This window comes from Engraulis encrasicolus, chromosome 9 (genome assembly GCF_034702125.1).
Source record: "Engraulis encrasicolus isolate BLACKSEA-1 chromosome 9, IST_EnEncr_1.0, whole genome shotgun sequence".
Lineage (NCBI taxonomy): Eukaryota > Metazoa > Chordata > Actinopteri > Clupeiformes > Engraulidae > Engraulis > Engraulis encrasicolus.
The window spans coordinates 54,190,807-54,334,985 of record NC_085865.1 but is presented as its reverse complement, the minus strand read 5'-3'; the positions used below and the strand labels follow the sequence as shown (position 1 = coordinate 54,334,985).

Sequence of the window (144,179 nt, the reverse complement as noted above, 5' to 3'; positions counted from 1 at the left end):
AAGCTTTATAACAAAATGACAGGGCACAAGCACAACAGATAGGCTATCGAGTAAGATTGAGTACATGTAGAGGTGTTTACAGTGTGTGTTCAACAATATTAGGACAAGTCAGAGTGTGTTCAGACATTGCTGAAGGGCATGGATTTATTGGATCCGCGTCTCGGAATAATAACCACATTGTCATAGTACAGTACATTCAGAAACACTACACACACTCACACTACACAAGTGTTGTACATTGACACAGCAGTATCAGAGTACCAGGGACTTAAGCCAATAGGGCTTTCATTTACATATATTTTTCAACTATTGTTTCACCACGAGCTCAACAAGGCAGGTCGGAAGATCGCCTCTGACTGTTCTATTTGGTCTCTTGATTAATGCTTGTTTGTTCTTTGTTTTTCAGATGCATTTGTTGACCCATTGCCTACATAACTATGTCTGAGGAATTTCAGTCTATTGTGAGCAATGAGATCTTTTTAAAACATTTTTGTGCCATTTGTGACATTTTTGATACTTTAAATTTCCTTGTATCAGTTTAATATAACACATTACGGGCATGTGATTTGTATTAATGGATTATTGGGTATTTAAATATTATACTTTATAATAATTATTATAGAAAGCTGAGTAAGAATATACATTATCATTACAATGTCCATTATCCTGCATATAGTTGTAATGTCTTGATACAATAAATGACACGTTGCTTTTACTGAATGTGGTTTTGTGGAATGGTAATTTCTATTAAATATTTGAATCTGCACAAATTGAAAGGGGTGTTCTGCCTGTACAACCATAATTATTACTTTATCTAACCATGTTATGTGTAGGTTATTTGTTTGACCAAATTAATGTTGAAGTTCCCTTTAGCTTGTTTTCGCTCTTCTGAGAAAGGAAAGGACAATGTATATCTTTCTGCATTGCATGAAATATGCCATTATAAATACAACCTGCTCCATCTTAAATACTACCTTAAATATATTATTTGTCTAACTGATTAGGATGACATGCACAGCTAATTGAAATAGTATAAGTAAAACAATGTGACATTTTTAACATTTTAATTTTCTGCTACTTTCTGCCTAATTGTAATGACCTTGGACTGCAACCCGTTATTGACTTTGGCCTTTGAATCGCCTATAATTGCTTCAACCTCAACCAAGGGCAGGAGAGTCGGCCAGTACAAATAAACACTTTTCCTTTCAGACAGCTTTGCATAAACCTTTTGTACAGAGTTTATCTGATCATCAGCGTGCTCCACTTGATCCAACCAGGCCTGGTATTTTTAAAAAATGATAAAAACACAGTTTTCATTAGCGCTTATAGTTGAAACCTGATTCTGAGGCTGCCTGTGTACTACAGTATGTGTGTGTTTGGCAGCTGATGCTAGTTTGGCTAGCTTGGCTGCACAGCACATGTGCTTCCTTGGGATAATGGCCACCTCCCTATTCAATATTATTCATGGGAGCAAATGGGTTGATCTGTGAAGATTATCCCATTTATAATCAAAAAGCCATTAAATGTATATCAAAGGAGCTCTTTAGCCATCTGCGCCTGCCATTATGCCACACAAGCGCACACGCACACACACACACACACACACAAACACACACACACAAACACGCACACACTCCACAGTACGTGTTGTAACATGAGAAACAGCACTTACTTGAAATCACATTTCAAAGCCTAATGCTTGCATTACCCTCCTCTCTGACAATTTTAGGGCTCAAATTAATACAGTCTTTACCTAAATTGGGTGAACATGACACTTAGATGATGGTAAACAAAAACGGTGATTGTAAGTACAGTGTCTTAAAAGTTCCTTACCTGCTTGTCATGCCTGTGCCCAGGGCCGCTGACGGGTTTTTGCCAGGCCCAGGATAAGTTCGTCTGAAAGGGCTCCCCATCCAATACAGACAATGATGTGCCATAGATTTGGTGTGCATGTAAGAAGTAAAATCGTACAAAATTATGTTAAATGAAAAATATTTTATCTCGATTCAAAAATAAAGTTTTCTTTTAAAAAATGGACAAAATTGAACTATTAATGGTCTCCTATGTTGATGATACCTGAACAGCAACTTTATAGATAATGGCCCATTACAAGGCTTTTGACTTCGTGTGGACTTAATCACAGACTTTACTTTAGCAGTTTGATCATGTTGTGATGTTAATAGGATTTTAACAGGTCTGTCAACCACTAGCCAGACATGATCATATTGTGGCACTAGCCTCAAGTCTGATGTTTTATGTATGTAAATCTATCTTGTACGGTCATAGTAAATAATACGTCATAACTAGCATCTTTCAGTTTGCAAAGTATGGCGTGCTCTTCCAGATTGTTTGTTGGTTTCTTGGGTTTGGGTGCTCTTTAGTCCAAGGTATAGCCCTGAAGAAGGCATTCATGCCGATACGTGTGGGCCTTGTTTTTAATATGTCCATGTAGGACTTGTCATATTAATAGAGACATTTTAATTCGGAGTGCCTTAGTCAGAGAATTCATTCTCATTTTTTGATCCTGGAATAACTAGCAGTCTGATGGAAACTAGCATGCAATTCATTCGACCAAACAGAGGTGTAATCAACAATGGCAATGATACATTTCATACTGCACTCCGGACCGGTGCTAGGCATAGGCAAACAAGGCTTGGGGGCACCGGTAACAGCTTTACATTGACAATGATTGTTCATGGGCACTCAGTATACAGTATAGTATTGTACTGTAATAAATACTCCTTTTGAGGAAAGGTTACATGAGCAGTTACCCCCAGCCCCAATGTTCATGTATACTGTTGGCTCAACATCCAACACACTCACTCATCCACATGCACACCAGGGTTTGCATGGCAATATTTTGCTACTAGCCATGTGTTAGTCCATCTTGAGTTCATCTGATCAGAAAGAGTCATCAACAACAATTAATGGAAATACATCATATAATTCATAATTAGTTTGAGTTGTTTTTAGTTGTTAGTTCTTCCGAAGAAGCTGTTCATTTGTAGTTGTGGATTTTTAAATTAAAATAGTGTGCGTAAAATTGTCATCAGTTGACTCCCTCAGCTTTCATCACAATGATCAATGCCACTTCAACTCGTTTGACTCAAGGGCTTCATGTTGAAGTCATAATGATTTGAATAAGAAGCAAGATAATCCAGTTAAGACGTCCTGAGGCAACGCTTGGTGTTTGTGCCTCTCAATTGTGTGTGAGAGAGTATGCTGCTATGTCTTATTTTTCCACACACAATGACAAAAATGTTATATATGACAATTGTAATGACGATGATTTTTCCTCTCTGAAGGACATCACATTTCAACACCCCGCTTTGAGCTCTTGTTCACGTTGATATGCGTAAGGGACACATAGGAGGCGAAGCGAGGCGAAGCAAGGCGAAGCGAAGAGAGGCAAAATTCAACCGTCATCAGGTCGTTGCGGCGAATGAAATGGAATGGAACAGTTATGTTGTTGATTTGATTGGGCCGTGGCAGGCGAATTCGCTCCTCATTTGCATAACATTAAACTTTCTTTAATAATTTCGCTTCGCTTCGCTCCTGTTCGCTTGCCATCGCCTCTCTCATAGGAATGAATGGCAAAGTTCGCAAATTCGCGTGTATGTGTCCCTACCGTGACAGGGTTTGTTGCTTGCCAGATGTGCCTGTCTTGGATCACGCTGTCAGACATAGTGGGATGTGACTACCTCCAGTAAGTTATAGCCTCTTTGTGAAGATGAGTCCGCCGGCGAGCCTGTTCACTCTTTGCTGAAAAGGCTCTACTACATCATAACAACACTGCTTTGACATTACCTGCAGCACTAAGTACGTAGGCTAACAGATTCAGAATTGGTCAGTGGCCAGATCGGGCGGTTTCCAATTGGCCTGTTTAGGATGACCATCTGCAGGTTTTTCCTGTAGATTTATGGCCAATGAAATTGATATAATTTAGTTGAGCATTAATTGGGCTGGAAATCACGATTCAACAGACATCTGACAACCCTCTTCTGTAAAAAATATGTACTATGTACTATATTATGTAGATGCGTATAGCCCATAGCTGAAAGGTGTGTACTAAGGGTCAATCAGAAGAGATTGAATTATGCCAAGGCAACAGTCCACTTTTCTCTGATGTGTCCGATGAAGGCTTAAAGCTGAAACCAAACCAATAATCGTTTTTACCACGGTATAGAGCTCCGAAGTGGGTGACGACTGGTGACGACGAGTTGTATGCGCGGATTAGCATTTTCACGGAAATCCGGTTTCCAGGAATATCATTTTTAACAAAAATATAAGAAAAACGTTAACGTCATTTGCTTATCCCCGCATCCTTTCCTTGGTAACAAATGGACCAGCACAACAACATGTGTGTATTTATCAACCTAAACGTAACGATAGTAAAGTAATGTTGCTATTCCTTGGCTACTTGTGAATTTTGCGAACTACATCTCAAATTCTCGTGTGAGCTATGAGGACTTCCTTATGTGAAGCCAGTCGCATGAGCAAACTTCTCCTCGATGGTAACTTTTGAAAGTATACTACTAAACCAAGGCGATTGGAGTAATTGCAGTTATGGCACTATTTACGTTTTATCAAAAGAGTATCACCAGGAGTGAAAAACAACCTGTATCAGAGCTTAGTTAGAAATATTTCCAAAGTCTTGTACTAGGAAGGTTTGTGGCGGTTTGCCGTGGGTTACCATGGTCACGGCTCGTGAAATTTCCCTCCTGTAGTCTGCCAGTTTTCCGGGTTAAGCATGTGATAGCAACATCGTATTTATGTCAGCATTTGACACAAAAATGATCAATCATGTCATCCCTACAGCCTATTTGTAATACCCTTGTCAGTTTGCGGGGGTTCCCTATTCCCGTGTTTGCACACACACCTTATTTGAGACTGGTCCCCATTCCATAAATTCCATTCCCCATGTTCCGGGTGACTTCGGAGCTCTATAAAGCAATCACATTACATGTTACACATGCTGTCATCCAAAGCAAGTTACAGTTGTTTAGATAAGGAGTATAGTCCCTGGAGTAGGAACCCTTAAAAGGATAGATACCTTGTTAGTAACCCATAAAAGGGGTTAGATACCTTGCTCAAATGAACCTCAACTATGGTGCAGAAGGCCACCCACATTCACACCTTGAACTCTGAGGCCAAAACTAGCAATGCAGCTAGCTTGCAGCATGCAGTTAGCAAGAGCAATGAATTGTGATTTGTGAATAACTCAATTTGTGATATTATTCTTTTGTCTTTTCTTTGATTCTTTTGTATGTAATCATATTTATAATATAATATTGTAGGGGTCTGGGATCTGGGGCCAGGGTTCAGTTGGGAGTATGTGTGAGCTTGCATGTGTGTGTTACCAGTATGTAAAGTATGTATGAAAGTATGTGTGGGTAAAGAAAAGGTTCTACCTGATGAGACTGGAGATCAAGATTGATCAATTTGTGTCAGAAGAAAGATTTATTGTGGTCTTTAATATCTTCATCATTGAAATACATAGGCTGTGGATTCGTAGCCCAGTCACGAAAAACGGGCCTTCTGGAGTTCAAGCAGATAAATTTGGGTCAAAAGAAAGCGCACCTCAAAAATAGGTTCATTGTGGTGTTTAATATCTTCTGCATACTGTTTTCAGAAAGCGCACCTCAAAAATAGGTTTATTGTAGTGTTTAATATCTTCTGCATATTGTTTTCTAATCAGCAATGTGATAGCAGTTCACCCATTGTCCACCAAAAATATGCACAGATTTCGTAACGGTGTTACAAATCAGACAGCCCATTGAAATACATAGGTTGTGGATTCGTAGCCCAGTCACGAAAAACAGGCCTTTATCATAGTGGTATCGCGAATGTTATAGATTATTTTCGTGGCCGTACTACGAAATGGCATGAGATACGGTTGATGTATTTTTTTGTATTTCTTTTGTTCATGATTTCCAAAATGGACTTACTATATGCTCACTCATGAACAATCATGCCTGGATCCTGAGCCAATTCCAGAAAAAACAATGTCCTAGCATCTGGCAAACTATGCGAGCATGTGAAGCGAGGTTGTTATATGTAAACAAAGATTTAGTGCTACATGGCTGCTCCATGTCAGTGTCCGTGGTGTAAAGAACTGATATAGCAAATGACCCCTTACCCATTAGAACATTCCTCACTGCCAAGGTTCTGCATAATGGCGGACATGCCTGCAAGCCGTCATGCAGGAAGATGCCACACAGAGAAAGAGAGAATTGTGAAGTGAAGTGAAAGCCCACCTGGGAAACACCAGTGTTGCCAATTTAGCAACTTTTTGACATCCCTGGCGACTAAAACCTCATCTAGCAACTTTTTGGTGCATCTGGTGACTTTTTAAAACATGGATTTTCAATGTCAAAGTTGTTGTTTTTCTACATAATTGTAACTGTGCCGCCAGCGTTTCCCACGTTTAAGCACGGCTGCAGATTAGCTCTGATCTCCAAATAGTAGCGAGCACTGCCCCTCTGTAGGCATGAAGGCACATTTTCTAGCTTGTTGTGCGTGATGCTGTGACGTCATAAGTAACGTCAGGCCATCATCCAGCGACTTTTCAGCGAGCCAATGGCGACTTTTATTTTTTTGCAACACTGATTGTGACAGCACTCCACAGCACACAGTGCTCACTGCACACAAAGAAACTGCATTTATGCCTCACCCGTGCAAGGGGTCAGCCCCAAGTGGTGCCCCAAGGGAACCTCAGTCATGAAGGAAGATTGAATAAAGGTACATAGGCCTACTGTAACATGTTCAACTACCGACCCGCCAGGTTGGTGAGGGGAGTAATTAGCCAGTGTTCTTTCCCACCCTCCTACATGACTGAGGATGGGATGCCACAACATTCCTAATTTAATAGGTCATGTGCCATCCCCCAGCCATGCCACAAAATTCCAATTTCTTCAGACCATAATATGCCATCATTGACTTCCACAAAGCCAATTGGGTAGGGTGTTTCTGCATCTGGGCTCATGACACATTACTTTATTGTACACAGTGTTGCCAAACAAAATCAGTCAAAGTCGCTATTGGCTCGCTGAAAAGTCACTAGATGATGTCCTGACTCTTCGTATGACATCACAGTGTTACGCACGACACGCTGATCCCTAGAAAACATGCCCACATGCCTTCCTTCTCAGCACAAATGAGCGGTGTTAAACACTGTTTGGAAAATAGAGCTAATCTGCTGCCCTGCTTAACCGTGGGAAACGTTTCTGACGGCGGCGCAGAGTCAGAATTATGTGGAAAAGCAATGAATTTGTCACTGAAAAAATTTAAAAAGTCGCCAGATGCACCAAAAAGTCGCCAAAGTCACTAGATGATGTTTTTAGGCGCCAGGGACCTCAAAAAGTCGCTAAATCTAGCAACAAAGATTGTACACTTAGCAGACGCCTTTATCTGAAGCCACTTAAAGTTATTTAGGTACAGGGCATTGGTTCCAGTCCCTGCTGCAATATGTGGTTAGGTGCCTTTCTCAAGGGCAATTCAGCCATGGATAAGCCTGTAGGGGACCACCAACATTATTCCTACAGGCACATGATTCGAACCTGCAACCTCCCGATCTCTAAGTCTGAAATGCGATTAGGCCACGGCTGCTCACACCCAATATAATACAGAAATGAGGAAGCTGTGAAGAGTGTCTTTTTCTCTTGGCTGAAGTGATCATTGTGTCCTTTAGCAGAGCTGCTATGATGTTATAACACATAACGATGTCATGGCTCAAGACCTTCAGCTGATAATGTATATGGCATCTGTCACCAGTAGGTTCCTGCTTTCATGGTTTGGAGGTCAATTGCGAAGCGAAAACAGCCAATGTTTTTTTTTGCCAAGATTTTAAAAAGTGATAACAAGACTTACTCTGGAAGTACTCTTCAACATGAAGTGCCAACATCAGGCCAGATGTTGTATGTGCAACTTCATTTTTTCTTGGAAAGTGGTTTGTTTGATAGAGACCTGCATATTGATGAGCATTTCGACTGTATATGAACATACATTATGCCTATGTTAATATGACAGATGTTGTATGTGGACGTTTGGAAGATATTTTGTTGATTTTATTAATGGTGTACATTTGACTGCGGGACCTACTACCTGAATAAAATTTGATGCATCGTCATTCAACCCTATTTACTATCTTTAAATAGTTTATTATGCTATCAAGGTCAACACAATTGTATCCAATTATAAATTGATCTAGACTACCTAAGCTTATTTTTACTGTGTGTGTGTGTGTGTGTGTGTGTGTGTGTGTGTGTGTGTTTATAGGTCATTGTCACATTGTCAACATTGTTGTTATCATTTTAGCCGAACAATCTAAGTTCAAGATGTCTTATACAGAGAAATGTTGTCAAACTCAATTCATTTCAATAATTGGTGTAGTACAGGTGAACACTTTCCTGCATGGAGCATTGGCAACGATGCAATACATGATAACAGACTAAGTGTTTCAAATGCATTATGCCGTACTTAGTGTTTTAAATGTATGTGCATTTGTTGTTATTAGAAGTCTTGTTATTCCTCATACAAATATAAAAAAAGACGCTGGTTATGTTATTGTCTTTCTCTATATTTATCCACACCGTAAGTTACTGTGTGAGGTATTGCACTGCATAATTGACCTTTCTAGCTACAAAATTGATTTCCACCTGAAGAGGCATAACTGTAATTTTTCATCATGAACTATATTTAAGTTTTTTTCTAATCACTAAACTTAATTTCTTGTAACTTAAACTAATTTTGCAGAACTTAACAACGAAGACAACAACCTCACACCAAATCAGAAAAACTGTATAGATATACATTGCAAAAACACAACACGGTTTGCTTAACTCTACACGCCGTGGTAAAATGAAATGTTTTGTACCAAATGGTTAAAACGCCCATTACATTACTAACACACATTGCAGCAACTACAGGCAGTATAAAAAACAAAAAACAAAACATAAATACATACAAAACATCAGGTTAACACACTAATCAGGTTAACACACTAATCACATTACTAAAACACATTGCAGCATAGACACAGGCAGTAAAAGAATAAAAACACACTTCGCCTCTTGGTTTCTCTATTCACAAAATAACATAGGTCTATGTCATTTGTCAAAAATTGCCAACTAAATGTAAAGCAGAAGTTGTGCTATTTGTTTGGTTAATTTGTTTACATGTTTGTGCATCTGTCTGAAGAGTTCCGCAAAAGCAGCCAAAGTTACAAATAAACAAAATAAATGTAAAAGTGTTATTAAACAACAGTGATGGTAAATGTCACAATACATTTAGCCGGCACTTCTCCTCCTAAAGTGATTTACAGACAAAGACATAGCATAGGCTACTTGAAGAAGAACAAAGCATACAGATCAAGCAGGGTTAGTGTATTTAATTTTTTTTTGTAAAGGCAAGATGCAGACTACTACTGCAGATGGGCCTGTCAACAAGCCTATTCACTCTTTGCTGAAAACTAACAGCATTGATATGACAATGCAGAGAGTTTTAAGGTAAGATTTTACTCATTACCATTTTGGTCACAATGAGGTTATAACAGAAGCTCTGCACTAAAGGGTCAAACGGAATGCACATACAGTATAATCTGAGTGTGTGTGTGTGTGTGTATGATCTGAGTGTATTCACATGTAGGCCTAAAGTGACCGTGTAGTGATGGGGAGTCCTAGACTGATGTGTCTTGTGTTTTTCACCTGTCAGATGTGGACATGACATCATAGCAGCAAAACCATCATCTTCTCAAGAGCTTTGCCACATCTCCAATTCTCACCTTGAAGAGATTATTTTGGGTAGGCCTATAAATAAGCACAATGACATGAACACATTTTTGGAAGCGTAATAGTTCAGCTTTGCAACATCTATGTCAAACCGTTTTCATATGTAGGCTAATCTTTGTTCCAAAATAAAAGTAAATAAGGTGAATAATTTGGGACTTCAGCTTTATTTCGGCTCAATAGATTTGAATTATTTTAAAGGTAATAGGCCTAAATATTCTGTAGATAAACGTGACGTATAAAAAAGTGAATTTTCCAGCGTCAGTTTGCAGAGGAGACTCCCTTTAGCAAATATTAGGCTATATCTGCAAAAATATGGGCCAAACAAAATATAGGCCTAAAGCATAGCCTATTATTAAGCCCATAGGCCTATATGGTAGGCCTACTGTACTTAATACTGTATTGTATATGCTTCTGATTTTTAACCCATTCTTATTGGGTTGTCACACCGAAAACAAGCTAAATTGCTTCACGATTAGAAAGGTTAGACAGTTTCATCCAAGGTTAATATGGACTGACTAAATTCACAAGTCATTTATTATGAGGAAACACAAGAATGGTATGAAATTGCAGCAGTCCTTGATTACTGTTCTGATTTCTCGAATTGTTTTTCTGTAGCTTTATCTCTATGGAATTCAATTTACATGGGGTTTAATGTTCAGCCTACTATGCTATATTTAATAGCCTAACTGCTCTAACTAATAAATCAGGATGCTTTAATCTCCGTCAAGCCAGACCTATTGTAACAGAGAACACTTAAATAGACTTTAAACGGCTTAGGAAAGAAAAGAGAGAGAGAGAGCGAAAGGAAATTGCAGATGCTATCAGTCAAGTTCATGAGCTCGCTTTCCTTTTCCCCCTTTTGCATTTCCTGCTATTCTTCAACTCACAGCCAAAGGGCGATCAGCAGGTATGTGTGTGACTGACTCTGACTGTCCCTTTCGCGGCTTCACTGAGCTGCGGGGGGTCCCCTTTCCCGGATTCAGCCCCAGCCCAGGCAGGTGGAGTGGATCACGGCGTCCCCTGTGCCCCTGAAGCCGAGCAGAGGCGGCCGGGGAACATTAAAGGGCTCGGCCGATGCCCCCCCTGCACGCCTGTCGACGCGGCCCGGGAGCGTTCTCTTTAACTCCTGTCGCACCCCGCTGCGTCAGATTTCTCCCTCCTTTTTGAAATTACAAAAGCCATTTTACGCACCAGGAGCGAGAGAGCAGCATTCTTAAGCCTTTTAGATTCACTGTGAGAAACAGCCGAGAAGACTGGCAAAAAAGGCAATCCAGTTATCGCAGTCAGACTTGATGCTTGGCTATTCGGATGAGGACATCAGAAAGAGGTGTTTATCACCCACATAGGGTATTTGGAGTGCTACATCATACAATGCATACATAAACGCGTTATTGTTCCTCTAATCCCCCAGGCATAGGCCTACTCGATTCAGTAACGCATGAAAGTAAACGTATTACTCAGCCAATTTAACTGGTGTAGCTATCACTGATTTTGTTTCCTTGGCTGTGTTGTTTCAGACGGCCTATCTGATGCGGGCTTTTCTGCTCCCTATGCATTATTTTCATTCTTTGGATGTAGCCTGTTTTGTTAAAAAAAATGGCACTTCTTTGAACGTAGGAATTGTGGTTTCTTATGTCTAGTCTCTTCAGCCTTGACATACTGTAGGATAACTACTAAGGTCATCTTTTTCAAAAAATAAATTAAGAAATAAATGAATATGTATCTGAGTAAAAATCCTGATTGTAATAATCGTCCATGACTGGACTTTGAACTTTTTATTGTAATGACACTTTTCCTCAATGACTTTGATGTACCAATAATAATAATAATACGTGTGCCCATACATTTAACCCCTTAGCGCAGCACTATGGCTCTCTGTAATGTCATGGCAATGTTGTTATGATGTAGTTGAGCATTTTCAGCAAGTGAATAGGGTCCCCGACGACCCCTGCTGCAGTAAGAGGCTACGGAAGAAAGAAAAATAAAGATAAATTGACTTAGAGTGCACCACAGAGTCTACAGCGGCCCCCTCAGGCACTAGCTTCTGTTGCCACCACATCATGCATTCCATTACATTACATTTACATTTACATTGCATTACACTTAGCTGATGCTTTTATCTAAATATATGGGTAAAATGGATTCATTGGTTACAGGTCTAGGAGTGACCTTGCTTTACCTATCCAATTCAACCAGCTGATCGTTCAGCCAACAAATCACCTGGCTGAATTGAACAGGTGAAGCCATGTTATTTGGAATAGGCTATGTGGAACTGGATTGCAATGAATGTATCCATCTTTCCCATCACTGGTTATTTACAGGTTATTGGTTACTATCTCTGGAGCAATGAGCCTCAGTGGTGTACTTCCCTTACGTTTCCAAAGAGTAACCTACCTCAGATATGTATTCCTGTTCCTCACCTTCTCAGCTCCCATAATGAGCAGCTGACCTCACATCACCACCCTCACTCCCCCAGCTCCTCACCTGCTATGGGGCACCTAAGTCACGCCCTCTACTTCCTGGTTCATGGGGCAGGGGGAGTCTAAAAATAATTACTGGGCTTGAAAATTAGTGTTTTTTTGGCACCAATCCAAACCTTGGACCTCCACCTATGCACCACAAATCCAAAAATCACTCATTTTCAAGCCCAGTAATCATTTTTTGACTCCCTCTGCCCCATGAACCAGGAAGTAGAGGGCGTGACTTAGGTGCCCCATTTCAGCCATTAAGACTCAGAGAGAGGAATTAGTTTTAAACGATTTAGTGTTAACATAGCTGACAATGGATTTCTTAGAAGGTAGACAGTCTTTGGCGTAGGCCCAATCATCAGTCTGGGTCTTGCATGAGCGGATCCAGTGTAATAAAGCCTGCCGTAGCCGTGCAGAAGGAACCGGACCTTTAACCGCCCGGAGAGGTAGACTGGACCAACCTGGTTGTGGTGGTACAGATGGAGCAGGACATTTTGAACCAACCGAACCTTGGAGAGCAAGAAAGGTCAGTTAGACACGTCATTATAAAAAGAAATGACGGTTGCTGATTGGCTCTGCAAAATGCGCAAAATGTTCCTGGCAGAACTACAGTAGGCTCTATTTCATTTCCAAAGAGTAGTACACCACTACACCCCCACCACCTCCTATTTCATTTCCAACCAACAGTCTACCTCATCGAGCCCGGGCGAAAGCCGACTGTTGACTCCGTCAAACAGTCCGGTGAAAGCTAAGAGGAAACCGTCTCCATGGACGGTGGGACATTGTAGTTCCGAATTCAAATTAAAACTCATATTGTGCTTTATTAGCATGACTGTTACGATATAGTGTTGCAAAAGCATATAAATAACAAAACAAAAGTGTGAATAGTGTTACCTTAACCAATCAGTAGGCTAACTGACTTTGTGGGTGAGTTCTGCATCACCACTCCGAACTGTTTGCTGATAGACTAAAGCGAACCGAGAAGGCTTTCGCCAGACTATGTGCGGAGCCCAAATCTTTGGGTGGAGTACATAGCATGGCGTCACCAGGCTATACCTCATCACCACAACTCCTCCTTGCCACTCCACCTCCCCAACTCCCCCACCTCTTCCCATTACATCTCCAAGGAGCAGACGACCACTCCACCTCCCCCACTCGCCACCGCCCTACATTACACCAAGGAGCAGTCTCCCCCACCTTACCACCCCTACTCCTCCACTCCTCACCTCCCCAGTTCCCCACCTCCTCTCCTTACATTTCCAAAGAGCAGCCCACAACTTTCAAGGAGCAGCCTACCTCAACACCCTCACCTACTCCCCACCTCCATCCTCCCTGCCTTCCCAGCCTCCACCATTTCCTCCCATTACCATTTCTAAGGAGCAGACCATCTCCCACTCCTCCCCACCTTATAACCTCCTGCATTACATTTACAAGAAGCAGCCTACCTCAACAACCTTCTCCTATTTTTTCACAGCATGTCTCTAGCATCTCTCTCTCTCTCTCTCTCTCTCTCTCTCTCTCTCTCTCTCTCTCTCTCTCTCAGCCTTGCAGTGAAGGCAGCGAAGGTTTTTTGGCCGAGGTCCACGGCCAGCTCGCACAAAAGGAGCCGGGCATTCCATCGGCCTGTGTTTAATCCCGGGGTGTCAGCTTGCGTTAATGTTGCGCCGTGACATCTGAGGGTGCAGCGCGGCGTGGAATATTAAAAAGCCCCCATCGCTAGAATTCCTCTGCAGACAGGCCCTGACTGCTGCCTGCGGCCTGCTGCCTGCTTCTGCTGCTCCGCTGCTAGTAGCATTAGCACAGAGTCACTGAAAGATGACACATCAACTGGCTGACTGACTGATCAACTGATTTCCTGACTGAGTGACTGGCTGACTGACTGTCTGTGTAGCTGCCTTTTTATATAGCAATAGCAATGCTAGTGTAACCGGTGGTTATCCTGAACTTTTATTCTGACGGGGTAACGACGCTCCCCTTTTCCTTCCGGTGGGTAGCGTATATCATTCCGGTGGTAACTAGCTAGCAAAGAGGCTTGTAGCAACCCAATGTAAGTAGGCGGCTGGATGTGAGTGCCCGGATATCCGCCCGAGTATTTGCATGCATTTGCATTCATTTCCGCCATCAGGAATGCTTTGCGGTACCACAGCTACCCTATGTGAGTCGCGCTGTGTCGCCTGACTGTCCCTTCTATAATATGACTGTAGCCTACCGTAACAACTCGGCCTCGGTCCCCGCGGCAAATATCCACCACACCACCACGGGTCCTCTGGTGTTGTGACCGTTTTAGGATCTTTTTTCATATCCAATACTTGCACATTAAGAGTGAATTCCATCATGGATGTTTAAACGATATGTGCGAATGCAGTCATGTTGAATTTAGGGTGGCCAAACCATGCCATGTCATGAAGAACGTGCATCACATTATTTAAACAGCTCGTGTAAACGGTTATCCTGAGTGCCCGTGTCTTTTTGGAGATCGGAGGCTTGATTAGCAATGGGAGAGAAATTAGTTGTGCGTGCGCACACGTCTGCACAATAGGCTGTCCACCGGACACGAAGTTACTGGCTCCAATATTTCAGCGTCCCCATTGATTCTGTACTGACACTTTTAAGTTTACGTAGCACAATCAAATGAATAGGCTATGTCTAAAAGGCTCTAGTCTCCAATGTGCCTAGTTTCACGTGTTCTTGGCATCAATCTGCACAATAGGCCTATGCGGCATAACTTTTCGAGGGCTACATTTAGACCGGGTAAAGTATCGAGCATGGTCTGTCCCTTCAATAATATTAAGAGTGTCCCGTAACAACTCGGTCTCGGCCCCCGCCGCAAGTATCCTCCACCACGAAGGTCCTCTGATGTTGTGACCGTTTTAGGATATTTTCATATAATACAGAAATAATAAGCGTGCGCGCGCGCCTCTGACTGTATCTAGACACGGAGGGAGAATGGCTCCAATATTTATATTCAGCGCCCAGTTTAATTCTGCACTGACACTTTTAAATGTTATGCCCAGATATTCTTTTAACTTGTTGGATATCCTGGTATTATGTTTCACTAATGTAAGGAGTAAAACTCAGAAACTTCCCGGGTGCTACATTTAGACTGGGTAAACTCGTGACTTTAATGCCTTCCGAAACGGGCTATTCCAGTGTCTATTTTAGACTATAGCCTAGCCTTGTGCAAAACTTTTTATTTAACATTGCGAATGGGCAGGATGATTTGCTTAGACGCGCACGTGCTTCAGAGCAGCTAGAACTGTGCAAGGTGACTGCTGCAGTTTTCAGCTCAGTCCTCCTGGATAATAAACACAAAATAATGCCGACGAGAAAGTAACGCCGTTATCTTTTGATGAATTCCCTTTGGGTGCCCGGTTGAGACAGTTTAATTTTCACACCCAAATCAATTCGGTTTTAAGTTATAATTTCATTGTATACTTTTTTATTATTATTTTGATGTCACAGGGTCTATTCCTTTGATTGGGAGATCAAGGAACTTTCTGGTGTCGCCGAAACGGCGATGTGCGGTGGGCTCTTTACGCACGGCACCTATGTCCCTCCTTCAGTCAGACTCAAATCGGACCGAAATCAAGTAGCTGAGGTTAAACTGTCGTAAATACACGACCGAACGCGAGTAGCTGAGGTAAAATAGACGTAAATACTCGGGCGGATATCCGGGCACTCACATCCAGCCGCCTACTTACATTGGGTTGCTACATACCCTGTAGCAACCCAATGTAAGTAGGCGGCTGGATGTGAGTGCCCGGATATCCGCCCGAGTATTTACGTCTATTTTACCTCAGCTACTCGCGTTCGGTCGTGTATTTACGACAGTTTAACCTCAGCTACTTGATTTCGGTCCGATTTGAGTCTGACTGAAGGAGGGACATAGGTGCCGTGCGTAAAGAGCCCACCGCACATCGCCGTTTCGGCGACACCAGAAAGTTCCTTGATCTCCCAATCAAAGGAATAGACCCTGTGACATCAAAATAATAATAAAAAAGTAGGCCTATACAATTAAATTATAACTTAAAACCGAATTGATTTGGGTGTGAAAATTAAACTGTCTCAACCGGGCACCCAAAGGGAATTCATCAAAAGATAACGGCGTTACTTTCTCGTCGGCATTATTTTGTGTTTATTATCCAGGAGGACTGAGCTGAAAACTGCAGCAGTCACCTTGCACAGTTCTAGCTGCTCTGAAGCACGTGCGCGTCTAAGCAAATCATCCTGCCCATTCGCAATGTTAAATAAAAAGTTTTGCACAAGGCTAGGCTATAGTCTAAAATAGACACTGGAATAGCCCGTTTCGGAAGGCATTAAAGTCACGAGTTTACCCAGTCTAAATGTAGCTAGCACCCGGGAAGTTTCTGAGTTTTACTCCTTACATTAGTGAAACATAATATCAGGATATCCAACAAGTTAAAAGAATATCTGGGCATAACATTTAAAAGTGTCAGTGCAGAATTAAACTGGGCGCTGAATATAAATATTGGAGCCATTCTCCCTCCGTGTCTAGATACAGTCAGAGGCGCGCGCGCACGCTCTTATTTCTGTATTATATGAAAATATCCTAAAACGGTCACAACATCAGAGGACCTTCGTGGTGGAGGATACTTGCGGCGGGGGCCGAGACCGAGTTGTTACGGGACACTCTTAATATTATTGAAGGGACAGACCATGCTCGATACTTTACCCGGTCTAAATGTAGCCCTCGAAAAGTTATGCCGCATAGGCCTATTGTGCAGATTGATGCCAAGAACACGTGAAACTAGGCACATTGGAGACTAGAGCCTTTTAGACATAGCCTATTCATTTGATTGTGCTACGTAAACTTAAAAGTGTCAGTACAGAATCAATGGGGACGCTGAAATATTGGAGCCAGTAACTTCGTGTCCGGTGGACAGCCTATTGTGCAGACGTGTGCGCACGCACAACTATTTCTCTCCCATTGCTAATCAAGCCTCCGATCTCCAAAAAGACACGGGCACTCAGGATAACCGTTACACGAGCTGTTTAAATAATGTGATGCACGTTTCTTCATGACATGGCATGGTTTGGCCACCCTAAATTCAACATGACTGCATTCGCACATATCGTTTAAACATCCATGATGGACTCTTAATGTGCAAGTATTGGATATGAAAAAAGATCCTAAAACGGTCACAACACCAGAGGACCCGTGGTGGTGTGGTGGATATTTGCCGCGGGGACCGAGGCCGAGTTGTTACGGTAGGCTACAGTCATATTATAGAAGGGACAGTCAGGCGACACAGCGCGACTCACATAGGGTAGCTGTGGTACCGCAAAGCATTCCTGATGGCGGAAATGAATGCAAATGCATGCAAATACTCGGGCGGATATCCGGGCACTCACATCCAGCCGCCTACTTACATTGGGTTGCTACATGCGGTACCACAGCTACCCTATGTGAGTCGCGCTGTGTCGCCTGACTGTCCCTTCTATAATATGACTGTAGCCTACCGTAACAACTCGGCCTCGGTCCCCGCGGCAAATATCCACCACACCACCACGGGTCCTCTGGTGTTGTGACCGTTTTAGGATCTTTTTTCATATCCAATACTTGCACATTAAGAGTCCATCATGGATGTTTAAACGATATGTGCGAATGCAGTCATGTTGAATTTAGGGTGGCCAAACCATGCCATGTCATGAAGAACGTGCATCACATTATTTAAACAGCTCGTGTAAACGGTTATCCTGAGTGCCCGTGTCTTTTTGGAGATCGGAGGCTTGATTAGCAATGGGAGAGAAATTAGTTGTGCGTGCGCGCACACGTCTGCACAATAGGCTGTCCACCGGACACGAAGTTACTGGCTCCAATATTTCAGCGTCCCCATTGATTCTGTACTGACACTTTTAAGTTTACGTAGCACAATCAAATGAATAGGCTATGTCTAAAAGGCTCTAGTCTCCAATGTGCCTAGTTTCACGTGTTCTTGGCATCAATCTGCACAATAGGCCTATGCGGCATAACTTTTCGAGGGCTACATTTAGACCGGGTAAAGTATCGAGCATGGTCTGTCCCTTCAATAATATTAAGAGTGTCCCGTAACAATTCGGTCTCGGCCCCCGCCGCAATTATCCTCCACCACGAAGGTCCTCTGATGGGACCGTTTTAGGATATTTTCATATAATACAGAAATAAGAGCGTGCGCGCGCGCCTCTGACTGTATCTAGACACGGAGGGAGAATGGCTCCAATATTTATATTCAGCGCCAAGTTTAATTCTGCACTGACACTTTTAAATGTTATGCCCAGATATTCTTTAAACTTGTTGGATATCCTGATATTATGTTTCACTAATGTAAGGAGTAAAACTCAGAAACTTCCCGGGTGCTAGCTACATTTAGACTGGGTAAACTCGTGACTTTAATGCCTTCCGAAACGGGCTATTCCAGTGTCTATTTTAGACTATAGCCTAGCCTTGTGCAAAACTTTTTATTTAACATTGCGAATGGGCAGGATGATTTGCTTAGACGCGCACGTGCTTCAGAGCAGCTAGAACTGTGCAAGGTGACTGCTGCAGTTTTCAGCTCAGTCCTCCTGGATAATAAACACAAAATAATGCCGACGAGAAAGTAACGCCGTTATCTTTTGATGAATTCCCTTTGGGTGCCCGGTTGAGACAGTTTAATTTTCACACCCAAATCAATTCGGTTTTAAGTTATAATTTCATTGTATACTTTTTTTATTATTATTTTGATGTCACAGGGTCTATTCCTTTGATTGGGAGATCAAGGAACTTTCTGGTGTCGCCGAAACGGCGATGTGCGGTGGGCTCTTTACGCACGGCACCTATGTCCCTCCTTCAGTCAGACTCAAATCGGACCGAAATCAAGTAGCTGAGGTTAAACTGTCGTAAATACACGACCGAACGCGAGTAGCTGAGGTAAAATAGACGTAAATACTCGGGCGGATATCCGGGCACTCACATCCGGCAGCCTACTTACATTGGGTTGCTACAAGACTCAAATCGGACCAAACTCAAGTAGCTGAGGTTAAACTGTCGTAAATACACGACCGAACGCGAGTAGCTGAGGTAAAATAGACGTAAATACTCGGGCGGATATCCGGGCACTCACATCCAGCCGCCTACTTACATTGGGTTGCTACACCGCAAAGCATTCCTGATGGCGGAAATGAATGCAAATGCATGCAAATACTCGGGCGGATATCCGGGCACTCACATCCAGCAGCCTACTTACATTGGGTTGCTACAGAGGCTATGTTTTTGATGCTGCAGTGTGTAGCGTGGGGTACACCGCTCTCTCTCTGTGGTTGAGCCATCGTACAGGAAAGCCCTGTCCATCGGCGGCTGGCGTGGGGTCGGCTGCTGTTCTGGGATGGTGTGCTGAGCTGGGCAAACTCAAGTGTCGCTGGTGATGTTCTTCCACTTTGTGTCCTGTGTGGTTGGCTGCTTGCATGCCGCTTCGAGAGAACCAGAGGAGGAGATGGTGCCTTCGACTACACTGATGCAGTGTCACTAGAGAAGGGGGGCATCACTGTTCTTTTCCCAACCTTTTGTTTCGTTTTGTCCTATTGTGCGAGTGATTCATCCTGTACAACCTTTTCACTTTGACGTCCGAGACGAAGGGGCTTGTGTAAGTTTCACTCTAACATCCGAGACAAAGGGGCTCGTGTAAGTTTCTACTTAGTAACCGCCAAGACGGAGCTTGTGTATATGATTAGGGTTATGAAACACTGAAGTATTACTGGGAGGACGTTATCTTAAATCTCAGACTCCTTTTGGAACCTATACTTGCTGTAGGGGGAGACCAAAGACGTGTGTCTAACAGGCTTGTGTGTGTGTGTGGTGGCCATTACCAATTTTGCCCTTTTGGCAGTTTGTTTTTTTTATAATTTGATTTACTAACTTTGTTTGCCGTGCATTTTTTTGTTATTTGGTCTACCCCTCGTGCAAATGCCAATTTCCATTGGCACTTTTGCATAACTTGCACATTTGCACATTTTGTATATTAAGATGACGTGCCTTTAGGTACTGTAAATGTTCATATGCTCTATTTTTATATTTGACTGAGCCCGTGAGGCATATTTTCAGAAAGAGATTCATTACGAAAAGAAAGAAAATAAAAAGAACTCTGAATTGTATGACAGTTGTATCTCTTGTTATTCACTAACCTGTTGCGGGGAAAGTCAAATCAAGTGTTTGATGGTTGGGTTCTCTCACCCTAACAAATGAGAGTGGCGTAGTCACTAAACATCTTAAAAATATTAAAAATATTACGGTAAAGAGATAACGCAGGCCACAATAGTACTCAGGCTGACTCACTGAAAGATGACACATCAACTGTCTGACTGACTGACCATCTGAAATTAGTCCACAGACTGGCTGACAGTCTGATTAACTGACTGATGGTCAGTGACTGACTTACTGGAGGGTAATTAACTGACTGATGGTCAGTCTGATTAACTGACTGACTGGCCGAGGACCATCACTGGTCTGCTGGTGGCCTGACTGCCTTCGACTGAAGACAACAGACAAAATAACAGACAAAATATTTTATTACAGTAGACCAGTATTCCTTACTATTTTTACATGGGGTGTCTGTGTCTTAAATGTGCAATGCCTCTAAATGTGTAATGTCTCACCTTTTATACAGTAGGCTATGTGCCTTACATGGTGAAACTGAGGACAGGCTTCCACACGTGGACAAAAAGGTTGTTCATTCATTCATCCATTCATTCATTCATTCTGCTGTACATGAATGCTTCAGCTCAATGTCTGAGTAAGATTGACTCTGTGTATCATGGTGCCCTGAGGTTCATCACTAACTGTAGGGCTAGGGCCCACACTCATCACTGTGAACTGTATGACAGAGTTCAATGGCCTGCACTGACTACCAGGAGACTCATTCACTGGTATACATTTATATACAAAGCAATACTTGGACTTCTGCCATCTTACATCTGCAACATTGAATCGTATGGTCTGCGCTCCAAAGGCCATTTGTTACTTTCTGTCCCTTGCTTTCGTACAGAGCAGGGGAAAAGGGCCTTTGTGTTTTCTGCACCTGCCTCATGGAACAACTTGCAAAAGGACTTGAAGTTAACACATTTGATTCCATTGAGCAATTTTAACTCCAAGATGAGATCACTGGAGACTGATTCACTTGCCTGTAACTGTTTTAATTGATTTTAATTGTGTCATTTGATTTGTATTTTAATGCAACTGGGAATTTACTTGTGCCGCCACTTGGCCAGGACACCCTTGTTAAAGAGATTTTTAATCTCAACAGGTTTATTTTCCTGGTTAAATAAAGGTTAAATAAAAATAAATAGAATAAAATTAATTCATTCATCTGACTGATAGATAGTCAACGTCACCAATGCAACTGACTAACTGACTGACAGGAATTTCAAATACTGTAATTCTTTCTGGGAACACTGAGCTCCGTCGAGCACTGTGATAAAAGAAAAATTCAATTTAAAACACTCTGGTTCAAGTTTGTCATTCTTGTCTCCAACCTATCCTTCTTTGTTTTAAAATGCGGTGTTCTGTTGTCCTGTCATAGGAAGTTCTGCCATCATACAGATGAAATATGATGCACCCCAAGCGACAAAATGGTGTTTGTGTGTGTGTGTGTGTGTGTGTGTGTGTGTGTGTGTGTGTGTGTGTGTGTGTGTGTGTGTGTGCGTGCGAGGTTGCGTGTGTGTGGGGGGGGGGGTGTACGTGTGTGTGTGTGTGTGTTTGTGTGTGTGTGTGTATGTGTGCTAGAGGAGATAGAGGAGTTTGAACTCCATGCAACTATAATGAGAGGGGAGCAGAAGGCGAGGCCACAAATGAATGTGTCTTCTTGGCACCGGGCGTGCCACCGCTTACCCAAGCCGGGGATTTTAATGACATGTCACTTTCCGAGCGAACAGCCATTTGTCTTTGTCACCGGTGCCCGGATTCCCACTGACAAAGCAATGTCACCGGCCGACCTTCAGCCTTCCTATGATGACGCTCCTTTAACCCTTTTGCCTTAGACGTGCCGACCCTTTGTAACCTGGATCATAAAAAAGGAGAGAAACCATTTTTTTTGCGAGAGAGATGGGGTGGGGCTGGGAGAGAAGGCGATCGACCCGGACCCAAACCTGGGTGCACTCAGTTGCCGACCCTTAATTCCCCGTCTCTCTCCCCACTTGCTTCCTGTCAACATCTTCCATGGCCTATTACACAACAAAGGCAAAAAAAGCCCTAAAAATATTTTTTAATAAGAAAATGCTGTAGAGACATGTGATCTTCTTCGGGGCATACAGTAGTCAAGAAATAGCCTACCCCGAGTCATGTTAAAGGCCAAATATCTTTACTGGACTGGTGCACACTGTTGAGCTCCACGCTGAAATGAAAGCAAATGTCATCAGGTGTATATGTCAATTGTTATTCTGCAAAGGTCTCTTCTGCTAGTAGATTCACCACATCGTTGAGTGGTGTAAGATGGCTCACACCAGCCTGATCTCTCAGAATTCTGTGGAATGGACACGGATGTTTGGGACATGAAATCCGTGTCAGTTGCACGGATTTTGCCAAAGTTCTGTGCTCCTGGACATGGAATTGTTTTCGGTGATTGAGACACGGAAGTGCTTTCTATATTCCCACAGCAGTCCATCATTAGAAAATAGATACCAAATGCTAATCCTAAACAAAATAATGCTATAGCAATTTAAGTTGTGCCCTGACCAAAACAATCCCTAACCTTAACCAGTCAGTAAAGACATATTTTTGAGAAATACCTTTTCCAGTTGGTTGATAAGCTATCAAATTCAAGTAATAGACGAAATAATACTAGCTGTGCCCAGACCAAAACAATTCCTAACCCTAACCTGTCGGTAAGAAGGGTTTTTTGAGAAAAAAAAGGAAAAATCCTGAGAAAACACAATACTGGAAACAGAGCTGTGGGACTATAGAGAAAGCACTTCCAACTATTCTGAAAACAATTCTGTGTCCAGGGGCACGGAATTTGGCAAAATCCGTGAAACTGACACAGATTTCATGTCCCAAAAATCTGTGTCCATTTTACGGAATTTTAGGAGATTATGTTGCTCACACTTTAACAAACATATGGAGCTTAGTTACATTGGGATGGAGAAAGCGATATAGAACTTGGCTTAGGGGGTACTCATGGCACAATGAAAAGGCTTGGGGGTACACAAGACAAAAAAGGTTGGGAAACATTGATGTAGTACAGCGTGCATGCCATTTTATAAGCCAACCAAACATTCCACCAAATAATGTCAAAAAGGTAAGAAAGGTCACCAATGCACTCCTGTACTTCTGGACACTTCTTGAACACTTTGGAGACATTTTCACTACATGGATGCTCTGCACTCTGCACCACTCAGCTATGGCACATGTGATGAACCACTCTTGTACTTATCATTACCAACCATAGCTGTGTGTGTACGGGTGTGTGTGTTTGTGTATGTTTGAGTGTGTGTGTGTGTGTGTGTGTGTGTGTGTGTGTGTGTGTGTGTGTGTGTGTGTGTGTGTGTGTGTGTGTGTGTGTGTGTGTGTGTGTGTGTGTGATCTGCCTTTGGCTAAATGTATGCAAGTGTGTGCTATATGTGTATGGTTAATATTATGTGCAATATCTATAATGTGCAATCTATGTTATGTATTTATTCATGTATGCTACTGGACACCTTAATTTCCTTCAGGATTAATAAATAAACCTCAATTTCTCTACTCTACTCCAATCTACTTTTCCAAAGGCAGCACATGGACATGGCAGCTCATAGACATAGTGGCTGAGAATGTCATATGACGTCATGTTTATTCCTGAAGAGACTGCTTATGAGCTGTCTTTTCCTCATCAGTCGTCTCTGATTCCACCTCATCCATCCAACTGCCAATTTTTGACAGATGTCAAAAAGCTGTCAAATGAATTACATGCACCTTAACGCTCACCAGCTGCTGTCTGCCAATCAGGCTAGCAAGATGGCGCCTGTGGGAGACACGTTGCCATACTTCATCAATGCCACCACAGTGATCCATCTTTCTCTGCGCAATGATCTCTGGTAACTGCAGGAAGACTTCCATGTTTTCTGGAATACTCCCCCCTGGTCACTTTTCCCTCCTCTGTGAACATGATCAGTTGTCAAATTCATTTCATTAAATGAAGTCTCTGGTTCCTCAGCAAGACCCATGACGGCTGACGCTGACGTAGAGGGCCGGATAAACGCACAGGCTTTAAATGGCTGCAGCCAAGGGTTCCCTACCAGCTAGGGGCCCCTGGTTGGCCAGAGTGGGGGTTGAAGTGTGGGGTGCAGAACTGTGACAAGATGCAGCGTTGAAAAATGAATCTTCTTCATATATGTTATTCTTAATCCCTAGCTCGGAATATGACGCTGGCAATGTCATTTTGCTGTGAAATTTGCTTTCTTTGGGGGCCTCCATCAACCTGTAGCCTAGGGACTCCAGCCCATCTTTAGTCTGGCCCTGCTGACGCACATTGCTATACAGTTACTGCTGACTGGTTAGCAGGGATACAGTATCCAGTGCGTACTGTACACACCCATCAGCAAGTATGCATGTAGTATGTGTCTAAGTGTGTGTGGTCACGAACCCACCAGCGTGTGTGTGTGTGTGTGTGTGTGTGTGTGTGTGTGTGTGTGTGTGTGTGTGTGTGTGTGTGTGTGTGTGTGTGTGTGTGTGTGTGTGTACACGTACCCACCTATCAGGAAGCATGTGATGCACCCCAAGTGACAAGTGTGTGTGTGTGTGTGTGCGTGCGTGCGTGTGTGCGTGCGTGCGTGCGTGCGTGCATGCATGCGTGCGTGCGTGCGTGCGTGCGTGAATGTGTGTGCATGCATGCGTGCCATCATACTCATTAACGTTTGTGTGTGTGTATGCGTGTGTGCGTGTGTGTATGTGTGTGTGTGGCAATAGGCCTGCATGTGTTTGTGTGTGTATGCACCTGTAAGCATGCCTAGTGTCTGTGTGTGTGTGCATGTGTGTGTGAGAGTGAGTGTGTGGGAACATGTGCACAGGGGATTGGTGAATGGCCAAAATATCAAAACACTCAGAGGGGATCAGAGAAATGTTGCCAGTCAGGTGGAAGACTAAAGAGTCTCCTTTACTCAGGGACAGGTTACTGCATAGACCAACCGGGTCCAGGCCCAGGGGCCCAAGAGTCGAGGGGCCCCTGAAGTCCAAAAACTCTATTTCCATTCTCATATTGCATTAAAATCACACTTTTAACAACATTTTCACATTTTCTCAGGGAACAAACCCCCTAAAACCCCAACAACATAGACTCTCACATCTGGACTGAAACCTTGTTTGGTAAACTCGCAACAACCATTGAGGGGGCCTTTCTCCGTGTCTGGCCCAGGGGCCCATGGGATCACCCCTCTCCCCACCTACAGCATGAGGCAGAGCGCCTGTGTCAAACCTCCAGCCTGTACAGTTTCCTGGGGGCAGCTTAGAAGAGGGCAGGGAAACACACACACACACACACACACACACACACACACACACACACACACACACACACACACACACACACACAAAGAGAGAGAGAGAGAGAGAGAGAGAGAGAGAGAGAGAGAGAGAGAGAGAGAGAGAGAGAGACTCATAGACACATACCGGTAGACACATGCACGCACGCACACACACACACACACACAGCCAAGGCTTGGCCTTCAAACGGCAGACAAAGGCAGCATTGACGGCCCCTGGAGGCCTGTGAGCCGAGGGGATAGGAAGGATAGCTTTACAGCACTAGTGCCAATCTCCACTCCCTACACACACACACACACACACACACACACACACACACACACACACACACACACACACACACACACACACACACACACACACACACACACACACACACACACACACACACACACAGCAGCAGCAGCAGCAGCAACCGAGGGGAAAGGATAGCTTTACAGCGTTGGTGCCAATCTCCACTCCCCTGGTTTGTCTTCACTTCACATATCCGTGCTCAATCACCATCCTTTTTTTCTTTTCCCTTTCTCCCTTTTTTCCTCTTCCTTGCGTCTTCTTGTGTTTGTCCTCACATCACATGCCCACATCCTTTTTCAGAGAGAGAGAGAGAGAGAGAGAAAGAGAGAGACAGAGAGAGAGAAGGACAGAGACAGAGAGAGAGAGAGAGAGAGAGTTACCGTACTCATTCACATGCAGGTACTGTAAGCATCCAAGATGGAGATAAGGTGCTTGCTGAAAAGGACCTTTATCGCTAACAGAAACAAGAATGGCTTTTGGGCTTTTTTTGACGAGGAGATCTTCCCTGTGCTTTGGGATACAAAGAGCTTGAAAAACGCTTCAAGGCTGTGTTAGTGTACTGCAATGTCCATCTAACAAGGACAGCGATTCTTTAAAAGAGAAAGCTTTCAGTGGCTGCTGTGTCTGCCATTGTGCCACATACCTGCTTTGCCTCTTATGCCCTGCTCCCACCTCTGAATAGTGATACCCATGTTGAACTCACAGGCTGCACAACCGAGATTGGGCGATAGGCGGCAATTCCTTTTATAGTTTTTCTCTGATCACTTAAGTTCTTTTTTGTTTTTGAACTCTTCACATCAAATGAACAAAACTGTGTCGATACATTGCAAATCATAACACGGTTTGCTTAACTCTTCTCAAAGTTGCAAATTGAAATATCTTTGTATCAGATTGTTAAATTACATTTATATAGGCCTAGCGCCTTTCCTCTTCCTCGAACACTCAAAGCACTTTACATAGTAGAGTAGAGTAGAGTAGAGTAGAGTATCGTTTATTGATCCCAGGGGGAAATTAAGGTGTCAACATTACACATTGTACATTGTGTGCCTCCCATTCACATTCACACAAAAGTGGCAGTGGCTGCCACGCAAGGTACAGCCCTGCCAGCAGGAGCAACTTGGGGTTAAGTAGGCACATCTTGGTCAAGGACACATCGATGGGATCAGACATAGTGGGGCTTGAACCTGCAGCCTTGCCAAGCAGGCTTCTCTACCACTTGAGCCACCACAAGCACACAACCATCACATTACTGGCACTCATTGCAACCACTAGACAGAAAACACACTTTTCCTCTTGGTTTCTCTTCTCACAAAGATGTCATTTCGCTGTCTTCATAATTTGGAAATTGTGTGTAAAGCAGTGAGTTGTGCTCACAGCTATGCAAAATGACTGTTGTGCAATGGATGGTTTTGGTACATTTTGGAAAGTGTGTGTTATAAATTGTGGGCCACAAACATTTGTGAAAATGTATAGTGGGCCCCAAGTTAGAAGAGGTTGGGAGCCCCTGGTTTAAGCCATCAAAATTCATTGAGAGTCACTTACCAATACATGTATTGATCAGTATTATGAGGGGAGCAGGTGTAGGGAATGGGGTCGTTTCTGCAAAGTCACATGGAAACCAAGTCACTCCAGTTAAATGTATTCACTTTCCATCTCAGGATATTTCTTCACTGTTCAAAAGGTGATACAAGGGGATGCATGTAGTAAGGTCAGTAGCAGCACACGGGCAGCTAAGAGTGAGCGTGATCCTTCAGATACTTTTAGAAGCCTTTTATACATATGTGGCTATTTGTGATTATTATATTTCACATTGGTTGTGGCCTCTCGTTTACACGTAAACACAGTTTTAGAATGTGCATTTCAAAACTGTTTTTAAAACAAATATTCCATTTAGAGGGCTGAAATGCACCTGTCACAATGGACTTTTTAGTTTTATCCACATGTCGCATTTACACTTAAACAAACAAAAAAATATCCGTATTTGAAAATATCCACATACGTGTAACCCGCACCTTAGCCCCACCAGGCACCAGCAAAGTCCCACGGGACCTTCAACTGGGCATGCTCAGAGTCAGAGATGCGGAGAGGGGATTTCAGCACAAGGCATCCCACTGATCAGAGACAACACGCCTTTTGTTCACCTGGAGACTCTGTGGCTGAATGTAGGGCAGGTATGAGACCAGCGGGTGAGTGGGAGGACAGGACAACAATGGCATGATGGGTGGGGGAAAAAAAGGACTCCGCGTCACATAACTTTCATACCGTAGCCAGCCACTAGAGGTCAGGAAAGTGCACTCCACCCCCCACTCTTTTGTCTCCTTCCCTGAGAATCTTCCGGCACGGCAGCATCAAAGTACGTCCTCTTTCCTCTCGCGCCGTGTGTGCAGAGCAATACAGACCTGCTGCGTGAGGAGTCCGATAAACTGTCACCTGAAGAGATGAATTCCAGTATCAGATGCAATGAAAGCGCTGCCAGTGCCTTGACCTACAAAAGGGCTGGTGTCATGTGATGTGTTGCATATGCACACACCCACACACACACAAGCATACATATACTATAGCGGGCACGCACGCACGCACGCACGCACGCAGACCTGGGGGCGGTTTGGGGGATGGTTCTGGTTACATACTGCATGCTGCCTCTTCAGTTATTCTCTGGAAAGCGGTCATTTAAAGCAGTACTTTATGACCTAATTTCAGGAAAGGCCCTTATAATACAATATTATACTGTATGGTTTACATTGCATTGTTTCAACTGCAACTCAGTGTCTCTAGTGAAGTTGACAATCACCTGCCTGCAATCAGTAATGTCAATAACTGCTCTATTGGTAACACTTTCTTTGGGGGGTGTCTACATAAGGGTGTCATGTAACCATCATAAGAAGAACATTAATTGCACAATATAGATGCTTAGATTAGTTTTTTTTGTCTTGTCATACAACTAAACAAAGACAACTTGAGATTCCAAAACCAAATCTGATCAAATTACTGTTATGACATCCAGAATATCCATGGCACCTCTATGTAGACCACTTTCAAATGAATTGTTTCCAACATATCTGACACAACATCTGTGGGGTTCTTGAATGAGTGTCAATGTAGGCCAAATTTACCTGACAGCTTGTCTGGCAAGTGAGATTGAAATGTATCGTCTGAAACGGCACCATAGGCAAAGCTGCTGGGTGGGCTCATCTAGTTTACCCACAGTAGATCCTACAATGACTTGCACCCCCATCCCCACTGCCCGGCAATAAAAACCCTTATAACCCACTAACGGCATGTTATTTTGGCTAGTGTGGTAATGGCATGGAAATATCCTCTTAGTAGCACTAATTAGTGATTTTCGCCATGTCGTCAGGGACAGAGTGCCACAATGGTGCCGTCCCCTCTTGGATGTCGCCCTGGGAAACGGCCCGGTTGGCTCAACCCTAGAATTTACTAGTCTACTTGCTGCAAATTATACTGAATGTTTGAAGGTTGAATGTTTGAAGGTTTGTCAAACCCTTGTAGGTGTGACAAGTACTTGAGCCCTAACAATAACAATAATATTAAAATAGGCTAAAAAGGAAATTCAGTCACAGCAATTCAGTCACACATCACAGCAGCAGTAAGAAGCATAAGCGATACAGTTTTACAGTTTATTTCAGCATAAGTGGTTCAAAAACATCTCTGAACATCTCTGTCCTTTCCTGATGCATCACTCCTTCTGAATAAAAACACAATAAAGGAGAATGTGGTGAATTTGACGTGCCATTTTGTGTGCAAAGAAACATACGCATTCTATTTGACAAGATTAAAATATGTGACTCCTGAAGCAACATATACATACAGTATGTAACCAACTTGCTGTATAAGCTTTAAAAAAATTAAACTGACAAAAAAGGAGACATGAGGAATAGGGGGGAAAACGAGGTCACAAATGGCTCAGTTTGGAGACAGGTGAAAAGGCTAGCCCACAGTAGTTAAGATTTTCGGGACTAACTGTTCTGTCTGCAAATTTTAACATCTCTTTTTTCTCTGAGCCTCCAGTCCTATAAGTTCAGTGTATTTGTGTACTGTGTGTGCACGTGTTTGACATTTACAAGTGACAAAAAAGATACATACATACATACTTCCATACATAGGTACATACCTCTAGCTTAATATGTTTCTGTAAGGCATAAGTGGCAAACCAAAGACGGAGAAAGGATAACAAACAGATCAAAAGCAAAAAATAGAGAGAAAATCAATTGTCCATCTAGAATCTGTCACTAATATTTTGAATTCTTCTGTTGATTTTAAGGCCACAACCAACTGAATATACAAACAAAATAGAACATGACAAAGGAAAATAATGAGGAATAAAAAGGAACATTGACAAAAAAACATACAAACAAACAAAAAAACGTAACAACTATAACCTCCAATGAGCAACTGACCCTGCAACAGAGTTGGCCAATTAAAAGCACAGAGCCACTGTAGGATGAGTTCTCATTGGGTCTGGGCCTTCTCGGAGGAGGGACAAGTGCACATCTGCTTGAGAGACGGCTGGGTCAAAGACGTCTTTGTCATTCAGTGTTACAGACAACTTCCGCTGACTGTAACTGCAAAAAAACATGATTTTAAAATTGTTTCAAGTGAATGGATGACAGCCGAGGCTTCCATGAATTCCCTGTAACAAATAAATAAAAAGAGTCGTGTTTTTTACAGTTACAGTCAGCAGAAGGCATCCGTTACACTGAATGACAATGACATTTTTCACGTCTTTGACCCGGCTACACAATAAAGACAAGGGGTGGTCTATCTGCCTAACACTAGTGGACACTAAGCTGGTTGGAATAAAAGGTCCTCGTGGATACCTTATCAGTTCCTAGAAACTGACTTCACGGATGAATCTTCCAGGTGAGGTTCCAGTGATATTGTTTTAAGAGGAAGAAAACATTAAAAAAAGGACGATAAACTTCACCCCAAACAGGGAAAAAGAACTGCCTGTTTGAATACATTCATTGAACACAAAGTAGAAAGGAAACAAAAATAATAAAACATCATCAGACACATCCAGTTGATTGGGCAGAGGGAATTGTGGGATTGGTTGTGGAGGAAGTGGGGCGGAGTCTGACATGCTCACTATAGTATGCACTATGTAGGGCTCAAAACAATGGAACACATCCTTTATAGTGCACTACAAACTCAAGTGAACAAGTGATCATGTCAGACATACCATGTAACTGATATAGTATAGACTAGAAGAGTGCAGTTTCTTCCAGCAAACACTACCACTTGTCCAATCATCACATCATGTCTTAAGGACCGGCTCTTTGTCAAGATTTTCACCATTTTTGCCTCTCAAACTGCATTGTATTTTCCTGTCTGAATTCTTTTGACCTATGTACCACCAAACGAACTTAAGGGTGGATTCTAAAAGGAAGTCTGTCCAGAGCTCTGATTGGCCACTCTGTGTGACCTTGTGACGTCTGTTTGACCTACCAGTGCCCTGAGAACATTGCTATGGCAACACCTACCATCACTGGCCTGCACGCACATAGGCATAGACTAATCTATGTCTATGTGCACGCACCTCACGCCATTACTGAGAGGTGCTAACAGGCTAGACTAGGCTAAGGTAGGCTAGCTATGGCCCAACAATATTAATAACATGTTTTAAATTTTATTAAAATTTTAAATCTAAACTCGAAAGAACTTGCATGTACCGATGAGATCGATGAAATGATCCCCTGAATGTGAACCTAAGCAAGCCATTCCAAGCTAAGAGATTAAGATATGCACAGCATTTTTTGAGTAAACAATTATTTTTCAGAGACCTCATTACAGGCCTACACAATTTCATGATTATTATTATTATTATTATCATTATTATTTTAATTCTGTTATCTTTCTTAAGGTTCCTGACCGCTAACTTCTGTAAGTACTGGCAATTTATGTGAAGTACCAAAATGATCATCTATAGCCAAAATTCATCAAAGCATGCGACTAGACAAGAGTCTCTTTGCCCCTAATTCTCAGCTTTTTATCCTCTCTCGCTCACTCACGCAGTCTCAACAACAGCAAAAAGAAAGAAAAAAAGTAACAGTTCATCACACCTGCATAATGTAAGTCACGTCATACTGGGAACCCACAAATCTAAAAACACAGATTCTTACAAGGTACCATAGGTAAATTCAGGTTATGTCTACATTACTGACACACAGTGATACATTTTTTAAAGAACTTATAAAACAATTAAATCTGTGCAAGTACTGAGTGCCAACAACATGTAACATACCCATTTCCCTTTTCACAAAGTATTCATGTCTTTTTCTCCACTGTACATTCATAAAATGAAATTTTTGGGTTTTGTCATTCTGCTTCTACTTCTCTACGTCTCTGTGACGTGTTGCTTCTTCCGTTATCTATTTACTAAGCGTGGCTTTAAGCCTATGCATGGTTCTTAACACAGAATCACGTTATAGTACAACAGGGATTATTTTTTTCATCGTCCCTGACACACTAAAATTATTTTTCCTTCACAGTTTCAGCTTCTTGTGTCCCCCAGAATGTCCATCACCCATATAAAAAAATAATTTATTGCGCATCCAAAAAAAGTGCATCTTACGTTTTTTTTTTTCTTTTAAAAATATTCTTTCTTGCTTTCTTTCTTTCCACGCTTCTTCTTTGTCTCCCTTTTCTCCTGCGCCTGTAAACAGCCTCTGGCGGGGTGTTTGGTTGATTGGTTGATGGGAGGGTATTTTTTTCTTTTTTTGCAGCTCCCCCTCTGTATGTTTAACCACTTGGCACATGCACCCAGAGTATAGGGGGTGCGGTATTGTAGAATGTGTGTGTGTGTGTGTGTGTGTGTGTGTGTGTGTGTGTGTGTGTGTGTGTGTGTGTGTTTATATGAGTGTGTGAGTGTGTGTATGTGTGCATGGTACATTATTGTACAGTATGATATTGAGGAGGAGTAGGAGTGGAAGGAGGAAGGGGAAGTAGAGTAGAAGGGGGAGGGGGGTGTCCCTGCTACGCTATCACCATGGGAACGTCATCTGAGAAGCCACTGATCATGGGAGCATCTTCATCATCGTCACCTGAGGAAGGAGGAAGAGCACAGGAGATCAGATCAGACTTCCACAAGGAACATTTGTTTGTTTTCACCGCTTTAGCAGCTGTGGCTATTTTATGGCCAATCGTCATGGGTCATGGGAAATGAATTTTAACATGACATATTAAAAAACAACAATGAAATAAATAAATAAATACATTGATTAAGTTTGTTCACATCAATAGACTTTAAAAAGTTTAAACACAGAGCACCTAAAAAATGAATGATAACAACAGCACTGGACCTACTTTCCGTCACTGCAAGAAGCATGCACACACACATACGGTCTCTGACTCGCACACGCACGCTCACACGCACACGCACACACCAATCCCTATCACATACACACACCAATCCCTATCACATACACACACCAATCCCCATCACATACACACACACGCACACACAAACACTTGTCCTCTAACGTACACACACATCAACCCTCATCACATACACACAGACCCACACACACTTGTCCTCCTCTTACCCAGCTCGTCGCCCGAGGAGAAGATGGCTGCCCCGAGGCGTGAGCTGTAGTGGCTGTTGGCGAAGGCGGTGAAGCTGTGCTGCAGGCGGCGATGCCTCAGGTACAGCACCAGCAGACCCCCACACAGACCCAGCAACAGCAGGAACAGCACAGGGACCACGATGGCCGCCATGTCCCCCGACCGCCCAGACTGGGACTTGTTACTGGAACCTAAGCAGAGGACATTAAAGTTGAGTTTTTTGTGAACATACAGGTGTAGCAGCAGCAGGAGCAACTCAGGTGCAACTACACTGTATGTCTGCCATATGTTCGCTATTGCCACCTTCAGTGTGCACTGAGGAAGGCACACGCTGAAATGCATTACTAAAAAAAAAACATGATATGGAAGGTGTGGCCTCTTTCTTAAAAAAATGGAGCTGAGCATTTGAGCCAGCACCCTCACAATCAAAGTATTTAAGAGTGACGCCTGCTCCAAGCTGGAAAACTGTGTCTCACCTCCGTCTTCCCCGGGCTCGTTGTACAGCAGCAGTGCCGGTTCTCCACACAGCTGCCCGTTGAAGAGGCAGCGGGCGCGGACGGAGAAGGTGTAGTTGTGTTGGGCCAGCAGGTTGCTGATGCGCAGGAAGGTCTCCGTGGTGTTGCCCAGGCACGTGGTGGCGTTGGTCACACTGTCATACATGTGCACCTCGTAGCCCTGTTGGGGTAGGTGGGAGAGAGAAGCTTTACGAGGTGGTTCACCAGTTTACCCTCGAGTACAGTAGGCATGGGCAATAGGCATGTTTGGCATGTTAGCTGGCCTCGGTTCTGGGGTGCTTTAAACGGAGATCATGCTGGATGAGATCCGCTTACCTTAAGTATAGGGGAAATGTAGCTGGGTGATCTAGTGAAATGGAGGAGTAGGTGGAGGTGGTGGGACAATTCGGACAGCCTTCGCACATGCCGAGCGAAGGAGGGAAGGAGGGATTTAAAATTTGTGCGAAGGCGGGGGCTAGTAATGACAGCTGTCAATCACTCTCGGACTTCCTCCACAACTACGTTTATATATAAACTACATTTGTGCAGGTTAACCACCAATGATGATTAATAGGTACTTAAAGCACTCAAGATACAATGTGTACCATGGAAAATCCTCTGAAATGGTGTGAGCACTGCTCCGCCAAAGTTCAATTCCATAGTTTTCAATACAGCCCCACACATTGGCGCCGATGTCCATGGACATCAGCTGGCGAATAAGGATGAGTTCTATTTTGTCGGAGCTGCCCATTGACTATCCATGCTCTGCTATGTTGAAATTGTCTGCGGGGGTCGGAATTGCTTTGAAAGCGAAAGTGCTTTGCAGTGCTGTCAGAACCGATATGCAGAGGACCTTAGAATCCATGTATTAACATTTAAAAAAAACAAAAAAACTGAATTTAGTGATGATGTCACATTAGGGAATCCCCTTCAGTAGAGAGTTTACAAAATCTTGGTTTTCCAGTCCCCAACGTGATGTCATGCACTGCATTATGGGGAAAAAAATATGTTTTGTAGAATCCAACCAAATCAAATACGTTTTGATTAACTGTGCAGTTCTAGACAAGTGATTGGGTCCTTACCCGGCTCTCGTTGAAGGTCTTCTCCTTGACGGCCAGACTCTTCCAGAAGAGGATGATGTGATCTTGCTCATTCAGGATCTTTAGGGCCTCAGGTGCTGGCAGGGGAACTGAGGAACACACGCACATGTACACACACGCACACACGTCAACAACTGAACAGCTCTGTATCCATTTTTCTGTTACAAATTATTTTTTCTTTGCTTTATTTATTCTCAGTGACCTTGGGTTTTTTGGAAGGCGCTTAAAATAAAATGTATTATTATGGTTATCATTATTATCATAATTATTGTAGGGTGAAGCTGTCTTAACCCATTGACGCCGGTTGTTGCGTTACGCAACATTGGCCCTGACGCCGGTTGTTGCAAAACGCAACATGATTGATTTGTCAATATTTTCAAGACGCATGGGAGATGCATTGCACAATATTTTGTTCAAATACACAAGAGGTGGGTGTTCTCGATTTTTTAAAGATCATGTGGCAAAAAAAAAAGTTTGATTCGTCGACAGAAATATCAAATGAAATCAACCATGCTCGCTTCTGCAGACGTGGGTACCATTTCACACAGGTAAAAAAAAGGCTGTGGTTCGCGAGACACACTGTTACAGCGAACGTGATGTTCAGTTGAAAGGTAATGAAGAGATTTTAATCGAGGAAAGGGAATATGATGGAAGACCCTTTAGATAGAGAGCAGGAGTGTGATTTGCCGCGGCCGCATGAAGGGGTGGGTGAGTGCTTCCAAATAGACAGTCAGCTAGATTTCGCACCCGACGTTAGGCTACTAAAAGTTCACTCCGACACTCGGGGCAATTGGCGAAGGTGCCAATATTTGAGGAAGCACGTCCTTTAGATATAGGCCTATTTCACAATATTTTCTCTGAGGAACTTTCGGATATGGTGATAGCCTGGTGAGGCAGAGAACGGTAGACATGCGGATTATAGACGCACGGCCATCCAGCTCAAAGTGGAGCCCCGTCTCAAAATAGGATGAAATTGCTCATCGGTCTCTGCATAACGTTTGGAGAAATACAACGGCCATACTCGCCGGTGGGAGAGCAAGTGGCTGTAGGCCTATTCGACAAATGTCCCCCGATTTATGGCAGAAATGACTGCCTAATAATTATAATAATAATGATTAGGCCCATTATGATTTAGTTATAGTCGGCTATTGTAACAGTAGCAATAGCCTAGTAGCCTAATAGCCTATAATAAATAGCAGCATGAAGAATTATCCTGAAAGCACATGAAACTTTTTTCAATCATTTGATGATGAGATATGATTTTTTTAAGGAATATGTGTTAGTGTTAATGCTGAATGAGCATAATCCCGTGAAAGCAGAGGATTTTACCTTTTAAATGCAATTTGTCCCATGTCCCTATGTGTTCCAGAGGCTGAGATATTGAATTTTTCATAGGAGTTTCCAACCATTTTTTCTTATCTCAAAAAATCCTCAGGCATTGGGGACCTTTTCTAAAAACGGGCTCAGGCGCCAATGGGTTAACCTCATCTGTAATGGTATATGTTTACTATCTCAGGTGTAGAGGTGTAGTCCTCTTACCTGTGTTGAGGGTGTAGCTGGCTGTATGTGTGTTATCTCAGGTGTACCTGTGTTGAGGGTGTAGCTGGCTGTATGTGTGTTATCTCAGGTGTACCTGTGTTGAGGGTGTAGCTGGCTGTACTGTATGTGTTATCTCCGGTGTACCCGTGTTGAGGGTGTAGCTGTATGCGTGTTATCTGAGGTGTACCTGTGTTGAGGGTGTATCTGTTTGTGTGTTATCTCAGGTGTACCTGTGTTGAGGGTGTAGCTGTATGTGTGTTATCTCAGGTGTACCTGTGTTGAGGGTGTAGCTGGCTGTACTGTATGTGTGTTATCTCAGGTGTACCCGTGTTGAGGGTGTAGCTGGCTGTATGTGTGTTATCTGAGGTGTACCTGTGTTGAGGGTGTAGCTGTATGCGTGTTATCTCAGGTGTACCTGTGTTGAGGGTGTAGCTGTTTGTGTGTTATCTCAGGTGTACCTGTGTTGAGGGTGTAGCTGGCTGTACTGTATGTGTGTTATCTGAGGTCTACCTGTGTTGAGGGTGTAGCTGGCTGTGTGTTATCTCAGGTGTACCTGTGTTGAGGGTGTAGATGTCTGTATGTGTGTTATCTCAGGTGTACCTGTGTTGAGGGTGTAGCTGGCTGTACTGTATGTGTGTTATCTGAGGTGTACCTGTGTTGAGGGTGTAGCTGGCTGTAGGTGTGTTATCTGAGGTGTACCTGTGTTGAGGGTGTAGCTGGCCTCCTTGCTCATGTTGCGCAGTCTGATGGTGATGACGTAGTGGCCGCCGGCCTCCAGGTCCTTCAGGCTGTACTCCACCGTGTTGTTGGCCGTCGTCAGCTTGTAGCTGCGCTCCGTCCGGCGCACAGTGTCGCGCAGGTGGATCGCGTACGTCTACAAAAAAAGAGAAAGACTTAAAACTACTTGAAAAAAACCAAACCCACTTGTCATTTGCACCTATGTTCTGTATATCTCCTGTGCACTTTGTGGCTGCAAGTGTTGAGTTATGGACTTACAACGAGGTCAAGGGGGCATTTTTATTCAAGAAAGTTTGAAAACCACGGTAAGTGTCGTGATTACCAGTGCAGTGGCGGGAGCGTCGTAGGGTGGCTGCCACTTGAGTGTGGCCTGGGTCTGGTCCACTCGCACCCGGTGCAGGTTACGCGGCGGTAGCCTCTCACTCGGAATCATCTTCACCACCGCATAGTTGGAGGGAGGGCCCAGGTACGGAGAGATTACCCGGACCTAGAAACACACACGCACGCACGCACGCACACACACGCACGCAGGCAGGCACGCACATACACAAGAGCACAAACACAAGCGAGCATACGCAAGAGCACATCATCATTGAGGTCAGTTGTCTTCATTAAGCAGCACATAGATTCGGTCACAAAACGGTCCTTTAGGTTTGCACAGACTAATGTTGATGTTTTATTCACAAGCACTGGTTCTGCACTACAAATGAATTATGCAGAAATACTACTAGGCTGCAATGCAGCCCTATGTCTCCCAAAGCATTTAAACAATAGCCTACATTTCTTCTTTTGGCAGTACAATCCTACACTCAGACAACAATTAAAAAGTCATTTAAAATCATTTAATCATTTAAAAGGACAGGACACACATTAATAAAGATGGATGTAAATGGGATAGTGCTAGCCAAAAGGCTCATTTTCAACTGTCGTCCCTTTGGAGAGATGCCTTGTAGCCACAATTGACCTGTTGTGCCTTTAAGTCAAAACAAATGAAATGATGCTACTATTAAATAATAATAAAAGTTTAATCCAATAAATAATTTTGAGGCACTGGCATGATGAAAACACCATGAGACTAGAGAAGAGACCAGCCCGAGGAACTGCTCATAATTAAATAGTAATATAATTATATTAATTAATATTTAAATCTAAGGCTGGGGACATGTTTGCTGTGAGCCTCAATTTACGCACGCAACTGCATGCGACCGAGTGCACATACTGGTACTTGCTTCAGAAAAATCAGAGCACAATGCATGACACTGGAGGCATCATGTAGTGGGCAGATGGGCAACGAGCCTCTCATAAATAATTTTCCATCATTGTTTGACTGTACCGCGACCTCAACAAGGAAGTTCAGAAGATCGCCCCTCGCGGTCCTGCCAATATTGCACTGTACGTGCGCATCTGCGTACACATTGTGTCTGGTGCTCTGTTGCACGTAAAATTGACATAAAATTTGCATGGCAGCACGTTCCTGCACGAAGTGTCCACACGCATATCCTGCAGTAAGCGTGTCCCTGGCTTAGGCCCTGCCGTGGCTCAGGCGGTGGGGTGCTGCACTGCTACACCGCCGACCCGGGTTCAAGTCCGGCCTGGCTCCTATGCCGACCCTATCCCGTCTCTCTCCCCACTTGCTTTCCTGCCTATCCTATCATGAATAAAGGCCTAAAAAGCCCAACAACATCTTTTATAAAAGCATGTCCCGGGCCTAACAAATGACATGGTAGAGTGGTTAGGGTGAAATGTCACCCAAGAGCAGAGGAGGCTCACCAGGAAGAGGTACTGTTCGTCGGTATCCACGGTGACGGTGAGGCTGCTGCTGTTGCTGCTCTGGTTGTGAGGCCAGTGGTACAAGTCCAGGAACGATGTCGCAAAGAAGATACCGTATGTCTGCATGCACACACAAACACAGACACACATACACAGTTCATATGGTATTGAATAAAACCAGAAAATAAAATAATAAAAGAAGATACCATACGTCTGTATAGATGAAATTGCTCACAAACTTGACCATCCCTGACAACAAGCAGCAACCCCCCTCCCCAATAGTTCAGTTTAACTAATCTCTACTAGAATCTCTTAATCGCTTATAGTGCAAGTATAATTGAATTATGAACCAATAATGTGTGATTTACACCTGTCACACACACACACACACACACACACACACACATGCTACACTCTTTACCAGTCCTGCGGTTGAGTTCCAGCTGCAGTCTACGGCGGTCTGGTTGAGTGCGCGGGCCTTGAGGAGAGGTGGGTGGGGCTGGGAGCCGGCCGTCCCTTGCCGCTGCAGTGTGGTGGGGCTGTCGCCACTACGCGTGTGGGCCCACACTGCCATCTCGTACATCGTGCCGGCGGTCAGATTCAACGCTGCGCACAAACACACAGGTGTTTTATTTGATATGACGTTATGCAGAGGGATGCATGTGTAACTCTGCTAGTTCGTCACTCAGGGCTAGTTTGTAACTTGGGGTTCGAACCCGCGGGCATGGGAGTCACAGCACCATACCGCTGAGCTAAAGGTCCAGACCGATAGCTCAGCGCTACCGATATTGAATGAGGCTTTGGGAGGGAGGTTTACTAATGCTCTACGCCAAACTCTACTTGTTGCCATCTGTTGGATGTGCACAGCAGTCAGGTTCAATGCTGCACAGAACAAGGCATGCAGAGTTGGGAAATAGGAAAAGACAACCATGTATGCAGCAGTTGTGATTTACGCCTAGTTTACACACATGGAGAGTGGGTCGTAGAATAAGCTTACTCACAAACAAGCATGCAGAGAAGTAATATCTGTGAAATCTCTGCACTGGCATGAAAGTCTACTCAATTTTGATGTATTGGACAGTGAAGTACCTTTGAATGTCTTGCCATGGAAGGTGTAGTTTCTGCTTTCCTTCACATGGTCATCAAATGCCCATGACAACACCACTACGTACTGTTTCACCTGTTGGCATCACACAAACAATATCACTGTTAACTGCATTATACCACTTTCAGATAAGAGTTTACCACCTTTCCACGTTACAACAACTTGGTTTTTGATGACTTATGATTTTTTTTTTCTTTGGTTTTGTTTTAACCTTTGGTCGAGCTACCTAGCATACATTAAAACTTTGGACCTGTGTTTTTTTATGAAACTGTTGAAGCATATTGATTGCATGTTTGTATGCAATGGTTATTCCATAACAATTCATCTTTACACCCGTAACACAAGATGCTTGGTGAGATGCATGTATGGTTCCATATGACACCATATCTATGTATGAGTTACCCATATATGTATAACGATATAAGCCTCATAGAAAGGCTTAAAATCTCATTATTCTTTTATAACAACAACAAAAGGCATTGTGTTCGTTTTTGTATGTATGATCAATGAGTGATTAATTGGAACCCGGCTATTATTTGGTATTTACGGTACAAATGGTCTGGTACTGACCTCATACTCATAGCTGAAGTCAAAGCTCATGCTGTCTTCTGTCACCGGGCCTGGAGTCACCACTGGAGCAGGCAGAGCTACAGAACATGGGATGGAGGGAAGAAAGACAGAAAGAAAGAAAGAAAGAAAGAAAGAAAGAAAGAAAGAAAGAAAGAAAGAAAGAAAAGACAGACAGAGACACAAAGGTAGACAAATAGTTTTACATGACCTGCCCAGGATGTAAAGGCACAGAAAACGAAGGTTATGTATATAACCACGGTTCTATGAGTTCCGGATGACCGCCAGAGGCGGTGCTTTCAGCACTGAATATTCATCTTACGGATCAGCAGGTCGAGAATTAATATCAACAAAGTAACACGTGACCTGGGTGACGTCACCCGATGACCCCCGTGTCAGGGGTTAAGACACCGGTGAACCCAGGAAGCGACGTCTTGGCAAATCTTCTCGAACACACTCCGAGTGACTGCCAAGCTCTGGCGGTCATCCGGAACTCATAGAACCGTGGTTATATACATAACCTTCGTTCTATTTCGTTCCTTCTGACCGCCAGAGGCGGTGCTTTCAGCACTGGATGACCAATACCAACAAAGTCATGAGGAGTGCCTACCCGTCGTCAGTACTACTGAGACGGCCTGAAGCCACCGCCAGCACCACAGCAACATGTGGGGCAACAGTAAGAAAACCAGGCAATGGTGCAGCCTGATGCCGAGGAGGCCGTGCCGTACACGTCCTAGCACGTACCAACGGCCACATGGAAGCCAGTGTAACCTGGCCCAAAGGATCCACGAGCTCCCTGAGTGAGAACCACAGGGGGCAGCAAGTAAGCAGTTAGCATAACAGTTGACGGGGACACCTGTGCCACCCCGTAGCGGTACCATACCACCCGGTGCCACAAACGGGAGGAGCCACAATGGAAGAGGCGAACCACGGAAAAGGTCAACAACAGGGCACTGGACGCCCATAAGGAAGTTGCTCCCATGCCCATCAGACAAGTGTCGGCCTCTGAAAGCAGCCGCTGTAACAGGCCCAGAGAGGGCAAGGACCCAAGGCGGCGCACATGATAGATGAGCCGCCCGCTCCACACAAGACCGCAAGACAGGCCAGAGAGCGTCTGAGGGCAATCAGGATGGCCAGTCCCTACATTCATCCAAGGTACGGCCATCATCAGGGGGCCCACAGGTCGCAGGCAGTGTTGGACTGCCACCGCAGACCAACCGTCCAGGGCAGCAGCAGTGGGCACGACCGCACCGCGCAAGGGCAGCAGCAGTGGGCACGACCGCACCGCGCAAGGGCAGCAGCAGTGGGCATGACTCCACGGCGCAAGGGCAGAGCGGAACAGACGCGAGTTCCACCTCCAGGGTCGAAGGCGGACATGGTAGCCAGACGCAATGTAGAGCAGTCAGCGACAGTAGGACCTGGCAGGGGCCATAACGGCATATCCAACCCAAAGAGGCCTCAGCAAGCGGAGGCCAAGAGGGACAACGTGGGATGCCGAGGTCGGCATGCCCAACACCTGGAAGGGGCGGAGAGCAAGGAAGGAGAGCCTCCACTTCCAATGCCCGCAAGTACGCTGGTCAGAAGCAGAAATCGACGCCTAGAGACACCAGGCCGGGGGTCTGCATGTCGAGAACAGGACGAAGCGCACCAGGTCGAGAACAACAGCGTGAGCGAAACAAAACCACATGCAGCATCGGCTGCACGGCCGGTGCGACACAAAAGCCGCGTCGTGGCTTGCCCAGAGCGGACGGACCAAAAGGGACATATAGGGGCCGCCGGAAGAGAGCAGACTGCTTCCAGCAAGGCCCTGACAAGGGTGTCGCGCAAGCCAAACCAATCACCGGACCACGGCCAAGGTTTGTGTGACTCTGCCCCGGCACTCAGGCCAGACAGGCGAATGCCAGCGAGAACAACAGCGTGAGCGAAACAAAACCACATGCAGCATCGGCTGCACGGCCGGTGCGACACAAAAGCCGCGTCGTGGCTTGCCCAAAGCGGACGGACCAAAAGGGACATATAGGGGCCGCCGGAAGAGAGCAGACTGCTTCCAGCAAGGCCCCGACAAGGGTGTCGCGCAAGCCAAACCAATCACCGTACCACGGCCAAGGTTTGTGTGACTCTGCCCCGGCACTCAGGCCAGACAGGCGAATGCCAGCAACCAGGAGTCAGAGAGAACTCACAGGGGGCGTCCCAAAACGGTCCATGGGGGCCGAGAGAAGGCCAACAAGACATGGGACATCAAGAACCCAATGCACGTCGTACGCAGCGCTGCATCATAGACCTCGCAGACGAGCTCATCTGCGACGTGTCTAAGTGGTCAGGGCAGTGCACCCCGCCAGATCAACGCCCTGACCGGCAAGGCAAGGAGGGCGGTCAGAAGTGGTTCAATACCCGGCAGGGCCATAGATGGAGGCCTCCTGCAGCCCGGCCAATGCCTGATCGTCGACCCATCGCGCACAGCGTCACGGTCAGCCAAACACCAGTAAAGGCCACATAGGGGCCATGGGTATAGACAGGCGGGACAGGCAGGGTAACCAGTAGTAGGTACAGCCACTGCAGCAGAGACGCGTAAACAGTCCAAGCGTCAACAAGCCGGGCCCAGCGGGAAAGGTGCGCGACACAGGGCGCAGATGCCCATGACAAGCCAACTGCGATGCTCCTGCAGCAGACAGCAGAGCATGAAGCTGAACCAGCCAGATGCAGAATCCACAGTCGTAGGGGCGTGTACGCCCACCGGTGCCCAGAGCACTCATGTGAGACCATCCATAGCGAGGCCAACAGAGCGAACAGTCGTAAGCCACCGAAAACTCGAAGGGAGAGCCCGGAGTGGGGTCACTCCCGTACAGTAGTAGCAGTCAGAGTGGCATCCTGACCCCCGGATATACCACACATGAAGTGGGGAAACATGAAGAACAATGGGAGAAGGAGCGGTAACGCTCCAACATACCAGTAGCAGCCGCAGCTGCAGTGGTGCCGGCACCAATGGCACTCTTAAGCAGCCCATGGCAAGTCCACGCATAGCCCAAGAGCTCGGGGGGACGACGTGCAGCAGTCGACCTACGCGCCACAGTCGAGGACAGTGAAGGAAGCACCTGGGTCCTGTACCCAGGGCAGCAATGCCGACATACACGTGCACCGGTCACAGAGGCTTAAGCCCAACGGCACACTCCGCGAGCCAAGGGGCAAAAGAGTCCCAGGCTCAACCAGGTCAGGAGGACGACGACATGCCAGACGTACGACAGTGGGCAAAAGCGGACAACAGGACGCAGAGCATATCTTGCATACCGAAGCCACAGCAGAAGAGGCGAAGGCACCAACTGTAATCACAACGGTCCACGGTGAAGACGGCCAAGGCCAACAGACTCCAGACAGTCCCGCAGGAGTGCCAAAGAGCATAAAACAGGGTATGGTGTGAAACCACTCACCCAGAGCAGCAGCAGTCGTACAGGCGGAAACGCCAACGGTGCATGCAAGGAGCTGACTGGTGGAGACACCCACGGTCAGCCAAACCCAGGAGAACGACTAGAACCAGTCGTGAGGTAGGGAAAAGCAAGCTACACAGAGGGGCATGAAGCGGAGCAACACGCGCAACTGTAGTAGTCATGGCGGTTGAGGCGCTCCGGGCGTCCACAAGAAGCCAATGGATGAAACAGCCGACAGCAGGCGGTATCCAGGAGAGCAACAGACAGTCGCAGGACGCCGAATGGTAGAGACCAGCAGAGGAGCGGGGAGCACACATGCGGTCTCATGCAAGTCATGCAGCCATGCAAGAGAGCAAGTATGCAAGCATGCGAAGCAACCGAGCAAGCCATGTAAACCGGAATGGCAGGGTGCGTACGGCCCAGCGGCACGCCGTGGCAGCTGTAGTAGCCATGGCATCAACAAGCATGCCACAGGGTGGAGGCCACCTGTGGCCAGAAACCCACTCTGTAGCAGTAGCAGGTACGGCACTCACATGTAGCCATCGGGCGAAAAACACCCATGGCCAACTCACCCAGAAAGGGCCCAGTGCCAATGCAATGCAACAAGCAATGCAACTGGGCTGTGACGGTGTCACCTGAACAGAGGGCATGGTGCGGGCATCGGCGGCAGGCGACAGCTGTGGCGGCGGTGGGCGACAGTCGTGGCGGTGGTGGGCGACTGCCGTGGCGGCGGCGTGCGACCATCCGGGTCGCTAGCAGGCAGGGCACATTTGAAAACACGGTCACCGTGTGTCAGAGGCTGCAGGTCGGCAAAACAGGGCCGACAACACCACCAGTGGCCAGCGGAACTGTAGGCCGAGGGCCAAATCGTGTCAGCCCGGCTGTAAGTGCTCTCGCACGCAGACCTGAGCAAGCAGCACAGGCCACAGCTGTCAACCCCAGCCGCAGGCATCTCAGCTCCAGGCAGGAGAGGCACCAGTCCCAGGGGCCTAGACGACAATGCATCAGTCAGGCAGGCAGGCACACAGGGCGAGGACACCCCAGTGGTAGCCGAGAGGGAAGCCAGCAGTCGGACAGTCAGGGCCGACAGGTAAACAAGGCAATACACACAGCAGGGCGAAGACACCCCAGTGGTAGCCGATGCAAGAGCTCCAGGCCAACTGGTGAGTACCACACAGAAGGGGCTGGGACATCCAATGGCAGCCAATTAGAAACCCAGTAATCAGGCAAGACGAGGGTCCCGTGTCGGGAAGCGAACACTGCAACACACAGAAGGGAACAAACAAACAACACATACCCACAGGGCGAGGGCACCCCAATAGTAGGCAAAAAGTTGGCAGCAGGTAGGAGATGACACTACAATGTCCAGCAAATACTGCGAATATAAAACACAAGGGGCGAGGACGCCCCAAGTGTAGCCCACAGGAGCCAGCAGCCAGGCGGCAACACCAAGCTGACAAACAAATAATAATGGACATTACCATTTTGGATTCGGTCTATTTTGGACACCAGATGGAAATTAGCCCTCGGGCTACAATCTGCCATATTTACATATATGTACATGTATGTATACGTACAGTCATGTGCAATGTCCTGAAGAAATAAAGTAAAGTAAAGTACATTACATTGCAATGTAGTCGGTAGGCGCTGTACACCCAGTGACTCACAATAGAGGACATACCATAAGCACAGCCAATATCATGGGCAGACAGGAGTAGCACAGTGATAGAAATGCAAGGCAAATATACACTTCTGGGGCGAAGACACCCCAGGTGAAAACAGACAATAATAAACCAGTGAAGAACACAACCCGGCAGGAATAACAACCGGGGTGAGCAGAGTGCAGCCAGAGAGAGAGAGAGATTGTATTGTAGATTGAATCTCTGGAGCAGCGTGACGCCAACGGTGCAAGGGCACAGCGAAACACACTGGCCCGTGGAGCAACCGTACAGACAGGCTACACTGTACAAACAATGAAGCCGTAACGTAAATACAGGCACGCGAACCCAAGTAACCGAGCTCGCGTCGAGTGTCACAATAATCGCCCAGTAATAGTAACATTCCGCGGCGAGAAACACCGCGAAAATAAATCGAAACAGTAAATGACAGTCCACTTACCCAAACGATGGCCAACATAGGCAGGCAGGCAGGCGTTAATACCTAATCCCAACTCGAAAGCGTATCACGCCACGAGACCGCTCGTCAAATCCAGTTGCGGGAAACACTACTGAAGATAACGCGGTAGCAGTTAATACATGATCAGAAAACGGCCTACCTTCCACGGGAAAGGACAAGTTATTAGCCTCCAGTCGGCGAGAACAGTGCCTCGAGCCAGGGGCTAGGCAGGCTAGGTAGCCTAGCCAGCCCTCCTCCACCGAGCGAATAACACTCAGTCGGAGTCGGACACATCGTAAATGTGAAAGAGATACCCAAAGGAAAAAGCGACCAACGCCGTTTCATGGGGGGTGGAAAACCCACAGCCCCAACCCTATGGGTGCGAAACGAACAAAGCGTCAGGTCAATCCCAAAATCTCAAACGATCAACTCGAAACCTGCAATCGAGAAGATGAAAGACGTCGCTTCCTGGGTTCACCGGTGTCTTAACCCCTGACACGGGGGTCATCGGGTGACGTCACCCAGGTCACGTGTTACTTTGTTGATATTAATTCTCGACCTGCTGATCCGTAAGATGAATATTCAGTGCTGAAAGCACCGCCTCTGGCGGTCAGAAGGAACGAAATAGAACCTATCCTAGAGAGTCTGTAAAGATTCCAACACTAAAATTGGCATCTCTCACCTTTCTGAGGGTCAATGGTTTTAACAGCAGTCCAGTTCCCAACACCCCTGCCAGTCACTGCTGCCACCTGCATGAAGACACATTTCATTAAGCTGAAGTATAGTCCACTCAATATAATGGTTATTACAAGAGATTTATTTGTAAAATACAGTGCAATATTAAGCTTGACTGCATTCCCACCAAAGAGGCAGAAGCATAAATGTGCTTGAATGCCTATGAACATCAAAATGAAGATTTTAAAAAGAAAGAGGAGAAGCGAGGCCTACTCTGAACTTGTACTGTGCATTGGCCTCCAGGTTCTTGACTTCAGTGCTGATGCCAGGGCACCGCTGGGAGAACCACTCCGCACTGCCCTTCTTACTGTACTCCACCTGTGGACATCAACACACAATTACATCACATTACACAACATCACATTACACTTAGCTGAAGCGGAGTCCCAACAAGCGACTAACAGATATTTACAGGGTATTGGTTACAGTCCCAGGAGGAGTGTGGGGATGAGAATACTCATTTTCCATGCATTTCATAAATTATTTAAAAAACACTTCTAATGATGATGTTTTTTTTATTAGAAAAGGGTAATTTGGGGGGGGGGGGGGATATTTTAATATATAGTAAAACAGGAAGTGGAGAAACAAGGTTTCTGCCAGGCGGTCAGTGATGATTTGTAGTGTATGAGTGGGACTTACGATGTATTCTCTGATGAGGCCGTGGGACTCTGCAGGGGGGCCCCAGGAGACCAGGACGCTGCCATCCTCTCCTTGGTCACACGCCAGCTGCAGGTTCTCAGGAGGGTCAGGGACTGCAGCACAACACCGGAGGAGAGCATTATAGAGATTAGAATAGATATTTGTGGAAGTCGCAAAGAGATAGACCCAACTTGTGGTGTGCGTATGGTGTAGTGCTTGCGTGCATGTGCATAATGGCGTGTCTCTTGTTGTGTGTCCCCGTGTGTGTTTCTCACCGCCCTCAGGTGTGTGTATGGTCTTATGCGTTGTGTGTGTGTGTACGTAATATGGTGTTGGTCTTGTGTGTGAGTGTGTGTGTGCGTGTGTGTCCGTGTGCTACTCACCGCCCTCGGGCGTGCGTATGGTGATCATCTCGTTGGTCTTGTGCTGCTTGCTGAGACACTGGGTCTGTACCTTCACCTGGTAGGTGGTGTCGGGCCGCAGCACCGTCAGTGTGTACGTGCTCTTGTTGCTGTGGGTGTCCATCTGCGTCCACGACTGGGCCCCGATCAACCTGGAAAAACAACATCCATTCAACACCACCATCACCATAACACCCATGCAAGCATAGTGGATGAATCAGAATTTCCTTTCTTTCTTTCTTTCTTTCTTTCTTTCGTTTTTACAATTTTTTTTTCCAATGAAATACATAATTTTCTCTGCAGATTTTTCCAGACCGAGAACAAACGAAAATAAACATTATTATGATTGACACACTAGATAGAAGTGCGCACCTTAAAGATGACACATGGTTCCTATGGGTACCAGGCTCCTAATCTGAAAGGAAGCGACAGTATACCTGTAGTAAACCTGGAAGTAGCAGGAGGCCAGAGGCATGTTCTTGGGCCGAGACCAGGTGAGGGTGACGGCACCCGAGAGGTTAGGACTCCACTGCAGATTCTGGATCTTAAAGGCCAAAGAGTCTGAGAGAGAGAAGAGAGAGAGAGAAGAGAGAGAGAGAGAGAGAGAGAGAGAGAGAGAGAGAGAGAGAGAGAGAGAGAGAGCGAATAGGGAGGTGGGGATGGGGGAGACAGAAAGACAGAGAAAGATAGAGATAGAGACAGAACAGGGAAGAAATGAGGCAGGGAAATGGGGAGGGGTGGGGGCAGAAAGAGAGAGTGGGTGTGAGGGGAAATTTTTTATCTGAATACGCTTAAATAACAAGTTAGCTTTGCGAGAATGTTTAGTTACAACGTGGTATGAGACAACTGTATTTTACTTAACAGTTTCAGCATTGTATTTAACATCTGCCAAGAAATCAACACACACACACACACACACACACACACACACACACACACACACACACACACACACACACACACACACACACACACACACACACACACACACACACACACACACACACACACACACACACACACACACACACACGTTCTTTTAAATGCAGACTAGCTGTGTTACCCGTGCAGTTGTCCTCGTCACTGTGGTCAGAGCAGTCCAGGAAGCCGTCGCACCTCTCGCTGTCCAACACGCACGCCTCTCCGTCCGCACACATGCTGCCGTTCACACACTGCAGTGGCTGACGTGTGGCTAATGGAAGAAGAAACGCTAACACTTTATTTGATGCCAGCGTCATACCCAACACAACTGTCATACAGTGACATAACACAGTCATGGACACGTCATAAACATTATGTCAAGGTCATAAACATTATGTCAAGGTCATAAACATTTTGTCATCAATGACATTTGGACAGCCCAAACAATGTCAGCTTTTCATGAACATAAAACGTTTGAAATTGACATGTTTATGACTCATCCATGGCAGTCAAGACACTCTTTTGTCATTGTTACGACACAGTCATGGCAAGTGTATGACGCCAGCGTCAAGTTAAGTGTAACTGAGGAAACACGTCAGAGCTGGTGTCGCGCCGGTAACTCCAGTCCTAATGGGTGCGTTGGTTCCGGAGTGAATAGATAGGTACATTCCATTATCATATTTCCCGTCTTCGACCTGTGCTTGCCTCGCACTTCACTGAAGCCCTGCCTCCGTTGAGTAAACAATGATTCCCTGCTGTCAGCCTAGCCATTGAATTGTGCTTCTGTGAGATATTGAATTTAACATTTGTCGTCAATGATGTATTGCAACATCGTTGAGGCCACAATTTAGGATACTGGAAAGAACACATTGCGTGTGTATACCCCACTTACGGCAGTTAAGCTCATCAGTCCCGTCCAGGCACTGGGTGGTGCCGTCGCAGCGCTGCCAGGCGGGTATGCAGGCGTGGGGCCTCCCACAGGAGAACTGGCCCCTGGGGCACGGTGTTGGGGCCACTGGCGTCGGGGCAGGAGTCTGGGGCACCGAGCTGTTGGTGGCTGGGAAGGGGTTAAAAAAGGAAGAGGTAGAATATTGTCCTTTCGGAAAAACACACAATAGGCAAACACAAGGAAGAGATTGATGATGATCTGTGGCCGATCTTGATAACGTGTTGATATAACAATGAAAAATAAGACCAAAATGTTCTTCTGGGGATGAGGGTTGGCTGAGTAAAACAAATACAACTATTTATGGATGAACACCTATTGTTCTCTTCAAGTAGCAGGTGTGAAACAGTTTGACTAATGTACAGTATCTGCAAAATAGCAACAAGAACACCTGTGTACCGCCCTTGAGCACTGGAGCATATACACTATAGTATTTGATCATACATAGAATCTGTGCAACAGTATTTCAGCATAAATAGCAATAGTGTCATGCGCCATAGTCTCATATACTGGGGGCTCTTTGGAGCATTTTTGTGTTTGCATCTACAATACAGTGCACATCAATAATGAGTACACCCCTTTTCAAAAATAACATTTTGATTTTCAAAATATGAACAGAGTAAGTTCAATACAACATCTGTGAAGTTTACCACAGAGAAGCAAGTTTAATTATATGACTTCAATGACATATTTTCCCCTTTTTTGGACTTTATGTTGACGCAAAAGTGAACAGACAGTACCACCCAGGGCCCCAGGGCAAAACACTGATAGGGCCCTCCCCCACATAGCCTGCCAAGGTCATAATAGGGCCCTGGGTCCAGGGCAAATGTCCTGCTTGCCCCGCATATAGCTCCACCCCTGGTACCTACCTGTGGGGCATCCGGCCTCATCGCTGCCGTCAGGGCAGTCGCTGTATCCGTCACACACCCAGCTGTTGATGATGCAGGCCCCCGAGCCACAGTGGAACCTATTGGGAGCGCAGGAGGAGGGGCCTGGGGCCGGAGTGTGGGACGGGACACCATCTGGTGGACAGAAACGGTAGTGGCCAGACAGAGGATAAGGATTTGGAATACTGCCGTCAGCCTGCATGCTTTCACACACCTAATATAGCCAGTGAAGGGCAAAAGGAATTCATTAGTTACAATCTAGGGCCACATATTCCAGATGACCTTGTTTTACCTGTTCAATTCAACCAAGTGGTCATTCAACCAGCCAATCACCTGACTGAATTGGACACTTAACACCAAGTAATTTGGAATATGGGGCACTGGACTGTAACACTAAAGGAACACGGAGGAAGCTTCAGTCTGATATACATCCTCACACAAATGAGCACCTACAGGTACAAACATGCCCAGACATATTAACTTGAGTACTGTACAAATGCATACATTTGATAATGCACTTCACATTGAAGAGCAAATCTCAGAAAGCTACATGCAAACAGACCTCCACATGTATTTCCACTTAGACAAACAAGGTACAGAAGCTGCACCTCTCTTGTCTATCAAAAGGCCAATGCCACCCATCATCTCTACAACCTTACACAATGTACTGCATGTGCCGTTTGTATTCCATGCATCAATGCACACTGCACACACATCTACCCATACTGCCCAACACACACGCACACACATGCACGCACAGTCGCACATACACACGCACACACACTACTGTAAACATTTGCACGCTTTGATGCATGGGGTACAGCACGTACACATACACGCACACACACAGATACACACATACACTCACACTAAGGCCAAGCCTGTATATAATGTCTGCATATATTTACATATTTCAAGGCTATGGCATTCCTCCAGGGAACAGCCAAGGTGCTTTGCATGCAGACGACGGTAATTGCTAGGACGGATGATACGCAGGTTCTGTGACTGCGCTATTATTAGCCCGTATACACCACTACTGTAGACTACCTCCGTCATGACCGTGAGACTACTTGACTGTTTGTCACGGAGCTGGCAGGAAGACATTTGTAAGACTACAGTACGTCTCCGTGTTGGTGGGCATCCATCGTCTGTATGCCTTCCTCATTACAGCTTCTGGGCTTAGAACATGTCTAGCCGTCTTTAATGTCTTCCTGACCTCTCCTTGACAGCTATGGGACTGTGCCTCTAAATGTGTGTCTGTTTTTCAGTAAGTAGGTGCTGTGCAGTACAGACAGCCTGAGCTCTCCAACAAGCATACAGCATTTCATGTCTGACCTAGTAGCAGTGATGCATACACTACTGCAGTCTCCGTCCGTCATGACTGTGAGACTACTTGACTGTAACAGAGCTAGCAGAGACTACTATGTCTGTGTTAGTATGCCTCCATAGTTTGTATGACTGATGGTTCATGGTCATAGTGACGCAAAACACAACAGAGTCGAAGTTTATTCCTGACGATATTGTTAGTGTGCATGGATGAGTGTTTTAGCATTAACGTTTTACCCTGCCATTCATAATATTTATGCTGCCCTACAAAATTTGCTTCAGTTTGAGACATAAAGTGCAATTTCTCTGCACCATGTTGAAAAGCTCAAAGGTTATCTCATCTAGGGAACTTGTGTAGCAATATATTCTCCAAGTTGCTCAGTGGAAAATACCACATGGTGGGGTGTTCATGTGTGCTTTACATGTCCGTGTTTGGCATACCCTAATTCCCATAGCATGTGAATCCCACATGACTTCCTCATAACACACCACATCACTGCTGTAGACTACCTCCTTCATGACTGTAAGACTACTTGACAGGTGTGTGTGTACGTGTGCTTGTGTATGTGTGTGTGTGTGTGTGTGTGTGTGTGTGTGTGTGTGTGTGTGTGTGTGTGTGTGTGTGTGTGTATGTCTCTCACCTGTGCACTGGGACTCGTCTGACCAGTCTCCACAGTCGTTCTCCCCGTCACACTTCCACCAGCTGGGCACGCAGCGTCCATTGCGACACTCGTACTGGAAGTAGCGCGAGCAGCCGGGCACCTCTGTTGGGGACGCTGGAGACACACACAACACGTATGAGGCTTAATGGAAAAAAAACACGCATGCACGCACCCTTTCACTTCAACGGTAAGCAGCGCACCTCGAGGGGGACACTAATAGGCAGACATAAAAGCATCTTCACTTACATACCATTACAAAGCCATCACTCTTTTTTATGGGTTAAGTTGGTCTTGAGACATTAATGTCAGAACTGACATTAAATTGCACAGAAGATTGTCATTTCTTGGAAAATGTACAATTTATTACATTACATTAATAAATGCGGGTAGTGGTGGCCTGAAGGTTAGGGAGGTGGTCTTAAAGTCAGAGGGTTGCATGTAGGGTCAAATCCTACCCTTCACCTCCATACATGGCTGAAATGCCCACATAGCTCCAGGGATTTCAACAAACATCCTGAGAATATCTAAGTTGCTTTGGATAAAAGACTCAGCTTAGTGTAATATAATAATGTAATCATAATACTTCAATTACAGTGGTGTTTATGGCATGATTCCCATATTTGTAAAAATGCATAATATAAAATTAGTAGTCATCATCAGCCTACAGGTTTAAAACTCTGAATACCATGTGGAGGAAGAGGAGATGAGCAACATAAGGCAGTTTATGACGAACCGGAAGAGTAAGAAAGAAGAGGAGGAGGAGGAGGAGGAGGAGGAGGAGGAGAGGTGGACTAGAGGACAAGGCCCAGGGGCATTAGGGGTAAACAGATGGGCAGATGGCGAGATTGTCCAGACACGCTTGAACAAACCATCTGAGTACTACACACGCCTCTGGCACAAGACTGGCATAGACAGGGTAGAGAGGAGTGAAAAATATCTTTATTTCCTCATATGCCTTAACTGTGGAATTTTCACTTCTCATTGGCTGATGAGATGGGATATATTTTGCATACCGTGCATGTTAGTTTTTCTGTGCATGTTAATGTGTGCTATAAAGATGCCAATGAACCATGTATTTTGGTAGCTTTTAAAGCACACAAATGTAATTGTAGAATATGATTATGTCCTCTTTTGTAACTTAAGTCGCTTTGGATAAATAAAGTGTCAGCTAAATGTAATGTAATGTCATGTAATATCATTAATACAAAAAGGGACTAAAAGGGACAGTGGCCTTCAAGGTGGCCAGCTCCATACACATAATGACTTGGCACATGCAACTCTTCACCAATCCCCTCCCCATCCACACCATAATTGTTTCCATGGAACCGGTCACCTTGTCGACCGCTATCCTTTACGTAACACCGCCACACATAGCCATCACACACACACACGCATGCACGCGCGCGCACACACACACACACACACACACACACACACATGCACGCACGCACGCACGCACGCACGGACGCACGGACGCACGCACGCACGCACGCACGCACGCACGCACGCACGCACGCACGCACATGTACCCACCACAGTTGGCCTCGTCAGAGTAGTCCCCACAGTCATCCGTTCCGTCGCACTTCCAGTCCAGGCTCACACACACGCCATTGGCACACTGGAAGCTGTAGGCGTCGCAAGTCTTCTCAAACTCCGGCTGATTGGCTGAAACAAGATCGATCATCCATTTTCAATTCAAGGATCATATGACTGTTAAGCACAAGAAATCTGGACAGAAATGCCCAATGGCATAGTCATTTATGACAAGCAAATTACAAACAACCAAAAGACATTGCAAAGATAGAACACACAGGGTATCCTATCTACAATATATATTGTAGATAGAATACCCTGCAGGAAAATAGCTATGGTAAAACAAAAAATCATTGAAAAACAACGAACTTTCAAAGTGTTACACAAGAAAGTGCATATCATGTGAAGGCAGCAAAGGGAGCCTACGATACGGTGGTAGCGCGTGCGTGCGTGCGTGCGTGCGTGTGCATAACGAGCACATGTGATGCAAACTTACAGCATCCAGCATAAGCAGGGTCCTCGTCCGAGCCGTCAGAGCAATGCTTTATTCCATCACACACCAGAGACTGGAACAGACACTGCGCTCGGTTCTTGCACACAAACTCCATGTAGCGTGTGCACAGCGGATCTATGTGACATAACATGACAGTAAAACACAATCATCATATGAATAAAATGAAACAAGAGCTGTACCCAATTCATCTCAGGTAACTAACATATCATTCCATAAAAACTCCAACTGCACTTGATTTTTACACATTTTGTAAGAAATATCAAGGCTTTAACTTTGGTTTGCTCCTTGTGTCCCAATTTGTTACCCTCATAACATGGCAAAACAGCCTTTCAAGAAGCTAGTTCAGTATTAATCCAGATTAAGTTAACTTTGAGGCGGAGTTAAATCATCAAATAACATTTTCTAAGGTTCTTAAAATGACAAACAGGTAGGTACAGGTACTTATTTATAATACGTTACTTACAGTAGGTTCACTAAACCAGGGTTTTCACTTAATTATGTTCTTGGAATACACAACTACATAACAATGGTGGCCACTCACCACAGTGTTGCTCGTCAGCGCCCCCTGGGCAGTCCTCTACGCCATTGCAGTGGGCACTGGCAGGCAGACAGGTGCCATTGGAGCAGAGGAACCCATTGCAGCTCTCACCCTCTGGAAGGAGATAACACAACAGCCATTAGTGTGAAATACACATATAACAGACATTAGTGTGAAACACACATATAACACATTAGTGTGAAATACACATATAACACATTAGTGTGAAATACACATATAACAGCCATTAGTGTGAAATACACATATAACACATTAGTGTGAAACATGCACGCACGCATGCACACACACGCACACAAAAACAAACACAAACACAAACACAAAAAGAATGGAAAGAAGATGACTAAAATCCACTTCTTATTTTGTACATCTTGTACATATTGTATTTTGAAGTGTTTTTTAATTGTGAATCATTGCTTATGTTTCACAACCTTTACAACAATTCTTTGCGACCGACCATGAACCATCAACTTCTTTTCAAACCACACATGTACTCGCCCACACTTTAAGTTGGCTTTAAGGTATTGGCACACAAAGGCTGATACAATCACACATCATTGTATATGTTTGACAAGCTTCACACAACAATTCTTTGCCACCAATGTCTTTCCAAACAACACCTGTGCTTGCATACACTTTAAATTGGCCTGAAGGCACCGACAGCATTAGCACACAAAGGCTGTTACAGTCCACATTAGCACACATAGCAACTGACACATTCTAGCACGCTGACACGGTAGCCATGATACTGAGCTACATTTGTTCACACCACACAGGTGTGATAGCAGAGCAGCAGAACAAAGACGTGATCACATTCATGCCAAGCTTCACACCAACCCTCCCTCCTGCTGATGCTGTCACACACTATTTTAGGAACACACACAGGTGAGTCACTCACTGCGGGACTCTATAGGAGCTGGCACATCTGCACAAACAACCTCAAGGACTAACTTGCTGGAGGTGCCCTTAGGAGGACAGTCACTGCAGAAGGGGTTGTGTATTCTGTATTTTGTATGTACAAGTGTGGGTCACAGAAAGATTATTTTTATAGCAAATTTTGTGTGGAATAAGTCAAAGTTGCTACTTATATATAATATGTGTAAATCATTTTTATATACATATAAATGTAGTAAATCATTTTGCTCTTTCCCCAAAATGAGGTCTCAGCAAGGTATTTTAAATCGTAGAAAAGTCAGTAAGACATACACATACAAGTTTGAATGTCACCCACTATTTTAGGAACACAAACAGGTGAGTCACTCAGTGTGAGACATTATAGGCGCTGGCACATCTACACAAACAACCTCAAGGACTTGTGCAGGATGGAGGAAATCTGAGGCACTCAAGGTTGCAATGCTTATACTTTTTATTTGGCCACAATACTGTACCTACATGATTAAGCCCATATGGCCTTCAGGGTGTATCAAGAGGTAGCCACATAAAAAATAGAATAGAAGAATAGAATTGGAACCTTGAGTTCTTCAGATTTCTTCTAACTGGCATACGTTTGAGAGTCCTTATACCTTTGAGCACCAAGGAAAAAAGTCAATGTACACAAATCAACAACAGAGGTGGGAATGATGTTTCACAGTCACACTCCATGCAGTACACTGTGTAAAACGTGATACGAACTGACATATCTGCTGACCTCAAGGGCCCCTTAACAAATCTACAGAAGTGTAAAGGAGTGATTTATATTTATATAGCGTTTTTCCACTCCTTTGAGCACTGAAAGCGTGTCGCAATGTATACCTCACATTTACCCATTCCCACCGGTGGCAGTGGCTGCCAGGCAGCGTATCACTTTGCCACCAGGAGCAACTTGGAGTTAAGTATCTCGCTCAAGGACACATTGATGGGGGTCAGAGGGAGCAGGGCTTAAACCTCCTGCAACCTTCTGGTTACCAGAAGAGCAGGCTCCTCTACCAGCTGATCCACCACCGCCCCACCTCACACTCCACACAGACACCAATTAAAGGCAAGATCAGGTGCTGCTGAATGGGTTGTGTGTTGTCGCATACCACTTCACTATGCAGACTTCATTTTCAAGTCAAGGCAGCTTCATTATTTTTCACTTCGCATTATATACAGAACGAAGAAACACATTAAAGAAGTCAACATTACATTATTTATATCTTAAGAAGAGGCACAGGTGAATGAGTCACACGGTGCGAGGCCCTATCGCTCATCTGCTGCAGAGCCCGTCAAGCAGACAGACCAGTTTAAAGGCCGGACAACCAGTGTTGCACGACCAAAACAAAGCAAAGGGAAATAACATTTGCCACGATATGAAACATGTTCCCATAGCATTTCTAACATACACAACCATACAGACACGACAGACACACAAAAGAACAAACGAATAAAAAACCTGACACAATCCTCACGTATCGCTGAGGCGGAGGCAGTGAAAAGGCTACCCAGAATATCAAAGGGAATAAATCTGGTGCTACATGCATGCCTATGCATGCCTGTTATTTCTTATTTATTGTCAGTGCATTAGACTAACGTTTCGACAAACGCCTTCAGAAATGACACAAAATCAACATCTGTGTGGCATCCATCTGGTCCTGCATTGGTTGCACAGGATTGTCACTTCAGAAGCATGGAGTGCGTGGTTCCTTTCTTCTACAGCAAAGTCGTCATGTGTGTGTAATGTACTAGACTTACTGCACTGGCTGGGGTCCTCATCCGTGCTGTCCTGGCAGTCCACGTCCCCGTCACACACCCACTTCTGGGGGATACAGTGGCCCGTGTGGCACTGGAAACTGCCCGCCTCACAGGTGTGCTGACCCACTGCAGGAGGGGGGGAGGATGGAGAGAGAGAGAGAGAGAGAGAGAGAGAGAGAGAGAGAGAGAGAGAGAGAGAGAGAGAGAGAGAGAGAGAGAGAGAGAGAGAGAGAGACAGAGAGAGAGAGAAATTAAGGGTAACAGAGGGAGACATAAATGGTCAGAGGTTAAAGAGGAGACAGAGACAGAGACAGAGAGAGAGAGAGAGAGAGAGAGAGAGAGAGAGAGAGAGAGAGAGAGAGAGAGACAGAGAGAGAAAGAAAACGGGAACAACAACAAGAGAGACAGAAAGATAGAGACAGAAAGAGGCAAAGAAAAAGAGCAGAGCGATAGAGTGAACGAAAAAAGAAAAGGTAAGAGAGGGGACATAGGGAGTTCAAGAGAAAAAGAAAGAAAGAGTGACCGAGGGAATACAAGAGTTTATGAGCGAGCACAGCAGACAAAATGGGAACCATCTGGATGAGATGTTAATGTAAAAGCCATATGTTTGAATATTTTATAGTGTGTATGCTCAGCATTGTAATTCAATTCTCAGTCTGCCACCGTGTGCTGGTTATGAAGGCTATTATCTGTGTTAAACGCAACTGTACAACTACAGGGGGCGCCCTTGAGATTAACATAAGAATGCATCCTTTCACTGAATACATTGCAACCAGTCAAGATCCAGTCAAGAAGAGTGTTCTCGGTCACTGTCCTTCAGCAATGGAACAAACTTCTAGAGGCTGAAATTCTAGGGTCATCTCTCAACCTTCAAGGAGCAAGTAAAGACTGTTCTCTTCTGAGACTATTTCCTGCTCTAATGCCTGAGCTGGCCTAGACTCAGGGTATCTCTAAGTCATGTACTCTACACTGTGCAACCCTGTGCTAATGTACTTCTGCACTTATTTTTCTGGACATTTGCTGTGCACGTTGTATCTGCAAGTGATGTATGCACGATTATGCCCTTGCTTTGGATTAAAGCATCCACTAAATATAATGTAATGTAATGCAACAACCATTCAATAAACATTCTTCCATCCTTTTGCTGAACATGCGACAAAGGCTTTATTGCAACAGAAGGGAAAATGCATTATCACAGAAAGTACAACAGAATGATCCTTATTAACATACTTGTGTATGTTGTGTGGATTGCCAACCCACATGCCTGTTCAGAAATTACAAAGTAGAACAGTACAGCTTTACACATGTGCACACAATTTGCTTGTGTATTGTGGGTGGGTGCGTGCTGCCCTTTATGATACACCTGTTTATTCAAGGGACTCCTCATACCTAAGCCCTTTTGTGACTTATGGGACGAATCATATCTGTGCAGTTGGCTTCATACACACCTGTGTGCTCCAGGTGCAAACTTGTATACAGGTCAATTACTTTTTTGGGGCTTAGGGGTCAGGTGGTACAAGCACAGCTAATGCCCATAAATTAATCTAGTAATTGGTACGGCAATGAATATGCTTCTTACATAATCCCCGAAAAATAATCGAATCCAGACAATAGTGGCATTAGCTGTGGTTGAACCACCCTGACGTGTGCTACTACTTAATTCCGCTTTGAAAACGTCATGTAAACACTTCACCATTCAGAATTAAATGGTAGTTCAACGTAAACTCGACTAAACTATTTAATTCGAAATTATTCATTCGGAATTAAAAACATCATGTAAATTCGGCCATTGACCCATACACCTCATTCACACTTGTGTGTTGTGGGTAGGAGAGTGCTATTCTCACCTGTGCAGTTGGCCTCATCAGACCAGTCCCTGCAGTCGTTGTCCCCATCACACCTCCAGGCTTCACGGATGCAGACACCCCTCGCACATGTGAACTCTCCAGGCCCACACTGGTGGCTCTCTGGGGGGCAAAACCAAACAGCCCAATACTGTGTTAGCAAACAGACTAATACTGGGTTAGCAAACAGACTTTTAGCCACAGCAAACAGACCAATACTGGGTTAGCCATGTGTCACCTTATCCACACAAACGACGGTCAATGCACACTGACCATAGTGGTCTTCATAATTTGGTCAGTCAGTCTTTGTGTGTAGTCTACCTAGTATACCCCTGTTTTTGGTTTGATAACAATAGTGTAATAGTAATTCGATTTTACAGCCTGGATTCATAAGGTACAATTCAGTGCCACATACTGCAAAAGACCTGGTTCACCTTATTGAGGCATGGAAGGCAAGGTAAAACAGGGTATTTTGGAATATGTGGCACTGGATGGATTTTAGCTTCGGAATCCAGCTTGCCCATCACTGTTGCTATTGTGTCATTATAGGAAGGTGGACAGAGTCTCATAGTGCATTTCTTGACCCATTCCAAACTAGGAGATGGGACTTCTGCCACCGCCTACCAAGAGAAATGCACTGAACCGCCAGTCAAAGTGGGATCTCCTACTGGCGAACTGGGGGGGGACCTCACTGTATTTCCACATGAACAAATTGAAGTCAGAGGACAATGGCGGCGCCCATGGAGCCGTTATTTAGAAGATCAACAAATAAGTAAATCTGTATTTCTCTCGTGTGCAGTTGTTTTAGACACAGCAGTTTTAACGCAACACTTTTTTCATATTATGGCGTGAAATTGGGTCAACATGAATGTCATGTATGGTACAAATAATCGACATTTGAGCGTTTTGGCTCATATGAAAACACCTCACCAAAGTAAGTTAGACCGCAGAGGTTGCTATAGTTGTAGATCTCCCACTTCAACTGCCTGGAAAGTGTGAAGTGGGAGCTGAAATAATACAGGTAGGAGAAGCTCCATCTCCTAGCAGTTTGGATTGGGCCTGCCTGGAATGCAGAATCAAGATTCTTGGTGGTGTTGGGTTATGTGTTAGTGATTAAGATAAACGTCAACTTCTTCTTTCCAAGCTTCTGCTTTCCAAGAAGCTCTAAGAAAAAGTCCAGTTGCTTACAACAACTGCAACCGAAACCAACTCCTTGGATAACAAAGTACTCTTTGTGGTTTGGCTTGTATGAAATGATATATGCGGAGAAAGAAACAGACCACAGTGCTCTGTCTAGTTTGGTTACTGTTGGTGTGTAATGACTTAGGATATGCACACAAACGACAATGATGAATGGACTCACAGTAGGCTACCACATGGACATAATGTGCCCCAGTGCAACTCCTGGTTTGGTTAGTGCGTTATGGTTTATGTGTTTAATGACCTTATGTGGACAGAAAGACATGCATGGGGCCATGGTGACTCAGTAGCCCCCCACCCCCTCCATTTCGACACCCCTGTGTGTACTATATTGTCCTATTTGGTTTGGATGGTGTGCAATGGCTACACACAGTATTACAGCAGCATTGTCCGGGTCTGTTAAGATTCTCACTCGTCCAGCAACTGGAATTTTTCTTTCCAAGCTTCTGTTTTCCAAGAAGCCCCAAGAAGAAGTCGTCCAGTTGCTTACGACTGCAACTGCAACAAACTCTTTAGATAAAAAAGTACCCGTTCTGGTTTGGCTAGCACGTAATGATGCATGTGAAGAGAGAGACAATCTGTCTGGTTTGGCGAGTGTTGATGTGTGACGACCGAGCGCATGCAAATGTACCACAGCGTGGTGTCTGGTTTGGTTACTGTAATAGTTAGTGTTTAATAACTACATGTAGACAGACAGGCGTACCACAGTGCTCTGTCTTATTTGGTTAGTCTCGAATGTACTGCTTCTCAACGGGTGCGCTACAGCCCCCCAAGCGGCATTAGGGAGGCCTAGGGGGGCGTTCAGAAGGATACAATAGAGAGGAGGTGTGCTCAGTTGACATTGGGTGCATTAGCCAATTTATTTTTAATACTAAGGGGGGCATCTGCAAGCTTATGATGAGGTCAAGGGGTGAAGGGAGGCATATGATGAGGTCAAGGGGGCATTTGTTCCTAAAAAAAGATTTGCCACTCCTGGCCTAATTTTTGCACACTCTTGGTCTAATGGGTAGTGCTTAATGCCTACATGCAGACAGAGGGACACACCCCTGTCCGTGTATAATGTCTGGTGAGTAATGACTGCAGGGGAACATACCACACAGTGTTCATGATGGCTTGGATTAATGCATGGCATTTGTGGCATAGACCAACCGCTTTACTCACAGCCCCTGATTTTCTGTGATATTACGATTGGCTCAGGCCATTGTCTATATTAAAAGATGGACCATCGGGCCGCCCCATCTTTGAAAAAAACACAATAACAACAAAAATGATAACAACAGAAAATCAACAGCATCGGCCAATGAGGACTGTCGACCCACCAAGAAAATGCCCTGTACTGTATGCCAGATTACCAGTCCAGCCCTGCACTAATGTTAGTGATATGATAAGTGAGAAAATGCATACCACAATGCTCCTCGTCACTGTTGTCACCACAGTCGTCCTCGTGGTCACACTTGAAGGCCAGCGGGATGCAGGAGCCAGACGCCATACAGCGGAACTGCACCGCGGAGTCACAAACAGTGGTGGCTGCAGGGGAGGGAGGGAGGCAGACACTACATTACTCCATCACTTTATTATCAATTATGTACTTGTATACGGTTATTGGTCTTGTCTTGCATTTTAATGTCAGTCTTGTTTGTCAGTCCTGTGTATGTCTATGTCATGGCATGGGATAGAGAGAAACACATTTGCAATGTCCTTGTATGACCTGTGCATATGAAGAAACTGACAATAAACTGGCTTGACTTGAATAGGTGGGGAGAAAGAGGGAGAGGGGGAGAAAGGGAGAGAGTCAAAGGGAACAGAGGGAGGAAAACGGGAGAAGAGGAAGACAAGACAGAGGTCTCTTATAAAAAGAAACTGCCATGATACAAACGCTTCAATGCATATGCAAAAGCACATTTATGAAATGATAGTTACAATAAGTCAACAAAAAGTACCAACAACCACACGTCTATCAGAGACAAACATGAAGCCCAACAGAGAGAAACAAACAGGAAAAGAAGGAGCGAGGGGGAGTGAGAGGGGGTGGGGGCAAATTAGGCAAGGGAACGGATATAAGAAAATAGATGATCGTAAAATGGTAGATGGTAAAAATGACGACGGGCAAATAATCGAATAGATAAGACCCTAGATAGAATAGAATAGAAATAGGAATAGAAAAGTTAAAGTGCATAAAAGCATATACAGAGAAAACACAGGAAGTATATCAGAAGACAAAAAACAAAGCTAAAAAAAAGAGATCAAAACACAGGAAGCACACAATGAGACAAGTGATAACACTGCAACAAAAGCACGTCTGATTGGCTGTTGCCATGGTAGTGGAACTCACGGCAGTCCTGCTCGTCGCTCATGTCCCCACAGTCGTTGTCGCTGTCACACTTCCAGATGCTGCTAATGCACTTTCCATTGGAGCAGCGGTACTGGTTAGGCAGACACGTGTGCTCTGGTAGAGTAGAGTAGAGTAGAGTAGAGAGAGAGAGAGAGAGAGAGAGAGAGAGAGAGAGAGAGAGAGAGAGAGAGAGAGAGAGAGAGAGAGAGAGAGAGAGAGAGAGAGAGAGAGAGAGAGAGTGGGAGATAAGGGAGAGGGAGACATACAACATTAAATAGAGATTAAAACAGACATTAACTGAGAGAGTGCTATGGCCTTGTCACATACACATTTGTGAACAACGTATTGTAATTATCACCAAGACTGATGATGTCAGTAGGGAGCAAACCATACACAAAAGTCTAAAGTCCTGTAGAAATGTTTTGAGCAAGTGTGTCTACTACATTACTTACCATACTTACTTTATTGCTTACTCAACTAATGTGTGGTGCAGATCCGACTTCAGAGAGTAAAATCCCTGCCACACATTCATTCCAACCTAGTGCTTTTAGTACCAGCTACCCCACACTAATCAGATATCATTTATTCTTAGACTGTTACATAAGGTATTTTCATTAAAGAACTGGTGAAATGCATCAGCTGTGTGTGTGTGTGTGTGTGTGTGTGTGTGTGTGTGTGTGTGTGTGTGTGTATTTGTCTACTGACCTATTTTAATGCAGGTGTTGTTGATCTGCTGGTAGCCCTGTGTGTATGTGTGGGTGCGCGTGTGTGCGTGTGCGTGCGTGCGTGTGTGAGTGTGAGTGAGTGTGAGTGAGCATGTCTATAAGTGTGAGTGTTTTCTTCCACTCCACTCACCTATTTTGATGCATGTGCTGTTGAGGAGCTGGTAGCCCGCTGGGCATTGGCACTGGAGTTCCCCGGAGGGCAGCGTGGTGGTGGGGGTGCCGTCAGGGCACACGCATGAGTGGCGACGCCCAGGCTGGGGCAGGCACAGCAGCGAGCACGGCCGCTCTGCACACGCATTGCTGCCTAAGGAGGCGTTGTAGAGAGAGCAAGGATATGTTATATTGTCTTACGTTACATTACACTTAGCTGACGCTTTTATCCAAAGCGATTTACACATATTTACAGGTTACGGGTTACTTATTCATTGGTTACAGTCCCTGGAGCAATGTGGGGTTAGGTGCCTTGCTCAAGGGCACCTCAGTCATGGATGGAGGTGTAGGGAGAGGCAAGGGTTGGATTTGAACCTGCAACCCTCTGATGGTAAGACCACCTCCATAATCATTGGACCACATTACATTTACAAAGCGGATTCCAAAAAAGTTGGGACACTTTGTATTTTGTGAATAACATCAAAACGCTGGCATTTTCAAAACATTCAGTATGTTAACAAGGTAGAACATTATGTACAGACAACAAATCAGTTGTTAAAGTGAAGCAGAATTATTGTTTTGAGGTAATTATGTGATCATTTAAAATTTCACCCTTGCAACAAATCCCAAAAAAGTTGGGACAGGGCCAATAAAATGCATTTTATATTAGATACGACTAAACACAACACAAGGGATGAGACTGAACAGTTAAATACTTTGACTGATGGCATAATTTTATTCAAAAATTAGATATTTTGATGTGCGAGACATGATTTCAGCAGCTCAACTGATAGGTGTGTTCTTCAACTTGTTTACCTTTTTTATGCTTAACTCATTGGCTGCCTTGGCCGTCGAATGACGTCATTTCAAATAGTGACGCCCCCTACCTTCGACGTCGTTCGCCGACAATTGCGTTTTTTTACAGCCAGGCCTCGAGGACGGTCTGACCTATCTTCTGTATGAATTTCAAGCCTCTAGGCATTTTCTAACTGTTCCTGTAGGTGGCAGAAGTGTCCTTAGGAACAGTCAAGGCAGCCAGGCAGGGCTTTAGCTCAGAGCAAGATGAAATGTCAAGACAAAAACACCCCTTTTTTACTATTATAATATAATCTCAAAAGTAGCATAGCAAAATCATTTTTGAAAGTAAAGCACCTGTGACAGTAGTCTACTTTCTTGCCCTCTGATTTTAACACAGGTAGGCTACTGATTTTAGTGTCCCTGACCAAAAAAAAACCTTCCTCTCATGACCAAAATACAATCCCCTGTTGCTATCTAGCTAGAAGGCATTGTAGCTAACTTGCCCAAAATACACCATGAGATGATCTGTGTGACAACCTTTCATTTTGGATAATGTGATCAGCCTACACAACATCAGGATGTTGCTTACAAAATATCATCTAACAGGAGAATGCACGGGACTAGTGGTGATGTGTCCCAACCATTGACAGTAAATAGAATTCATTCTATTTACTCTCAATGGTCCCAACTGAGGTAACTTGGGTATAAAGTTTGCTACGCTAGCTAGCTAGCTAGCACGAAATCGCTAACAACTTACAACTAAGCCTAAATAAAGGAGCCTTGGTAAGTCAACTATTTTTTACTCAATCCACAGTTATTTTTATGGATCTGTATAGTATGATCAGCTTACTGTATCATCAAAAAAGACAGGGGGGTTGCAGATTCTTGGAACAGAGTAGCCTTTGTGTCTGGTCAGATGCATTCAGCTCACATTAGAAAGCATTGCACTTAGCCTCAGACCAGCTAGCATTCACCACTCCAATCGGCTTGTGAAATGTTGGATGTGTGATCAGTACTTTATCAAAAGAAAATTCATTGAACAATATATGACAAGATCACTATAGCAGAACCATGATGACAGTAATCATCAATCTGCAAATTGTCCGCTCTGCCAAAGAAGCTGCAGTAAGCTACGCTAAGCGGTGCTGCCTGCCTATCTGCCTGCCTATCTGCCTCCCTCCCCACAAGACACAACACGGTACTATTTCTGGAGGAAATAAACCAGCTGTGATTCGTTCTCCAAGGAGGGGAGAGAGAGAGAGAGAGAGGGAGAGGTAGGGGGTGCATCCCAATATGTGACCTTGCCTCCTCCACTTGCCTCCTCCACTTGCTTCTCGTCATGATGACATCACTGACAACAGCATTATATTTCAATATCTTGGAAAAGCTCAATTGTAAAGTCTTTTTCTCATTTGCAATTGGGATGGTGGATGAAAAACAGTCCCTCAAAAGTTGTTGTGGCGAGGCTGACAGCTGGGAAACTTTATCGTTTTCTCCACGGAGGAGGGGCCAGGAGGCGGGACGAGGAGACAAGCACAAGTGGAGGAGGCAAAGACACATATTGGGATGCACCCAGGGAGTTACCGGAGTTAGGGGCAACTGCTGTCATGATCCATGCTGCGCGCCAGCAACTAAACCAAAACACCCTTGTTTTCGAGTCCCCCCGTTATATTTCAGTATATTAGGTTGAAAAGGTCATACAAATGATCTTTTTGTTCAGGCTACAGATGACAGAAGACTGTGTAATAGCAGCTGATAGGTTTGGAGTTGTTAGGACGATGCCATTACGGGCAAAAACGTTTGCAGTTATAGTTCTACTTCAAATGGCGTTTTCTCAGCTTTTTGGCTAGAAAGCAGCATTTTGGCGAATTCCACTTAATTTCAACAGATGATTATGAAAGAACGGAAAGGGGTAGAGAGACACCGTTTTTTTCTGATGACAGATGAGCGTCTAATCTGTGTTTTGATAGGTGGGTGATTCCGCCAAAAGAGTGCCATTTGCTGGTTGAAAAACCTTAAAAATAAACTTCAAATTTCATTCAATTTCAACATAGAAACTGTTAATGTACACATTTAAGCATTCAAAAAGAGCACTGGGCAATCTCAGGATAATTAATTTAATTTATAACAGTTTTTACCATAACACATTGTTATTTGAGTAACAGCAATTAGGGTAACAGCAATGAGGAATTAGCAAGAAATTAGCAATTGTGTGAAATCTGACCACATGGCATCCATGCTAATACTTTTTTTGCACAGAGCACATTCTTCACATTTAAGTGAACATTTTACTTTTGTTGTCATCAAACACTATCTAAAGATAATTAAGGTAACATGAAAGAGTTTTTAGATTGCCCCCCGCCTGATTCAACTACAACATCATCAAAAAAAAACTACACGAGAGAACTTAGTTTTGGTCTTCCCATTGGATTCAGGAGATCTAAATGATGTCACTTCCGGGTGCAAATGTCACTAGTGGGAGGGTCCCAAATGTTTAGGGGGCGGGATATACATGGGTAACAGCACTGAGTCAAAACCTGGGGACACGACTAAAATGTGATTTTTAACCAAAGTAGAATTAATTTATTCTTTTAAAAATACAATTAAAAGTATAGATGGATTATATAGTCACATATAAAGAAAAAAAAAACAGGTTTCGGAAGGATTTCTTTATCAATATTTTTGTGGTAAAGTGTTGCACTTCACTCTGGGGACACACGAGAAAGACTATAAAATAGGGTTTTGGATACATTTTTATCATATTTAAAAATAATATATTTACAAACTTTTCAATGGATCATGTGTAGAAAAGTTTGCTTTATAATGGAATGTAATTTATTTCACTTTATTCATTGATTTTATACATTTTATTTGCTGGGGACACAAATGGCACTCTTTTGGCGGAATCACCCAGGTATGGTGTTGACATAGACACAGAACTCAATTTTCTGTGAGCCTCCAAAAAACACCCAAAATGCTGAAAAATGGCTGGCACTCCGAGGTACTCTTTTATGAAAATGGCTGGCAGCCAATGAGTTAATATGGGCATATCCTGACTGCAAGAAAACAATTTTGTGACCGGTTCACTCTTATGTGACCTGTTTACTCTTATGATGGAACCACACTGTTGGAACATAGTAGAGATTTAAATTTGCCATCATTAGTGGACAATACCTAAAGGCGGTGCTCCAAAATATAATGCCTTGGTAGCTATGTTTGCTGTTTAAAGTCTGTATGTATCATTCAACATTCATTTTAATGCTCTACATGAGTAAGAAGACCCTAACCAAGTCACCTCTGCACCCCCTTACCATCGTATATGCTGTCTTTCAGACTGACCACTAAATCAAGCTGAAGAATTCATTTTCTATATAACCTGGAGGGTGCATGACTCCATAATTTTCAAAAAGGATTAAATATTTTCCATCCTGTAATCAGAGGACAGTTTCACATGTCTCGTAGGTCCATAGAAAGAGCTTTTCTGCATGCAACACTGTTTAATATCTGCATCATGTGCATTAATCAAGTGTTGTGTTTATGGTCATTTTTTTGAGAGCTGTCATTGTTGGAGTGTCATAGTTTGCTTATTGTCCACAAGTATGTCATGATCTCATAACTCATGCAATGATTACACAGAACTCTATATTACGGAAATAGGCCTTATATGCCTGCAATTTTGATAATTCAATCTTTCTGTGTAATAGATAAGTAATTAGTCCCTCAAAATCTTCGCTGCTGAGTGCCACAGCCTTTCTGTGATGGTATTTTAGTTGTGCATTAATGTTGGCAGTCAATATAGTTCCTTTTAAAATATTCTTCCTTGTGTCATTTTTAGAATTATCCAACTATTACAACATGTTTGGCCCTGTCCCAACTTTTTAGAGATTAGTTGCATGGGTCAAATTTTAAATGATCACATAATTACCTCAAAACAATAATTCTGCTCGACTTTAACAACTGATATGTCTGTACATAATGCTCTACCTTATTAACATATCAGATGTTTTGAAAATGCCAGCATTTTGATTTTATTCACAAAATACAAAGTGTCCCAACTTTTTTGGAATCCGCTTGTAAAAGAAGGGCTTTCAGATTATATTACATCAGATTTAACAGGCATTGCAGGGAGCAAGGACGTTCCGCACATGCAACACCGCATGGAAGGCGATAAAACAACACAAGTACATTTAGATTATCTTCATAAAGCACACAGGACACAACGACACAACAAATATTTAAAGATACATCTTGTATAGCACATGCATTACTGCCTGGAAGAGGATAAACAAGGATAAGTCCATTTAGACTATCTCTATAAAGCACACACATTAATTCCTGCAACTGGATATCACAACGTTATATCCTTTATATTTATAGCAGACACAAAGGGTTGGGGATAAAGCATTTACATTAAATTACATTTCACTTAGCAGACGGCATAGCAGGGGGCATAGGCGCCCAGTGCACACATTACTGCCAACAACAGGGACACAGCACACAGCAAGCCGTCTACTCAATTTAAATATGTTTATGTAGTACATCTTAACACAAAACATTTAATTAACCACAGCGTACAATTCTGTCTGCAGAGCGGCTGGGGAGACAGCATTTATGTTATATAACATTACATTATTTAACCTTACATAATATCTAGCAGACAAAGCAGAGAGCATACCCACTGTGCGCATACATTATAAGTACATTCACAATCGCTTATATAGGTTATTTACTATAAACACAAATCATTCACTAAAACACATTGCACCATCATTACCGCTTACAGAGAGTGGGAGAGACCGCATATGCCCAGATGACAGGCCAATTCAAATGTGTTTATAGAACACGTTTAACCACAAAACATCTCAAGTGCTCTTAAATTACACATTTGCACAATCAGCATGAGAGGTGTCGAGTGGGCATGGAAATGAAACCAACTTCCAACATTTTAAATGAAGTCAATTGTTATTCATGAGAAGACAGAGACAGTCCAAGATAATTCACGTTGGAGCAGGAAGTTGATGAATATCTTTGTTAGCCGCGATGTGGGACACGTATTAGACAAGCAGGAGGATGAGTCAAGCCGAACAACAACAAATCAATCAAGCTGTCAATACACTCGCGCTACCGGAGAAGCCGTTATGCCTAAGGTGCTTACAACAACCATGTTTAGCTCTGCCAATAAAATGTAATTAAATACATTTCCTTTAGCCACAAAACCACACTGCTGCCAAAACATCAACTAGTGTTGATGATTACCATTATTAAATCAATTTTAACCTAATTAACCTTATTTATTGTTGGTTATATGCATTTAAAACAGCATTGAAAGCCCAGGAAAATGAAAATGACCTTTATCAAATCTATTTGACGCCTGAAGTCTTTTTTCATATTGTTGTTGTTGAGGTTATTTTTGTGTTAAGAAAAATCAATGGTCTTGAGTACATCTGACATCGCAAGGTCCGTAACTCTCACCAACACTTTCCCTCACCCTGGCGGCCAGCATCATGCACACTATTATCATTATAATTGTGGTAATATAACATTAACATTATGTAACATTATTATAGTTTGCAGTAATCCTCATTACTTCACGATATTTGAGCCTGATGTTTACTTCCGACCTCATTAACATTATTTATTAGTTCATGCTTGATATTATTTGGATAGCTGTGGCCTTGTGGTTAGGGAGTTGGTGGGTTTGTAGGTTCGAATCCCAACTGACCTCTCCCTACACCTCCATCCATGGCTGAAGAGTCCATGAGCAAGGCAGCCAACCCCATTGCTCCAGGGACTGTAACCAATACCCTGAGAAATAACAACTGTAAACCCCTTTCGATAAAATGCAATGTAATATTATAGATAAATGCATCTGCTCCAAGTAGTGAAATGTAGGTGAAAGCAGTGAGTAACGTAAGTGAGGCTTTAGAGTATGTTTGTCTGACCTCGGGTCTTGCCCTTGTAGAAGATCTTGAGGTCCATGACGCCAGTCAGCCGGCCCACCAGGAGCTCGCTGTCTGGAGAGCCAGACTTGGGCGCCTTAAAGATGCCCATCCGAGACCAGTCGTCCCAGTACACATCGCTCTGCAAACACACACAGACACGCGGACATAACACACGGACATCACACACACACACACACACCAAAACACAGACAGAGACACAAACAAACAGAGACAGACAGATAGAGACGTATACACACGTACACACGCACGCGCACACACACACACAAAACCCATCATTATCCCCATTTAGCAGCACTTACTCCAGTGCTCCACAACAGTACAGTGCATCTCAGTTTATCATGTATATATTTCCTCAGCGGCGAAACACTACACCTGGTGTCTGGTTACAGTAATTGCCGGGTGCCGTATAAACCTAAACAAAGCACAGTATCTGTACGGGTTGGGTAGGGAATCACTAGTGAGGAAAAGCATGATGCTCTTTTTGTTTTACATAACATTACATTTGGCAGACGCTTTTAGCCAAAGCGACTAACAATCGAGGACATGATCAGAGCATACATCACTTGCAGATACTACATGCACAGGAAATATACAGAACAATAAGCACATATGCCAAGTAGAGTTACTGCTTTCTTTAACAAATTGAACGCCAGACCCATATTAGTATTTTTTCCCCCCATGTGTTGAGTTCCAACCCGTTAAAATACATTTTTTCCTATTTCTTATGTTCTACTTATCTTACTCTTTTCCTAACAGAGTGGAGCGCTAAAAGCTCAGCAGTATGGGAGCGTCAGCATGTCAGGACTGTCAGAACGACGACATGCACACTCTACAACCAGAAGTTGCCCAGACGGTTTTCAGTAAAAAAAGGGTTGAAAATTTTCTTGGGTGGAGGCGTTTTGTGGGAAAAATGAAAACGCTTATGCTGGAATACAATGACTTAAATATGCTTTCAAATTTGAGAATGAGGGTGGGGTGAAAACAATGAGTCAGTGAGTCGAAGTCTGGCTTACATCTAAACATCTAAAATTGGGCAAGCCTTACACTTCAAGCTAGTGACTTTTTGTTGATACTTAGTCTGGTCTGTACTTGGTCCACAACCCTCCACCCAAGTTCATTTGGCTAGTTTGGCCATCTACTGGTGGGGAGGGTATGGGACCTGCCTCACTCAGTATAACGGAGCGCTACAGAACTCAGAACAGTGGCATGGCATGAGTCTTCTGAGTGGATTTTCTAAGGCTTGGGACTTGAATTACTAATGTAAATAACCTAAACTGTATTGCCATTCAAACTGAGTTTGTGTACCTTGAACACAGAAATAGTGTAGGGGTGCGGTGGGACTTGAAAATACTAATCTAAATAGACAAAACTGCAGTGCCATTTCATTGCGTTTGTGTACCTTGAAGACGGCGATGGCGTAGGGGTGCGGCAGGCCCTCCATGAGCACGGTGCGCTGGCCCCCGTTGAAGTCGGCCCTCTCGATGCGGTCCCCGTACGCCTCGGTCCAGTACAGCCAGCGGTCATCGGCCGTGATGCCGTTGGGCCAGCGGACGCCCTCCGACACGATGCAGGAGACGTTGGAGCCGTCCATCCAGCCGCGGTACACGCCCGCAGCGCGGTCACCCCAGTCCGTCCAGAACATCAGGCTGAGTGGAGGACAGAGACGTATATCTTTATAGCTCAATTGGAACTCTACCCATCATCCCTCAGCTTGCAGGTGCATCACAGTGGAACAAATGTGCACTTGATAGTTTAGTTTTTAAGCATATAATGTTTTGGTGTTGCTTAGGGTGCATCAAAAAATGCTTTTTTCAGCCTATTGATCTGTCTGGGTGATAAAAGTGTTCCACTGCATGTACAAATAACACATGCAAAATATTTTTGCAATCCATGGTGGTTTACAGGTCCAACGGAATATGAGCTGATATGAAGGACTTGTGGATTAACTGCGTCAGTCTTTGCCAATTCAACGAAACCCTCCCACCTAATAACTTGGACTGTTTTTGTGATTTTGTTGAAATATTTTAACCTAAATATTTAAATGAAATAAAACCACTTTGACATATGTAAAATAACAGATTCCTAATTAACTATAATCATCAGTACCCCCAAAAATAATAGATATAAGTATTTCCGAGAAACTGGGAAATTCACACACTGACACACAGGCTAAGCAAAAGGAAAAAAATCTTCAGTTTTGGATAGAATGATGTTGTAATAAATAAAGGCCTCATGAAAATCAGAGTGTTTGACTCTGAGTTTGTTAGGCATGGTGAATAACTGTTGAGCTGATCTTCAGCCATGGAGGGACTTTGAATTCTTACTTGCAACTCTCACAAGTAATTTCTGAAAGGACTTTACTCTGGTGTCTACAGGACACAAAGTAGGTCTGGCACCACAGTCTTGATTCCACCAGACATCCTCAGCCGGCCAAATCTTGTGTCACTGGCTACAAGGTTGAAGATGACTCCTATGCAGCAAGCTGCTTTCACACGTGGCCTGATCTCAGAGTCAGGTGGTGATTTGTCAAAAGTTTCCACATCCTATGCCACAGCAGATCGATCACCATCGACCATCAGTGAGGAATGCCATGAGCAGTGGATACCACCTGCCTTGTGCACCCTGCACTGGGACAGCAAGTTGACGCAGACACTTGACAATGTGCGCCAGAAGGAAGAGCGCCTGACAGTTGTTGTTGGAGATAATACACAGCTGAAGTTGCTTGGTGTGCCTGCATATACAAAGGGGGCTGATGAAGCTTGTGGAACTATCATTGGCAACCTAACATGCAAATTGCTCCAAATTGCACTGTCATCATGTGGCAATAGGTGCCAATTATCCCTCAGACGAGAGAACAGTGCAACCTCTGGTGAGCGTGACACCTCCAGTCTGAGGTCATTAAATATTTGACTGAGTAGCACCTCGCCAATGTGATGGCGGCACCCAGACCACAGCAGTGGTCGTCCCAGTGAAAGCTGTATGGCTATGCAGGCTGCGCTCAGATGGCCAGTATTTGAAGCCGTGGTATCAAATGCCATATTGACTACTTGATTGGTGCATTGCCATTCTTGGAGCAATTTGCATGATTTTTTTTCCTTTTGCTTAGCCTGTGTGTCAGTGTGTGAATTTCCCAGTTTCTCGGAAATACCTATATCTATTATTTTGGGGGGTACTGATGATTATAGTTAATTAGGAATCTGTTATTTTACATATGTCAAAGTGGTTTTATTTCATATAAATATTTAGGTTAAAATATTTCAACAAAATCACAAAAACAGTCCAAGTTATTAGGTCGGAGGGTTTCGTTGAATTGGCAAAGACTGACACAGTTAATCCACAAGTCCTTCATATCAGCTCATATTCCGTTGGACCTGTAAACCACCATGGATTGCAAAAATATTTTGCATGTGTTATTTGTACATGCAGTGGAACACTTTTATCACCCAGACAGATCAATAGGCTGAAAAAGCGTTTTTTTGATGCACCCTAGTGTTGCTACACCTTCAGAGTATTACAGGTATTGGTTACAGTCCCTGGAGCAGTGTGCAGGGTTCATACACTTTTTCACCAATTTTTTTCCAGGACTTTTCCATGACTTTTCCAAAACCTTTTTCTGAATTTCCAGGACCGAAAAACCAATGACCAATCGCGCGGGGGGTGGGGGCGTATTAGGCTATATTACAGGCTATATTATGTAGCCTATATTATAAATATGTAATTACTGTATATATTTATACTATAGACTATGGCATATTATATTATATATTACATAGCCTATATTACAAATATGTAAACAATAAACATATTCATACTATAGGTTATCTTTTACTACAAGCTATAAGCAACCATTATACTTCATGTTGTATTACATTAATTCTGCTATTATTCACCAATGTTATATAATTCGCTTGTCTAATGTACAGTCAGAAATGAAAATGAATAGGCCTAGTCCAGCCTATAGCAAATTAGGTCGTGAAATCATCATGAAGACACATTTGTATCAACATGCTCTCTATGGAGATGGATAATGCTCATCCTGCCCAAGTAAGAAATCATAGGCCTGCCTACTACACCTGCCTAAGCACAACAGTCCAAAGCTCCTGTAAGAATGATAATGTTGTCATTTGTTGTGGTCGTTGCTGGAGCAAAAAAAAAAAAGAGAGAGAGACTGCACTGTTCGTGGCATAGTTCTAGTCTGACGCCCACTCAAGGAGATGCTAGGGTGAGTTTCATTTTGTGTTACAACGATCTGACCGATTTGAAAACAAAGCCACAGATGACTTTTTCAAACTCTAGTCACACTGCCGTTTATACCGTATTTCAAAACAGGCGCGTCATGCAGACATTGGTAATCGTTTGGCTCGCGGTCAGCTGCACATAGACTACTGTACGGATTTCATGTAATCTTTCAGCACACTGGACAAGTTCACTCGCAGGCAGCAGGTGCATTGCTTATCAATATCAAAATCTCGGGGCTTACCGAAAGCATAAAGGTTCGCTTGGTGCCCTATCTGGCAAATTAAACCAAGACCAAACAGGTCTTAGAATTGTATTCCTTTTGGCATTAGCTACGTTTCAGTGGAACCGCTAAATATTTTAAAACGCGTTTAACTGCTAACCTGTTAGTAGCTGAGGAGGTAACCGCCTGCTGTATCTTGCCCTTCAGGTGGCTAACAAGTGCCGCTGCTTCGCCCATATCGGACGGACAGCAATCACAACTTTCGTCCTCTCGGCCATTGTTGTTCATCTTTTCAGAAAGTTAAGCCGCGCATGTTGAAGTAACACTTCGCGACATGCTGCAATATCGTACAGAACCACATTTCTTTTCTAGGATTAGAGCTATGATCACCTCTCACCACCACGCACACACTACATCTAGCTCGCGCGTTACGAGGCGGGTTGCCAGGTGTGACTGATTTATAGCGCCAAAAACGCTTGAAACCCGCCTGGAGCCATGCGTTATTTGAAACCCACTCAATTTGGCAACACATGGTTAGGCAGACGCAGCCTGCACTAGACAACATTTCCACGAGAACTCGGACATTTAGATTTTATTAGCGACAGGTAACAGTAATTCGGACATTCTAACCCGGAAGTGCGCGTATTTTTTGTAGTTTTTACCTTTAAAACTACAAAATTTGGTACCACCGGGTCACCATTAGTACTTCCGGTTTATATCACTGAAAAGACGAGACTCCCGTCTTCAAAACAAGCCGCGACTCATCCATTTCTGAACGGTGTAGCTAATCTTTCGACTGATTATTTGCGACAAATGTTATATTTATGTGAAACACAAGTTTCTACTTAACGTTCTAAAAGGGACAACAGTTATTCGGACACCTCTATTAAAGTGCAATTTATACAGAGACCACATATTTATAACTATTTTCACGAAGTAGCTAATGTTTGTGTATTTGTTAGCTGTGAATCTGACCCGCCAATACGCGGTTTTAACCGGTAATTAAATACTAAATATCTTTTAAAAATTGTCTCAGCACATTGTTTGTATGGATTAACCTCATTATTAACTTAAAACGGGAAGCCACTTTCATGCTAACGTCTCCATTACATGCTAACTGGCCGATGCCGTTGTTATAACGTTTAATTAAAAGTTAGCAAACATTGGTAGTTGTGTAATATTTTGATAACTTTCAAGTTAAGTTACAATAATACGTTTTAGACCGCTAAACAGATCAAGGGGGGGAGAGGGTTACTCAGTGGCCGCGTCCGCCATGTTCTTACCAGGCTATGTAAACAAAAGGGGCGCAAGCCATAACCTCCACATGGACCGTAAAAAGCCTAGAAAAGTCTTCGATATCACTTGTGCACTTACTTTCATCCTCTGTCCTTGTTAACTTGGGTAAAGACAGTTTTATACTGGACATTACTTTACATTTCAAATACAAACGTGGTGTAACTGGGTAAGCCTCGTGGAACATGAGGAAATGGGCCTGCATCATACTTGGTTCAAGTGTTTTTTTTTTTCCTATGAAGATCACATTTGAATTTAATTGACTTGCACCACATGTCGGCAAGACCAACAGCACATAGCCTACAGGTCCTTCACACCAGCACAGTATGCCACCTAGTGGCATAAGAGGACAACATACAGGTAAACTAGATTGACGATGAATGAGTCCCTTTGAAAACTAGGATAGAGAAAATGCAACACAAAAATATGTGCAAAAATAATCACATGTATTTTATTAGAGGGTACAACTGTAATACAACGAGGAGCCCCAGCCCTCTCTTTTGGGAGATAGACGTAATGCACAAGGTGCCTTTTGGTTCTCTTGTGTTGCCCGGTGTCTGCGCCGCCGCCCTTGAATGCCGAGCTCCCTGCTGTCTGGTGGCTGCGATGATGTTGGTGATGATGCTGGGGATCAGCAGCAATGGTGGTGGTGGTCAAGGACAAGGTGGTCAAGGACACATTACTGTATTGGCCTAGTGGCTTTAGGCACATAGGTTTTCAAATGCATCCATGTGTTACAGTTACAGGCCCCAGACGGAAACATCATTGTCTGTAATATGCCACAGGGCCCCCAAAGCATAAGACTATGCAATTGTATCCTTGCTATCAACAAAAGGCCCCTCATTTAGGCCATTTACCATTTACCATATTAATCCCTGAAAACATGGATTATGCAAGTCTATTGATGTCTGAATGGGCCCTTCAATTATATAGCATGAGTTATGAAATGCCTGTAGTTCGTAATACAGTATTACGGGAATAAATGTAATACATGTGTACATGAAAAAATGTAAACATAGCGTACTACATGTAAAGCATACTACATACAATATTGCCCTGTACTGTAATGCAATACCAAGACAGTATTGCAGTTCTGCAGAGAATGGCTTTGTCATGTAAGACCAATACCAACAATGATGGTGATGGAGACAGGGCCTGTGATGGAGGCTTATGGAGGAGGCAGGTGATCAAGGCGTCGAGACCCCTGGGCCATCAGGTGATGCTGGTGGTCGTGCTGGCTTCTTCTGCAACGTCGCAGGTGGAATCAGCAGTGGTGATCCATGGTTAAGTGTAGGATACAGCGCTGGTGGCATCAGTGTTAGAGGGGCTGCACAGACTGGAGGCAACACAGGTGTCTTCAGGCGAAGTGGTTGGGAGCTGGTGATGACCCTTGGTGAACAGAATACAAAAAACAGAGACAGTGGATGAAATTACCATATCAATGTTTCCATCTGCAGTTAATGCAGACTATTTGTCTTGTTCATTCCAGTATGCATCAGTCAATTTGTAGTTCTGACCTGCGTTATTGCATATTCAGCAGCATACTGTCTTGAAGTCAGTGTTGGCGTGAGGGCTCTGTGCCTGCTGCAACGTGACCTTCAACGCAGATGTGAAGTGCTTCCCAATAATGAGGTTACCTCTCACCATCCCAAGGTATCTTGCCATAACTGAATGTAGCTTTGGCGGTAACCTGCTGTGCATAACAAAGTCCTCCTCTCTCTCTTCACTGCTTGGTGAGACCTGGTGGAGGTTGCCCCCTCCTGTCTACAGGGTCCTCTCCATCTCCCATCTCCTGGCTGTGTCAAGTGCAAGGCAATTTCTAACAAAGACAAGTGTACAAACATCTGTTAATATAACATCATCATCAACATTATGAAAGGACGTTGGATACGCTGTGAAAATAAATGTAAAAACTATACCCTAACCTTAGTTTAATGTCTTACCATTCACTGATTGCAGAGAGCCTAGCCACGCCATGAAGTGGCAAGATATTTTTTTTTGTTCACAAGAGGCTTAAGTACAAATGAAAAAATCTACGCACTTATGGTCAGTGCAAAATAGCTACATACAAGTTGCAAGCTTTCTTTCTGGGAAACCTTCATCTTACGTATGTTTTCAAATTGTAATTTGGGTTAATGTACTAGTTTAGTGACAAGGAACTGTAAGCTAGTCTGCTAACAAACCGAGACATTTCTACTAGCATGCTACGCTACTTGTAAGCAGTGGTAAAACATTTTTTATTTACTATATGGCGGGGAAACCCCACTTGAGCCAAATTCATTATGTCCTGAAACGGACTTAGGTGTATAGCTGTGAATTACAACTCTTGAACGGACAAGAAACACTTCGGCAAACTATTGGCTAGCTGGCTACGAGACAACGCTAGTTCAGCGTGTCGTGTGACACGTTCATTGAAAAATATTCCTGCGGCGTAACATTAAAAAGTCCGTTGATTTCAGTTTAACAAGTAAAACATATATTCAGAAAGTAAATTCAATATGTTTACCTGACATTTCCTTCGGTTACGCGGATAAATTGTCCTCACAAGACATCGCTACAGGACTACAAATCATTCCCCATTTTTTTTCTGAAGGAGGTCAAAGGCTCACCCGGAAGTTGTTAGGACATGTCCGTTGTTGAAAGGAGGTGTTGCCAAACTAAATTTCTCTCAACCACCACGGTGTGTCGCCAAAGTCCTTCCAAACGAAGTGTCGAATGAAGAAGACAGCACAGGATTTCCCAGGGCAATTACGTTTTTATACTTCCAAGCTCATAATTTGCGATATTTATGCAATAAGTCGAGCGTCCGTATTACTGTTCCCCACGCAAGGCTTCAATTAAATTATAGAACGTTGAGAAACGGCGGTCCGAATTACTGTTACCTCCTATTACGCCGTGGCATCAACTTCATAAAGATAATTGATGAAACACAGGATGGATTTCCATGACTTTTCCAAAACTTTTGACCAAAAATACGTTTTCCATAACTTTTCCAGGCCTGGAAATTTGAATTTTCAAATTCCATAACTTTTCCAGGTTTTTCATGACCGTACGAACCCTGAGTGTGGCGATGCTCAAGGGCGCTTCACCAATGGAGGGAGGAATGGAGTGGCAAGGGTGGGGATAGAACCTGCAATCCTGTGATTTACAGTCCAATTTCCTAACCATTACATCATCACTGTCCCATATATCTAGTTAACCCAGAAAGACATGGCCCCTGTCATGAAGTGGCTGTTACAATAACCACTGGCGGAATGGTGTGCATACGGGGCTACATGAGGGGCTAATTATTTAAACACTTCATTTGCATCAGTCTGGTTTGTAACGTGAATGTTGAGCCTCTTCAGAATATGACATGCTAGGGGTGCAGTGGCTCAGCGCCACAGGGGAGTTCACCCGAGTTCATTATCCCCAATCCTTTCCGCATCTCTCTCTCCCCCCACTCGCTTCTTGTGTCTTTCTAACTATACTATCTGAATAATAAAGGTGTGAAAGCCCCACAAAAAAAGAATATGGCACGCCATTAAGTGGGCAGGGTTATGAAAGGAGGGGGTCAGGGCCATGGAAATAAGAGTCAGGCTAATCTCATTGACCTCCGTCTTCAATTTTTACACAAAGATGGCGACTCAAGGAGACTTTGAGACACAAATCGCCAGGTAAATGTAATTTATTTCAAGTGATTTTTACATCATCTTTGCTTTTTATGTAGTGGTTCTGCGCAAGTCCCTAGCGAAAAAAAGAAAACCGCTGCCTAGAATTAAACTAAACTAAACTAAACTAATTTGAATCTACTATATGAATCATGTCACCAACTGACGTCTTGTACCCCGGTTGTCACAACTCTGAATTCCATGGCTCCGTCGGTCCACCCAGAGGGATATTAAAAACAAACTTCAGTTTGTCTTGATTCTAATGTGGTCAATAGACAATCTCTGGTGAAGAGATGAGTGGTAGGGGCCATGGTGGTGTCCAGAGCATTAGGCTGGGAAGAGACCAGTGACACTTCCTGAGGATATTTATATCTAAGTTGTTTATTTATTTGTCTTGTTTGTAATGTAGACACAGGATTTCCTCAAACCTCAGCCAATGAAGCTGTGTGAAGGGAAGGAGAGCATCAAGCTGAACTAAAGATAGTTATTTGTGAACTAAATTAAGTATATTGAACTCATTCCACATACAGTATTTCATATTGATTCAATACACTGAGACCAGAACGCGATAAGTGAGTACGTTCATAAAATGCACAAATGATGGGGCGCTGAACGGGAGGGTTGGATGGGTGAGTGGGTGGGGGTGGGGAATTGGGGGTTGGCATCCCGGAGTTGTTTTGCGTTTATGCAAATGCAGTGAGGAAGTGGCTCTGGGGCAAATGCTGAAGCGCCATAACAAACACAGCAGGCAGGCAGGAGTGGAGGATCATGCTCTCAGCTTTCCACAGCGTTGTTTAGAACCATTTGATGACAACATTTTAACAATTCAAATGAGGAGGTGAACACAAACATCTGTGCCTTCCTTTAAAAAGAAGAAGAAAGAAGAAACCATGCACACTAACACAATAGCTCGCCCGATCTATATGTGTATTCTCAAGGGACCGTAGTGAGAGTGTAGAAAAGACAGGAATGTAAATGTATTCAACTACTAAGGGACGTACTGTAGTCACAGGCAATCGGGTGAGATAAGATTAAACCAAGATTATACCAAATGTATAGGAATACCAAATGTATAGGAATTTCACACTTAATGGCCAATTTCTGAGATACCCACTATCAAATAGTAATATGAGTGAAGAGTTGTGTTGACTGCGCAGGTGGACAGCCCAGGTTCAGAATGTTGAAATGTATTTATATACATATATTGAGATGGATGGATGGATGGATACTGAGAAATAAAGCTAAAAAACGAATTTCTGAAACCATCTGTGTTGGGATCACAGGCAGAAGGAACAGTGTACATGGCAAAACTGGTTTTATTTACTCTGTGAGCTGGTTTGTTCAGTCAAGATACAAGTGTTGGGATCCCGTGAAGGAGGAATACACACAAAATGACCGTTATTTACTCTCTCAAGCCAGCTTGTTCAGTTAGGATGTAGTGACGGCAATGTGTGCTACTGCAGTGTAATGCATCTTTGTCCAGGTAGCACTGTACTGTATTCCCTTCCCTCTGCAACCCCCCCTGCAGGACCTTCACTACCCCCCAGTTTGGAAACCACTGATGTAGCGCAAAGTGTGCTACTGCAGTGCAACGTACCTTTGTCCAGGTAGCACTGTTAAAGCCCGGGGATGTTCCAGCACAGAGGAGTTCAGCAGAGTACGTCTCAGGTCACCATCGGGGTTTGATACCTACAAATACACACAGAAACACACAGACACAATTACATACACCCACAGACACAGACACAGACACAGACACCGACACAGACACAGACACAAACACACCCACACAGTTGTTGCAAGCAAGTCTGGCTCTTTTCAAAAGCAAAATGATAATGAGGAAGCTGGAGATGGGCCTGGGTCATGTACAGTTCAAACATCACACTGTGTTCCTGTGTGGAAGCTTTCTTTTTTTTTTTAAAGCCCTGGGCAAGGAGAATATGTTTGCCAGCATTGGTGTGTGTGATTGTCTCTGCTTGGTCGGTTGTCTGCTGGCAACTTCATTCCAAACATTCTCAATAGATTTTGCCGTTTTCAGGGAAGGATGGAATTTTATAAAAGTCTGTGATGAGGAACAAGATCAACACAGACTTCTGCTTTCATTGACCGATTGACACCTCTGCTTCCGCATTTCTGAGAAGCATTTTGCTGATGTGGCGATTTCTGCATAAATATGTATTGCGCATCATGATACCAACTAAGACACCACATTCTGCTTCAGTAAAGGTCCAAAAAGCACCTCGAAAAAATCCTGACTAAAAAGACAGACAAAAAGGCGCTATGATTGGTCGTCTCGCTACTTCCTTGTTCTTGTGGCAGCGCAATGCCGGTAGTTTGCGCGAGCAAAGTTGTATTCTGTTATATTAATGTCTTGTGTGGAAATGTGTGTAAATACACGAAGCTACAAGCTAATTAACAAACAATGCATCTTGGCACAATGCCTGCAGTTTTACTACTGTAGCCTGTTCCTCCACCGAATGATAACACATATCGGCAGAGTCAACTGTTTACATGCTTGCATTTTCTGTACGTGAAAACAGACTGGGTATGTCAAATAATGGTACCAGTACATTGCCTTTGCAGTTTGTGTGAAAAATACTTAGCTAACTGGGCTAGAAAGCAACATTGCTTAATAATGACCACAGTGCTTGCAATGTAGTGAAGGTAATCGCGCTATTTCAAATGTGGCTCGCGAAGAGACCTCGGGCGCAGATGCATGAAGGCAAAGTTGGTTCGTGGCCACTCCCAAGCGACTTTTGACACGCGCAGTTGCTGAAGTCTAATCTTTTTTTTTAAAGTATTTTTTTGGGGCTTTTCAGCCTTTATTGGTTTTTGTGAGACAGGACAGTGGAGGAGAGACAGGAAGTGAGCTGGGAGAGAGAGATGGGGAAGGACCGGCAAAGGACCCGGACTGGGAATCGAACCCGGGTTGGCCAAGTGGTAAACGTGTGCCCTACCATATCAGCCACGGTAGGGCCGTTGCTGAAGTCTAATCTGCCCTTTATGTTTGTATATTCACTGACGCAGAGACACTTCTGAACTAATGAGAACATTGTGTGCTTGTTTACATACGTGTGTGTGTGTGTGTGTGTGTTTGGTCTCAGTTACGCTCCACTCGATCTTCTGTGTGCCAGCGTCCACCCAGAAGAGCAGCATGTTAGGGACTGTGAGTGTGTGTGTCTGTGTTGGTCTAACCTCAATCTTCTGTGCACCGGCGTCCACCCAGAAGAGCAGCTGGCTGACGGGGTCAAAGGTCAGGGCCTCAACATTCTGAAGGCCCCTCCTGACGATCACCTCCTGGCCAGTGCTCCCGTTCAGACACAGACGCTGAGGGGACAAGACAAGCAGACCACAGGTCACACTGATGATGAGGGGACAAGACAAGCAGACCACAGGTCACACTGATGATGAGGGGAAAAGCAGACCACAGGTCACACTGATGAGGGTTGGGCAGAGAGCATTCATTTTCATTTTTCATTCATCCTTTATTTAGGCAGGATTGTCCCATTGAGAAGTTTGCGCACGCACGCACGCCACACGAACGCACGCACGAACGCACACACACACACACGAACGCACACACACACACACACACACACACCTGTATGATGTCCAGTGAGATGTCAGCCCAGTAGACACAGTTGCGCTCATAATCAAAGTCCAGAGCCACGGCCTCGCGCAGGCCAGAGAGAGGCAGACGCTGGTCAGTGCCTGTCGCCAGGTCATAGCGGTGGATAGAGCTACGCACCGCATACAGGATGAACTCATTACTCTCTGATGGAGAGAGAGAGAGAGAGAGAGAGAGAGAGAGAGAGAGAGAGAGAGAGAGAGAGAGAGAGAGAGAGAGAGAGAGAGAGAAATAGCAGAGCGGTAGAGTGAATGAGAAAAGAGAGGGTGAGAGGAGAGAAAGAAAGAGTGACAGAGGGAATGACAGCGAGAGAGAGAGAGAGAGAGAGAGAGAGAGAGAGAGAGAGAGAGAGAGAGAGAGAGAGAGAGAGAGAGAGAGAAATGGGGAAATGGGGAAATGGCAAAAGACGGGGGGATAAACTCATTAGTCTCTAATAGGCAGACAGAGATGCACAGACAGAGACAGAAAAGTACATAACATTCTTTGCTATCGGACAACAGGGATGCGATCACTTACTGTATGCACTCAGCACTGAGTACTTTACAAGCGACAAAAACAAAGACATAAAAGTATCTGCACCTAAGGCACAGAAGGAAGCAGAACGTGTTGAAGAGGCTTAGCCATCAACAAATTCAGAATTTTCTTCTTCTTCTTCTACTTCTTCTTCTTCTTCTTCTCCTTCAAAAAAGAGGAAACTGTGGCACCCCGGTTTCATTATTTTTAATTATTTAAGGCAACAATAAGACCAATAGAAGCTTTTCAAGCTTCAAGTCTTAGTCGGGGTCCTGAGCTATTACCAGAATTGTCTTCATTTGCCCATGGCGTGACATTCAAATGCAAATTGACGAGCTCAATTGAAAAGAATCAGGAAGGAGAACTCGGGCCTTAATTAAGTTAGAGCCACAACAGAAGAGGGGGAGCTACCGCACACGCTCGGACTTGTCCTTGCCTGCCCTCTCGAGATTCCATACGGCATGCCCAAATCACTAATGCAACACCAAGGGTACCTTTGCTCGGTGTGTGTGCGTGTGTGTGTGTGTGTGTGTGTGTGTGTGTGTGTGTGTGTGTGTAAACTATATTATCGCTTTAGGGAATTTCATGTAGTCAAACACTCATATTCATGTGTGCGTGTGTGTGTGTGTGTGTGTGTGAGAGAGAGAGCGAGTTTGAGAAGAGCAAACATCGATTTCTGTTTGAACTGATAATGACACAGGAACCACACTTAACCACAGGTCAGTGCACTTAACACTTCTCGCACTGTATGCAACTCCAGCAGACGTGTAGGTGGATAAACGACCAGAGCCAAAGATATAGCCAAGGCCAAAGACGACTATTTCCTTACTTCTTACAAGAATAGTTTGTTGATGTGGTGTTCTTCTCCGTGAATTCATTACTACATGCAATATCAGCAATGTTATTATTTCCAAAGATAGGAGCTCTTTAAAACTTTTCTCCACTAGTACTTGTGTGGCTAAGGTCCTAAACTTAACACCTAGCAACCAAGCGTTTGCACTCTAGGCAAATCCAGCAGAGGACTAGGGTAGGTGGATAAAGGACACCCAAAGCATTGGCCAAGGTGGGCCAGATGCAGAGCCAAAGAGACAGCCACTGCCAAAGAGGAAGCCGACATAAAAAAGAAGTCACCCCCCTTTTTGAAGAGGCTTTCAAATCATGGGCGGCGAACCCATTTGTTGATTAAGAATCAAACTTGAAAAGTTTGGAGGACTTAAGTGTCAAACCTTTGGGTTTTAATCATAGTGGTAGAGCACAAGACTCTTTATTCACAGCAAACCTGGCAGCCATTATGTGTACATAGACCTGAGCAATGTAAATGAATGGAGATGATGGGGCTCACCTCTGTCCAAACATGGCATCTAGCCATTATGCTACCAAATGATGGAACCAGATTCCCTGTTCAAATTAGAACTGCCGCAACAGTATCAAAGTAATTAAAAACAGCTTTATTTTCATCTGCCTTTGGTCAAGGTTAGTACTCTACTCTCTATAATACTTCCTGAACTTATCTCTTCTCTTTCTTTCGTCTAACAACTCTTTCTTTCGTGCTTAACAAATCCTATTTCCATTATGTATGCCAAAGTGGAATGTCATGATGCTATACAGTATAACGCGATTGGATTGGTGCCTTTGTACAGTTTGGCAGGTGATTGGCTCTTGGCAGCCTGAGTATAGTAAGTGGGATATCTGCAGGCACTGGCCATTTCAGCAGTACCGTACGCGTCCCCATGCATTACCATGAACGATTGCTCCAACTCAAGTAAGAAAGCCTCCCTGTGGCTGTGTGTGTGTGTGTGTGTGTACATGCGTGTGCACACGCCTGTGTGCGTACGCATGTGTGTATGTGTGCGTGCTCACCTCCCACGGGGCAGGGCAGCATCTCCCCCTCTAGTCTCTCCTCCACGTCTCCCCCACTGCAGCTGTCCCCAGACACCTTGCGGTACCTGGAAATAACACACAACAACAAAATCCCTTACTTTTAACAAGCACACACCCCTACATGCACACCGACACACACCTACACAGATACCCTGTTAAGCGACCTTGGGTGCTTTGAAAGGCACTACGTATATAAAACTCAAGTGTTCTTCCTAACCAATTATGCCACACAGCTGCCCCATCTCTAGTCCTGCATAGCACTGCTGTAGAGGTGAGGGCTGCAAATTAACACCATCACACCCATGAGCAAAGGCCAACTATATGGGCAATCTGGATTCAGAGGCTATGTACAATGCAGTGCCATATATTCCACATGTAAATACAAGTATTAACTGTCCAAATCAGAAACAGTAGAAAGAACCTATAAAATCTTTGTCCAAATGTCCTTATTGGTAACAGCTAAAACCAGGTCTTAAGGGATATGTGGAACTGGATTGTAGCTTCTGAACCCAGGTTGCCCATCACTGTCAAATGCTTACACTTCCCCAGCAGATATTGTTAGAGAGGTGAGGACTTGTTTGTGTTAAGCGTGCTCTGAACAGTGACCAAGGAGGCTTTTCCCTGTCTACAAGGCCAATCCTAAGGCTTTATCAAATCTAGCCCTCTTTGTTACAACTAAGCCATAGATAAGCTCTGTCTTTGTAGAAACACACTCCTCTAATCTCATCTATGGTGAAGAAGAATGAGGAGAGTGAGGAAGACTCTCAAGGTTGTCATCTCAAGGTGGATTATGAGGTGATGAATTGAAGCTCAGTCGGTTAAGATATAAAATTAATTTGTTTTTCTTATGAATGTTGAGAGCAGGCTATACTGTCGGTGTGGCAGCAGTGGAGAGGTCAATATCTCCATGAACACATGAATTCCTTCAGTATCAATAATGTATATCTACAAACACCACGACTAACATTTCGCATTTTGTCCTCTTACCCTCTAAGCTTTTACCACAGTGTTTTTTTTAACACGTGTTTTCTCTAAACATCAATTCCAAGCACTAAAATAAAGATATATCCTCCCACTCTCCAAGGCGCCAGACTACTAAGACCACAGACTCCCATGATAAGGTCAAGATTAGCCGCCCGAAGGGATCAAGTCAACAGCTCAATCTCACCATACAGCTGCGAACACTACACACGCTTCATTTAATGACTTCACAGCAGCTGTTACTTGAATAAGAGAAGATAGCAGACCCATCCCTAGTGATTAATTAAAGACCATAATATTGCTGATGCTTTGCTTACGTACGTACATGCCCAGTCAGTCACAGACAGTATAGCCTCCAGATGCTAAATCAGTAAGCTTAGCATCTCTTGTGTTTGTTTGTCTTTTTTTCCTGAGGATGTTTAGTTTTACAATTAAGCTCATCCCACACAAGAAAGCACACCTGAGCAATTTTGTTTAAGTCACTGACAGTAGCCTCAGTGCTAACTCAGCAAGTTAGCATCTATTTATTTATTATGAGTACCAATTTTTGCAGCAGGTTTTTTAAAGGGCTATTTGCGTACATTCAAAAGTTTCCCCACTCAAAATTGGCCGGATGTAAAAGGTCCTAAAGGAGCAGTGTTCTGTGGTCAGAGTTCCCGCAGTGACAACCGACCTTTTGTGCCAGACTGCCGTTTTTTTTTTACTATGACAGTGCCTCACTGGGGAGTCGTACAGTGCAAGTCTTTCCAGTGGTAAGTCGCAGCCCTACATCTTTCACGTTCACTGACACAAGATGATGCTGCTCCCAAAATAACCCCCCCCACCCACAATCCCCAACACACACACACACACACACACACACACACACACACACACACACACACAAACACACACACACACAGACACACACACAGACAGTCCTCCCAACAGTACAACGACATCATTCATGCGTAATTGGCTCCAGACACATACCATGTGACAAGGCCCAGGAACAAAGACCCCACCCCCACCCCATTGGCTTAATGAAATTAGCAATAAGTACAACTGACATGTGACATCTAACGTCCTGTCCCTCCCGCGATTAAAGGAACGCCAATAAGAAAGAACGCAGAATATGATTGGAAGCTTGATTGCTTGCCACCTGTGATGTCATTCCCAGGTCAAAGTTGACCCGAGAGGGAAACCAGTGAACTTCACGAGCAGAAGCAATGAGTGGACAAAGTTAGCAACTTACTTGGTTGCAATGCCATTTCCCATTGACAACCTGCTAAGTTGCTAACTGGTTAGCAACGATTCTTTGACAAGCTGAGGAGGAAAGTATGCAACTCGCACCCTAGAGGAGTATACAAAACGGTGAAGTGACCATTTCAGACATGGATTCAGTCTCATGATTCTGCACTGGCATCAGTGCATGCACTAGTGTGTGCAGCATTGTTACGAAACCAAAGTCTGGGAATGAAAAAAATCCATCTAGAAAGAGCTTAATACAGCTTTGCCTTCATACTTTATACTTGTGCTTATTCCTTGATTAAAGCCTATTGTCTAAAGCAGTGTTTCTCAACTGGTGGGTTGCAGCATTAAAACTGGGTCACAGGAACACTGTAAGTGGGTTGCAGAGTGTCTCTATTTCCCCAGGACTGAAATGAAATATGTATGACTTTCTGCCTTTTGCTTTGGGGAACAATTTTCACACTCTGTGTCACACGACTTTCGCCTACTGTAAGCTTACCAGCCGCTGTTGACATTCAACATCAAATGTCCAAAAAAAGGGTGCGATGTCATTGCTTTTCATTATGCAAGAAGAGAAAAACGCTTGACAGTTGACTCTTTTATAGACTTTCACAGGCACAATGGAAGTCAAGAGAGTATACTAATGTAACAGCCTGCAGACAAATATCAGATGCTTTTCTGTTTATGAGTAAACAGGCACAGTACTATCTTTTGATCTGTTTTGTGCTGCGTGGGGCTTCCACAGCCTTTATGATTGCACAAAAACACCATCAACTTGGATGATACAACTCACGCATACCCTGCCCACATATAAGGCATCTCTTGATCCCGGACCAGTCGTGCCCATACCGTGATATCTCCACCGCTGTTAAGATTAGTCCTTATCATAATCCTTTGGCAGAGGCCGATTTTTCTTCATGCAACAAACATACTGTAAGACCACCTAGAGCAGAGAGTACGCCAACACTCAAGAGTGCACGCACGCACACCGTTTCAGATCCCGAAGACCAAAACACCACCTACATTTTTATTAGCTATTGCCAATACACATACCTCTCTATAATATGGTTAAAATGTGCTCAAGTTACCCTTTCACTACCGAGGTCTATAATCATACAAATGCATAGCAAGACCCATGTCAGTTGAGAAACGTTTCTAGTGCCTGCACATTTCCTGTTTCACTCAGTGATGCCCTGTGAATGGTCTGATGTTCCACATGGCCTCAGTGAATATTAAAATGTCCAACTACAAGGGACTCTGAGCAGAGTCACACACACCTGCCGGCGGGCCCATCTGCACTAAGAGGCTATATCTTTGCTTTTCTTTTTTTCCTCCTCATATTGCCACCTTGACACATTTCCTTACCCTCTGCTGCGGCGGTACGTGGTGCCCACGGGGCAGGGCACAGGAGGGGCGTACAGGTTGCCCAGGAACTCGGGGTCCGGAACACACACCTCCAGGGACAGGTCCTCGCTCAGCTTGAAGCCATAGTCACTATGGAGAACAGAAGATTACATTACCGGTACATTATATTACATTACAATACACTATATTATACTTAGCTGACACTCTTATCGAAAACAACTTACAGATATTACAGGGTATTGGTTACAGTCCCTGGAGCAATATGGGGTGGGCGCCTTGCTCAGGGGCACTTCAGTCAAGGAGGGAGGAAGGGATTGATAAGGGTGGGGATTGAATCCTGTGATCTACAGTCCAACTCCATAACCATTGGCCACACCTCAGCTCCCCCATATGGAGGAGGGATGAGGAGTAATGGAGAAATAGGGACTGACAAATACAGATGGAAAAGTTTCTGGCTACCATTCTACATAATACAGCTTTAACCTTTTTCTACTAAAGCAAATCATGGGAACACAACAAAGTGGTGTCATGTCATTGACCCACCACGTACCACTCGTAGTCCTGGCGTGTGCAGGAGCAGTTGGAGAGGGTGACGGGCCGGTCAAAGTCCTCCCCGTTGAAGCAGGTGGCGTGGGGCGTGCGGCGCTTGAAGACCATCTCCCGGCCCAGCAGGCAGCCGTTACCCAGCTCATCAGACGGGGACCAGCTCTTGTAATCGCCCTCCGAGCATGGCACCCCTGGATGACGCACGGGCGCAAACACACAAACACAAAACCGAGCGGTGAGTCAAAGGTAACGGTTAAGAAAGGTTATTATTTATTATTATTCATCATCTAATTATAATTAGAGACCAGCTCTTATAGTCGCCCTCAGAGTACGGCACCCCTGCATGAGGCGACAATCACACAGACACAAAGACACACAGTCATACACAAGACACAGACAGACACAAACACACACACAGAGACACAGACAGAAACCTACATAAGCAGACAAAGACACAGACACACACATGCAGGTACGCAAAACAGAGTGGTGAGACAATGAGGTAAAAAATATATGTAATCACTGTTGGATGAGTTTCTAGTGCTTGCAGCACTGCTTCTGGCAGTCAGGAGAAACGAAATAGAAACAAATATCATCATCTAATTCATTATAAAAATCATATAATCATCCAACAACATAAACATGCTGATCTCCTCCATCTATATATATTTCTAAACCCCAAAACAAAATATGAACATAATAGGAGCAAAGATGACAAGGCCAAAAGCGTAATTAAAATCTTCAGTCTCCTACAGCGTGCATGGAAATGCATTCTGCTCTCATATACTGTATACGTACATTCTTGGAGCACAGAGAGTTCATTATCAAAGTGAGTGTGTGAATTGCAGCCAAGATGAGGCCTTGTGAATGTATGCAAGACAAATCTAAGCCATCTGTGCATTTAATTCCCCAATCCCCTTCCGTTTGCCTACTTGAGGTTCACAGAAATATCCCAAACAACAGCATAGACGTGCTATGCGGAAGAGAGCGCTGTTGAATTTCACTACAACAATATGCTTTCCCCCCTCAAAGCCGGTATCATGGGACTAGCCTCTCTGTTAACAGTCAACATCTTTATCTCGTGCACAGTATCTGTGGTCTGACTGAAAGCAGTCCAGAAACTGCTCTTGGCAAAGCGAGTGGGTGGAATTCTGTATTCTGGGTACGCTGGGTGAGCGGAGCGGAAGAAACGTAAGAAATTATTGTAAACCTGAAACAAATACCAATGACTCAACAAGTTATTGCGACTCTACACTAGCAAAAGTTATATTTAGCTTTAAGCTAAATCCACATCTGATTTCAAGCACCTTATCTGAGATCTTTCGGCTGTGTGTGTGTGTGTGTGTGTGTGTGCGCGCGCGCGCGTGCGTGCGTGCGTGCGTGCGTGCGTGCGTGTGTGTGTGTGTGCGTGCGTGTCTGTGAGGGCAGAATGAAATGAGGTGTTACAACACAAACAGCGTATGACGCTGGCTCTGAGTGTGTGAGTGTGTGCGTGTGTGTGTGTAGGTGTGTCATTCTATGGCCTTACCGAGCACATCGCTGGCGTTCAACTGTGTGTGTGTATGTGTGCAAGTGTGTGTAAGTGTGTGTGTAATTGTGTGAGTCTTTGTCTGGCCTTACCGAGCACATCGCTGGCGTTCAACTGTGTGTGTGTATGTGTGCAAGTGTGTGTAAGTGTGTGTGAGTTTGTGTGTAAATGTCTGAGTCTGTGTCTGGCCTTACCGAGCACGTCGCTGGCGTTGAGCTGCAGGATGAGCCAGCTGTGCTTCTGGTCAGCGTAGGAGCCGAAGAGGGTGAAGATGGTGCTCTTCTCGCCCGGCTCCGTCAGCAGCTGGTACACGTACACCTCGCGCTTGGAGAACACAAAGTCCGTCCACGTCTCGCCCTCATTGGTGCTGAACCTGGGAAGGAACGCACAGAGTGTTAGCAAACCAACATATAAAACAGAAGAGGATCGAAACCTTAGCACACCAACAGATGACCACCAACTGCAACTCGGCATACTGGTGAGAAAATTGCCAAGAGGCCTTCATTTCGGGGGCAGGCATGCCAGTCCCCCTGTCACGTTATCGTTTTTTCCATTATTGATTAAAAAAGACAGGTGGATGTCTGAGATAGAAACTGATAGCTAAATAATTTTCAATTTCTCATCACTTGAAATCCATAACAACTAAACACAACTCTCTATAATGCTACATAAAAACAATGATTGACGACAGCGCATGGCAGCAAGATTATGCAAGGTGGTAATACAGCCACAATGCAAAGCAGAGTGGTCGTTACACGTCAAATACACCACTTTGTATTTAAAGTTCACTATTTTGAACGTTCCTTGGAGCATTGCACAAGCGTAATACAGTTTAAAAAAACAAGACACTGCTTCATAGGTGTGCATACATTGAAAAACAGTTGTCATTCTATAGAAAGCATTAACTGAGACATGGTATACATGCCATGTAGCTGATCAGCCTAGGTTGGCAATAGAGGTGACTCAAGGTATTAAATCGAGACTCACTTGAGCTTGGTTGTGGAGCCCCCCTGGGCGATGGCCATCAGTATTCCTCCATGGTCTCCCCAAGTGTAGAAGTGGGGGCCTGCCAGCGCCTGATGAAAACAAAAACCAGGAGAGATGGGAGATGGGCTTTAGATCCGAGGGTCACAGGTTCGAATCACACCCTTCCACTCCCTAACTCACTCAATGGCTTAAATGTCCTGGAGAAAGGCACCTAACACTATGTTGCTCCAGGGACTGTAACCAACACCCTATAATACCCTGTAATTACTTTAAAAAGCTGTTTTGGATAAAAGTGTCAGCTAAGTGTAGTGTAATGTAATGTAATAACCAAACCAGACCAAACCAGGAGAATAAATAGTTTAGTAAAAGCAGGGCTTTGCCGAAGCCCTATGGCACTGACACAAAGAAGTAGCCCGGCACTCAAACCAAGAATCTGGTTCAATGGATATAAATATTTAAGGAAATGTGCAAGTCATGTTGAGTAGTTTCATAAAGTGAACAGACACTGACACAAGATGTTGAGGCGTGAACTGATGAGGAGTAGCATGGCCACCCAAACATTACCGTGCCAGACACGATGCATTGACCGAGTAACCCGACCAAGCCGACCAAATCGACCGACGCTGATCGAGTAACCTGAGACAGACAATGTGTGTATATATAGGACACACATAATGTGTATATGTGTCATAGAAAAGCTGTGTGTGTGTGTGTGTGTGTGTGTGTGTGTGTGTGTGTGTGTGTGTGTGTGTGTGTGGCATGTGTATATGTATGTGCCATAGAAAAGCTGTGCGTGCGTGCGCGCGACAGAGGACACACAGCATGTGCATATGTATGTGTCATAGAAAGGTTGTGTGTGTCTGTGTGTGTGTGTGTGTGTGTGTGTGTGTGTGTGTGTGTGTGTGTGTGTGTGTGTGTGTGTGTGTGTGTGTGTGTGTGTGTGTTACCTCTCTCCACCGAGCCCCAGCTGTGCTGGACACATAAACATTGGGCTTATTGGCCAGATTCTTCCCCACAGAGCCTATAGAGAGAGAGAGAGAGAGAGACAAAGATTGTAGCGATAGAGAGAGAGAGAGAGAGAGAGAGAGAGAGAGAGAGAGAGAGAGAGAGAGAGAGAGAGAGAGAGAGAGAGAGAGAGAGACACAAATAGAGAGAGAGATAAATAGATAGAGAGAAATAAATATGTATAATAGAAAGAGAAAGAAAGAGAGAAAGAGAGAGAGAGGGAGAGAGAAGGAGGAGGAGAAACACAGCATGTCTGTCAGGGGCACTTCTAGAAATGCAGGGCCCCTGAGAGAAAATAAATGGAGGCACCTATGGGGGCCCCTAATCACATCATAGTCCTGTGTGGGCAATAGAGGGGCTCTGAGCCACCTGAGTCATCCTGGTCTACCACACACCACCTTATCGCTTAGTGCCCCCGGCTCTCTGACACACAAAAATACACTTTGTGGTGCATGAGTGCGTGTGTGTCTGTTACTAGATTTATTTATTCATTCTCCTCTGGGTGCCTGCGGGCTGTGCGGAGAGTGAATTTCCTTCTCACTTGTGTGAAATGCGCTCCTGTCAGTCTATTGTCTTTCTAAGCAGCAGCAGCAGCCTACAGTGTGTATCGGGTGGCTTCCATACGCACTCATGAACTAATCCAGCAATCCTGAGCGATGAGGGAGGGAGTGACGAGACGTGCAGGACAGGCAAGCGCTGAATACTTCTGATCTTGTGATCTTTTGTGCTGAATAAATGAAGCCCCTCTTCCCATCTGAGAGTCTTTCCTTCAATATTTCCACTCTCGTACAATAGTGTTGAAAACTTCTGATCTTGTGCTCTTGTGTGCTGTGCTTGTGCTGAAGAAATAACCCCCACCGTATCCCTTGCCAGTCCCCCCCCCTCCATTTCACAGCCATTCCTTCAATATTTCCACTCTCCCGACCATTCAGATTATGCCACAACGCTGCCAAAACTGCTTGCTCGATCGCTCAGCTCAGCACAGCATTTTGAAATCACATGATGATCTCTGGGCCCTTATGACTCTCAGATGGTGAGCGTCATCCAAGAGGAGTGCTTACATTACATCTCTCCAGTTCAAAGGACCACAAACTTAATGGGCAGCATATTTCCCCCTCCATTTCATGTCAAGAAAAATGTTTCATTCTCTTTTCACTTTTGGGAGAGAGAGAGAGAGAGAGAGAGAGAGAGAGAGAGAGAGAGAGAGAGAGAGAGAGAGAGAGAGAGAGAGAGAGAGAGAGAGAGAGAGAGAGAGAGAGAGAGAGAGATATGGGAGAGACATTCCCGGTAACCTGAAGTAGGGATTCCTCGTAACCTACAGGTTACGGAGAATCCCTATTAGGGATTCCTTGTATCTTTTTAGAGAATGATAGGGATTCCCGTAACCTGAAATAGGGATTCCCGTAACTTTTTAGGGATTCCCGTAACTAGTAGGGATTCCGTAACTACTAATAGGGATTCCCGTAACCTATGCCCAGGGATATAGTTGTTTCTGGTGTTGCTATTATTATTATGTATAGTGGGGTAAAAAAGTATTTAGTCAACCACTAATGATCATTCTTCCAAAAGTGAGTTGCTGAGGTCAACACTGTCAAGTTAAGTCGGCTTTATTGACAATATCTTTACATGTACTGGTCACACAAAGAATTAAAATTACATTTCTTACTTTCCCACGCAAACATAGCCATACTTTAGGTATAGACATAGACAGTATAGACTTATAGGGTTTTCACACCTGGTCCCTTTCAACCCTTTAAGTGAACTCAGACCTGTGACTCAGCATTTTCTGTGCATATGTGAACGCTTCAAAGTGTACCCAGACCCCTTGGAACTGAACCGTACTGAGACCTTCATTGCTAGTTTTTAGTCTGTATGCTGTTGATGGAAGGTGAAAGAGTCATGACTTATGAGCTTGATTTACAAAAGTGTAATGCCTTACATTACAAATACCATGTAGTAATATTGTCACGTAACTGATTTGAAAAGACAGCAACATGTAATCAGTCATGTACAGGTATTAAAGTTTCCGAGACCCTTACTACCCCAAACATCCAGGACAATCCAGGTCTATGCTCATATTTATGGACAGGAGGAGCGCAGCAAAAGGGGGGTGAAGATGAGATGCCAACAGACGCTATGTCCATTCAATGGAGAAGAACATAAAAAGGTTATCAGGGAGGACAAGGAAATTATGGTTGGGACCATCTAAGGTGATCATGTGGTCGTTCCCCAGTTTGACCACAGAGAATACACAGTTGGCAGCTAACTGGAGAGGCCTAGGCCTTTGCCAAGCTATGGATCTTGTTAACCGTGGCTGTAAATTAGCAAATGTAAATTGACATTTTTGTATTGGGCATTTCATTGCATTGCATTGCAAAATGCATTTTATATAGCTTAAAAAAGTATGTTCTCAAAATATTTGAATGGTACGCAAGTCATGTAAGTAACCTTTCTTCCCCATTATTATGCTGGGTTTGAAGTGCATCAGATCATCTTGACCATGTCCACATGCATAATACATTGAGTTGCCACCATGTGATTGGCTGATCAGAAATTTGCCTCAATGAACAGTTGTAAAGGTGTTGCTATTACGTAAAGTGGACGGTGAGTGTATATATCAGGCCCAAATTAAGGAGGATTTTACACAAGAGATCCCCTCCCCCCTTCTGCTCCAGGGACAGTAACCAATGTAAATACTGTATCTGTAAGTTGCTTTGGACAACAGCATCAACTAAATGTAATGTAAAGTAATAAAATGTTTTATTGGTATTCTTGGTACTGCATTGAAGTTGAATCAATTAATCTTAAGTCAATCAATGAGGTTAATCAACTAACAATTATCGAATTAATAAATAATGTGCATCGCTTGCCCACACCATCTAATAATTAAAGGAAGAATTTTGTGTAACACTTTACAATAAGGTTACGTGAGTAATGACGGAATAATGTCTGAAGTAATGATTGATTAATAGTGAATAAATGATTCATGTATGCAGTAATGTCTACTCCATTAGTAGTCATGAATTACTCATGGTTGGAGTAATACTGATTCACTATGAAGTAAATGTGGTACATCAAGAGTTAATTAAGAGTGTGAGTTCCAAATGTTAGTAAATCATGTGTTAACATTGCTGCAAAAGATCTCTCCGATCATATATAAATCAGATCTTAGTTAACGGTACATGAGTAATAATGGAATGATATGGTCAGTAATTCCGATTATATCATATCAAATACAAAGGTCTCCAGAGATGGCTGTTTGCATCCAAACGTGAGACACATCTCACACATAAGCCACTACAACCAGCAGACCCTGATCTGGAGGATCACACAATTTCTCTCCAAGTTCGCCTTCCTCTTGGGTGCCCTCTCACTCTTTCCACGGTCTGATTCAGGTATGACTGTCACTAGATCGATATGGCATGCCTTTTTTCCGCAGTGGTAATACTGGATAAGTAAAATCTTGCAATTAATTAATCAACGATGAACCACATTTACTTACAACTGCAACAAATATTTCAACATAATAAAAAAATATTTCACCATAAATACAGACCATGAATCGGAATTACTGACCATATCATTCCATTATTACTCATGCACTGTTAATTAAGGTCTGATTCATGTATGATCGGAAATATATGGTAGGATCTTTTTCAGCAATGTTAACACATGATTTACTAACATTTGGAACTCACACTCTTAATTAACTCTTGATGTACCACATTTACTTCATAGTGAATCAGTATTACTCCAACCATGAGTAATTCATGACTACTAATGGAGTAGACATTACTGCATACACGAATCATATGTTTATTTAGTATTAATCAATCATTACTTCAGACATTATTCCGTCATTACTCATGTAACCTTATTGTAAAGTGTTACCGAATTTTGGGGGGAATATCTTATTGCAGGGGACCTTATTTTACTACACTACAACAATAAACCGTCAGCAGTTCATAAGGACAAGGAACGTAATGAGACTGTACAGAATGTCGAAATAAATTATGGAGACGGTGAAGGCGATGTGGTGTTTCCAAATTGTGTTTAATGTATATGCAAAGCCATGTCTCACCCTTCTATATGTCAATTATCCATCAAGGTCTTCGGTAACCGGGCTTCGCATGCGGACTAACTCAACTCAAAGCTAATATATTTTAGATGATATTTGATTATATTTGTAGATGCCATTTAATGTATGGAAAGCCATGTACCACCCTTCTACATGTTAATTACGCATCAATGTCTTTACTAACCAGGCTTCGCCCGCCGACTAAGTGAACTCAAAGCCAATATATCTTAGGGGGCAACTCAAGTATTCCAACATGTAGGTACCTATAACTATACATTTTCTGAAATCTCCTGATGTGTAGATGCCATTTAATGTATGCAAAGCCATGTACCACCGTTCTACATCTTAATTATGTGTCAATGTCTTTACTAACCGGGCTTCGCATGCCGACTAAGTGAAATCAAAGCCAATATGTTTTAAGGGGCAACTCAAGTATTCCAACATCTAGGTACCTACAACTATACATGTTCTGAAAGCCCTTGATGTGTAGATGCCATTTAATGTAGGCAAAACCATGTACCACCCTTCTACATGTTAATTACAATTCAATGTCTTTACTAACCGGGCTTCACACGCCGACAAAGTGAATTCAAAGCCAATATGTTTTAAGGGGCAACTCAAGTATTCCAACATCTAGGTACCTACAACTATACATGTTCTGAAAGCTCCTGGTGTGTAGATGCCATTTAATGTATGCAAAGCCATGTACCACCCTTCTATATTTCAATTAACCGTCAATGTCTTTACTAACCGTGCTTCACACGCCAACTAAGTGAACTCAAAGCCAATAAGTTTTAGGAGGCAACTCAAGTATTCCAACATATAAGTACCTAAAACTATACATTTTCTGAAAGCCCTTGGTGTGTAGATGCCATTTCATGTAGGCAAAGCCATGTACCACCCTTCTATATGTCAATTAACCGTCAAGGTCTTTGCTATCCGGGCTTCGCATGCTGACTAACTCAACTCAAATCCAAAATGTTTTAGGGGGCAACTCAAGTATTCCAACATCTAGGTACCTAAAACTATACATTTTCTGAAAGCTCCTGGTGTGTAGATACCTTTTAATGTATGCAAAGCCATGTGCCACCCTTCTACATGTTAATTACGTGTCAATGTCTTTACCAACCGGGCTTTGCATGCTGACTAAGTGAACTCAAAGCCAATATGTTTTAGGAGGCAACTCAAGTATTCCAACATCTAGGTACCTACAACTATACATTTTCTTAAAGCCCTTGATGTGTAGATGCCATTTAATGTATGGAAAGCCATGTACCACCCTTCTACATGTTAATTACGCATCAATGTCTTTACTAACCAGGCTTCGCCCGCCGACTAAGTTAACTCAAAGCCAATATATCTCAGGAGGCAACTCAAGTATTCCAACATGTAGGTACCTATAACTATACATTTCCTGAAATCTCCTGATGTGTAGATGCCATTTAATGTATGCAAAGCCATGTACCACCGTTCTACATCTTAATTATGTGTCAATGTCTTTACTAACCGGGTTTCGCATGCCGACTAAGTAAACTAAAAGCCAATATGTTTTAAGGGGCAACTCAAGTATTCCAACATCTAGGTACCTACAACTATACATGTTCTGAAAGCCCTTGATGTGTAGATGCCATTTAATGTAGGCAAAGCCATGTACCACCCTTCTACATGTTAATTACACGTCAATGTCTTTACTAACCGGACTTCACACGCCGACAAAGTGAATTCAAAGCCAATATGTCTTAGGGGGAAACTCAAGTATTCCAACATCTGGGTACCTAAAACTATACATTTTCCAAAAGCTCCTGGTGTGTAGATGCCATTTAATGTATGCAAAGCCATGTACCACCCTTCTATATTTCAATTAACCGTCAATGTCTTTACTAACCGTGCTTCACACGCCGACTAAGTGAACTCAAAGCCAATAAGTTTTAGGAGGCAACTCAAGTATTCCAACATATAAGTACCTAAAACTATACATTTTATGAAAGCCCTTGGTGTGTAGATGCCATTTCATGTAGGCAAAGCCATGTACCACCCTTCTATATGTCAATTAACCGTCAAGGTCTTTGCTATCCGGGCTTCGCATGCTGACTAACTCAACTCAAATCCAAAATGTTTTAGGGGGCAACTCAAGTATTCCAACATCTAGGTACCTAAAACTATACATTTTCTGAAAGCTCCTGGTGTGTAGATATTTTTTAATGTATGCAAAGCCATGTGCCACCCTTCTACATGTTAATTACGTGTCAATGTCTTTACCAACCGGGCTTTGCATGCCGACTAAGTGAACTCAAAGCCAATATGTTTCAGGAGGCAACTCAAGTATTCCAACATCTAGGTACCTACAACTATACATTTTCTTAAAGCCCTTGATGTGTAGAAGCCATTTAATGTAGGCAAAGCCATATACCACCCTTCTACATGTTAGTTACGCGTCAATGTCTTTACTAACCGGGCTTCACATGCCGACAAAGTTAATTCAAAGCCAATATGTCTTAGGGGGCAACTCAAGTATTCCAACATTTAGGTACCTAAAACTATACTTTTTCCGAAAGCTCCTGGTTTGTAGATGCCATTTCATGTATGCAAAGACATGTACCTCCCTTCTTCATGTTAATTACGCGTCAATGTCCTTACTAACCGTGCTTCACACGCCGACTAAGTGAATTCAAAGCCAATATGTCTTAGGGGGCAATTCAAGTATTCTAACTTCTAGGTACCTAAAACTATACATTTCCTGAAAGCTCTTGGTTAGTAGCTGCCGCTTGATGTAGGCAAAGTCATGTACAACCCTTATACATGTCAATTATGCATCAAGATCTTCAGTAACTAGGCTTCAAGCGCAAACAAAGTTAACTCCAAGGCAATATGTCTTAGGGGTCAACTCAAGTATTCGAATATCTAGGTACCTAAAAATATTTTCTGAAATCTCCAGGTGCGTAGACGCCTTTTAATGTATGCAAAGCCATGTACCACCGTTCTACAGCCGTCTCCAAAAGAGGAAACAGGGAAACAGCTCTTATGAGGACCTGCATGCATGCTGCAGGTGTTTGGGGGCTTTTATGAATTTAAACATTTATTGCTCTACGAATAGCAAATATGTCGCCATCTCTAATTGACCTTCATTGTTTTTCATTGTGTTGCTTTCCATGATTACAATGACCCTAACATACACCTAAGGCCAAAGTTGATTTTTTTGAAGAGGTGAGAGTGACTCATTGATGAAGTATGACACCCGATCTGCGTATTTGAAGTGTTTTGAAGTGACTTATCTGCTCATTTTCACATTGTGTTCGATAGGCGACAAAACTTTTGTCTTGTGAAAATCTGCCCTGTCTGTGTTCATTAAAGGGTCAATCTTTCTTTGGTGCATGAAATTTATTTTTGTACATACATTTTCATTCGGGAGAGTTGTAGCTTTCATATGAGTGACTTCTGAAGCCAAGTGATTAATTGAAAGTCAGGTTATTAGCTGTTATTCCACAAAGATGGATAGGCGACAACTCTTTTGGAGACGGCTGTACATGTCAATTATGCATCAAGATCTTCAGCAACTGGGCTTCGCATGCCGACTAAGTGAACTCAAAGCCAATATGTTTTAGGGGCCAACTCAAGTATTTCAACATCTAGGTACCTAAAACTATACATTTCCTGAAAGCTCTTGGTTAGTAGATGCCTTTTAATGTATGCAAAGCCATGTCCAAGCCTTCTACATGTCAATTATCCGTCAAGGTCTTCAGTAACCGGGCCTCGCATGCCGACTAACTCAACTCAAAGCCAATATGTTTTAGGGGGCAACTCAAGTATTCCAACATCTAGGTACCTAAAACTATACATTTCCTGAAAGCTCTTGGTGTGTAGATGCCATTTAATGTAGGCAAACTCATGTACCACCCTTCTACAAGTTAATCACGTATCAATGTCTTTATTGTTAAGTGAAGTGAAGTGAAGTTTCCCAACTTCTACATGTCAATTATGCTACACTGTCTTTACTAACTGGGTGTCATATACAGTGAGTCCAATATGTATTTGATCCCTTGCTGATTTTGCCCGTTTGCCCACTAATAAAGACATGATCAGTCTATAAATTTAAGATAATATGTATTCAAACATGGAGAGACAGAATATCAAAAAGAAATTCCAGAAAATAACTTAAAATAATATATTTTAATTTATTTGTATATAATTTAGGCAAATAAGTATTTGACCCCTCTAGCTAAAGAAGATAAAGTGTTCTGTGGCAAAGCCCTAGTTGTCCAGCACTGAGGTCAGATGCTTCTTTTAGTTGATGACAATGTTTGTGCATATAGTAGAAAAGATTTTTGCCCATTTTTCTTTGCAGATTATCTCTAAAACATTAATAGTTTGTGGCTGTAGCTTGGCAAATGTGAGGTTCAGTTCCCTCCATAGAATTACTATAGGGTTAATATTTGGAGACTGTCTAGGCCACTTCACGACTTTAATATGCTTCTTATTGAGCCACTCCTTCGTTGGTTAGACTGTATCTTGCGTATTATTGTCATGCTGGGAGATCAAAAAATGGCCCTCTGTCAGTGTAGTGGTGGAGAGAAGGACGTTGGCACTCAGTATTGCACATTACATGTCTCCCTCCATCCATTTGTTGACGATGTGAAGTTGTCTTGTGCCTTGGCCAGACAAACACCCTCAAACCATAATGATACCACTTTCACGCATGATGGTGAGGAGGGTGTTCTTGGGATCATAGACAGCAGTTATTTTTCTCAAAACACATTGAATTGTGTTAATGCCAAACAGCTTGATCTTGGTTTCATCTGACTAGAGCACCTCCTTATCATATCCTAAACCAGTCTGCTGTTCGTTAGCAAACCTCAGGTGGGACTGCAAATGTTCCTTCCGAAGTAGAGGTACCATGTGTGCACTACAGGATTTTAAACCTCTGTGGCATTAAGTGCTGCTACCAGTAGTGTTCTCAGTGATTTTGGCCCCACTAGCTTTGCTATCATTGCCTAGTTCATCCTGCACAGGTCTAGGGTGCTTTCTTTTTGTTCTCATGATTATCAAATCCCTACAAAAGGTCAAATCTTGTATAGAACCCCAGACAGGCTGATGGATAGTCATTTTGTATTCCTCACATTTTGGAAGAAATGCATCAACAGTTGGGTCATTAATACCCAGTCTCTTTCTTGTGGCTTTGCAGCCCATTTAATCTTTGTTCAGGTCTAAAATCTTGTCCCTGATATCATTTGACCGCTCTTTGGTCTTTCCCACGCTGGTGAGGTTGGAGTGTGACTGATTCACTCATACTACGGACTGATTCTGCTGATTCAATGTGTCTTTTATGCATGTTAGTATGTACAGGTGTCTTTAATTCAGATGACAAGTTGATCGGAAGTGCCCATCTGGTCTGTGGGCCCGGAACTGTTATCAGTTGGCAGGGGATCAAATACTTATTTTGCTCGATGAAATGGAAATAAATTAATATATATTCTCTTGAGTTAATTTCTGGATTTTCTTTTTGATATTCTGTCTCTCCATATTAGAATACATATTATCATAACATTTATTGACTGATCATGTCTTTTTTAGTAGGCAAACCAACAAAATCAGCAAGGGATCAAATACTTATTGGACTCACTGTACATAGTTGTTTATTTCATATCCAGAATATTTTGGAGGGTACTTCAGGTATTCCTACACCCAAGCTTACGTCTTTGGCATCCTTGGGTGGTTCATATCACCACCTAGGCACCTGATAGTTGTTCTTGCAAAGTTTATTTCAGCACCACCTACCCATGTTTGCCATGCTGACTCTGAGGACGACGTAAAAATGTCAAAAGGTAGTCTTGGTACTTGCAATAGAGCATAAATTACTTTCCACATCTGAAGATGTTCAGGTTAATTCCTTCACTAATTAGACTCTCCATCTCTTCACCCTGTGCATGCAGTGCATCAAACCTGCTGCAGAATGCACTTAGCAAACGCTACTTGTAAAGAGTTACCAGTACAGCAGTGAGTAGGGGGACAGTCACCTCCTCACAAGCTGGTTGACCACTGAAATGGAAGTTCTTTGAGAAATTACACTGAGGGCACCATAACATCCATCCTCTCTTTGAATTATATGTTTGCTAACTAGTGCTCGAACAATAATTAAAAGTTCATTCGACAAAATTGACTTCCAAACATTTTTGCATCTTGTCTCCATTTGTTTTGCTATCAAATAGGGATTCCTCGTAACCTCTAGGAAAAGTCAAATGAGAAAAGGTCAATTGAGAAAAAATGTGTCTCTGTATCGTCTTTATACATACCAATCCATCATATCATTGCCAGTCACAACATGATTTTGCAATGTTTTTTAGTCCAACTATTCTGGTTTAATAGATAGAAACCCTAGCTGAGGTTACGGGAATCCCTATTTTTTAGGAAAATGATTATTGAAACCTAATATATCAACTACAATCACTAATTGTATGCACATACAAATAAAAGTGAGGTCATCTTTCAACTGTCTACTAAAAAAGAAACAATAAACTCTGCTTTAAGTGTGCCTTTTTGCATTGATAACAGTAAGTTACGAGGAATCCCTATTTCCACTTTTTTTGTAATTACAACAGGCAAAAGACATAATATGCCCATATGTCTCACATATATCTCATCTTTGATATTCATGCTATGTCTATGAAATGTTTTTCCTCGCATAACTTGCATTGAAAAGAAGTTTTAAGGGCAAATTTGAAAAAGTCAAAACGAGGATTCCCGTAACCTGACCACCAACACATGAAAAATTAATATCTCCAAATCTAACCACTGAAAAATGACGAAATTCATTTTCCTAAACCATAATGGCCCTAGAATAATACATGTAAAAAATTGGACTTCTGTGATGAAAGCAAAACAAGTTTTGTCCATGATATTTTTTTGCTGAGACTAACACAGTAGGCGGTCTTGGACTCTTAAACCCTCACCTGACTTTTTCTTCCAAATTTGTCAATTTTTTGATTTTTAGAGAGAATTCAAGGAGAACAGTTGTTAAATGTTTTATTCTGACGTTAGCTTTCCAAAGCTCCTGAAAGCATGCTATTCTCTCTTACCAGTGAGGCTGCAAGCAATAGGGATTCCTCGTAACTTGGGCATTCTCTAAATGCTCCTCAATTCTCTGCCATGTGTTTTTTGCCATGTAAAATCAAATAATCTGAATGGGCATGGAGTGCAGTTGCCATGGGTTAGAGTGAAATTGCATTTTTTGAATGAGAATGGGCATAATGTTACTAAAATGACTTAGGTTACGAGGAATCCCTTTCTCTCCCATATAGAGAGAGAGAGAGAGAGAGAGAGAGTGCTTTCGGAGAATGGCTCCCTCCCCATCCACCATGTCAATTAAGCAGTAACAACATTTCACAGCGCTTACTAAGTGACTCCACCAGAAAATAGTTGAATGCAGGCCATCGTTTTTATGGTTCCAGAGGATTTAGGGGAGAACATGGGCTTCAGTATTAGAATGCTCGGAAAGCAAGAGAATAGAAAACAACTAAATGCAACACCATGAAAATAAGATCAAATAAGACAGAGGTTCCCAACCTTTTCCATATTGGGGCCCACTTGAAATGCATCCAACTGTTCGAGGCCCACCTCTGATCCAATAAACAAAATACTTTATCCAGGTAGACAAATTCTGAGGCACTCAAAATTAAAATTTTGCAATGTGTCATGTGACCAACCTGATTGTTTTAAAAAGTGCCACACATGCAGCCTGCTCTTGATACACCCTGAAGAAGGCCATAAGGGCCGAAACGCGCAGGCTTCAGCATTTGTCTACCTGGACCAAGCTTCCGAGCCCCTACACTGATGAGCACCAAGGGAAAAAGTTTTAGATCCAGAAGCACTCCAATTACCTGTTTGCGTTTGAAACAAATTACTTTATTTTATGTGTAATGCAAAATAAGAATAAATTATCTATGAAAACAGTTCACATTGGCTAGAGGCGAATTCTAATTTACTAAATGTGCATAACTTGTGTGAAATTACATTCATGAGAAGACGGAATGTAGCGCATGCTACAGGTAATTACACTAGTAAAGCGCATAATCTGAGATTAAACTGGTAAACAGTTTCGCTTGTGTAATGCATGTTGTCCAGTGGAGAGTTAGTCTGGGAACTCCCATACTGCCTTTAGTTCTACACAATCGTTTCGATCTGAAATCTCACTTGTGATTAGGTCTGGTGTTAACCAGGCAAGTGGAGAGTAGGGATAAGGAATAATTTATTGACTAATCGATAATAAATCATTAAGGATTTCGTCCATGACGTTTGATTTCGCAGAGAAATTGAATGTAGCAAACTCACTTGATAAACAGCATACCCCACCTGATAAAATGGGGTTCTAATAAATCCTGATGCTGTGTCCTTAGAGACGACGGGCATGGGGCATGCGGCATGCGGCACACACACGGACGCACGCACGCACGCACGCACGCACGCACGCACGCACGCACGCACGCACGCACGCACGCACGCACGCACGCACGCACGCACGGACACACACACACACACACACACACACACACACACACACACACACGCACGCACACACACACACACACACACACACACACACACACACACACACACACACACACACACACACACACACACACACGTACCTGTGGCCATAATGAATCCTGGTGCAGAGTCCTTTGAGAGGATGGGCATGCGGCGCAGCTGAATGTTGAGCAGCTGACTCCAGCGCTGGGCCAGGTGCAGAGAACAGCCCTTGGAGATCTACAGGCAGAAACACACACGCGCAGGCACACACGTTTATTTATAAAGGCCATTTCATACACAAGGCAAATCATTGTGCTTCACAAATAAAAAGATAATCCTTGCAAATACACACAAAAAAATGTATTAATAATAGCAGCAACACACACGCACACACGCACACGTGTACACACGCACACACACACGCACACACACACACACACACACACACACACACACACGCACACACGCACACGTGTACACACGCACACACACACGCACACACAATAAATAACCACCCACCATAAATAACCACCCACACAGCCACACAGGAGGGGGATACATGTACAGGCAGACACTCCCAAAAGTTGTGTTGATCGACAGCAGAACTAATTCCATTATTATCTCCCATTACCCATATCAGGTTGATCCAGGACTGACCTGAGCTTTATCGTGATCTCAAAATGCGATCAATTTGCAATAACAAAATGTGATGGTTTAATCCTCTAAGCCTCTGGTTATCGAGGGCCACACTGCCACCACATCCCATTCTATTACCATAAAATGGCAGCCATGGGGCAGCCGTGGCCTCGTGGTTCAGGACATGGGCGTTGGATCAGAGTGTTGCCGGTTTAAATCCCACCCATCCACTCCCTACTTCACGCCATGGCTGAAGTTGCCTTGAGCGAGGCACCTAACCCTATACTGCTCCAGGGACTGTAACCAATACCCTGTACCCTGTACAAAAAAGAACTGCGAGTTGCTTTGGATAAAAGCATCAGCTAAGCTTAATGTAATGTAACGGTCCTCTCCCTTTTGGGCCATATTTTCCATCTGTACCTGGCAGTGGACTGCACCACCCAGGCTGTCTGCGGTGGAGGGCTGAAGCATCTACCAGGTGCAGCTCTCACCAAACATCCAGGGAAGGATTAAGGATTCCATGGGCCACGAGCAACAAGAAAGGCCCCCTTCCATGGATGTCGCTGGTTTCCAGATTTTTTTAAGGTATAAGAGACCCCCTAGGCTGTCCTCCCCTTCCATTCCAATAAAAAGTCTTCCTCCTTATAACGCCCCTTCCACCCCCACACTACAATATCCCTTCCAAACCTGGCAGTCGAGTACTCCCCCAGGCCAGGCTGTCTGCTGTGGGGGGCTGCAACAGTTCCGAGGTGCTGCCCAGCCCTGTCAAATATCGTAAATCTATTGTGCTCCACCACAACCACCAATGTATCCCGCCTACATCCAATTCCACCCCCCAAAATGACACCCCTTCCGTTCCTTACCTGGCAGTAGACTACACCCCAAGCCCAGGCTGTCTGCTGCTGTGGGGCACCACCACCTTCATGGTTCCATTATAATAAAAAACTTGAGAAAGGCCACACTGGCCGAAACGTTGTTTTTGTAAATAAAATTCAGCACGATGGACAAGAGTGTGCGGTATCTTCCTCTCAAAAAGAGTCCATTGTAATAAAATCCATCCATCCCTCCTATATCCTACATTATGCCTACCATTGTGCCAATACAATTGCATGTGTCCCATCTAACTCTGCAGGCATTCTTAACCTTTTCCAACTTGGGGCCTACTTGAAATTTTCACAAATGTTCAGGCCCCACTCTGACCCAATAAGCAATACAACTTCAAGGCCCAAATGGAATACCTTCAGGGCCCACTTAATCACTGTTATACCGGATCCCTTCCACACCCATAGTATGGCATCCCCCTCATCGGCTAAGCTCCCCAGGCTGCCTGCTGCAACAGCCCTCAGGTGCCGCCCTTGACAAATATCATACTCTATCTAACCATTAGGCCATAGCTTGACCCTTCCCCTTACCTGGCAGTCCACTACGCCCCCCAGGCTGTCAGCTGTGGGCGGCTGCAGCAGCTCCCAGGTGCCGCCCTTGTCAAAGGTGATGACGGAGCGCATGTTGTCCTCGCTGACGGAGCCGTTGATGAGGGTGGCGATGAACACCCCCCGCAGTCCCTCCACGCGGTGCAGATCTGCAAACGGCTCATTGGCAAAGTACCTGGAAGTGGATGTAGACACAACACAGAAATTACATTACCGGTACATTGATTAGATTAAACACACACACAGACGATTGTTTTGTATACAAACCCCAACTCCGGTGAAGTTGGGACGTTTGGTAAACAGTGAATAAAATCAAAATGCTATCATTTTCAAAACATTCAATCTATTCATTAGATGGAGAATAGTGAAAAGACAACACATTAAGTGTTCAAACCGAGAAAAAATATTGTTTTGGGGGACATATGTACTCATTTCTAATTTGATAAATCCAACACGTCTCAAAAGAGTTGGGACGGGGACAATAAATGGCAGCAAATGTCGAGGAAGACTAAAAACAAAACAAAAGACAACACTTAACAGTTAAATACATTAACCGATGAGATGATTTTATATAAAAAACAGTGTTAATTCCTATATTGGTCATAATATCACCAGCTTAAATGGTGGGTATATTCCTTGTCATGTTTTGCAATGTTTTCCTTTCTGTAGTGCTTACAGTGTGACAGGTCTTGACCAAAAGCCCACCATTTTATCACCTGCTGGTCCTTATGATGGAGCCAAACTGTTAAAACATAGTGGAGAATGCAATTTGACCTTACTATGTGGCAGTAATCAAAGATCTCCCTTCAAAATATAGTGCATGAGTGGCTTTTCATGCTGTTTAAAACCAATTTCTATCACTCAATACTGTATTTAACTCTATAGTTGAGTGAGAACATCTTAACCAATGCACTACTGCACCCCCATGCCATCATGGAGGCTGTCTGTTGAAGTTAGAACTAACACAAGTTGGATGGTTCATTTTCACTGTAGCACAGGATGTGCAATGCTCTATTATTGTCAAAAAGAATGGACTTCTACAACTTCTGCTGACTTCTGTAAGCAAAGGACAGTTTCCCATGTCTTCTGGGTCTATTTCAAGTGACCTCAGGTGTTTAGGAGAATGTTACACCCCTGTATCATTTTGCACGCATTAAGCATTCTCAATATGGTCAATTTTCAATAGCTCTAATTCCTTGAGTGCTAGAGTGAGACTACAGCCAATATATATTTCATGATGTCATGAACCTATACAATGATTTTAGTAACAAAAAATATGTCTTATATACACTCAATCGTGGTAAATCAAAGGGAATTCAAAAATGTATGTAATAACTATGGTAATTATTCCCTTTGCATCTTTAATTCTGAGTGACTCAGCCTCTCTGTGATGATCTTATACCTGGACACCTATATTGTCCGTCAGTACACNTTCTTTGTTGTTTTATCTTATTTGGATGTTTACTAAATTTCCCAAATTATGTCCCACTAAATGTCCCAACTTATTTGAGACGTGTTGGATTTATCAAATTAGAAATGAGTACATATGTCCCCCAAAACAATATTTTTTCTCGGTTTGAACACTTAATATGTTGTCTTTTCACTATTCTCCATCTAATGAATAGATTGAATGTTTTGAAAATGATAGCATTTTGATTTTATTCACTGTTTACCAAACGTCCCAACTTCACCGGAGTTGGGGTTTGTATTTCCATGTGGGTGTAGACAGACACACAGACAGACAGACACACACACACACACACACGCACGCACGCACGCACGCACGCACGCACAGCCACACACACACAGTGAATATTATCCGCTACAAGTCATTTCAGTTATATTTAAATATCTATTACAAGTGAAGGAGGCCAGTGGGAGCACTGCACATAAGGATGCATGCACACAAGTATACGTACACACATACACATACCGCACGCACGCACACACGTTAAAGTACTGCAAGATGAGCACACACACTCATGGGTGTCGTGTGTCATCCTATGCCCCCCCTGCCACCTTCGTGGCGAGACACAGCTGCCAAAAAATACACACAAGCTGTTACTTCCTGGCAAAAGATTATAGACCAGAGCAAGGGAGCTTCTGGGCTATCGCTCGCTTCACTTCCTCATTATCAGTGTAATGTCCGGCTAAGTCAAGTCAAGTCAAGTCAAGTCAAGTAGGTTTTATTGTCAATTTCTTTACATGCACTGGTCATACAAAGAATTTGAAATTACATTTCTTGCTTTCCCATACAGACATAGACTAAATCTAGGTAAGGACATAGACAGTATAGACATAGACAGTGCTCATACAGACATTTAAAGTGCAAGACTGGACAACAGAAGACTTGTAGAGGACATACATTAAGAGGTATTGTTGTGCTTTTGTGCTTTTCCTAAAAAGTCCTTTATAGCGTTCTGACATGGTAATAGTAGCATTTGAAGAAAAATAAATATTAAAAAGGTCTGTCAAGTACACCAGCAGCAGTGTGTGTGTGTGTGTGTGTGTGTGTGTGTGTGTGTGTGTGTGTGTGTGTGTGTGTGTGTGTGTGTGTGTGTGTGTGTGTGTGTGTGTGTGTGTATATGTATGTGTGTGTATGTGTTTAGTGCAGGTAGAAAGTGCGGTGTGCGTCTGTGTGTGTGTCTGTGTGTGTGTGTGTGTGTGTGTGTGTGTGTGTGTGTGTGTGTGTGTGTGTGTGTGTGTGTGTGTGTGTGTGTGTGTGTGTGTCAGTGTGTGTATGTTTGGATTTAGTGCAGAAAGTGCAGTGTGCTTGTGTGTGTGTGTGTGTGTGTGTGTGTGTGTGTGTGTGTGTGTGTGTGTGTGTGTGTGTGTGTGTGTGTGTGTGTGTGCATGTTTTGAGTTAGTGCAGGTTGAAAGTTCAGTCACAAGTATAAGTAAGTAATCTATCTGGCGCTCTAGAATCTTTGGTCTTGGATACGGTTGCCGGGTGGTCCCAGGAAGTAGCAGGAACACAGAGACAAAAACAAAGGAAGGATAAAAAACCCTGTCACAGACAGACAGACTGCTGACTCAAAACACACATGGGCCAGGTTCACTAGCCCGGAGCCGAGCTGACTAATGGTTAGTTACAGTACAAGGGGGAACAGTGCATGTTCACACTTGTCATTTCAAATATTTTTTCTGTTAGTTCTGATTGTAAGTGGTTCTGATTGTAAGTGGCATGCTCTAGATTGAAAGACCAACTCTCTAACAAAGACAAGGGTGACCCATGACCAAAACATTCTGTAACCTAATTGCTCAACTTACAAGTGGAGGTGGTTTAAGACGCAGACATTCACATATGGTTAAAGACACAAACATTCACATATACTGTATGTATGCATGTCTGTACAGTATGCTCTACAGTATGGTTGCACAATGCTCAACATAATTTTGACAATAATGGCAGGTTCCCTCAACAAAAACCTGGTAGCGGGTTCAGTGACAGAGCAACGGCTAATTACTGTCACATGACAGTGGGCTAAATAAGTAGCACACTTCAACAGGACACTCAGGGGCAGTGGTGACGACAGCAAGTGAGAGGCTGTATCTGATGAGGTCACTGAAGATACATTCTACTGCACTAGTGTGAACAGCTTCAATCTTCACAAGACATCGACGGAGACTCAGTAGCACTTTCACTGACTAAGCTGAACTTGCTAATGAATTCGTTACAAAAAAGGGGGCTCCATGAATTACGAACACTACAAATGGTCTCCATTAAAGACTGAGACTGTATAAGACTGAGCAGTTGTCATGTCAATTTGATGCAGGACTACATGTTTGAAAGGTTGTGTTGATAAAGTAAGATTTGTGGGCCTCTGCCACAGATGTGATGGTATATTATTTATTTTCACTTTAAAGACCTAGGGGGTTAATATGATTAAGTGATAAACCCAGCCAAGTTAACCTACAGGTAATGATAAACTGCAAATAGTCAGACCACAGGCGTCATCTATTTAAGATAAGGAGGGCGCCAGGTTGTTGTATTTCATGCTTTGTCTAAACCCAAGGTAGAGGAAACAAGGTTTACTACTGAGCAAGGTTCATGCAAAACGGCCCTGTACTCTGTATGTGTCTGTTGTTCCTCTTTTTTCGGCTGAGCAGCTGTGGTGTACCTGATGAGAGTGTTGCTGCCGGAGCCTTGCGGACTGTAGTACAGCACGTTCTCCAGCGACAGGCTGAAGCGCAGGCCCTGCGTGTCCGAGATGTACAGGTGCGTGATGTTGTTGTTGTGATTCACACACACAAACACCTGGTCCTCCGAGGCATCCGCTATGTAGTACTCCTGTGAGGCGGAAGAGGGAGAGAGGGAGGGAGGGGGGGGGGAAGCATTATCTAAACTACATGACCATATGGCATTTATATTTAGAGTCCACAACAGACTGTTTCGGTTTTGACTTGGCCTCTAGTGAACTCCCCCAACAACTCCTTCTCCCTCTCAAAGAAAACTCAAAATTGTATTCCTTGATATTGCATTAACATTAACATACACATTAATTAACTAATGCATTTCAAACCAAATAAATTAAAAAAAACAAAAAAACATGACATTCTCATCATGATGAATCCATAAAATAAAAGATCTACCATCAACCCCATACAGTAAAACAGTGAAACAAAACAATGACAACGAAAACAAAACAAAAAAGAAAGAAAAAGTTATGTTCTCCACATTCCTGTCAGCAGTACTGCGTCTACATCTGCATGCATGACATAGCGATGACTCACCGTGATTGGATGGCGGGTCTGGAACTGAGCAGCTTTCATTGGCTGGCGGTTGTAGGAGACCCACAGCTGGACGCTGGCAGGCTGCTGGCTCCCCAGTAGAGGCTGTTCCATTAGCAGGGCAACAAGAGTTCAAGACGCCTATTAGGGCTACTAGGTCACAACTGACACACGTATCTCACACTCTCACAAATCACAGTAGACCCATCTCACTCACATCTCAAACTGCACACAACTTAACCCATTTTGACCTGAAAACACCTGCTAAAAAGACCAGGGTTTTTTTGCCTATGTGTTACGGAGGGAAATTGTGTTAGTTGCAGGTAGACTACACAGCACACTACCACATCAACACCACATGGGGGGCACCGACTACCCTTTGAGGCTCTGGGTGGGTGCATTCCAATATGCAATATCCTTGCTTCCTCCACTTGTGCTTGTGGCCTCGCCCCGCCTCCTGGCCACTCCTCCATAGAGAAAACAATCAATTTTCCCAGCTCTCTGCCTAGCCACAACAACTTTTAGGGGACTGTTTTTCATTCACCATCACAATTGCAAATGAGAAAAAGACTTTACAATTGAGCTTTTGCAAGATATTGAAATATAATGCTGTTGTCAGTGATGTCGTCATGACATATTACTTCCTGGTACGAGGCCACAAGCACAAGTGGAGGAAGCAAGGTCGCATATTGGAACGCACCCTATGTGCCTACAGTGGAATCCATCTTGAAAGGGAAGTGGGAGAACACGCGGGCTGGTGAACTGGTGAGCAAGAGGCATCTACTCGCACGCTGGAGCTGGTTTGGCCAGCATTGGACCTACCCTGCTCAGAAAGCTCGCAGATATATGGACCCTGAACGTGTTGGGACATTTGTGGATAGGCCTACCATGGACATTTGTATTTGATGGAAGATTGTGGGGTTTCCCTCACCATGATGAACGCTGGAGGAGAGCCAGCTGGAGAATGGCTCTGGGGATTGAGCTGGCCGTCAATGAAGACATGTGTTTGCCTTTGCCCGAGGCTCAGAGAAGGTATGTTTGGTTGCCCTTTCACCACATCCATGCACTTAGTATCATACATAATGACTTACACATTTTAATGCACACATAATGTTAGGAGAGTTAACAGGGATAGAGTTAACATCATAATACTATGTATACAGGCTCCTAAACCTGAGCACAGATTGTCATAAAAAATTACCTGAATAGTCAACGCTAATTTAAACCTTCATATCTTAGTCTCTGCAGCACGTAGAGAGATGACATTTTAAAATGATAACTTCGGCTTTCTTTTGTACGGCATCTTTGCAGGAGGGTGAAAGTTTACATTTGTTCATTCATCTTAAGCCGCCCAACTTGGTTAGTCCTCCTGCTCTTCAAACTTCGCTTGAATCCACTGACCTCTATCTATGGGATTGTCAGATATCTGCCTCAACTTTATCCAATCATTTCCAATAGACCAACTGCAGTACATTTTGTTAGTCGCACACCCCTTTTCACGACCCCAAAGTGTACTTCAGGCATGACACAACTTAACATTTGCCATGCACTTCTGAAATGCCTTTATCGTTGAAAACCGCATGAACATCACTCCCGGCGTTAATGTAAATATATATACATGCGGCAGCCGGCATGAAAGATAAAACGAGACAGATGAATCAAATGCCTTCAACTACAAAGATTTGACTCATATCTCGAACTAAATACATCTCAACAGTTCCTGACCGCCATTAGCTCAACTCTCACACACATTTCATGCACTTCAGTTCATAGTCGTGGGCTCAAACTACAAGACTATCAGCTCCATTCTCCGCTGAACGTTACCCCCAAGGACCATAGCAAGTGACTGTTGGCCAAGTTTCCTTCGTTGTGTGCAAGGTTCTAAGATAGAATTTTGACAGTCCAAAGAGTCATCGACTCCAAAATCGTAAATATCAAACATACTTGGTCATTACAACTGGAAATAGAATGTTGGGCACTGTGTCCGTGTTCATGATTGGAGACAAGATTGTCAGCTGCAATTACCTTTTGGTGTGTGGCACAATTCACTGTCAAAATCAGTTACAATCTTAAAGTTGTGTACAAGTAGTTTGAGCTCAGCCTTATAAAACAAACTGTGCGCGCACACACACACACACACACACACACACACACACACACACACACACACACACACACACACACACACACACACACACACACACACACACACACACACACACACACACACACACACACACACACACACACACACACACACACACACACACACACACACACACACACGTCAAAGGTACTGAGAGATGTAAAAGCTTTCTGATGGTGGAGATGCTGGCAGAAAAGAGAGAGAAAGGGCAAAGACGAGGGAGTGCAGGGAGCTGGGGGGGAATGCTGGTTGTGATGGAGTATGCTGCACTGCAGATGGGGCCTGGCCAGGCACGCTGAGTCGACAGCTGAATTTCATTACATCAGTTGCTGATAACACTCATTTGTTATAGACGTCCGAGAGGGGAGGGACAGATTGGAAACAAACAAAATCTGATACTTTTAGTAGGACAAAACGGGGTTATTACGCACCCCATTCAACAACCACCCATAAAGCCTTGCTTTCGCTCTCGTTTCCTTTCCACCCTGGTAATGGTGGAGCTAAAAACATGTCCATACTTACACACCCTGGTGGTGGTGGCTACCGTGATATGATTATATGACTACATGACTTTTTATTTGACTACATTACAATACATTACATTTAGCTGACGCTTTTATCAATGCAACTTAGTTATTGAAAGGGTAAGATTACAGTCCCTGGAGCAGTTTGGGGTCAGGTGCCTTGCTCAAGGGTACCTCAGCAATGGATTGCGGTAGGGAGTGAAAGGGCGGGATCCAAACCTGCAACTCTCTGATCTAAAGTCCATCTCGTTAGCCGGCAGCCCAATAATACAAACGTGTACAATACTTATTATACATATATCCACATTCCCTGGTGGTGGCGAACATGATGTGATTATATGACTGTATTATATTTTAATCCATTATAATATAATACCATATATTCACGTACCCTGGTGGTGGTGGCAAACATGTACTTGTCGCGCAGCTGGAAGTTGTCCACGCGCTCCAGGATGAGGCGGCGGCTCTCCTCGCTCTGGAAGAAGTCGGTGCTGCTCAGCACGCTGGAGACCCCCTGCGGCTCGTGCCTCTGGACGAACACCGTGGTGGGGCTGTCGTAGGGCTCCACTCCCCTGGGGAGGGAGAGAGAGAAAGAAAAAAAAATATGAGAGGGGGATATGATCGAGATGTGCGGGGGGGGGGGGGGGGGGGTTGTGGTGTCATTGCGGATGCCCTGATGAATGAGCGTTTTCATTTCAGGCATGCTCAAGACATTGTGTTGAGGTTGTCTTTGCAAGCAAATCGTTTTCAAGACATTGATACGATGATCCGGTTATGGGAATTAATCTAAGCAGCGCATTAGTAAGGAGGGGAGGAGTGGAGGGTAGATTTCACGGGTGAGCAAATGGTCACTGCGGCCACAAACTCCCACCCACCAACATCATAACGTCACAAACAAAACACCCCTCTCCCCAGCCCCCACCCCATCACAAACAGGCAAAACAAACCTAAACCGCCTGCTTGGCCCGCTTATCAGTGCATCTCGTGTGTCAAATATTTACGCGCCAAAAGCCACAGAAATGCTCCCCATTCCCAGTCGCCACTGGGGCCTTGAGGAATGCTGCAGCGCTGCCGCCCGCCGCCACTGATTTATCTGGGCCTGTGATGACAGGGGAAACTACACAGCAGCCCGGCTACTGTAACTCACCACTGGACGCTTACAGGAGAGAGGGGGGCAGAGATGGAGGAGAGAGAGAGAGAGAGAGAGAGAGAGAGAGAGAGAGAGAGAGAGAGAGAGAGAGAGAGACAGACAGGCAGAGAGAGAGAGAGAGACAGGCAGAGAGAGAGAGAGAGAGACAGGCAGAGAGAGAGAGAGAGAGAGAGAGAGAGAGAGAGAGAGAGAGACAGGCAGAGAGAGAGAGAGAGACAGGCAGAGAGAGAGAGAGAGAGAGAGAGACTACTGACTTTTGTAACTCACCACTGTACGGTTACAGGAGGGGGGTGAAGAGGAGGTGGTGGAGAAAGATAGCGGGAAGGAGGAAGCCAGAGAGAGAGACAGAAACAGAAACAGAGACAGACATCGATTGAAGAGTCAGAGAAAGAGGGAGAGAGAGAGAGCGAAGAAAGATGCCAGGAGTGCTTAAACTGGCTCATTTGGTCTAAGCAGGCTGTTAACAGGGGGCTGCTGGTGTCCACGACAACCACCTAACCATTACCCCACCAAACTTAAACGCCAAGGAGAGAGAGGGGGAGAGAGAGAGAGAGAGAGAGAGAGAGAGAGAGAGAGAGAGAGAGAGAGAGAGAGAGAGAGAGAGAGAGAGATGGGGGAGGAAGTGGGCCAGGGACAATTATTTATTCATCGGCCACTGTTTCGCTGTTAACACCCGCATAGTTCACTTCTAAAGGCCCTACAGTAGTCCAAGCCTCTGGGATATGCAGTATGTACCATACGCCTGCTCCGCGCTGCGGAGACACACTTTCCACTTGGATTTATTTTCCACTCCACGCAGCTAAGCTTTACTCGATTCCTTTCAAGCTCGAGACTCTGTCTCTCTGCTTCTGTCTGCTGCAGTGAACACCCACCCAGGCGACGGCGATTTACAAGCTGGTCTGAGGGGAGATCTTCCAAACCGACCGAGTGGAGACGAATGTGTCAAATTCCACTCCGGCATACCAGGGGAGTAACTGCATAGCAGGCCAAGCAGCACTGTATTGCAGGGGTTCCCAACCCTCTCCAACTTGGGGCCCACCTGAAATGTTAAGGTTCCACCTCTGGCCCAACCAACAATAAATCTCAAATATTATTTTGATTTTTAGAAAATAATTTCAAGGGCCGCTTGGAATACCTTCAGGACCCACAGTTTGAGAATCACTCACCTAAGACCACACAGCTGTGGGGGTGGACCAGGTCTATATCCTGGGCCTGCCCCCAATAACGCTGATGCTCCACAAAGTTTCGCTTCTCATTTGGTCTGGCCAGGCACCCTTACTGGAACATTTCAAGTAATCCTGATGAAATAGGGGACCACTCATTTCTTAGCATCTCTAACGGTGCGATGGGGTGCGTTTAAGGCAATAACACACCAGTTGTTAGCAGGTGAGTAAATGAATGGGCGGTGGTCTTATTGACTGTAGATTCCACCAATAGCATACAGAGGCGTTTCATGGACACGAGTTAGACACACCACATGCATCCCCCTTGAAGAAATGGTCTGATAAATCTGAACAAATGCTTGCAGAGCATTGGAGTTCTGATAGATAGGCTAGCATCTCTGTAGTTCTAATGAATGTTGTTTCCAACCGCTAGCACGACTGAAGAGAGAAGCTGCTAATGCAAATCTTCTTTCGTTTTCTTCAAGTTACTCAAGGCCGTAAAATCAGTGCTTTAGGCAAACTTTGACTGTGTGAACTAGTAGGTAATGCAACTCGTTTCTATAAGGTCAGGGGTACTCAATTAAAAGTCCCAGAGGGCCAGTTTTTCAAAATTCCTCCCTATAAAGGGCCGGGCCGGGCTGACACGACACGACCCCCACCAAAAAAATTATAAAAAAAAAATAAAAAAATGATAAGGCCTTTGTAATCACAAAACACACGCACTCACACCCACAGCAGATATTTAGTTTCCAGTGACAGGATGGGAGAACATTTCTCTCATAAAGGGCCTGCATTTTTCTGGAGCACTGTGGGGTGAGGTGCCTGCCTTGCTGTCATTGCCACCCACCCTTCAGTATTTTTTTTAAATGACATAAGATTAGCCTATATTTGCAGACTACATTCATAAACATTTATTTCTTAGTGAGAAAACCAATAAGCCTGAAGATAACACTTTTCAAACAAATGTTGCTTATTATGACTTTGTTTATGCAGCTCTCACATGCATAATGAGAATCAGATGCAATAATGGACCCAACAAAGAGGACACATAGATAGGAGGACACCAGGTTTTGCCAACAAGAAAATGGCAAATTGATGCAATGTTGATTAAATGCAACAGCCAATAATAAATAATCAAGTTGCTCATAACTTTGTTTGAAATCTTATGAGGGGCTTAGCTTTCCAAACGAACTATTTGGGGACTGTTTAAAAGTGTGAAAAGTTTATCAAGCAATTCGTTTTTAAGTAGGCTACCCCTAGTTAGCTGCCAGCAGAGCTCAAACACAATTTGCCTTAATTTGTGTTAGCAACTAGCTACAGCTAGTGCTAAACCAATTCGAAGTCCTAACACACTGTATGCAATGAAATGTGGACCATTACTTTCAAAAACGAGGCAAAGAGAACTTTGTAAATAATTTATTTACAAGTTCTACCGTCCTTCCCTTCTGTAGTCTACCTTACAACAGCCTCTGCCACCCTCATAGTCACTTCTGTTTGGAGCCTGCAGGGAGAAACTGATTGAGGGGGCGGAGACACGGCACGCATCTTCCTAGCGTCTGTGGCGCGATTTCAAAATAAGAGCCGGCAGCGCGATCGGACCAAAAAAAAAAAAAAAAAATTTTTTTTTTTTTTTTTTAAATTTTTCAAAATTATTCGAGGGCCACAAATAGATGCCCCGCGGGCCGCTATTTGAGTATGGGGGCTATAAGGTCAGGACACTGCTACTGGTTTGCTACTGTTGAGTTCTACAATAACGTTGAGTTGTAGCAGCTTGCAGCCAAAATAACCTCAGCGCTCTGTACCTTTAACACCGGAAGCACCATAAAAACAAGAGTGGACGCCCACATACACACACAGGAAACCACACACATACACACAGGCAAATCCACACACACATACACGCACGCACACACTTAACGCACTTAATACACACACTTAACGCCCTGAACGCACCACAGGGCCATATAGCAAGGCTCTGTAGGGTCACAGATGCAATTCTAACTAATTGCCATGGGTAATGCCACAGACCAGTAAACAACTTTAAGCCCAGTAACAGAGACCATACAAACACTTTCTCACATTTGCTTCTGCTCACTTGTTCATTATAAACAGGCCGGTTCTCATGCTCATGCTCACACACACACACTTACCAGAAATAGGCCTTCACATGCTCCTGAATTAACAGCCATGTTTCACCAAAATCATCTGACTTCCACAACTGGAGAGAGAGAGAGAGAGAGAGAGAGAGAGAGAGAGAGAGAGAGAGAGAGAGAGAGAGAGAGAGATTATGTTGTTTTTCAAGCAAGGCCTTCCGGCAGGAAGCACAACTAAACTTTGCAAACAGGCTGCAAAACCCCCAAAGCCACTTTCACGAAAAAGACCCAGTAGATAAGGGATGTTCTCAATCTACGCCAACAAGGGATGATGTGTTCAAACCACAGCCATGTTGCCTTGATGTCTAATCTATTCTATCTACTGGCTGTATGCGTAGAGTTTCCTGTGTGCAGTAATTCTACACAACGTCAGAAACTACCAGTTATTTCAAAGCTATTTTGGCTGTCTGACTCTCAAAGGTTAAACATCGTCTACTATACCGTCCCCTCCACCTCATTCAAGTGTATTCAAGTGTATCCATAGTGTTAGTGTTAGTTATAGAAGAGTAGAGATATGGGTACTTCATTCATCCTGAAGGAGATGATGGAAAAAACATGCAATCTTTCTGCTGTCCACTAAATGTAGTCTACTAATATTAGGCACCGTGCTTGAGATGTTACAGTCCTGTCTACTCCCAAATGTCAAATGCACTGTTGTCTTCTGTCCCATGTCTGCTTGTAGGCACCAATACCTGACCAACATCAGGCCTGAGTGGGTATTTACATTACATTACATTTAGCTGACGCTTTTGTTATCCAAAATGACATGCAGATATTACAGGGTATTATTTACAGTCCTTGGAGCAGCGTGGGGATACGTAGGTGCCTTGCTCAATGGCACTTCAGCCATGGAAGGAGGAAGGGATTGGTAAGGGTGGGATTCGAACCTGCAACCCTGTGATCTACAGTCCAACTCCCTAACAATCACACTACACCTTCGCTGAGCGGGTATACCTGTTTGTTTGGATGGGAGCTGTCGTAGCCGAGTACCAGACTGGGCCGTGTGCTGTGCAGCAGGAGGTCTGTGGGTTTGAAGGGGATGGAGAAGCCTTGGATGGACTTGCAGAAGTCGAGCGTGCTCCACACGTAGCTGTTGGTGGTGTCAGCAAAGAGGTACTGTGGAGGAGATGAGAGAGAGAAACAAGTTTCAACAAAACATCACTTCTCAGTGTCATAGAAGGCACTCTAGAGTCTACATCTGAATTCAAAAGAAGAACACACTAGTGCAGTGGTTCTAAACCTTTTTTGGCCAAACGCCCCCTTGACCTCTTCACACTAGAACTGCGGTTGCATCTCGTGTACAGATTAAAGGTGGCAGTTCTAGTCAGTCAGGAGAAATGAAATAGAACTGCACAGTGTTGCCTTAGGATTTTGGGCAGTTTCCACAGAGGAAGAGAAACACATACCCTTTTGTTGTCCGCTGGGCTGTGATAGAATTGGGAGATGACCTGCTTGCTCGGTTCCTTGCCCTCCTTGGCAGTCAGCTGGAATTGCTCCGAAATAGCTACAAAAGTCGTCCCGTAGTCATACGACACGTACACCTGGCAGTAAAAGGGGAAAACAACAGTCTGAAACTTCACCTAAGAAGAACACTTATTTTGTTGATGCCACTGTAGTTTTCAACAAGTGTTTGGAATATCACCAAGTTATTAGCTCACAATTCCATCACACCAGAAGCCAGACACTCAACACAGAAAGACTGAACATAAATCATCATTTAGTGTGTTGACTGACATATTCATCCATCCATGAATGAATTACTTAAATAACGCATAGATACAAGGTAAATTTAGCCTTGTAAAACTTAAAAAGTTGTACTACGGTGTCATTTCAAATCAATTAAATGTCACTACTACTTGATACTGTATCAACAGTAATATACTTGGCACATATCTTCATATTTACATATGTGAAAGCGAAAATGACACTGTAAAAATCCTGGCAACACAGATCAAAACACCAACATGCCAGCAGGCGGGCAAACAGCTGTGACTCGTCGTGTTTATTTTTGTTGTGACTGCATTTTGTTGTTCTCAGTTTTGTTGACATGAAACAACTTTTGAGGTGGTGGTAGACTTCCTGATTCTCAATTGGCCAGAGGGAACTTGCTGCGTCAGTGGGACAGTCATGCCAGTTTCTAGTCTGTTCATAGAGTAGACACACTTGGCTCTAAAAAGTTTTGTAGTTCTCTTTTGGGTCAGTCAAACAGGCTATCAAATACAGTAGATTTTTTTTGCAATCTTTATATTACCGGTATACTCTTATATTAAGAACAGAAACAGAGCAGGACCTATTCTACTTCACAAGTTCCTAGTCCATGTCACGAGTGCATAATTCCAGTGATGGACAACCAGGATTCAGAAGCTTAAAATCCAGTGCCACATATTCCAAATAACCTCGTTTCACCTGTCCAAACAGAGCAAATGAACAATGATACGCCCTGAAGAAGGCCATAAGGGCCGAAACGCGTAGGCATTGTAGCCACATAAAAAAAGTTTAAAAAATCGCAAACTTGAGTGCCTCAGCATTTGTCTACCTGGAGCAAATGAACAGGTCATTTTGAAAAATTCAGCATTAGATTGTAGTTTCTGAAGCGAGGTTGAATGAGAAGGTTAAAGCACATTCATAACGTCTGACCTGGGAGCAGCACAACCAAATAACTAGTGAAAAGATGGGGGTAGAAAAGTGGGAGCAGAAAAATCCTGACTGAAGCAGACTTTTTTTCATCTTTTATCTGAATCCCGGTTGCTCATCACACTGTTCAGTCCAGTGGCCTCACCGAGCTTGGCTTGGGGTCAATGGCCCCCACACTGTCCCTCGCCAGTGCCACGATGACGTTGCTCTTCTCCCCGGCCCAGTGCACCACCATCTGGTTATGCGAGTCATTGAGGTTGGCCTGTGGAGAGAGAGGGACAGACAGAGAGACAGTTTGTGTGTGGTTAAGAGAGAGAAGTACGAGAGAGAGAGAGAGAGAGAGAGAGAGAGAGAGAGATGAGAGAGAGAGAGAGAGAGAGAGAGAGAGAGAGAGAGAGAGAGAGAGAGAGAGAGAGAGAGAGAGAGAGAGAGAGAGAGAGAGAGACTGACAATGCAAAACACACAGTTGGTGAGCCAGTTGGTCTGTAAACACATGGGAGCGGTCACAGAGATAGACTTCACATCATAAAGTAAATTGCCATTTCCTGTTTGTGATGCGGGCTGGAGGAAGTTGGCTTGTTGTGAGAGAGTGTGATGGCTCTGTCTTGACAGGTTACTAACATAGAGTTAGCAACCTCTAAGCAATATCGAAACAAAAAACTATACGTGTGTGTGTGTGTGTGTGTGTGTGTGTGTGTGTGTGTGTGTGTGTGTGTGTGTGTGAGAGAGAGTTTAGACACACACACAATAATACATACATAAATACATACTCAAGTATATGCACCAGTTTTACACATACGTATATAGTAGGGCTGGGAATCGATCCAAATTTCCTGGATCATTTCGATTCCGATCCAGAAGGCTACAATACGATTCGATCCACGATCCGATTCGATTCGATTTGATATTCGATTGATATATTTTGTATTGCTGGGCTGTCACTTTAACCCATTTATGCCTAGAATTCTAAGACCGGTTATAAAAACCTAACTATCTCAGCCTTTGATGCCCACACAAACATTAAATACCTTGGTATGTGAGAAATAAGTGGGAATGTGTGGAAGAGAGCTACAGGATGTGGTTGAGAAAATAGCGCCTATAATGATCTGCAAAAGATCGATCCACAAAGTTGTGAATCGATATTGCCCTTTTCGAACGTGAATCGATATTGGATTGCGATTCGATCTTTTGAACCCAGCCCTAGTATATAGCCAACACAGAAACCCACCATTAAATAAAAAAACAATAGATTGCACACTAGTCACACCAAAGGAACATGCAGCGTTATGTCCTTATTACAAGGTTATAATAACTGCTCTGCCCTAGTTAACACATCTAGGCATGTGCTTGTTTTCTCTCTCTCTCTCTCTCTCTCTCTCTCTCTCTCTCTCTCTCTCTCTCTCTCTCTCTCTCTCTCTCTTCTCTCTCTCTCTCTCTCTCTCTCTCTCTCTCTCTCTCTCTCTCTCTCTCTCTGTTTTTCCTGTCCATCTGTTTCATGTGCGAAGGCCAAACTCGTCTGCAGTTGATGCAGCCTTTGTCTGCCTGTCCTAACTTGTACGTGTACATGCTCTCTAAAGACCGCAATGCTCTGATCATTGGAAATGCTGCAGCATGCTTCCTGCCAAGTTTTTTTTAAACTGCTCTTCCCTGTGACCTGTTTAGGGCAGCGCATTTAATAGGCCACCATCACAGTTCATTACATTTGTCACATGAAAACATTATGCCGTTTATATTATTGTATCTTTATTGAATGCTCCATTTCTTAATTTCTTTTAAAAAAATAATATGGAATTATGTAGGAATTTATTGAGACACATTTTTTGTGTGTTTTCTGACTAAATGTTACTTGGCAAAGGAAGCAAGAAAGCAAGCAAAGCTTGATCCAATCACAAATGTCTTCAGCACTATATTTCCTGTCGTTTTTGTAGGTCCAACAAATTCAATGTAATATGCATAGTGCTGAAACATGATATAAAGACAGTTGGTGAGAGCACATAGATATCGCCCTGCTCTTCTTAATTTGCCTGCAGGCTTGCCACACCACCACCACCATCACCACCATCACGCCAGGAGACGATAAAACTCAAACGACCGCGATAAAGCACACTTTCAAAAAACAAACAAAAAGAACATGTTTAGACTAAGACCTGTGAGCCACTGTTTTGTAAACTAATTGAATTGGGCCATTACTGTAAGGCTTTTGAATGCAGGTCTGACACACAATGACGAGTGAATATATGCCTGGCTTGTTTTCACGTGTTTATGGTCACGCTTTCTGCTCCCCTCATCACCAACCAACCAGCACTGGTCTACACACAACATTTTCTCAGTGTTAATTCAACACTGGGAGACTGGCACCAACCAGAAGAGTGCTAAACTGTCTCCTAAGTGTTGAATTAATAACACAGAATTTACTGTGTGCTGTATGTGTGAACGGTGCCGAAATATGTCCAGTATGCACGACAGTAATTTATAGCCTTGGCCAGCTGGGCATCCCAGACGCACCACACTGAATGTGCTCTGTGTGTGTGTGTGTGTGTGTGTGTGTGTGTGTTCGTTCTCCAAGTGTGTGACTACTCTGTTTGCGGGTGTGTGTTTATTTGTGCGAGAGAAAGAGAGAGACTGAAAGAGAGAGAGCAAGGGAGACAGAGTGATAGAGAGACAGAGAGCCGACAGTCAACAGTCTGTTTTGCTGAGTACTGGACCGGTTGAGTGGTGCATTCTGGGTCTAATAAGCCACGGTTAGACTCCAGTTCACCAGCCCTATGCCAGCATTACTTGACTGACACACAACTCTGACTCAGCCATAGTCAAGACATTACATTACATTACACTTAGCTGGCGCTTTTATCCAAAGCGACTTAGTTATTTACAGAGTATTGGTTACTGTCCCTGGAGTAGTATGGGGTTAGGTGCCTTGCTCAAGGGCACCTCAGCCATGGATTGTGGTAGGCAGTGGAAGGGAAGGATACGAACCGGCAACATTCTGATCTAAAGACTAGCTCCTTAAAGGACCAGTTCAGCATGCAGTTTCAACATGCAGTTGTAATGCTTACACTACCCTGGACTTGTCAGTACCTGAGGTTTGTTTTTTTCTTCTTCAGCCTTTTCCGAGATCTTGGTCATTGTAATGGGGGCAGAAATGGGGGCAGCGCTTTGTTTACGTTTCAAAAAAACATTTTTATTTATTTCCAAAAATATCCGAAAGATTATACAACATCAGCAGACAACTGGCAAACAGCGTTACCTTGTGGGAAAATATTTGGAGTAGGCCTATGTTAAATTTTTTAAAAATGTAAACAAACGCTGCCCCCATAAGAACAGCTCATATATCGGAAAGGGCTTAGCCGAAAAATGTGGCATCACCGGGTACTGACTAGTCAAGGGTAGCGTAAGCAATACAACAGCATATTGAAATTGACCAAACTGGTCCTTTAACCACTAGGCCACGGCTAATAAGCTGTCACACGCAACTTTGTGTCTAGCCTTACTTAGCCAACCTCCATATCCCCCCCGAACATTACTTGACTGACACGCAACTTGGAGGGCCGTCCTGCCCACTCCAGCCACTACAACACGGCCGTTGTTTGATCTGCTTTGGCCCGCAAGGCCACATTATGGCCACAGGAAGTCCGAGCGAGTAGCTAAGCAGCTCTCAACGCACACTGCCAGCCCTTCAGACATGTGTCTGACCGACTGCCACAAACTCAGCTCCTCTCTCTCTGTCTCGTTCGCTCTCTCTCTTCTAACCCCTCTCTGTCTTTCACTCACGCTTTCCTTTCCTCCCTCACACACACTCCTGCTCTCACTCTCTCTATCCCGCTCACACAAACACACTCTCCATCCCTTTCATTTTTATTTTACCTCAACCCCCCCCATTTTTGCCTTTGTCCCTATCCCGCTTTCTGTCTCACACACACACACTTCTCTATTCTTCTCATTTTCACTTTCAGTCAACCCCCCCCCCCTCCCATTTGAGTTCATCATTGTGCCAAAGGAAAAACAACACCATTTCAGTGACGCAAGCAGGCCCATTGACTTGACTCTCTCTCTCTCTCTCTCTCTCTCTCTCTCTCTCTCTCTCTCTCTCTCTCTCTCTATTCTAGCAGCATACTAAAGACAAGGGCTCCTAGCATGACTCACCTCAGCCTGGTCTGCCTGCCCGCCTGCCTACTTTCCCTTCGCCCTCAGTCTTGGCCCATTACCTCCCCTCCTCCCTCCCCAGGCAGTGGGGCAGGTGGTGCTAAGCACCGGTCGGCGCTGGCTGCAGGGCCAGATTAATGCACTGGCTAGATATGGCTGCAGCCTAGGGGCCCCCACCTGCTAGGGGCTCCCGACTGAACAAAGTGGGGAGGGGGTAGATCAAAAATTGTAGAATTGTGACAAGATGCAGAATTGAAAAATTAGCTTGCTGTGTTGCGTTAGAGTTTTCAATCTTGTTAATACTCAATCCTGGCGCGGAATTATGATGCCGTCTACCTGATTTTATTGCGGAATTTGTCTTCTGCGGGGGCCTACAGCAACCTATTGCCTATAGGGTCCCATGGCATCTTAATCCGGCCCTGGTTGACTGCGAAGAGTCAGAAAGCCCTGCCAAAAAGTGCATATGGTCCATTCAGCCAACACTTCAGACGAGGACATTGCACAGTGAATGTTTAATCATCAAGGCTGAATCTCAAAATTGTCTGTTGTTTACTACAATGTAAAAAATACACTGTGTCGGGGTTAGGGAGTAAAACGCTGTTGCTTCTTCTCCTCTTCTGACTAAAAAATGCCCCAGAGGAATCATCAATAACTTGTCATATACAGTGTATGTATATATAAATCCAACGCGTCTCAAAAGAGTTGGGACAGGGCCAAATAAAGGCAGCAAATGTCGAGGAAGACTAAAAACAAAACAAAGGATAACACTTCACAGTTAATAGCATTAACCGATGAGATGATTTTATATAAAAAACAGTGTTGATTCCTATCTTGGACATGATTTCAACAGCTTAAATGGTAGGTGTATTCCTAGTCATGTTTTGCAATGTTTTCCTTTCCGTAGTGCTTACAGTGTGGCAGGTCTTGACCAAAACCAGCCATTTTATGTCCTGCTGGTCCTTATGTTGGAGTTAAACTGTTTAAGCATAGTAGAGAATGCAATTTGTCCTTACTATGTGGCAGTAATCGAAGATCTCCCTTCAAAATATAAAGCAAGACTATTATTTTCAAAAAGAATTGACTTCTGCAACTGCTGCTGACTTCTGTAAGCAAAGGACAGTTTCCCATGTCTTCTTGGTCTATTTCAAGTGTGCTCGGGTGAATAGGGGAATGTTAAACCCCTCTATCATTTGCACACATGAAGCGTCCTTAATGGTCAAGTTTTCACTAGCTGCAATTCTCGGAGTGCTAGAGTGAGACTGCAGCCAATATATATTTCATGATGTTATGAACATATACAATGATTTGAATGACAAAAATATGTATTATATACACTCAATCACGGTAAATCAAGGAAATTCACAACTTTATGTAATAACTATGGTAATTGTTCCCTCTGCATCTTTAATTCTGAGTGACTCAGCCTCTCTGTGATAGTCTTATACCTGGACACTCAAATTGTACATCAGTACAATTCATTTTGAAATGTTCTTCCTTTTTGTTTTATCTTATTTGGATGTTTATAACATTTCACTGATCCCCGTCCCAACTTATTTGAGACGTGTTGCAGTTATCAAATTAGAAATGAGTACATATGTCCCCTAAAACAATATTTTGTCTTGGTTTTAACACTTGATATGTTGTCTTTTCACTATTCTCCGTATTGAATGTTTTGAAAATGATAGCATTTTGATTTTATTCTCAGTTTACCAAACGTCCCAACTTCACCGGAGTTGGGGTTTGTACATACTCTATATATATATAGTTTTTGAAATGTTCAACTTAAAAGTGATTTACAAACCCCACTTGCATTGGAGTTGGGACACTTGGTACTGTGAATGATGAATACAAAAATATTGCATCCATACATTAGATGGAGAAAAGTAAAACGTCAACAACTAATGAGAAGTGTTTGTTTTGTATTCATAATTTACCTAGTATAACTTCATTGGAATTGGGGCTTGTAGATCTCTCAATAAAGCTCCAATCGCTTTAGGTACATTCGCATTTCAACATGCAGTGACCAGAGAGCTCTAAATTAACTTTTTTCATCACCAGTCAAAATGGCTAATAGATCTTACTTGCCAAACACACACAATGGGTCAAGTGGCTAGTAGAGTGGTCTTTTCTACCAGCCATACTCAAATTTGACCAGCATTTGGCCGGTTGGTTGGTGTTAATTTAAAGCCCTGGTACTGACTATTAACCACATGACATATAGTAGACTGTGGGAAGGGATGGATTATTATTCCATGGGCCCCTGGGCTAGACAAGAAGGAAGGCCCCCCTCCATGGGTGTTGCTAGTTTACAAAATGATTCAAGGCCAGATGTGAGAGTCTATGTTGTTGGAGGTTTGGGGGAATGTACCCGAAGAAAACGTGAAAAATCAGTTGTTAAAAGTGCTATTTTAAAGCAATATGAGAATGGCGTGGACTTGAGCTTCAGTGCCCCCTTGACTCTTGGGACCCTGGGGCTGGGCCCGGTAGGCCCGCGCTTGTCTCTGGCTATGTGGTACCTCAGAATCACTTTCAGTTTCCGTTCATCACATCTTTGCGCTTGTTTTTTTTTCTATGCACAACTGCTGAAGGCAGCTAATTACTGTACTGGAGGGTTCAAATTAGGTTATCCTCATTTCAGTCCGTATTCGTAACCACGCTAATTCTGTCTAAATGCCACAAGGATTTCACTAGTCCTACCCAATAACCAGCTCTAATTTACACATTTTTGCCGGTCTTTTCCCTCTCTGCACCTTTGATATCCTCAATAGGATTTTGCACAATTACAAAGTTCACTCACAGAGAGTAGCAAGACTTGAGTTTAGAGTTAAGCCTGATTAAAAGAGCACTGCCACCATAAAATATTTGAACTCCTGGTTACACACCAGGGAAGGACAACAGTGATGTAGGTCTACTATTGGTGGTAATAGTGTCTAAAGACAACAGCAGAAAGTAAACTGAAGCAGAAAACCAGTTTGGTTGCACATGGTCCATGTCAAGGGGAAATCATGCAGGTTAAAAAAAGAGAAAATGGGCCTTGCACTTCCTCTTGGTGACCTCTTTTCTAGGACAAAACCTGAAGTCAGATTTCTACAGCACTCATTACCTATGCTGCAGCTATACAGTAGCCTACACAGACAGCTGGCATTTACACCTGATGGCCAAGCTGGCCTTTATCTGACAATGAACACACAAAGGGTGGAGTGGAGTGGTGGGTGGATTTGTGATGTGGGTGTTATAGCCTACCAAGTGTTTTGCTCTTTGTTCAGATATAGTCTAGTCTGCAAGGTGCCTCAGTGCATCGCCATGCCATGTTTCCCCTGTTGGCTGTCATTCATTATGGCACAACCACAACAACAACAAAACGCGCTTCTGTGGGATTGCCATGGTCAAACACTAAATACAGAGGTGGTACGAAAAAGCATCAACCCCAGACCATACTCAAAGCACAGCAACTGCCAACAACAAGGGGGTGTTTTGAGGAGGCAAGCAAGACAACAAAAGGAATTGGTGCTTTTTGTTGCCATCAATGTGCTGCGTGTGGCATCATCGTGTTTTTGATGTGAGAAACACATCGCAAGAACAAAGACGCGCTTTTGTTCGTTGGGCAATTTCTTGACGTTGTCCACCCAGGAGCAGTCCGCGTGTGGTGTTGATGTCATGCCACGATTGCGGGCTGTATTAGTGACAGTAGCCCAAAGTGTGGGCCCCACTCCCGATAAGATCCGATGAGGCTTTTTGGAAGAGCTCAGACCACACCGGTTACATAAATGACGGGCTGCCAGCTCGTTACTGTCTTGCATAAACATCGCTACGCAACCAGTGGATTTTTTGCTGGTTTGATGAGGCGATATCATTGCCTTTTCAGCATTGGTTAAATAATTCGTCAATAAAGTCAGTGGCTGCTTCTAACTCCAGTGTGCTCCGCTCACATCGCGACAAAACACCAGATCAGTAAAAGGGTAAACACACCCACAGGTCTGACATAAACACAGCTGCTGGCTACAGACTATCACTTACAAAATCGATATGGCATCCCATCACGCAGTCTGAAAGAAACAATGTCAAACTTCTTGTTGGCAAGCCCTGCAGGGTAAATGACTAGACGGTGATCAACCGCGCGCCTATTCACACACACCATTTACCTAGCCATGGATTTCAACAATACCTTTCTAACCAGATCCGAGAGGGATAGCTCAAGCAGTAGCCTACCGTCACCTAACTGATCGGAGGGGCGTGAGAGAAAAATAAGGCAATGAAGGTTAAGGTAACTTTCATGTAGCTCTATAAAGACAGCCTGCAAATTTAGTCATGTAAAATTCAGGTGATGTAGAATATGCATGGGAATGCATTCACGGGCGAAATATAACCCCTTCCCATTTACAGATGGCCCTTCTGGGTTCTTGAAAACAACGCAGAGAAAATGCTTTACCCTTCCGTACACCTTCGGCACGGGTGATTCAGCAGCACGGCGATATCGATGCCTTTGCACTGGTGGTGAAGCTTCTCTGGCTTCCCTCTCGAGACGCACGTCTTGCGTTTGACCCTCGGCGCTGGCTGCTTGAATGTGGTCTTCGCCCGCAGTTACCAAGGAAAAACCGCGATCCTGCGGTAGCATAAACCTCTGACTTCGAGGGAGATGGAGCGTGGAAGAAAACAAGCCTGTGAGATAAAATAATAAAAGCTGCAACGCAATTCGAACAGGGGACAGCATCCTAAGCGTTCGCTTTGTCGCCATGTTTGTGTATATTACTCCCTCCGTGAGGAAGAGCGCCTCACGTGGTTGATGATGAGCTCACCAGCCTTTGACGGTGGAATGCAGTCATCCAGGTGAAGTGGTGTCTCGGCCTATTAAAATAGATGGTGGTAGGGATTGCGAAATTACTTTAAGTGACGTAATGCAAAGTGATTACAATATAAACGTTAGGCCTACATAAAATTGAGAAATTGTTCTCCCCCGTTTATAACGTGGGGGTGTGGAGAGAGCTCACTATTCCCCCAATGTTCTGCCTATCTGATTTGGCAATACAAATATCTAAATATTTGTCATGTCAATAAAGCACTTGTGGATTTCAATTTGATAAAACAGGGACAAAGACAGGATAGCTTAGTTTGATTTCAGACATAGACAGACAGAAAGGCAGACAGACAGACACCATGGCCTATCATCATTTAGACACCACACCACCATAATCTTTCATCAATATCGTTGAAAGTACAGTACAGGAAGGGATGACTTTTAGACCGTGTATGCGCGCGTGACCTATTTTTATCTGGAAATAATGAGACATTATTATTATAAATGACAGTACTTTCGCAGCCGGTATAGAAATCATATCCATAGGACCTCCCTGGTGCTTTCCTCCCAAGTTAAAACCAGAGAGACGGAAGAGACCACACATCACATCACACATCCTCACTCAACCAGTGTAGAAGCTAGCTAGAACTAGAAGCCAACGCCGCGAGAGACTAGTCCAGAACCATCCGATGCACGCGACCTGCTGCAGTGAGTCACTCTCTCACGAGCTCATAGCTAAACCGATCTACTGAAGTTTGTTGGCGAAGAAGGGTAAAGACCTTAGGACCATAAGCAGGCAGGAAAAAGTGGTTGAATCTCTACGTCAGTACACCAGGAATCGGAACAGTAAATATTTCAGTTGTCAAGTTATTTAACACCGGTTGTAGATGTTAACAAACATATTGTAACAGTAGGCCTATAGTATTGTGGCTACTGGCTACCAGAAATGGCTAACGTAAGCTGTGCTAATCAACAGGAAAATGGCAGCCAAAAGAATGCAGGCATCATTACCAAACAGAGGCACCGTTGACGCCAAAGTATCCAAACCGGTAATGTAATGAAACAGAAAGACTTCTTTAAAACTCCAGATTATCACTTGGTCATAGTTTTCACCCTTGTGATACATGACAAGGGGATTTGTTGATGTGTCTATGTTTCCCTATGCTGCTCATCATTGCCAAATATTTAGCTGCTTTTAGTAGCCAAGTGCTAGCTGGGAAAGATGCCTAGCAGTCTATGGGTCATAATCTCCAATACTTGGTTTGCTTACATTGATAAAGCCTTCAATGCACTCTTCAGATTGATCAGCCTGCGTTTGGTGACAACTCTTCCGCGAAGAAGGTGCACGGCGCTACACAGAGTCTGGGCATTAGCAATGGACTGGAAAGTTTGATGTCGGGTAAGTCAGTAGACTAGTAAACCAGCGCCACCCGCTGGACGCCGAAATTGACATTTACATTCCAGTGGTCTCCAATTAACTTTTCCCAAGGGCCAAATAGTGTAGAGCAAGCGAGGCAGCGGGCCAGACCCCCCCCCCCCAAAAATAAATAAATAAATAAATCAATAAATAAAAATAAAAATAAAATAATAATAATAATAATAAAAAAAATAGAAACACTGTTGAAATATTAAAATATTAGTATTAGCTGTTGCAATATAGTGCCAGGGAGGAATGTAAATAAAGACCAACTGTGGACAGGTTGACGAGAGAGAGAGAGAGAGAGAGAGAGAGAGAGAGAGAGAGAGAGAGAGAGAGCACGTTCAACTGCTGAATGCATGTTCAACTGCTGAACGTGCTCTCCAGCAGAGCCACTTCAGTCACGGAGGGAGGGAGGGAGGGAGAGAGAGAGATTTAGGCTTCATGACAAGACCTAAAACAAATAGGTCAATATGTGCACTAAAATCCCGATTCGGTCGAGGAACAAAAGCCATTTCCATAGCGATTAAATCTCATTGAACTCATGCGCTGCATCTCACCTCTGCCTGAACCGAAAAAAGACGCAAGCCCATGCCACAGGTGGCACCCAGGCAGATGAAATAGTTAGTTTCCAGGAATGCTCGTCTATATATTCCTTTATTGCGGTCGTTTTCGAAAATCATATTAGTTTTCCTCCAACGCATTCCCGATGTATCATGCATTCTCTGCTCAACTCATCTCGCATAACGCGCCCCTACCAAACTACGGGGGAAAAATATCCTCCAAATTTAGAATAGGCTACTACAGTAAGCAAGCTAAAATGCAAAGAGGGTGATATCACAAATACACAAAAATAGTGCAGGGGAGGAATGGTCCACATTTAACAGAGGACAGAGTGCTCTAACTGCATAACTGAGCGCTCAAGACTCTTCTGGTTGAACAGAGGGAAACAAGCTCACCGTCGGGGCTGTCGGGGAGATGAGGTGGGCCATCAGGAATATTAAACCCTATTCTGCCTAACTACTAGCCTACGTATGTTTCCTGGACATTTCTGAAATTCGGGTTAGGGGTAGGGTGGAGCAAGGTAGCCTACTTTTTCTCAGATGCTCGCGTGGCGCCTTGCTCTCAGATAGGCGAAATTAGGAATGCGATACAGATACACGTGCGATACAGAAATACAGATATGGTAAGCCGTCAGCCAGACCTTGAATATTACCAGTGCAAGACAAAGCATAGCTGATATAACAAAAAAATACAATAGAAGGAATGGAGAATCGTTTACATCTGCAAACAGAAGAGAGTTGAGAAAACTCAGACGACTTGGCTTAAATAACTGTGCGCTTCGCACCTCATGACTCTCCAGGTTTAATAGAAAGGGCGCGGCTCACCGCGGCGCGCAGGCTGCACTCAGGTAACGTTGACCTTCAGGAATACTCAGCAAATCTTCTACCTGGCTCTATATTTCCAAGACATTTTTAAGGAACTGGTTTAGTTTTTGTCCTCCCTTCTTTTGGTAACGACTATTCTCTGGAGCTTGAATTGCGTTAATGTCTCTACATGTAGGCTACTACCTTGCATAAATGATACTTCCAAAATACGGGATAATTGTCATCAAAACTTCAAATAGATGTGAGTAAACAAAAGACAAAATGTATCTTGCCTACATAAAACTAGGGAAGGAGAGAATTGTCCTCATTTTCAACCAGAAGAGAGGAGAGTGCTTCGATACCGCACAATTGCGAATGGTCTGATGTCTGAGGTAAACGCAATGATAAATAACGGCTTGTCTATATGTCTAGCAGACCACAGATTGCACTTCACCATTTTCCCTCATTGTCAATGTCTGTCATGAGACTGTTAGTATAAGATTTAACTGTTTGTGAATGCTTAGGAGAGATCACTGACGTTTTTGTGATCGCAAATTGCGCATGGCCACAAATAGGCGCATTTATGGTTTCATTTTTAAGGACCTCATGGCGGGCCAAAAGTTTGCTGCCCGCCGGCCGCAGTTGGCCCGCGGGCCGTTGTTTGGAGACCAGTGCATTACACCATCCAGTCTCACATTTTATTTAGGCTGGTTTATCACTAAGTCAGAGGATTGTTGAGCTTTGCATGATGTGGTATGTGTATACAATATGTTCTACATCATAACGATTGCTACATCTAAAAGGGATGCCAAGTAGCAGGAGGCTATCTTTTAATTTCTGAGTGGTTATTGTTGTTGTGCTTTAGTCAAATAGCAGGACCCAGCATGTCAATCCCAGGTATTGCTATCTTCTTGAACAGCGGGTGGGGGTCAGTCAGTCAAAGATCTTGTATGCAATAATGTTACAAAACACTGACAGCCTAGCTACAAAAATGTTTGGGTGAATGTTCTTCATTCACCATCACTATTTCAAACGAGGAAATGACATTAGAGTTGTGCACTGCTTTTGCAAGATATTGAATTGATTTTCTGTCGTCAGTGACGCCATCAGGATGTCACAAGCAGGCAAGTGAGCAAGGGAGGATGGAAGTCTGCATATTGGAAGGCAAACCTTGACTTGCTACTTACTAGACCAGGGGTGTCATACTGAAAGTCACAGGGGGCCAAAATCAAAATCTGTGACAAAGTCGTGGGCCAAACTCAATATTCGTAACCTAATAGTCGAAGGCAAATTTCACAGCTTCTCATTCCCACTGTATAAGGTAGATCAAATGCTCCTACCTGCACATACTCTGTACTCGTCTGGGCTCACTCGTATTATTGGCCTCTTTCATGATGAAGCAGTGATGCTTTTGCTAGGCAGCGTGCATTCTAACCAGAATCTGCGCATGCGCGCTGCCTAGCAAAAGCATCACTGCTTTATTTTAGAATTTGCATCACTGCTTTTAGAATTTAGAATTAGAGTTAGAATTTTCTAACCAGAATACATCAAACTGGGAAAGTGTGCATGTGCTCTGCTTAGCAAAAGCATCACTGCCTCATCACGAACGAACCCAATCTTGTATGTGGGCCAACTGTTAACACATTTGAAATGATCTCGCCGGAGTCGCGGGCCAAATAAAATGACTCTGCTGGCCAAATTTGGCTCCCGGGCCTGAGTTTGACTCCCCTGTCCTAGAGCATTGGTTGCTTAGATACAGTCTCATGGATGGTTAACATGAGAAGTGAGAACATCTACCCTCAACGGCCAGTTTATTAGGTACACCTTTCTAGTGCTGGGTTGCACCACATTTGCCTTCAGAACTGCCTTAACTGCCTGCAACAATACTGAGGTAGGCTGTGGCATTCCAACAAATTTCAATTTGTACTAATGGGCCCAAATTGGTCCAAGAAAAAACCCTTATGGCATTACACCACCAGCCTGAACAATTGATACAAGGCAGGGTGGATCCATGTTTTCGTGTTGTTGACACCAAATTCTGACCATACCACCCAAGTGTTGCAGCAGAAATCGAGACTCATCAAATCAGGCAACATTTTCCAGTCTTCTATTGTCCAATTTCTATGATCCTGTGTGAATCACAACCTTGCTGCTCTTGGCTGACAGTTGCCCATCTGCCTCAAGGTTTGACGTGCTGTGCATTTGTCACAGGTGGGAGGTGCGCGTTGCCAAGCTTACTCTCAACTCAACTACCCCGAGGAGCATTGTACACCAAACACACCAAGACACCAAGAGGACACAGAGATAAACGTTTCCAATCAATAGTTTGTTTATTTTTCCTCATAAATTCTGTCTGCTGTTAGTCTTTGAAAAGACTCTTGAACCCACCCCATACCATCTGCCCCAGCCAAGGGGCGGCCGCGGCACAAAGTGTTCGTTTCGCTCCACCCTCCATCAGTCGGGGCTTGGGTCTTCTGTGAATGCAGCTCTGATGGGAGTGGAGATAGACAGGTGTCACTGACCAAAGTTCCATTGTTTGAAAATGTCATCACCACACACACTCTCAGCTTAAGGCTACTCAGAATTTATATTAATCGTGAATACCACTACACACTCACACCATTACACGGCAAACACCAGATCATAATGAGAAGCACACTGTGAACAAGGAGTAACACAAATGCTGAGTGAAGCTATGGTGCGTATCTCACCGTCACGGTCGCCTCCCTGGGGCCATCTCTCTCTCTCTCTCTCTCTCTCTCTCTCTCTCTCTCTCTCTCTCTCTCTCTCTCTCTCTCTCTCTCTCTCTCTCTCTCTCTCTCTCTCTCTCTCTCTAACTCTATGTTAGTAACCTGTCAAGACAGAGCCATCACACTCTCTCACAACAAGCCAACTTCCTCCAGCCCGCATCACAAACAGGAAATGGCAATTTACTTTATGATGTGAAGTCTATCTCTGTGACCGCTCCCATGTGTTTACAGACCAACTGGCTCACCAACTGTGTGTTTTGCATTGTCAGTCTCTCTCTCTCTCTCTCTCTCTCTCTCTCTCTCTCTCTCTCTCTCTCTCTCTCTCTCTCTCTCTCTCTCTCTCTCTCTCTCTCTCTCTCTCTCTCTCTCTCTCTCTCTCTCTCTCTCTCTCTCCTCAAAGTCGGAGTCGCTCTCTCACCAACCGCCTCTCGTCGTCTCTGTCGTGTGTCTGGTCTGTTGCGTGTGTTCTCTGCTCCTTCTAAGAACTGTGGGCATCTTCTCGTGGCCCAATCACCTTGCCACCTCCACAGGCTTGCACCTGCGAGTACTTGCTGTTGATTGAACAGTCTTCCCAGCACGCCATCTAAACGTTCCCTCCCCCACTTATCGTAGTCACTCCTGTGACACATTCACAGCTCTTGTCCATACCTCGGTTGTAACGAGTGGTTATTTGAGTTACTATTGGCTTTGTCTGGCCATTCTCCTCTGACCTCGGTTATCAACAAGGCCTTTTCGTCCACAAAATTGCTGCTCATTGGATATTTTCTCTTTTTCGGACCATTCTCTGTAAACCCTATAGATGGTTGTACGTGAATATCCCAGTAGATCAGCAGTTTCAGAAATACTCAATCAAAGCCCATCTGGCACCAACAACCATGCCACTTTCAAAGTCACTTTAAAAATCACCTTTCTTCCCCATTCTGATGCTCAGTTCGAACTGTATCAGATCGTCTTGACCATCTACATGCCTCTACATGCTCAAATGCATTAAGAGTTGCCGCCATGTGATTGCCTGATTAGAAATTTGCATCAATGAACAGTTGAAAAGGTATGCCTAATAAAGTGGCTGAGTGTAGAAAGAAAAGAGATCGCTTTATCTACAGAGCAACATGGGACACAAATTACCCCTTGGGGATAAATAACGTTCAAATCTAATCTAATCTAATAGAGCTTGAATTCAAGTGGCAACATGTTTCTCTATCAATTTCATTATGAATGAGTCCATTTATTTGTAGGCTGATGTACAGTATATTTAGGGCTGCTCGATTATGAGAAAAATCTATATCACGATTATTTCAGTCAATATCGATATCACGATTTTTTTAGACGATATTTCTTTTCAAGAGAAAATATTTGTGCTAAACAATTCACAATCTTCCTTCAATTCAGCAGTGTGAGTGGAGGGCCATAGAGGAACACACAGTGGTGTTCTGCATGAGTGTTGGGTAGCAAGTCTGCTCTGTGCTTGCAATGGCTCAAGTGGAGGGGAATGCAATACCAAGAGCAACCTACGAGTGACGGAAGTCATTATTTCTCTATGAAGGGCACGCGACCAGCGCTACCAGAGCGAATTCGTCAGGGGGCGAAGCGAACTGAGCGAATTTTAACGATTAAAGTCAAGCTAATCTTATGGTAATGAGCTATGACACGGTTCGGCGAAAAACAATTGGAATGTTCCTATCAACGAATGTCCCAGGCTGTCAAGCCAGAGCCGTTATGTGATTAGCTAGATCAAACATGTCAATGCCCGTCCAGAGCAAATACAGCGAATTCAAGGTGAAACTCTTCTGCTACCTCCGCTACCAGGCAGCGTAGTTCGGTCTTGAACTGAACCAGGCATTAGAGTAACCGACCTTTTGGCAGTGTAGACAAATGACGAAAATATTGTTTCAACTCGATATTATGAAATTTTATATTGTTTGACAGCAATATTGATATCACGATATAAATTTGATATATTGCACAGCCCTAAGTCTATTAATGATGATTATACAGTAACCTAAAATTGTTCATTGAATTTCAGTCAGTGTAGTTGTTAATTTCTCTCTCTCTCTCTCTCTCTCTCTCTCTCTCGTCATCTTTACTTTATAGATGCACACACCAACCTCACCATGTTGCTTTCCGAGTTCACAGAAGTGCTAAGGTATGCAATTAATGTAATGTAATGTAAAAATAATGCAATTAAAACAGGCTAAACACATTATTCGACCTTGTAGTAATGTCTTTTATAATCATGTGCCCCAAATAGAGATAGAACGTCTGCAGACTACATGCAAATGAAAGAGTTGGATGACATTCTGACAGAGGCCAGGGAGTTTGAGTCACACCTACAAGAGAAAAAGGAGCACCTGAGACATTCGCTGGCTGCCATCTCGCAAAAATTACAAGCATGAAGTGAACGACTCTTCTCAAGGACTGTATTTCCAACAGGCCATTTAATTCATTCCAGTCAGTTGAAGATTGAAGTGCACCTTTCATTCTGCAACGATAGCAGGGAAAGCTACTGGCTTCCAGATAAAGGTTATGACTTAGTGTTTAAGGCCCAATACAGCAATCAGACCAGCTACGAGGTTGGTGATTGTTAAATAGTCTGTCATGCTCATAGAACTTTTTTAAAACTTGAATTTTAGCGTACTCGCGTACAAAGTAAAATTCACTGTAATATAACCTACTGTACAAATCAATAAAAAGACAACAATCTGTATGAGTGAACCTCTTTTTTATTCTTTTTGTGTAAAAAATAGAAGGAACACGCTTCTGATACAGAAATACATAGTATTTAAATTAAAATATATATTATTATAAAAGAAATAAAACACTTAACACTCTAAAGCAACAGGCCAACCTGATCTAACAGAATTCCATGAAATGAATCTAGATCCTTGGGACATGAACTCTGTGGCGGTTTTATGCCAAAATTCCGTGTTGGTGTGTCACAGAGGTGTGCCATGATGGACTCACGGAAGTGTTTTCTATATGTTCCCACAGCACTATGTTAAGTCCATCATTAAAAGCATTGACCAACCGGTGGTAAAATAGTCCACCTTTTCCAGTCAATCGACCAATTTACAATATTAAACAAAAGACTGATTTAAGCTGTGCCCACACCAAAACAACCCCTAACCTTAACCTGTGCCCACACCAAAACAATCCCTAATCTTAACCTGTCAGTAAAGTTTTTTTCCCTTTTCTACTATTGTGTTTAACAGAAAAAATGCTAGTATAAACTGTGCCTAGACCAAAAGAATCCCTAACTTTGTCTTTTAGAAATGTGCTTACTGATGTGAAATGTGCTTACTTTCTTGTGCTAAACAAAAAAAAAATCTAGCAGTTTAAGCTGTGCCAAGACCAAAACAACCCGTCAGTAAGAAATATTTTTTGAGAAAAAAAAAATCCTGAGAGAATACAAGTGGGAACATATACGACTGTGGGAACATATGTGGGAATATAGAGGAAGCACTACCGTGACAACCATCACAGAATTTTGGCCAAATCCTTGAAACTGCCACAGATTTTGTGTCACAATGGTCCGTGTTCATTTCACGAAATGAATCATACAGGCCTATGCTGTCAAATAAAAACATCTAATCCTACTCTTGAAACATGTTTTCTTTCAGCACTTTGCTAAAATAACTTCACTAAAAGAACTCCCATTCATTCAACCATACATTCACACATCCATTCTGTCATACTATAAAATTCACTGAAAAGCATACAGACAAGCAGTGAAAAGAACTCTCACAAGTGATGCAATGGACCAATGAGCCAGTCATAATTTGCTTCCTACATCTTCAAAATGACTTGCTCCATCCTCGGTGGTTCTCTCTTGTAAGCTTGTCTCAGCTTGCTGCCAATGTGATCACTTGCAGTAGTGTAGTATATGGCATATTGTCTTTTGGCTTTCGTTTTTTGAGAGATATTTAGGCGGTCGAGTTGAAGGTTCCATGGAAGCCATAGGGGATGTTGATGGGAACCTCAGCCCTGCCGATCTCTTCAAATGTCTTGGCATTCAGGGCCAGAAGGAATGTGCCTTTGTCCTGCACGGTGAGAGAAAACACATCATTGTAGTTACATTAGTTTGCATATGTGCTTGGGCTTTTATGCATTTCCTTTAGGGCAGGACAATGTGAGAGTTTGACAGGAAATGAGTGGAAGAGAGAGAGATTTTTCATCCAATATTTAAATGCATGTGATGTATTTTATATATTCAAAAATAGCGTTGTTGAATGCATCCACTAGTTTATGAATCCATTGCTTCATAAGACTGATCAGCTAACAGACCAATTGCCTGGAACACAAATTCAAGCTACATTGAATGTGGTGTGCTCTCATTCCCATGTTCTCTTCTTAACATATATTTAGTTAAAGAAAAATTGTAAAAATAAATGAATAAAGGAATAGTTTAAAATAGTCCTCAGTCTTAAGTGGTGAAGTTGAATTTGGACGTATATCATGTGATTCTTGATGGGTAGCTTTCAGGACCTTACCTCATTAGGAGTTATGACCACTGACAGAAGGACTCCATCATCCTCCTCTGTTGCATCAGGGCTTGGCACAAACACAGGCTCAGAGGGGTAGAAACCAGGCTTTTCCCACACCTAAGAAAGTATAACAATATATACACTTAGTTTTAAATTTGCTGAAACAAAGTGCTTTACTGTAATGTTAGTAATAAACACCCCCTTCTACTTATGCTTAACCCTTAGCAGTATTTACAATACTGTGCATAAGTGATGACAAAATTCAATGGAATGTAATCGGCTTAACTGAACAAGGACTGCTCAGTTTCCTTGTACTTGTTACAGTAACAAATAAAAATATATTCTATTCTAAATTCTCTCTCTCGCAATTGGATTGGATAGATTGTTTTTTTTTTTTAACCACTGAAGACTTACCTTCATCTTTTTCGTCTCCAGGTCCACTTTGATGAGTGTGTCTCCCACCAGGTGCCTGAATCCGCAGCCGTAGTAGTAGCGGTAGGGGTGGGTGTTGTACTTTGCGTAGTTGATTTGAGGGAACTCCAGGCCGCCATACTGATGAAGCTCCTCATCATGGAGGTCCTCATACGTGCAGTCAACCTGATGAACAGAGGTCAGACATTTAGACACACAGACACATATATACGTGTATACCGGTATATACAGTATATATTCTCCTGACCGCTCATAACAACAACAACAACAACAACAATAATAATAACACGCACACAAAAAAATAGCTGTATTTACATGGATATTGATTCATAAATCACAGTTCATACACATACACCTCATGGCTTTTTATTTTTTGTTGATATTAATGACTATGGAATTGATAAATGTGTATTATACGATGTAACCTCATATATTTTTTTCATGTTTCTACTTCATGCTTTATGCTGTTTTCATGCTATTTTTCCCCGATACTACTTACTCTGGTGTTGGAGGTCTTCATAGCTTTTGCTGTGCTGAACGGCCTGGTGTTCAGGTTCTCTCCACTAGGGGTGTCTCTGCTGACATTGATAGGCAGCACAAATCTCCTGGGGAACACTCGGCACATGGTGTTGTAGACCTGAGCAGAACAGAACTCTGTTTAGTACAATTGCACTGCCACACATACACAAATACAGCAAACCATATGAGTGGCACATTTGATGTGCTCTAATATCTATGCCAGTCAGGTTCTAAACCTTTTTTGAACAAACGACCCCCTTCACCTTAATCAGAAGCCCGTCAATACCCCCTTTACCTCATCACAACCCTGGCAACGCCTAGTTTAGCATTTAAAAATGAAACAGAAACTAAGATGAATTTACAACATTCTTTTTTAGCCACATTTATACACAGTTTACCAGGATTTCCCCTCATTATACTTAATGACATGTCAAAAGGTGAAGGAGTAGGTTAAGGCTGGCTCATCCTCTGACCTGGGAGCAGGACAACCAAACTAAGATAAAAGATGAAAAAAATCTGCTTCAATCATGATTTTCATGCTCCCACTCTTTCATAATGTTTTGGGTGAAAAGAAAACAGACTTTACGAAAAAAAAGTGTGAGGTGAAGCAGACTTTCTTCATCTTTTATCATGTGAAAAGGTGAAGACTGTGTGCTAAACAGCAATTCACCTCATCCAGGGCCTCTCCTGACTTTCGCAGGTTCTGCACCATGTAGTTGTTGATGGCCTGTCCGTCGTCAGAGCAACACATGTCCATGACGATGAAGCCATTCTC

General features: G+C 43.7%; 2 protein-coding genes and 1 long non-coding RNA gene across 4 annotated transcripts in view; all 3 read right to left on the bottom strand.

Annotated features, from left to right (window-relative positions):
- Window positions 1-29,660: 29,660 nt before the first annotated feature.
- On the bottom strand, window positions 29,661-132,443 carry sorl1 (sortilin-related receptor, L(DLR class) A repeats containing). The gene is made up of 48 exons (XM_063207424.1): window positions 132,073-132,443; window positions 123,646-123,762; window positions 122,273-122,407; window positions 121,821-121,982; window positions 120,864-120,931; window positions 116,792-116,972; window positions 113,734-113,835; window positions 113,121-113,290; window positions 108,982-109,174; window positions 107,053-107,170; window positions 94,278-94,351; window positions 93,331-93,419; window positions 92,538-92,716; window positions 90,820-91,006; window positions 90,270-90,398; window positions 86,673-86,758; window positions 84,273-84,445; window positions 83,867-83,998; window positions 82,269-82,360; window positions 72,669-72,915; window positions 71,249-71,387; window positions 64,489-64,662; window positions 63,634-63,747; window positions 62,706-62,828; window positions 60,105-60,224; window positions 58,258-58,383; window positions 55,573-55,683; window positions 55,014-55,145; window positions 54,518-54,649; window positions 52,964-53,098; window positions 50,979-51,131; window positions 50,056-50,220; window positions 49,306-49,434; window positions 48,680-48,803; window positions 48,225-48,394; window positions 47,842-47,954; window positions 47,416-47,520; window positions 47,150-47,216; window positions 40,934-41,010; window positions 40,348-40,438; window positions 39,680-39,864; window positions 39,259-39,378; window positions 37,811-37,975; window positions 37,450-37,624; window positions 35,194-35,300; window positions 34,094-34,292; window positions 33,599-33,808; window positions 29,661-33,097 (listed from the first exon to the last, which is right to left on the bottom strand). The coding sequence occupies exons 1-48, from the start codon at window positions 132,376-132,378 to the stop codon at window positions 33,030-33,032; spliced, it is 6,669 nt and encodes a 2,222-aa protein (XP_063063494.1). The 5' UTR covers window positions 132,379-132,443; the 3' UTR covers window positions 29,661-33,029.
- On the bottom strand, window positions 76,949-79,622 carry LOC134455231 (uncharacterized). Of its 2 annotated transcripts, none has more exons than XR_010036079.1 (3): window positions 79,528-79,622; window positions 78,539-78,840; window positions 76,949-78,410 (listed from the first exon to the last, which is right to left on the bottom strand). It is a non-coding gene; the product is annotated as an uncharacterized LOC134455231 (long non-coding RNA). The 2 variants fall into 2 exon arrangements; XR_010036080.1 differs by having other exon boundaries at window positions 78,712-78,840.
- Window positions 132,444-140,674: 8,231 nt separating the features above from the next.
- bco2b (beta-carotene oxygenase 2b) overlaps window positions 140,675-144,179 on the bottom strand; it is an 11,341-nt gene continuing 7,836 nt past the window's right edge. The window contains exons 9-13 of the mRNA XM_063207423.1: window positions 144,075-144,179; window positions 143,385-143,522; window positions 142,868-143,050; window positions 142,460-142,570; window positions 140,675-142,009 (exon numbers count right to left, since the gene is read on the bottom strand). The exon at window positions 144,075-144,179 is cut by the window's right edge and continues 63 nt beyond it. Of these exons, the coding sequence (XP_063063493.1) occupies window positions 141,893-142,009; window positions 142,460-142,570; window positions 142,868-143,050; window positions 143,385-143,522; window positions 144,075-144,179 (654 nt within the window). The 3' untranslated portion in view covers window positions 140,675-141,892. The remainder of the gene's footprint in view (window positions 142,010-142,459; window positions 142,571-142,867; window positions 143,051-143,384; window positions 143,523-144,074) is intronic.

What these genes read in the sequence shown, in the direction of transcription:
- sorl1 (XM_063207424.1), bottom strand. Translation starts at nt 132,378, where the DNA reads ATGGCGACAAAGCGAACGCTTAGGATGCTGTCCCCTGTTCGAATTGCG. An exon ending in ACAGTGCTACCTGGACAAAG is followed by an intron (nt 72,916 to 82,268) that starts GTACGTTGCACT and finishes TCCTCCACTCAG; the next exon opens with CCTGATGTTCTGGACGGACT. An exon ending in AGACCTTCAACGAGAGCCGG is followed by an intron (nt 34,293 to 35,193) that starts GTAAGGACCCAA and finishes CTACCCCAACAG; the next exon opens with GGCTACGAGGTGCACATGTA.